The 144,179-nt window shown below is 40.3% G+C and overlaps 2 protein-coding genes across 2 annotated transcripts; both read right to left on the reverse strand.

The window, feature by feature from the left end:
- Positions 1-20,715: 20,715 nt before the first annotated feature.
- LOC149310588 (acyl-CoA:lysophosphatidylglycerol acyltransferase 1-like) lies at positions 20,716-111,259 on the reverse strand. The gene is made up of 9 exons (XM_089529257.1): positions 110,974-111,259; positions 108,258-108,464; positions 104,693-104,960; positions 63,999-64,117; positions 60,705-60,800; positions 59,116-59,389; positions 33,888-34,014; positions 29,339-29,445; positions 20,716-28,610 (listed from the first exon to the last, which is right to left on the reverse strand). The coding sequence occupies exons 3-9, from the start codon at positions 104,928-104,930 to the stop codon at positions 28,459-28,461; spliced, it is 1,113 nt and encodes a 370-aa protein (XP_089385383.1). The 5' UTR covers positions 104,931-104,960; positions 108,258-108,464; positions 110,974-111,259; the 3' UTR covers positions 20,716-28,458.
- Positions 111,260-134,836: 23,577 nt separating this feature from the next.
- On the reverse strand, positions 134,837-136,321 carry LOC149310589 (uncharacterized). Its single transcript, XM_089529258.1, has 2 exons — positions 136,160-136,321; positions 134,837-136,038 (listed from the first exon to the last, which is right to left on the reverse strand). Exons 1-2 carry the CDS (start codon positions 136,239-136,241, stop codon positions 135,233-135,235), a joined length of 888 nt encoding a protein of 295 aa, XP_089385384.1. The 5' UTR covers positions 136,242-136,321; the 3' UTR covers positions 134,837-135,232.
- Between the last annotated feature and the right edge of the window lie 7,858 nt (positions 136,322-144,179).

Consider the following 144,179-nt stretch of genomic DNA (forward strand, 5'->3'; position numbering starts at 1 on the left):
TCCAAAGGCCCTGGCGGCAATCGGCGGCAGGACCGGGCTGGGGCCGGTCCCAAGGCCTTGCTGGGCCGCATCCGGGCCGCGGGCCGCAGGTTGCCTACCCCTGCCCTAGAGTGACACTATCAGTAGGTATAGAACAGGGATGGGAATTTGTGCCCTCCCCCATATATTGCTGAACTACAGTTCCCATCATGGTTCACTACTGGCTCTGCTGGCTAGAACTGTTGGGATCTGCAGTACAATTTTTAGAGGTCACATGTCCCCACCCCAAATTTGCCAGATTAAGTCACACCCCTGATGTACACAATAGCTTGAAAACTCAATGGTTTGATTTGACAATAGTAAGCGGCATTTTATCTTGGGTTTTTTTTAAAGCTTTTGGAAATAATTGCTATTATATTCCAGAACTATTAGCGATTCTAATTATACCATAATTATATGTTTTTTAAAATATGTTAGGCTCACTTTGAATTCAGTATAAACCTCAGACCATATGCAACTAGTAATAGTTTAAAATAATAATACCGGCGATTTCCTAAGCATGGAAAATTGCCCATAAATTGCCCATAAAACACCATTCTAGTTTCATGGATGTTGAGGCATAGGACTGCGTAGGAAAAGGAGCTGTCACATTATCTTGATTGTAAAGTACTGAGCCTCCCTCTGGACTTAAATGAACTTCAAAATGCAGTTTCCACATTAAAAAAAGGATAGTCTGCAGGGGGAAAAAACAACCAAGTTGATTAATAAACATGCCATAAAAAACAGACAGGTAGTCAACCTCCTTCGGCCTCATTAAGTTTGGAGGCCACAAGGAAGAGACATAATTAGATTAGGTTGACCTTCGGGCTGTGGAGCAAAACTTAATCATAATATTTCTGTGAAAATCATTATAGGGAATGGCAAGCAAATGAAGTCAGGTTAATTAGCAGAACCTAAGATGATGCCAGGCCTTATTGCTGCTTGGTGCACATCTGCATCCACATACACACATGTCCACTTACTTTCAAACCTAACAGAAGTAGTACAGAGTCACGGGAGACAGTTGCTTGTTCTCAGTTATTAGGAGTCATTCTAACTCCTTTAATGTTGAAAACATGAGAAGACTGAGCCAATATTGACACTTGTAGAGTGTAGCCATTCTACTTCTGCCCCTCTGTTCACTACTACCACTTCTGTTGATTCTTGTAACATGCCATATATGTACAGAAACCTGTGGCCAGAATTAGGTGGTGGGAGGACCTGAGGACACATGGGGTTGGGGCAGTGCTTCTCAATTATTTTCTGTCATGCCCCCCCTAGGAAGAAGAAAACATTTTGCACCCCCCGCGCGACTGTAAATAGTATCATTTGTCTATAAAATTGTTATAAGTACACCTCTGCATAACACTGTATCCTGAGCCTTGCGCCCCCCTTTACGGAGCCTCGCGCCCCCCCTGGGGGTCCCGCCACACTATTTGAGAAAGGCTGGGTTGGGTGATATAGCTGCCTTGAGTCCCTCTTTTGGGGAATAGGTGGGGTATAAATAACTATAATAACAACATCCGTGATTCCAGTGGTCAGAGGTCCCCTGGGAGCAATTCCAAATGGAGTGATCAAACATCTGAATGAAATCATCACGGATAGACTCACCACGGCACAATTGCAAGAGGTGCTGCTACTTCGAACATGGTGCATTATCAAAGGATATCTCATTGATTCCTAGATTCTTAGAATCCGAATCCAAAACTCTAGTCAGTAGTACTTGGCACTACCCAGGAAGCCAAGATGGCAACAAAAACAATGATGATAGCAGTAGCCAACCAGAATAGGTACATCCTCGGCATCAATAACCTAACACATTATTCACATTATTTATATGACTGCAGAAGAAATCTGTAAAAGAAGTAAAGAAGGAATAGCCATGCAAAGTCTAGATTGATAGCTTTTAAAACTGTCACTTGTTTTTTAGATGAAAACCGAAAACTCAGGAAAGAGAGTTTCCTTGGAAAAGTGGTATAAAAATAAAATTCATTATTATTATTATTATTATTATTATTATTATCACTGAGAGAATAGATTGGGTGGGAGGACTAGAGACTACGAGGGTTTCTGTTACAAGAAACAAGGAATCTTCCTTCATGATAAGCCAAGCTTTATGTTAGGTATGATTGATGCTACTGTTATTATTTGTCCCACAGATGACCAATTAAGCTGCAGTTTGTTTTCCCCATTTCTGGTCTGTTGTTCTCCTTCCCTGTTTATCAGTTGTTGTTTCAAGGTGGGCTGCTGGTGAAACAAGCCAGAGAAACATGACAGTCCCTGAACTGAGATCTAGTAAGAAACCATGGTTTAAACCAGTCAGAATTTGTAATTGAAAAACAAACCAGGGTTTCGTCTTGTGGGTTGTGACTGTCTAACAAACCATGATTTGTTTAAGGGAATGCAGTGGCAAAATAAATATAATTGTTGGGACATTTTTGTCCTTCTGTCTAAAATTTGCAGCATGCTGCAAAATGGCTACATTGTAGGTTTTAAGTTGCAACAGAATGCAAGGAACTAAAATGCACCATCTAGGCGCATGAGCATGAAGGTCAACAGCACCATGCTCTGCATGTATTGTTGTTGTTTATATTCCACCTTTTCCCCAACATTGAGACTCAAGATAGCTTACAGACTATTAAAATCAATAGCAAATGTGAGATTCATAGGCAGCAATCTTGTGATCACCTGAGTCTTGTATTTCTTTTTTTCATTCCCCCTAAAAAGAGCTTGACATTGGCATTGTGAGACTGAATGACACCAGATGATTAGCATAACTGTTTTTTTACAGCCTTTGTAGTGTATTTGTTTGAGTGTTGACCTATGACTACAGGAGACTGGGGTTCAAATCCATGCTTTGAACCAGGGAGCCCTGGTGACACAGTGATTTAATGCCGGTACTACAGCGACAAAATTGTGAGTTCGATCCCAGGGCTCCTAGGTTGACTCAGCCTTCCATCCTTTCATAGGTTGGTAATATAAGTACCCAGCTTGTTGGGGGCAATTGGCTTACACATTGTAAACCACAGAGAGTGATGAGTTCACTGACAAGTGGTAGAGAAATATAAATGCTATTGGTATTGCTATGTTTTGCTATAAAAACCCATTGGCTGACCTTGGGCAAATCACATTCTCTCAGCCTCAGAGAAAGGCAATGGCAACCTCCTTCTGAACAAATTTTGCCAAGAAAACCTAATGATAGCGTTCTTAGGATTCTCATAAGTTGGAAATGATGTGAAGACACACCACCACAACAACTAAGGACTCCTAAAATATAGGAAGGCATGGCTGGAATCTGCTCTCTGTTACAATATACACTCATAGGCTTTTGTGGCCACAGCCAATCCTACCACTAGACAATTGCCTCAGGTTGCAGATGTGGGGTGGAGCATCCTGGCTGTTCCTCCTAAATTTCCCAGGTGTTCTACTGTAAAAGATGACCGAGATGGTTAAGCCACACTATCTGTCCTGGCCCTATTAAACTAGACTTCTGCCTCATGCCTGGAAAAGACCCTGTCCCACTACCACTGCTGAAGTAACATTCAACTGGTGGTGCAGCCAACATGTTTATATAGCACAGGGAAAGGATCCTATTGTTTTCTTAGCCTCAGGCAGCAAAATTCTTGGGTTGGCCCCATCTGGAGCTCTACTAGAATTTTGAGCCATGCTGAACAGAAGAGTGACTCCTCTTCTGTGCTATATTAAACGTATCTCAAAGCTGGTGTTACAACTGTGGGTTAATAAAATCTTCAGCCACTTCCACAGACTATGGAGTCTGGCTAATTAATTTAATCATCCCCTTTAACAAGAGAACATTTTATTTTCCTGACCTCTCTGAATATCAGGATTACCCGATTGCACAGAGGAGTTGGAGGGCATTGCAGAAATTGAATTCATGAATACTGGCAAAACCGATCAGCTGGGGACTTTCCACATTCATGAGCATTAGGAGCTCGGTGCCTTGGGAATCACAGGGGACCAGGCAGCATCTTCACTAGATTGTGGAATATGAATACTTCCTTAGGGATGAGGAATAAATATGCATTCGTGTTTTGTTATTTATTAAGCAGCTTGTGAATCAAGTGACCTAATTAACACCAAAATAAATATCTAAACACATTTTCAGTAATGAAGGCTGCTTCAGATCCAGCTTGTAATATTATGTTTGGTTTTGGTTAATCTCAACATCAACACTACACCATTAGAATTATATCCTGGTTTATACTAACTAATAGGGGGTGATTTCTTATACCCACTAATTGAAGGTGATTTCTAGAAAAGCCCCAAGGCAACAGGAGACTAACACTGCAGTAGAAAACTGAGCAGAGTGGAGGAGGACTGAAGGCCTTAGTGGCTGTTCTGGCCAGGGGATTCTGGAGTTTGCAGTTCTGCTTTGGTCAGGCCTTACCTAGAATACTGTGTCCAGTTCAGAGCACCACAATTCAAAAAGGACAAGCTGGAGCATATCCAGAGATGAGTAACCAAAATGGTCTGGAAACCATGCCTTATGAAAAGAGACTTAGGGAGCTGGGTATGTTTAGCCTGGAGAAGAGAAGGTTACATGAAGGTGATATGAGAGCCCTGTTTAACAATATGAACGGTTGTCATACTGAAGATGGAGTAAGCTTGTTTTCTGCAGCTCCAGGGAATAGGAGCAATGCATTCAAACTACAGCAACAGAAATTCCACCTCATTAGGAAGAACTTCCTGAGAGTAAGAGCTGTTCAACAGTGGAACACACTCCCTCAGAAAGTGGTAGGGTCTCCTTCTTTGAAGGTTTTTAAACAGGCTGAATGGCCAACTATCGGGGGTGCTTTGATTGCATGTTCCTGTATGGCAGGGGGATGGATTGGATGGCCCTTGAAGTCTCTTCCAACTCTATGATGGAACTTTTCTAAGGTCTGTGCACACTTTAAGATAGTTCCCATCTCTATCATAGTTTTAATCCATAGTGGCTCGTGACTCCCACTCCAATGGAGTGGTGAATCTTGTTCAGGCTTTAGAAGAACCATTAATGGAATCCTTCATGCTGCTGAGTCTATTTTTGGGGTAGAGTTTAACATCTTGGATGATTCCTGTGAAGTTCAGATTAAAACCCAGAACAGATTCATTGCTCAACTGACATGGGAGCCAACAGCCAGCACTGAATTTAATGCCATGCCTACAAAAGATGTTTAAGAAGTTAAGACATTCCTACTGAAAGTAACAAAGAATCTTGGAATTCTCTGACAATAATAAAGACAGGATTGGAGCTAAATCAAGATCTAGTCATAGGATGGCACTAAGAGTACATCAAACCCAAGAAGAGAACACAGTTCCCATTTATATCAAGATACATGGCCTGGGATCATAACATTACACTCTTGCATCTGAAGAACTAATAACACCTAAATGGGAGCATGGGGACAGGGAGTTTTGTGCAAATAAATAAATCAAAGGTGAAGAATATTTGGCTTTCTATTTTGCTGTTCTTCCTTGAAGACAAAGATTACCTAGCAAAACATTTTTAATTGTGTCCAACATGTAAAGTTTACATGTCTTTAAAAATACAGTGGGCCCTTGCTATCCGCTGGGGTTTGGTTCCAGAATCCCCCTGGATCTCACAATCTGTGGATGCTCAAGTCCAAAAAATATAAATATACAATGGCACATTTATACAAATATAAATGGTATCCCCTATGTAAAATGGCAAAATCAAGGTTTGTTTTAGGGAATTTTTATATTTTTGGAATATTTTAAAACTGTGGATGGTTGCATCCATGGATAAAGATTCCATGGATATGGAGGGCCAACTGTGGATGTATATTTTGCCACAAAAGCAGATGTGTGATAAATTGGCCTTGATTCACATATGCATTATTTCAGTTCCAATCTTATCCACACCTATCTGGGAAAAAGTCCAAATGAGCTCAGTAGTTATTATGTCTGAGTACTATACTGTAAGTACCAGGCTCTGACAGGAATCCAAAATAGAAAATTGCTGAAGTTGGCTATTTAAGAGCCTGTGAATATTAACACAGTTGCCTGGAAAGCAGCAGCCATAGGGGGTAATACATTAACACTGTGCAAATACAGTCTTTGGCCACTGTCTGTGTTTACAATATGTTCCATTTTTAAAAAACTCTCTGCTATACTACCAAGAAGTGCCACAGGCAGTTTGGAATTAAATTAGGTTTATTTCTTGTTACAGTATATATGCTGAGTTTAGCTCCAAATTCTTATTACTTTGGTAAATGAATTATCAGACACACATTTGCCAGATACCAGAGATAAACAAGATAAGTGGAGATGATCAATAAGTGGATGGTTAACCTTTCCTGTGCCCACAAGTAGCCCTTGAAAACTTTTCACACACACACACACACACACACACACACACACACACACACAGCCAGTTCCCCATTGCCACGTTTGCATCCAGACTTTGAACCTAGCTAGGGCAAACTGAGTGTAAATGGCTTTGGGAATGTTTTCAGGAGACATTTGGACAAAGAAGAGTGAAGCACTTGTTCCCATTCATCAATCAAAAGCCAAATTTCAGAATGGGGTCTTAGCATATGAATGTACAGGAATATGAATGTACATATTCTGAATTCTTGAACTTTTTAATCCTTTCCTGCCATAAACATCTCATTGCATTATCCATGCTAATGAACAAAAACAAACAAGCAAATTCTAGTGAAACACAATTCCCACATCTCCTAGTGCTACTAGCAACATAGAAGGAACCCTGAGAACTAAATTGGTCAGATATTCTGCCTTGTGAAATGGGACGAGAATAATATAATGGGCCCTTGGTATCCCCTGGGGTTTGATTCCAAGTGCTCCTTATATAAAATGGCAAAATCGAGGCTTGCTTCTTAGAATTTATATTTTTAGAAAATATTTTCAAGCTGTGGGTGCTTGAATCCATGGATAAAATGGATAAGGAGGGCTGACTGTATTCTAGGGCAGTAGTTCCCAGCCTTGAATCTCGAGATGTTATTTTAATTCAACTCACAGAAACCCCAGCTAGCTTGACTAATCATAAGGAATTCCGAGGGATCCAAAGACTATTGCTCCAGGATATAACAGAAGCTCTGTCATATGAACTCTGTTGCTATTTCAGGGACAGATTTGGGTGGGTGTGAGGCTTAGAACAAGAGGTATAATGTGGAGAGAGATAAAACATTATCCAATGTCTTTGTGTAATAAATTCATTTGAAATTAGCACATTTTAAACCTGGCAAGGGCTTGCCTATCATGGTAACAGGAATGCTAAAGCAGCAGCAGGTAAAGAAGGAATGAATAATAGGAGGACCTATTATGCTCTCACAATTCAGGAACTTTTTGGCATAAGTTATTATTCTAGTCTTAACATAGTGTAGTAGCTTGAGTATTGGACTGTGATTGCAGATCAGGGTCCGTATCCCTACTTGGCCATGGAAAACCCATTGGGTGATCTTGGGCATGTCACACACTCACAGCCTCAGAGGATGGCAATGGCAACCCCCTCTCAAGAAATTAGTCAAGGAAACCTCATGATAGGTTCACTTTAGAGGAACCATAAGCCAAAAATGACTTGAAGATATACAACAACAAGAACTACCCTTTCACTCCAAAGTACTACTTTTGTCTTAAAAATTACAAACTAATTTATTGCTAAAGTCAGAATGTAGGGAAAGCTTCTCAGTGCCATTAGCTGTACACCATTAAATGACTTACGGCAGTGAACACTTTGTCCAGAAAGTGTGCTGCCTTCCCCCTCCTCCAAAGCAGAAGAGAACCAGTGAGGCATATTTGTGGCAGAGGCCCATGCCTGGTTCCAGAGGTAGAACAAATAAAGATATTTGTTGATATAGGCAGGTTGCCATGCCATAGATCAATATAGCAGACTGGATCTTATGATAACTGAACCGAGGTCAGAAGGGAAAGAGAAATGCTGTTAAAGTAGTACTATAATTTTGCTTTGTACTGTTAATGATAGCAGTGGCTTGAGCTGGACCATCTTTGAGTCATTAACATGGTTTAACCTGTCCCCACATTTGGCTCAATGTGTCTTCTCATCAAATATCCATACACTCTGGATGTTTTGCACTGCAAATAGCTTTAGACAGCATGGCCAGCAGTGAGGGATGCTGAGTAGCGTAATCCAAATACTGGGAGTATCATGGAGGAGAAAGGTGTGATATTTGATGTGTATACAGAATCACAGATTTGGAACAGATCACAATGTTGGGGTGGAATCTCTTTTCCTGTAGTCTGCATCCATTACTCTATGTCCTATTCTCTGGAGTTGCAGAAAACAAACTTGCCCAATCCTCAATATGACACCCCTTCAAATACTTAAACAGGGCTATCATTTAACCTTCTCTTCTCCAGGCTAAAGATGCCCAGCTCCCTAAGCCTCTCCTCATAGGGCATGGTTTCCAGATTCTTCACCATTTTAGTCGCCCTCTTCTGGACATGTTCTAACTTGTCAACATCATTTTTGAATTGTGGTGCCAAAAACTGGACACAATATTCCAGGTGAGGCCTGAAGAAAGCTGAATAGAGTGGCACTATTACTTCCCACTATACTTCTATTGATGCAGCCTACAATCATATTGGTTTTTTTTAAGCTGCCACATCACACTACTGACTCATGTTCAACTTGTAGTTTACTAGAATTCTTAGATCCCTTTCACATGGATTGCTGTCAAACCAGGTGTCCCCCCATCCTATAGCTATGCATTTCATTTTTTTCTGCCTAAGTGCAGTACCTTACATTTTTCCATGTTGAAATTAATTTTACTTTTGGCCCAGTTTTCTAATCTATTCAGGTCATTTTGAATTTTGATCCTCTCCTCTGGGGTATTAACTACTCCCCCTAATTTGGTGTCATCTGCAAATTTCATAAGCATGTCCTCTGTTCTTTCATCGAAGATGTTGAATAGCACAAATCTAATCCTCCATCAACATAGGAATCCACACCTAAAGCAACCTGGACAAATGCCATCTGTTTAAAAACTTCCAGGGAGCGTCCACTAAAAATGTCTTACTGTACACTAGCAGAACATCTGTCTGTTCTCCCTCTCTGAATACATACCTAGAATATACTCGCAGAATTGCTGTGTTGCCTCTCTCCTCTTCAATTCCTTCCTTAAATTATCTCCCTAATTTGTTGACTTAACCATTAGCCCTTCAAACGGAAACAGTACACACAAAGAAACAGATGCATTTGCTGATTTTGATAGACATACTCTTCTCCTGTTAGGCAAGATAAGGGTATGATGTGTTGTTAAAAAAATAAAATAAAACCTTGAAATAAATGGTACTGGATGTACAACTACTCCTTTTATTTTATTTTTTTCCCCTGTTACTTTATTTCCTCTGCAAGTAACACTTCTGGGAAAAACATGTTAACATTTTAATCTGTAGAACATAAAAGGTCAGAGCTTCAATATCCTGAAACCATCTGGAATCCATGTTTTTAAGATCCGACTGTTCTTGCACAAGTACAGGGAAGGCATATTAGTTTCTGATATTAGCTACCCTGATATGACAGTTCGGGGGGGGGGGGCAAGGAGTATAGCAATGGAAGGGAGGCAAAATGAGGGCATTGCCCACCAATGAAATTTTCCTTCAGTCCTTGAATTTATAGCATTGCGGAGAGTGAGGCACTGAACATCGTTCACACCTAGAACTCTTCTATTTGCTGTGTTCACACATTCCCTTGGTCATTTTGCCTGGCCCATATTTTTGTGGTCATTGTGTGCCTTCAAGTCATTTCCAACATATGGCGGCCCAAAGGCGGTTTTCTTGGCAGGATTTGCTAGAGGAGGTTTGCCATTGCCTTCCCCTGATGCATTTATTCTTTGTTAATTAAAATATTTCTAACTGACTGTATCTCAAAAGATCTCAGAGCAGCATACATGTAAAAGTGTTATTGTTATTATTATTGTTATTATTATTATTATTATTAGTAGTAGTAGTAGTATATTTATTTGTAATCTGATCTTTTCCCAGAACTGGGACCCAGAGAGGCTCACAATATTAAAAGAACAATACAGTTAAAACATAGAAAAGTGGTACATTAAAACAGAATTAGTAGTAACAGTAATAACCATTTAGAACATTTTAAAACTATAAAACAGAATATTAATAAATTAAATCAAAGCATATTAAGCACATAAGGTAAAACAGGTTCTTCTTCATGACCTCTGTGACTCACACAAATGGGTTAAAACAGTTTAAAAATCTCTGCACATCAGCACTTGGAGATACATCAGTGAGAGTCAAAGGATTTAATAAACAGCCATGTTTTTACTTGGCACCTATCGGAAACCAGTGTTGATGGCAACCAGGCTTCCAAGGGGAGGGCATGGATGAAAAGTCCCTCTCCTGTGTCTTCATACAGTATATTGAGCTCACTAATGTGACAGAGAAACACAGCAGACCTCAATATTTGGATAGATGTATATAGGGAGAGATGCTTCCTCCAGTGTCAAGGTCCCAAGCCATTTGGGTCTTTAAATGTCATCCCAAGTACCTTAAGTCAGACCAGAAGAAGGTGAACAGACATACTCCTTTTCCAGGTTGTCTACATTGCAACCATCTGTCCAGGTGGAATTCCAAAATATCCTCCATTTTGAGCAGGACTCTAAGAAGTGTCTTCAGCTTTTATTTTGTAATGGCATCCATTTTTCCTCAATGTCCTACATTTTGTGGTGCCTTGTCTTCCTTTGCAGTTGGGACACCTGGTCACCCTGGACCAGAAGAACATTGGCAGACCAATATATGTATTTCTGGCAGTGTGTTGGATGCCTACACTATATTTCTACATGCTCAACAGAAATGTTAAGTTGCTGCAATGCTAGAAATATGAGGACTGAAGGAAAAATTCATAGGGGGAGCAGAATCCTTATTTGGGAAAGACAATGTCCTCAACCCCACCCCACCCCAAAACACCCCTTTTGGGGTCTAGCAGCTCAGGATAAAAACAGATCACCCCCAATTTAGGAAGGTGGTCTGTAGCACTAAGTTGATCTCATTGAATAAGGAACCCAGGCTGGAATATAGTGATAGGTGTTATGAGAATCCAGACGTTCTGCACTGATTTCTGCTTGCACTCAATGCAGCAGAAAGTTTGGCTCAGTAATCTCCACTGAAACAAATGGAAAAATTGCTGAGGTCACAGGCAACAGAAATAGCACACCCCTCAGGCCCAGATGTATTTCCAGCTGAGGGCTTCCCTTCCTCCTTTTACCATCTAACATCAGTAGAGAGAATACACCAACAAAAAGACAGGTCAAGGGGACACGTCTAAGTATAAAAAGGGCAAATGTTGATTCGTTAGTACAAATGCAAATTTAAAAATAAGGACTTTTCATCAGAACTGACTTTGCTTTTGCTGTTTCATGGAATATCTTGTCTCACAAACTCCCTGTCACAAGTTTCAATGCCAGTAGATGGCTAAACACTGGAAGTATGCAGTGGGTTTTCAGTAGTGAATGGAAAAATAAATTATAATAAAAAAATAAAAAATAAAAATGTGATATTAATGGGGGGGGGGGGGGAATTAATGAAATAAAGTATTTAGTTTAGTGAAGACCACAAAACATCTTTTAACAATATGACTTCCCTTTATTTTTATGTCAATGTAAACAGAAAGAGGTTTGTTTCTCCAACTACTCATGTAGGATTATGGAATTATGTATTGTCATATGATACTTGATCTTTTTTAAACACAGGTTTATTTAATTAACTATGTGTTTGGTTTAGATCTTCAGATGATTCTGTTTATGGTTCTCCAGTCTATTTCCTCTTAATGTCAAAACCAATAAAAATGTTCAGGGGTGAGGGATGTCCTTGGAGTAATTTTAAAAATGCCATTTTTTTTTGTATTGGGGTAAATTCATGTTTTTCTATATACAAATTGTGAAAATGTACAAGAGAATAGCTGTACCTACTAAAGACTTTCTTTGGAAATGAACTGTTGGGAGTCCACTTACAAAAAGGAGAAATACACCACATTACTTGCACAATTGGTCAATACACAAGTATTGTATTAATGCCTAAAGGTAATGAGATATAGAGAAATCCTTTGAGAATGAGAAAACAAAATTTCTAATATAGGCTTTCATGGACTCCATGGATGAATCTGATGAATTAGATGGATGCATCTGATGAATTGGACTGGAGGTATTACCCAAAAAGGTTGGGGACCTGGGGTCCCCACCCAGAGCAATAGCATATTTAGGGGGATTTTATTAGCTCAGCAGGAGGCCTGTGTGGCATTGGGTAACCTTGAGGATTGTTTCAGCTGTGTATACCAGTATTAACTGTGGAATCACTTCAAGTTTAATGAATAAAGGAGGTTTTGTTTACAAATTGGCAAGAGAGCACACAAACCCACAGTAACAACCCAGTCTGAGACACTAACTGAAAAAGAGGTATGGAAGCTGGATAACAGAGGCTTAGTGTTACAGAGTGTGATATTTACCAGTCCTGTTGTAGAATCCATGGAAAGTGAGGTGCGGCTCAGACAGCATCTGAGGGCGATATAAGAAAGGGAAGCTCTGGATGGACACTGCTCTGGTGTTCACTCATCACAATTGCAAACTGGACATATGCATGGTTGATATTTATATCCTATTTGGTGCCCTCAAAGGGTACTTAACATTCCCACATGAATGCAAAGAGTTTGAGTGCTTTCCCAAGGAACTGGCAAAAAAGGGAATTTCAGTAGTTGGCCTTAACTCTGGATTAACAAAACAGTGATTGGATGTAGGACAAACCCAAGATAAATGGATAGGAAAGTTGGTTGGGAAAATGGCAGGTGGTAGGTAGGAGATATGGTCGTAGGAGCTGTGCACACCAGCATCTTTGGCTGGATTGGGGGCTGAGTCGGGGCGTAGTGTCTACACAACACATGCCCTGGCTCCTCCTCATGATGCAGAGCTGGAGTGCCATAAAGCTGCGGTGCCATGGCTATCACACCCTTTGCAAGGCACAAAAAGGAGTCACTTTTTGTGGCTCCTTTTTGTGCCCTGCAAAGGCCAGATCAGGGCCACAGCATAGGGTTGCCACAGCCCCGATCTGGCTGTAAAAGGAGCGGCTGTAGGCCCTTCAGTCAACTTAGTGCAATGGGACTGCCTTTGTCTCAGTGTAAGAAGATATGTGAAAAGCCTGGAGGGAGGATGGAGTGATCAGCAAACCCATTTATTTTGGTATTAATTAGATCCTCCACATATCTTCAGGTCAATGTGCCTTTCCCATGGGAAACCTCCCTGTGTTCCAATGGTCATTGTGACCTCTTAAAAACATGCCTGACACTAGATATTAAGATATGAAAATATGAAACCCCATATACAGTGTGGGAGTCTCATACTAACAGAGTACATGAAAACTTATGCTTAAAATGTCTTTTTCTTCAATTTTTATTAGATTTTAATGTGATTTATGTAATTTTAATCTTAATTGTTTAATTCTTTTTAAAGGGAGGGGATATTGTGTAAATTTTGTATGATTTTATATGTTGTTAGCTGCTTTGATTGTTCTTACAAAAAGTGGGATATAAATAAAAGTTTTATTATTTTTATTATATTCTGTGTTAGCTTCAAAAGTGCTATAGGATTCCTTTCTTTTGATGCTAAAATAAACTAACCTGTCTATGTCTTTGAATACGACTACAATGCACCCGCCCCAACTATGGGCTTGCTATTTTTGGATTTGAGCATCTGTGGGCAGCAAGCCCCTTTGATTTCAATGGCTGTGCATACACACAAGGCTGGGAGAGCAAAGGCACACGTGTGCCACCATGGTTTTTGGTATCCTCAGGGGGGCCCCAAACAGAAAACTCCCCCAGATAAGAAGGGCCCACGGAATATAGATAAGAAGTTTTAATTTGAGTTTAGTGTGGAATAGGCTCTCTCTATTAGAGGTTTACAAAGTGTGGGTTCGAGTGTAAAAAGAGGAAAGGAAGCCTTGTGGCATCTTTAAAGCTAACCAGTTTATTTCAGAATAAGAATTCATGGAATACAAGTCACTTCTTCAGATTCTACAGAAAGTACAATTTCAGTACTGGGAGAATGTACTGTAAGTAGTGGGGGTGATATATTACCATTGCAAAATACCCATGAGAAACTGCAAGCTAAAGATACTGCTTTGGAAGTTGTCTCAATAAAGCGATCTGCATATTCTGGGGGCTAAGAATGTAGAAGCAGGTTGTCTTGTTGTTCCCTTGATGCCAAACCATGTGGCACAGAAAATTGCTACCATATTCCAGCTTTCGCTTCCCACTTGATAGATAAACCACATTCTGGCCCAGGTTGTCCAACATTTGAAGGCTTCAGTTAAGAATTCAAAGACATAGCCATGTTAGTCTCGAAAATCAGTATACAGAGAGAATGTGACTTTCCCTAGGTCACCTAGTAGGTTTGCATGGCTGAGTGGGGGATTCGAATCCTAGTCTACCAGTGCCAGAGTCCAAAACTCAAACTATTACACTATGTTGCTTCACCTTGATATATGTACCCTATTTATTATTTGATTATTCCTCTGCCATTCTCCTCTGAGTAATTTTGGTCTTGGAAATGCTACTGTGTTTAAATGATAAATGACTAGACCTATTACAGAATTTTAGTGAAGAAATGGTTTCCGCTTATGATGGATTTGACTGGAATATGTCATTACAAATATGAGATGTGATAGGTATACCATATCCTTGGATGGAAATGTTGCACTGTTTCTTCTCTACTTTTATTAACTTTCCCTGTTGGGGGCTAATCCTCCATCAGGATTGTTTTGCCAATTGACAGTTTTGATAGTGTCCAGAAGCTATTTGGTATTTGGACATATTGATTCTTCAGGATATTACAGTACTTAAATGACTAGACTCAATTTCTCTGCATTTCTGGTTGAAATACCTCTGGATTTGGATAAGAGGACATCACTCTAAGTATTTGTGGTAAGGTTACTATGCTTAAGATGATTTACCACAGATATTGTATGTTCATTGAGGTATTTCATGGTATATCCCTTGGGTTTACTTTCAGAAAATCTTTTACTATTTTTAGGAAATGTATATTCACTTAAAAGGATACAACTGTCATTTTAGAAGGAGGATTTAATTTTTCAAATGTTTGTATCACAAGGCAACTTCTCCTACATTGTACAAATAGCTGGCAAGCATGGTCAAATTCAGATACTCCTTAACCAGCTTCAAAACAGAGCTGAAGACCATCCTGTTCAGAGAAGCGTTCCCAGGCATTGCAAGGCATAATTGTCACTTGCTATTTGATGTTCTTTTGTTGTCTGTTTTATTGAATTATTTCCTGTATGGCTATGTATTTTATATGTATTATCTTACTAGATAGGCCCCTTCCCCACCATCACTTCCTTCTCCTTCTGTGTCGTGTCTTTTTTGATTGTAAGCCTGAGGGCAGGGAACCATCCAATTAATAAGATTATATGTACAGCGCTGTGTAAATTTACAGCACTTTATAAATAAAGGTTAATAATCATCATCATCATCATCATCCTTGGGCAACTTTGGCTGAATATCACATTCCACTGTTATAGTGCTATTATTCTACTTTAACTACTATAGCTGCCTCCTATGGAATTCTGGGATTTGTGGTTTATGTAAACATTTGGAATTTGTGGCCAGAGAGCTCTCGGGCCTCACTAAACTACAAACCCCAGAATTCCACCGGAGGCAACCAAAACAGTAGAATAAAAGTACTATAACAGTTGAGCATGATATTGACATCAACTCACTTGGAACCTCTTTTCAGATAGACTAAGGTCCAAAACACACTGCAGAAATAATCCAGTTTGAGACCACTTTAACTGCCCTGGCTAAGTGCTAGGGAATCCTGGGAATTGTAGTTTATTGTGGCACCAGAGCTTTCTGACAGAGAAGGCTAAAGGTCTCACAAAACTACAATTCCCAGAATTTAAGGAAAGACCAATGTTTCCTGTGACTTTGCATGCTATATCTTGTGAATTATAATTTGGTCTACAGGGTCCTACGAAACTAACCCTATGGACTGATAGGGGCATTTCTACTTTGGATCAATTGACTGGTTCAGATCAAGATTTTTTTGCCATTCTCAATATTACAGTCTATTTCCCTGTGGAACCCTACTTTGGAGTCCATATAAAATCCATCAGCTCTGGGTGTCTCAGCCATCCCTGCTATGTTGGAAACATTAATGAGAAGAAGCAGACACCAACAAGTATAGTTTATACGTATTTGTTGGAAAGCATTAAATTGGATATTAAGCTTGTCCTGTGAAAATTAACCAATGGAAATCTACCCTAGCCTCAGTATCTAAAATCCTTTGAGAACAAAAACTGGATTTGATCAAACAAAAGTGGTGTTTCAGTTGTATTAGACAGGGTTACATTGTTTTAAAAACTGTACTTCATCTGAATGTTGGTGATGTAATGTGGACGATACATCCTTGTACGATACGGTGCAGATGTATTTGATGATTACTTGTTTTTGGTTGAATGTTTCAATGTATGGTATGACCTTCCTATTCACAGAAGATGTGTTCCAGAGGGGGCCCTGCAGATATGAAAAAATGCAGAACTTCAAGTCCTGTTGTCCCTAATGGCAGCACGGCCACATCCACATGCCGCCATTTAGAACAACAGGGCCTGCTGTCTGCGGATGTTCAAATCCGTGGATGGCAAGGTCCCACTGTATTTTCTATTAGGAAAACCTTTAACAGATGTAGTTGTATTTTTGTTTTTACATTTTATTCCTTTATGACATGGAATTTGAGAGTTGTTGGATCCAGCCTGCTTTTACTGTTGCAAAAAAACTCCATGGTTGGAAAAATAAACATTTCACCATCTATGGTTCAGTGGTCAGAAGATCTTATTGCTTTGGATACATCTCAACATTTATTTTTTATTTCAAGGAGTTATATCCCGCCTTTCTGCTACAATGGGCTTCAAGATGGGTTAAAATAGTATAAAATACAATATGTATTTTATAGCTGTCAACTTAAAGAAAATATATATTTTGGAAATACAGTCAACCTATATCAATGTATATGCTTAACTCACATTTATATCTGACATATTTCTTTCTCTCCCCCTTTCTCTTCTCTCATTTTTCCCTGTTTCTTTGTAATCATACTTTAAAAATCAATTTTTTTAAAAAACACCTTCTCGACAATAACCAATCCTTTCCCAGAAGCCCCTAAATAGCCTGGCCAGAGGCCATGATGTGGTCCAAACAGGAATTCTTTCAAACTCTGTAATCCTATTTATCCATCCCTTTGAAGTTGCTGACATTTTAGAAGACACACATTCTGCATCATAGTGGTGCAACCACACCAGCTGGCAACTCCTTTTGAGATTTTACTATCTATTGAAGGATGCCATATTCTATTCCCATTATTTTGTACTTAGCCTTTGGAAATTAGGGCATATAGTATATATGGTGCTGCCACATGCTTCCCTCCTGTTGAGAGAACAAAACATAACTTCTTTCTCTTGACAAGATCTTCTCACTCCCACTTACCAACCTGGAAGGCATATGAGCTGAAATTGAACCCAGATCAACCTTAGCAGTTAAGACAGTTACCTCCATCAGGATGCTTGATCTCTACTCTGCAAACAGTGGGTTATATTAATAATAATAATAATAACAACAACAATAATAATTTTTATTTATAGACCGCTATTCCGCAATGATCATAGCGGTGTACAGTAAAATTGCAAAACAATACAAAAAATTGCAAGGTCTCTCTCCCCCTCAAGATGGTGGTTGGAGGAGGGCTCTTTTTCTTCCAGGCTTTTTTTTTATTGTTGTTCGTGGGTATGGAATTCCTATACATGTAAGATGGCAGTTGCTCTCAAATTGGGAGGTGGAAGAGCATCCACAGGCTATCAGAAATAAACATATCTTTCATATGCCAGTTGTCTCCTGCTGCATACCTGGCAATATGTGAAGGAAAGAAAGACAGTAGACTTATTTATTACTGGCAGGCATTTCTGGGGCTTTGGGAAGTTTACATGCACCTTGCACAAACGTCAGTCAGCTACCAAAAAGCATCAGAAAAGATTAAAAGACATCTCACATTTTTGGACTACCTGAAGGGTCTTCCTGAAGAGATTACTCAAGTATGCTAGTCAACTGGCAGTGAAAATTCACCCCATCAGATTGTCCCAAAGAGAGCTGGGACAGTACAAGCTCTGCTGAACAGTCAGTTCCCATCACATTCCTCGAACCACTTCTATTCCAACAGTAATCCTAAGAATTACTGTAAGGACCCAAACCATTGCCTGCACGTTCCTCCTGCCTCCTCCAACCTTTTGTGCTGTATCTTTCAGGTCAGTGCAACTCAAAATGGTGGACTATGGACTGGTGCTGGTTGCTGAGCCATCTGCTGTCGGTCCCTGGAGTTTCCAGAAAATACCATATAGAAGGGCCAAAATAATGGATTTTGATAAGACCTGTGAGTAATTTGAGGGTATAATTTAGCAGCATGTAACAAAGGATGTACAGGATGAAACAAAGGGAAACGATGCAAAAGAACATACAAAATTCCAGCAGGCTTAACTGTTTGTGCTCATCTTGAATGGATAAGATAGCAGAGGAGGTTGATGCTTCTTTTAGGTGCTCCAAGAAGGGATTAAGCTCTCACCTTTCACCTGGGGATGGTTCCCTTTTTTCTTTTTTTTAAAGTAAGAGTTAAAGTATAGTACTTACATTGACCTGTGGATAAGTCGACCTAGGTTTTTTGGGTCAATTTTTGACTAAAATTTCTAGACTTATACATGAGTATATACAGCAATCACTTGTAGTCAAAGGACACAAATATAGTACAAATGTCTGGCATCACATATCATAGTTTAAGAAGTGCTGTTTTAGATTATAAATCTGGGGACTGGGACTGATTTACTTTTATTGATAATATGTAGCTTCCTTGAGGAAGAGCAGGCTGAAAAGTAGGATAAAAATGTTACAAATAAATAACAGAAGAGGTAGAGGGCATTAAAAACCTTTTTAAAAACTTGCATCTTCCAAATGGAAAATAATAGGATTATTCAGATTTACACCTGGAATACTGTATAATACTTTCTCCCTCTCAAACTAGGATATAAGTGAACTTTTAAAAAATAAACTTATTCACATTTCCATAGTTGTCAGTCTGTACTATATAGAGCTAAAATATTTTGGACTGCTTTTTTGCCTATGAACCCTTTCTGCTCATTTTCCTTCCCTTTCTAAATTTGTAGAAACCACTCTTCATATTTGTCCACTACAGGATATGGAGTTTTTGACATAGACCACTGTCATTGTGGCATTGTGGAGTGGCCTCACAAATGAAATTCAGGCAGAAATAGAAGATCCTACTATTTCAGAAAATGTTTGGAACAATTATGCAAATATCCAGATTTTACTGGTGCCATTTGTTTTTGTTGTTGTTTTTTAAAAATTATGCTTTAGTTAGTATATTTTCTTTTTATATGGATGCTTGTTCTTTTCCATTTCCTTTTGTGTGCAATTTATTTATTTAAAAATAAAAGTACAGTGTAGGAAACCAACAAGGTTCAAAACTTTGTTTCTTCTGTTTTAGTTCACAGAAGAGGGGAGGCAGTTATCTAATCAGACTACCCATTTTCTAAGTGTATGAAGAAAGTCACATTCAACATGACACTAAACAGTTTAGTATGATGGGAATACGTTGAAGTAATATTCAGAGTTGCATGATAACCCCTTCCTCATTTCATGAAAAAGAAGAACATTTGAAGCTTCTGGGTGCAGTTTTACCCTATCACTGCTTTCTGTTTCATGATCTGAATACAAGAAATGGTGGTTTGTACAAACTGTAGTTAGCTGAGACACTAGAGTGCAGAACCAGGATCCAATTTCAGTCTACTAATAAACTATACTCTCTAACAAATGTTTTGAAAAAATAAATTAATCTAGCAAATGGATGGCCAACTGCATTTGGATAAAATGAGTAACTCTTTCATTTGTGAATTTGGGGGTGTGTGTGCATGTGAATAGGAAAGAACAATCAAGCAAATGTTAATGAATTGGACATTTAGCCTTTACAAAGCTACATTAAGCACTCAAAATTTATTAGGCAGGAGGGGCTAGACACTGTTATTGTTGTGTCTGGAAACATAATATAGATCAGATGGCTTACAAGCTCTCTGCCATATGCATTAAAACTTACTACCTGTGTCTCTGGATGTATCTAAACTGTAGAAATAATGCATTTTGACACCATTTTAATGCCAAAGCTCCATCTGATAAAAACCCTGGGATGTGTAGTTTTGTGAGGCACCAGAACGCTCGCAGAGAAGGCTAAAGACCTTGTAAAACTATAAATCTCAGGATTCCATAGGCTGGAGCTACAGTACTTAAAGCTGTGTCAAACTGCATTATTTCTACAGTGTAGATGCACCCTCTATGGCAGGAAGCAAGCTTTTATATGGAAATGAGAGAAAAGGTTGCAAAATGGTCTTTGAAACTCTCCAAACAATGCCATTTTAGTAGTCAACATAGGGAAAAGCTTGTAAGTTGGTCAAGGTTTATTACATAGCTTCACATGAGCAAAATTAGTGAGTCACATTACCACTACATGTGTCATTCAAATCACCCCTTTGTTGCTGCCTCAACTGAGAAACTCAGCGGTTCTGAACAAGACAATCCATAGGTCATACTCATTTATTACCTGAAAAACCAAGCTTAAAGAGTCCTGAGAGGTATAAATTTTATTGATTTATATCTGATCAGCATGTTATGATATGGTCACACCTGCTCATACAGCTGACATTCTTATAGCCAAAGAGGGATTTTTTTCCTTTTAAAAATACATGTTTTCCCAGCAGGAAGAAACTTTACAAACAAACATTGTTTATATTAGGAATTAAAAACAATGGCTTTTATCAAATATGTGCAGAACAGGGCTGGTCAGCAGTGGATCTCTTAGTGTTTTAAACTTCAGCTTTCAGGTTCTCCCCACCCACTTAAAAAAAACTTTGAAAAAACACAACACTTTCATTGTTAGCACAAAGAACACAAATCCAAACCCAAACAAAATCCAGAAGAGAAACAAAGAGGTAGACATTAACCAATACACAGCTCCTGGAACTGTGCAAAGTGTGTCGGTCTGCTCCTAAGAGTTCCATTTGTTTCTATTTACGTATTAGAGTCCCTTCTTAAAACATAAAGAAGAATAAAACCTTTGACTGAGGGTTCAGACTGTGCATGGCTCTATATAAGCACCTTGAGAGGGTTCACAGGTGCCACCAGACTTTTGGCCTGGTGGCCCTCATCCTCAGGAGGTATTTCTGGGAACATACATAGTCACTGTTCATAGAATTGCTGCCATCTGCAGTATCATGGCAGCTCAAAATAAACACAACTGAGCAATCATATTGGAAATGCCAGCACTTAACAAATCAGTGCCTCCACATAAATCCTGCCAGGTCACAAAAGCACAGCAGCTGTTTATGGGGTTGGTGCTAGTCTGAGCCAAGGGTTACTGTTACTAGGGAGCACTGTGTCTCACCGAGCCATCAAGTGAATGTCACCACGTCACTCTAAACTGGGTTATTTTTAAGCTAAAAATTTCTATCAATTTGAAACAGCTGTAGAAGTTACAACAAAGCAAAAGAAAACAGAAGAAAACAGAAATCAGCATCCATTTCCCACATCAAAAGGCGCGGTAATCTGTATTTGGGTAATCTGTAACTTTAAGCATATCAGTAATTTTCATAGCTCTAGATTGGTCTCCAGATATCTGCAAAAATATTTGTGGAGTTGTTATAGCAACTTTGCATTAAAAGAGAAGGCAATCCAGTCCCTTCTTGCACAGAAAGAAAAGACTTGACATTGGCCTGCACCAACCAAGTGACCTCCAGATGTTTTAGACTATAGCCTCAGCCTGCATAGCAAAGGTCAGGAATGATGGAAGCAGTGGTCCCAAACATCAGGAGAGCACCAGGTCAGAGAAAGCTGCTCTATGTTATTCCTGAGAGCTATAAATGGAACTATTTGTTTAATTGTGTGCTGGAAGTTGTATAAACAAACCATATATTCATCCAACTAACACAGGTGTTCTGCAAGAGCAGTCAATTTGATGTTTTATCATCATCAAAATAAACTGGGTACAATTTTGTCATTCCCTATCAAAACATTCTTTAACAATTACAATATGAAACACACACAAAAGATGGTCACAATGGACCAAAAACACCAATGATGCCATTTATTTGTCTGTGCTGAGGAAAGCATTTTTTAAAAAATAATAATAATAACTGTACTGAGGTTTTAAAAAGAATGTTATCTGTTTAATTATGCTGATGTTGAGGGGCATTTAATAAATAAATAAATTCAACTACAAATCCAAGTGTGAACAGAATCACAGTATAACTGTATTCATCTGACCATGGCATAAAACAAAAGATTTGGGAAGAAGGGAGAAAAAGAGTAACAGAGAAATAGTAGAAGGCAAATGACTTAACTGAACAATACCGGATCTAAAAACTCAGCATTAATATCATACTGCAGGAAGTTAATTTTCAAAACATTAGTTTTTCAATACAAGGTTATACTGGAAATTTAGGAAATGTAAAGGACAGAATGCAATTTAAAAATAAAAGAATTGCCAGCTATCTGTTAGCAATGTTTCTAGATGGTTGTACAGCAGGGGAACATAGAAATGTGCAATAGAAATGAAAGCAATTCAATGCCAAATTCGACGGCCTTGTTAAGAGTCCCTAAACTTCACAGTGTTAATAACTGGAGTTTCATTAGGCTTCTCCACTAAACCCCAAGACAATAAACTTATTTTAGCAGGAAGCTGTTCTTGTGTCTGGTTTGGATTGAAAATGAAAGCCATGACCAATCAATGGCCAGTCTCTTGAGTATAATTTCTCTCATAGCCCATAAAATTTCATGGATCAAGTATGTGTAATATTTTGTCTAGAGGTAATTAATGTATTCTATTTGAAGCCACATATTTATTTAGTATGATGGTGTTTTTTCTACTGACAGATGGAGTGAGCCACTGTACTGAACAGTTAAGAGGAAAATGGACAGCACTGGTCCACAAACCACAAATGGCATGGAAGGGTGGGGAGGGGGGAGTAAAGCAATTTGTTGCCAAAAGAAACAAGAATGTAATGAATATACAATACTGGATTTAGGTTCCCATCCCTACCCACATTTGCATAATTTCATTAGACTGGCTGAGTTCACCCATGCATTTTGACTACAGTAAAGAGTCACCAGAGAGGCTTCATGTCATCTCAAAATGCAACACTTTTCCATGAAGGTATTCCACATGTTCTACTGAGAGCTAATCACTACTAAGTAATGAACAGACACACAGGTATGGTAAACCTGCTTTAATCCTCCTGTGCTACTAGGAATTGCTGAGCACCTCAGCATCTGCTTGAAATTTTGTAAAAAAATATTTTAGCAAAACGAGATTACTTCATACTCTATGTGTACTTTTACAACTATCATGCTCTTTTATCATTACTTTCCCAGCTTTTCCAAAAAACCAACTATTTTAATTAAGAATAGGCTGTTAGGAGTCTAGATTATCCCTGTGGAAATAAATAGGAAAATGAAACTAGTAAACATTTGAGCTAAGTGGGATCCCTTCCTGAAAGAGAGTACAGGAACAGCCCAGCACATTCTCAAAAGAAAGTTTTGAGAACCTTAGATTTTTTTCTGCATCATTAAGTCCATCCTTATACATCAGTATACTACTCCCAGACTACTAGAGTACATATGGTCCTGTTTTTGCACACAAAAACCACTGTACATTCCATTTTGGTTTTTAAACAATGCATTACAAAGGACCTATTCCAAACTAGCTTAATTTTGACACAGGGGTTAAGAGTTCAAATTTGAAGCATCAATATCCTGTCTGTAACATTCTTGAAAGCAAGCAAACATTTTTGGTCTACGATGGAACAGGAGATCTTTTCTACTATTTGTTAGGAATCCTACACATTTTAAATTTCTGGTTTCTCCTTTAAGCTTCCAAATAACAGCCCAAAATAAATTTAAAATTAATGCTGTGGGATCCAATGCACCACAACCAATAGATTTCATTTGAAGAATGTGATAATAGTAACATCTGGGGGGTTTCTTGTTAAACTGGGAACCCACTTTGAAATCATTTAAAGAAGCCACTGAATTACAACAGCAATTTGAAACATGGGGTGGGATGGGGTGGGGGGTGGGGGGTGGGGGGAAGAACCCAATGGTTAAGACCTCTTATTTATTTATGATGGATTTTAAACGACTATGGTCTGGTATCATAAAAAACACAAAACCTATGACTATATAAAGCATGACTTACAACTGTAAGGGAAGTCCTTACTAATAGCACAAATTGTTAATGTTACAAGGAAACCTGCAGAAAAGCAGATGGTCAGACCAAGAATGGGGGAAAATATATTTGTGTGAATGACATACTTATTTGAATTGCATTAAATCTAAACTGATAAGACCTTGCCAGCATCTTGCTCATAAGTGATCTTGAAATATTTTTAAAATCTTTATGAATTTGTTTTAAATCCTCCAGTTAAACCACCATAAAATTGACAGACTATCAAAATATATTGCACTGAATATATTCAGTGAATACTGAAGTTGAGAAAGATGCAATTCCCTGAATATGACAGCCAATTTCTTCTATAGTAACTTTTATTCCTATGCTTTTTGTGCATCTTCTCCCACAATAATGAAATGAATCTATTCCACTGTAAACCATTTTATTAGCCAAAATCATATTTTATTATTTTCTTGATGTAATGTTCTGGATAGGAAATCAATGTGCAGATTGCGACAAAAATGGGGTGTATGACTGTCACCACCCACCATTTAGGGCTTTGTAAAAGGACACCCATTATTCAGGTATCCAAGGGCCAATTCTAACACTACAGATCTGATAATGGTGCCGCTGAACATGCTCCTTTGCCTTCATAGAATCATGAAGTTGGAAGGGACTTTGGTGTTCATCCCCTCCAACTGTTTGTTCAACAAAGCATCTACAATGCAGGATGTTAACTCGTTGGCTTCTCATTGGCTAAAGCACGAGAGAAACTGGAACCACAATGTCTATTTTAGAAGGAAAAGGTAAGGATACACAGTAATTTAGTTCAAATTAATAACCCCTTTCTAGCCTTCAACTCTTCTCACATTATGGGGGCTAAAGGGTAGTTCCTCCAGTCCCATGAGGTGCACACTTCTGGTGAAGCCTATGCAGTATAGCAGACTGTAAAGAGTTGCTCATCTGCATTGGGTAATACAGATATTATCAAGCTGTCATCCAACTAGCATTAGGAGATGCAGAGGATGTTAAGGAGTTCATTGCATTTCAAAATGCGATAACCCCCTGCCCAGAGTTTTACAGTAAAATAATGAATATGAGGATCTAGTTGTGAATCTATGATAATGCCCATCACTTCTCACCATATAATGTTATGTTAAATGTAGGACTGAACTGCTAGTTGTTAAATGTTAAACAGAAATCATGTCAAAATCAACTCACAAGAGTTCTGAGTGAGACAAAACTAGACCAACATACTGCATAGTTAGAGGCACATATTTATGCACTTAGGAGAACACTGAAATAGTTAACTTTCTTTTAGTCATAGTACAAGTTGAAAACAGAAAGGTGCTTTTATTTTAGAGTTCCTAAGAACCATTTCTTCATAGTATTTTTCTGGTTCAACCATACAGAAGACACCATGACCTAACTTTCTTCACATTTTCCAGGGAAGAAATGAGAGGGGAAAAATCAATCTAATGTAATTTACACCCAAACACATTGTTTGGAATTAAATTTAACTGAAATTAATGGGACACATCTTCATACAATCCACAAAGAGTCATTCAAATCACCATCAGTGCCTGGAAAGTGAGATTCTCCCATGTGTACAGGAACAATTTGAAGTAAGTGATGCAGTTAGATCAAGCCTTACGACAATTAACTGCAAATTCATTAGAAAGCAAACTAATATTTACAGCACTGTCTTAGACAACTTCAGGGGATGGAGGTATATTCCTAAAATCTGTTAAGATGGATTCTGTTTTTATGTTAGTATTCACCTGTGTGCCAAAAAAACAGGTTTAAAAAACTGCATTTGATGCTCAAAGCTGCATGACACACTAAACATATTTTGCTCTGTCACTGGAACAATATCATACCAATGAAATATAAGAGCAAATCTTCTACAATGAACAATGGCTATTATAATCTATGCTGAAATGTATTTTATGTTAAAAATAATATTTGATGTATTTAATTTTGTGTACATAACATAGAAAAATATTGTGTCCAGTTCTGGGCACCACATTCAAAAACAATATTGACAAGCTGGAACTTGTCCAGAGGAGAGCAACCAAAATGGTAAAAAGTCTGGAAACTATGCCCTATGAGAACTAGCATACCCAAGAGTTGGGTATGTTTAGCCTGGAAAGGGGAAGGTTAAGGGGTGACATAACAGCCATGTTTAAAGGGGTGTCATATTGAAGATGGAGCAAGCTTGTTTTCTGCTGCTCCACTAGGACATGGAATAAAGGATTCAAACTACAGGAAAAGTGATTCCACCTAAACATTAAACATTAGGAAGAACTTCCTGATGGTAAGAGCTGTTCAACAATGGAATATGCTGCCTCAGTAGAGTTTCTTTCATTGGAGATTTTTGAACAGAGGCTGGATGGCCATCTGCCAGAAGTGTTTTGATTGTATATTCCAACATGGTGAGGATTAGACTGGATGGCCCTTGTAGTCTCTTCCAACTCTATGATCTGTTCCCACTATCCCTCTTCCCCATTCAAAACAAAAGGGAAAAAAGTATAATCTTATGGTTTTATGTTTTTATTTTGTATACTACTCATCAAAACTGGTTCTCATGTAATTTGGGGGGAAACCCGGGAGAATATAGATCTCAAATTCAGCACAGACAACTATTGTTGGCTTGGTTCTTAGAAAAAAATACAGTTCATAAATGGCAACATTTTGTCATTAAAGTTTAGTCTACAGGACTGTATGTGTAAATTAGAAAACTTTTCTAGGAATGGTTTTTTAAAGATATATATCTTATATCTTATGTAGCCATAGAAACATGATGCCAAACATTCCAAGACTGATAAATAACAAACACAGAAACCTTTCCTTCAAAACCAATAGAAAACTGTAAAGTTATACTTCAAATCCTACTTTAGTGCCAGTCTGCCTCCTAAATTCCCTTGCTATAACAGTGACATTTTCGAGCAAGATGATAGATTTAATAATGCCCTTCATGGTTCAGATGATTTTTACAATACCTCAGGATGGTAAGACAAGCTTCTTCCTATTTGTTTTATCCAATGACTGTTTTATGGCTATCCTTTAACTTCCTCTTATTTTTCCTATAAGCAAAAGCATTGAGGATCTTGGCATATGTGTCCACAAACCCTCTCACAGATGTTTTGAGTGCTATTGAGTGCTATTGTGTCAGGCCTTTGAGAAGTTTTTTAACAAGAAAATACATCACCTTGGCAAGACTGTGGCAACTCAATACGTTTTAGTGCTGGAAATCTACAGACCTTTCTGAACTAGCTCTTAAGAATCCAATCTGTCAAGAAGAGCATCTATGCTTCTTTCAAGCTATGCTCCTTTCCATCACTGTATTGCATTTTCAAAAGTGCATTTTGCAAAACAAAAAAATCCCCCATGGATACTTAGTTTAGGAAATGCATTCTAAAACCAAAGTGGGAAGCAGATTGAGAGATATGCCATTTTTAAATATTCTTACAAGAGGCTTACAGACAGAAAACATGGTGAGAATAGCTGGGTCTATGAGGTATGGACAATTCTTTCAATACTTCATGACACTGTAATGCCTTCTTGCAGAATAGTTTTCCTTTTCTAGGTTCCCAATACAAGATCTCACTGAGTATTTTTTTAAATGTCTCTACTAAACAGGTTACATGGGGCAGTCACAATACCATAACCAGGTCTGCAGAGTACATTAAACAGATCCAGCATGATTAATTACAACACAACTCAAGTTTGTGTAGATGAGGGATCTCTACTACAAGACTTGCAGTACAGACTACTGGAGAGAAAGTTGCTGAAGACTCCGAGGTTTAGCTACAATGCTGAATACTACCTGTGGTGAAAGCATTCTTGCTGCAGATGTTCACCTGTGGTGGTCATATCACTGTGTCTCCTGTTCAAATTCTGAATCTTCTGATATAGATGTATAGGGAGACACACCTTTAAAAAATATCAGGTTCTTAAAATACATCATTAGGTTTTTATATTACCGATCCTTTCTTCTAGTGGAGTTTAAAACCCTTCAAAAGGGGAGAATGTCCATCCAGTATGTTCCTTTCTCCTGGCATATTCACATTTGCACATATAACATGACACACTCCTTAAAGTACCATGTTTTTCATTGTGTACTGAGGTCCCATTCAGTCACCTTTTAAAACAGGGATTGATAAAAATACTGAAGAATGCAGTACCACATACCACCTGACAAAAATGCAAAGAACTGTACAAGAACTAGCCACAAATTGCTAAGGGTCATCTCCCGGGAAACAACTTCTGTCTGTCCCTGAATGGGAGGGAATGCTCCTGAAAGAGAATAAAAGTGTGTTTTAGTCAGATGTTCATGCTAACATTGGGGAATTTTGTTTGATCTGGCTGTAACAAGAACTCAGTGCAGTGCAGATGCAACATAGCTCTCAATGTGCTATAAGCAATCATTCAAGCTATCGATAAACTACATATCATACCAGATTTCCTCACATGGAGAAAATTCTTACTGTGTTTTAAAATCCTTACAGGTTTTAAAACTGACCAGTGCTATAAGTACCAGTGCTGGTAGGCATGTTCTCTTGAAGAAAGCCAACAAAAATGAGCTTCATAGACAACCAAAAACAAGGTAAGGTTTTAAACTGTAAATCTACCTCCATGCATGGTTGCCCAATCAATTCTAAAATGCTAATTTTAAACATATTTAAAACACATTTACATCATCTTAATGAACAATTCTACATAATACTTCATATTGACGCCAGCATTGGTGCTCATCTTATTCCTAGACCCACTGTACCAAGCCAATAGGAGATTTCAAAGTACTCCAAGGCAACTGACAGTAGCAGAAAATAGCCAAACTGAGAAGCTCTGATTTACTGTGGGTAGGGCACTTGACAGAACAGGGTGGGTAATACTTGGCCTTCAGAACTGGTTCAAATGAAATTCATTTCATCCATCACAACTGGCTGGGCTGACTGAAAATATGCTTGAAAAATTAATGAACATTAAAAAGGCTTACATTTTTATCTAAAAAAACATTTTACCTGTTCTATAAAAGTGAGACAAGAGATCCTCCTTTTCAATGAATCGTTGATATAACCAAACTGTGAGGGCTTCAGGTTCAACAGGTACATCTTTAATTGGAAAAATCCTGCATTTTAAAGAAGAACTGAATATTTAACTTTGCCTATCAAATTATTTCCCTTTCTTTTAAGGAACTAAATGAGTTTCTATTCACTTACAGATGCATACCCCAGTTAATACACTTCAAATGCATATTTAAAACAATCATGATTACAGAATAATCTTACTCAATTTGACCTTGGTAACTTATTACAATTGTCCCTCCACATTTGCTGTGGTTAGTGTTGCGGGGGAGGACCTAGAAATTCCTAGAGAGAACATATTAATCAAAACAGCAAATAATCAAATCTGCAAAAGTCAAATCTGCAAATGTGGAGGGCCAACTGTATACAATTATGCAGTTCGGGCAGGTAACAGCAGTTAAGACATGACAAATGCAAAACAATAAAATAAACCAGCTATTAGAAACACAGAATAAACAGCCAAAAAAAAGTGTAGATAAGGACACCGTAGCTGACAGTAGCATCCTCTCCTCCTTGTATCTAGGCATCTGTGTGTCTATTGATGCACAGGGCATCACAAACTGAATTCCCAGGCTGGTTTCACTTTTTCTTATGTTGAAACAGCAGCACTTGTACCACAAAGCACATGATCATTCTTTTTGTTGGTTGTTAAAATACTCTCTCTCACACACATACATCTCCTTACACAGTAGAGGAATGTATGACAAAGAGCTAACTTACTGAATATAAACTTTCCCTCTTGTTTCAATTACTTATTTTACTAATTCCAGCAACACATTTCCTTTCATATCAGTGCTGCCTCCATTTTTCAGGAACTTGCAATGTCATTTCAGCCTCAACAAGCTTGGAAGATATTGGCCCGATTTAAACGGGCCTTTGTGCCGCCCCCATCACGTGCTAGGGGTTGGCCGAGGATGCAGCATCCATACCGGCCTCACCTCTAGCACGTGACAGAGGCGTCAAAATGGCGGCACCCTGTACACACGGGCGCCGCCATTTTGACGTAATGGCCGCATCGCGTCCAAATGGCATGGTGCTGCGTTAAGTCTTGGTGCCGCTGAAGGGCACTTGTGGCACCCTTTCAGTGGCGCCGAAAGGAGCTCCATTTTGGAGCTCCTTCCGCCGTGCATATTTTAAACAGCCACACCAGTGATACAGAGAGAAAGGGGCCGAGTGGCCCCTTTGTCCCTTTCCCCGCCGCTGTTGGGGTGTCCTTGGGGCATGAAGCCCCAAGGACACCCCTTTCCAGGCTGCGGGGAAGTGGTGTTTTGCCACTTCCCTGAGGCTTGGAAAAGCGGCGGATCAGGGCCTCTGGGGCTGTCACTGTGGCCGCTGAGGATCTGATCCGTCGGGGAAAGGGGCGGGTGCAGGCCAAAAAAGTAGCTACTCTCCACTCTTATTAGGGAACTCTCCTATGTAAGTGCCTTTTGGCTTTACTTAAATAAGACTGCTGTGCATTGGCCCTCCAGTTAAAGGCACAAAGAAATTAGCTGAGCTTAACCTTTCAAAGGTAATTCGAAGCAAACATTTTTCAAGATCAGATATGTTTACGATCCACAATGCACCTTTTATTTGTCCATCTCATGCCATTGTGTTTTCATCACTTTCAGGGGATTTCTAAATGTTGGTTAAACTATAATTCACTCTGCTGAAAAGGTTTCCAGATAACAAGAACAATTACGGTTGAATGTGCTATATTTTATACACAAAAATGATCAAAGAGGCCGTGGAAGGCATCCAAACAATATTAAGAAGTGCTAGGTACCCATTTTGCTGAAAGTGTTATTTTTTTTAACTTTGCCATACTAACTTGTCATTATATGCCAGAGTGTTCCCAACTTCCTCCTGAATTCACAGTGCAGTAGCAGGCATGCACTGAATCAAACAATGTTTCAGTCACAGGCTTTATCTCCCCTGATTCAGGCAGAGGTGTGTGTGTGTGTGTGTGTGTGTGTGTGTGTGTGTGTGAGAGAGAGAGAGAGAGAGAGAGAGAGAGAGAGAGAGAGAGAGAGGAAGTAGTAGTAGTAGTAGTAGTATTTTGATGGTAAAAGGTGCTGTACTATGCACACACTTGGACTGTATTAATGAAAAGGGGGAAGTGCTTTATGAATGAGGGCTGTGAATGTGGAGAGAGATGGGGTAAGTGTACTAAGTCTGAGCGTTTGTTTGCTCAGGCTTATACCAGTTTGGGCATGTAACACTAAGCCAGAGTATAGAAGCTCACTGATAAGATAGTTTGTGTTGTAAGCTGCACTGTAGGCAAAAGTAAAAAGGTAACATATAAATATTTTTAACTAGCAAAATGCACTGTGTCCCTTACCAACCTTCCTTTGCCTACTGCATTTATTCAGATTAGTTTACATGAGGATGAAAAGGAGAAAAACAAAATATAGACGAAAACAAGAATCAATATTTTGTCTCTTTGTCAATATCCTTATCCCAAGTCTTCAAGCTATTTCAAGAATTTCAAGAGGGAATGGGATTAGTGGTTAGACTTGGGGATAGTAAAACACACTTCTCCAAAATGATCTAACTATCCTCTAGCTTACATTCAAGACAATTAACTGCAGGGCCTTATGCATCCAAAATTAATGAACATTCATTTACATATCATCCTCTGTTGCAATACAAACTAGCAGGAAGTTAGCTAGCACACACTCTTAGAGACCACTTTATACTTTTTGTGAGAAATATGTGGTAAGGGTACTCAATATAAGTCTTGCGATTAACACTTATGTCTGCAGGGGACGTGTACCTATAAAATATGTGGTTGATATATAGCAGGAACACATGCCTGCTTTGTGTTCAAAGATGTACATTATGCATTCAAATTTTATTTGAAAAACAAAGCTGCTACATTCCTGAGATAGTACTAGTGTCTAGTTTGTACACTAGTAAGATTAATGTAAATGAAATGTACTGAATGAAAATGAACTGCTTGTCTTTTTAGAATATGCATGCAAACCACTGGATAACATGTGTACCAGAGTGCAAAAGAAGCACCATTATACTTGCAAAGACAGGATTTGTTCACAAGGTGGATATATCAATAGACATCCACTGTCATTTTCAAATTTATTTTTAAAATTTCTATATTTATTACATTTCTAGTTGAAGGCCAAGTACAAAGCTTGAAAACGTGCTGCAAAAGCTAAAACATGTGACATCTTTATAATACTTTGCCTTCAGACTGCCCAGTTTCAACTTTAGAGCCAAGTCTTCCTTCGGAACAGGCAATCAGGGCTTTATGATCACAAAATATAATGTTGCTCCTCATTATGGATATCACAAAGAGATCTAGCAAATGCTTATCTTATTTAAACTCACAAGACAGTCAGAGTAAGAAAAACAAATGGATATCATCAAAGATGTATCAGACTAAAACCATCAAGCCAAAGGCTGCCTTGAACAGAAATCTTTCAGTGAAACAATTTAAGGAATATATCAAGATATGCTGGATCTCACTTGGAAGAGTGTTCCACATGATGAGAAGCTCTTAGTAGCTGCCTGATTGCCTCTGAAGGCTGAAGAATTTCATCACAGTTTGGAGGGAGTAAGAGATAGGAAAAGGTGTGCAGAGTTTGGAGCTTTAAAGATTAATACCCTTACCTAGGACTGAGTTTAGAAATAACCAGGATAGCTCAAAAGACACATAATATGTTCAAAGTAGATTGCACTAGTCAACAATCTGGCTGCATCAACTCAAGCTGCAACTTGCTTTTCAAGGGTAGTCTCTCAGAGAGCATTTGCAAAAGTCAACTATTACAGTCTTGATACCTAGGGGCAGATAGATATATTATACACTGACAGCTAGACCATATACACACACTAGTTGTGTTATGTTTGTGGGAAAGTTCTTTCCTCAGCAATTTGTTCCCAATAATTCAGTCTTAAAAACTAAGACAGCCACTCAACAGAGCTCAGGAACCTAAATAAAATGTGTAGATGGGCACTGCTACTCACAATTGGAGCTAAGTTCAGAATAGCGAACTGTGTATGCACAGAGGCCTGCAGGGCATTTGAAAATTGTGGACATTCCAGAAGCCAAGTTTAACAATGAAGGAACACTACATGGCCCCTACCTGGATTGGGTATGTATGCCAAAGGCTGCCTTGAACAGCAAGCTTTTAGTGAAATAGGTACTGATAGTTAATATGTCCAATCCATAACCAAACCAGGACAACTTCCTTCCTCTAGATCTTAAGTGTCAAATTTGACCATAACTGAAGTACTGATTTTAATTCACGAAACTTACTGCAGATCTGTCCTTCCCTTAGTTGGACAGGAAAATACTTCTCTAGCAACCATGATTTATGAACATCCATCTCACAATTCCACACTCAAAATGATGTGCCTTCCAGAAAGGAAAACAGTTTTGAAATGTAAAGTAATCAAAGTATTTTATTTCAGTTTTGTCATATTCTATGACAAGGTCAATTTTAATAGGCCTTAATTGAAAATTAAAGATAAAAAGTACATTTCCTACCTGTAATGAACATGGGTAATTGTTGGTCGCCTGTAGCCCAGAATCCAGGTTTGGATGTCTAAAGGTTCTGCTTTGGGATATGCAATAGTTGTATCTATCACCCACTGAAGACCTTTTGGTTTACTTTCTAAGAAAAGGAATTATATATATATATATAAGGAAGAAAATAGGAAAACGTACTTTCAATTACAAATACCCTACTTTTGTTCTAACATTACTTCTTATTAATTCTAACTCAAAATTCATATACTATGAGCGTTTAGATACCATGAGATACAGAAGCACAGTACTATATGATGCGATTCAAAGATATAGCCATGTTAGTCTGGAAAATCAGTATGCAAATGGATCTTGTAGCACCTTTGAGATTAAATGAAAGAAAGAAGTTGGTAGCATGAGCTTTTGTATCTTGAGCCTACTCCTGCATACATCTGAGGAAGCTTAAGTTGACAAAAGCTTACGCTACCAACTTCTTTCTTTCAATTAATATCAAAGGTGCTACAAGATCCCTTTGTATATATGATATGAAAGAATACAAATGGATATTTAGTATTCTTATTTTTCTAATTGCAGAATTCATTTAAGTTTTAAATAGCTACAGGCATACATAAATATCGTTGATCAGAGTTTAATGTACAGTCGGCCCTTCTTATACATGGATTCAAGCATCCACGGTTTGAAAATATTCAAAAAAAAGTATAAATTTCAAATATCAAACCTTGATTTTCCATTTTTTATAAGGGACACCATTTTGCTATGTCATTTTATTTAATGGGACTTGAGTATCCACGGATTTTGTTATCCACGGGGGATCTTGGAACCAAACCCCAGCATATAACAAGGGTCCACTGTACCACCATTATCCAAATTCTGGATACCAAAGACTCTCCATTCTACTCCATCACACAACCCCCTAAAAATCTACGGTGTATGCTCCATACTGCCTGAGGAAAAGAATAACATAAATTAGCACTACTGCATTTAAGTATTGTTATTAAAATGTTTTACATATTTCTCTTAGCAGGACTGTTCTAATATCCAATTGCAGGAGGCTTTAAGAGTAAATAAAGTATGATTTAAAAATCAAACAGGCATTGAGGGATATATCTTTGAAATTCTGTCAATAACTGAGATGCTGATTAAGGCAAAGCTTAGCTCATTGTTTAAAGACCTAACTGAGTCCCTACTAATAGATTTATTTCAGCGTAAGATTTCAGTGCCAAGGCCTGCCTGCCAGAGTTCACTCAGTTTCAATGTTTCAATTGAATTCAATGGCCAGATTGGTGTCGCGGTATCCAAAAAACCACAGCCCTGATCCAGCCTCTGAGAGCACAAAAACGAGCCTCAAAAAAGAGCTCCTTTTTGCCCCCTCTAAAGGGTGTCACAGCAATGGCACAGCTTTGTGACGCCCTTTTGGTGCTGCATCTCCCATGATGCTGCGCACCGTCTACAAGGATGCACGGCATCATGACATGAAGGGGGGGGGCACGGGCATGGTGTCCAGCATGTGGACACTGCATTGTGGCTCCACCTACAGACTGGCACAAAGTGACGTGTTACAGCAGTCCATAGTGTGTGTTACAGTAGTCTGAATGAGATGTAATCAAGGTACATGTCACCATAGACAGATCTGACTTCTCAAGGAATGGGTGCAGCTTTAATTGTGAAAATGCATTCTTGGCCATAGTCGAAATCTTGGCATCCAGGCTGAGATCTGAGTCCAAGAGCACAATCCAGCTGTGAACCTGAAATTTCAGGGGCAGTGTTACCTACTTGAAATTACAGGACAATGGGAGCATGTCCTCCACCCTAGCAATACAATATTTTCATCAGAAAACTACCATATCAACATCACTGTACAAAAGAAATGGAATCAAATCATAAATTCAGGCACAACATCGCCACTTTACATTAGATTAGTTAATTATTATAAAAGTTATCTGATAACTCAGTGAAAAAGAGAACATAAGGAAGTATGATAGCCACTCAAATTAACCAGATATAAATGAAAACAAGAATTTATTTAAAAGATTTATATGTCTCTCTACAATATTTTCTGCAGGTGCTGTTTGTCTTGATGTTGTTGCTTGCAATAAACTGAGAAGACGGCAAGATTTCTACTAGGGAACTAGATCCAAATGTTGCTTAGGAAGAAGTTATGGAACTTAAAAAAAATCTGAATTCTTAAACATGAAAAAGGACAGTTTAAAACGTCGATTGGCTCAAAGCTGTACACACAACAAATTCATCCCTACTTTCAAGGTTATATGTGAGATGTTTCTCCTCATTTCTTTTTTTTAATCCCCCTCCCTTTTTAATTCTCTTTTTCTATCTTGTCTTGTGTGCATATTTCTATCTCTGTTCCCATTTTCAGCCCTACATATGTGGCTTTTATTTCCAGTAGTGGCACATTTGTATATATGTTGTATTATATATGCATTCCATGCTGTTTCTGCACTAATCTGCTATGCTTTTTCAAAAACATGTGCATTGATATTCATATTTAAACATTATTTTAGATGTATTTTCTCTCACACACCTTTTCTAAATGTATTCTTTCTCAAAACCCACCACATATTTTACACCAAGAACTAGTGCAACACAATATGTGACAAATGCAAAATCCCATGGGCAGCTAAATTTCAAACTGCCCATAAATTCATGAGATGCAAATCATTCAACACCAGAATCTACAAAGAATGAAGCATCCTCAAGAACCCCTGCCTTAAGCACAGTAAGTTCTGAGCACTCCTCTCTGCCACAGAAGATAGGCTACACACACTGTTCTCTCAGTAGTCAGTATGTTAAAGAACACTCTGTGACATAACATGAGCTCAAGTGATCACAACCAGATGCTTCACAGCTGCAAGCATAATACAAGGGGTAGGCATTTCTGCAGTGGGTCTGCAGGACAATTCGATGGACCACAAATTGGCCATATCCCACATTAGTACCATGGAAGTGATCAGAAGTCACTTTTAGATTGAAATAAAACTGGTTTGGGGCCTTGTTTTATAGGAAAATCATATTCCCTGGAGTGTAGCTCTCCTTTTATTTCTCTTTTAAAATATTTGAGAGTATGGCAGAGAAGCTTCTGGCTGCTGTAAAAACAGATAGAGATCACACATGTACAAGAGGCTGTGTCTTGCCATCCCAATATGAATATACCACACACATAGGGTTGCCATAAGTGAGGACCTCCAAACCGGGACAAATGTAGGACAAATGCAGGACAACATTTTCAAATGTAGGACACATTTTATAAAAATGGAGGACACGCAAAAAATTGAGGCTTTTTAAGAAATGTTAATATAAATCCATGTTTCTTAGGCATGATCAAAATGGAGGACATTTTGACATTATTCGTAGACAGATCACGGAAATGTACTTCCCTTTCTGGCCACCCCCCTCTCCCCATTCCAAACAGCACATTTGAGCATTGAACATGGCTTTATTTTAACATTGCCTCTTGCATATTTCAGAGGCTTATTCCACAGCCAAACCCTTTGGTCAAGAGACTTTGGTTTTTCTTCATTTTGGCTTGTTTTGTCTGTATTCCTCCCCACTAAATAAAGGAGACATGAAATGGAGTTAATGGGTACAAGTTGTTCAACAAAAAAGTCTTGTGAGACTCTGTAGGCAAGAGGTGCACCATGTTAAGAACTGCATTAAGCACACTTAGGCTGCTGCCACACTGCTTTCACTCTCATCACTCCATCCTATGGAATCCTGGGATTTGTAGTTTGTTGTGGTGCCAAGGCTGGGCTTTGAAATCTCAGGCATAAGAGAGGCAAAAGGCTTGGGCTGCATCTACACTGGAGAAATAATCTGGTTTGAGACCACTTTAACTGTCTTGCCTGAATGCTATGGAATTCTGGGAATGGTGGTTTGTTCCAGCACCACAGCAGAATGGCAGTTAACCCCTGGAAAGCTCTCTGACCAAGGTGACCAATGCCCTCACCCCAAAATGTAGGGCACCCAAGCAAAAATATGTAGGACATGGCCAAAAATAAAAGCTAAAAACACCCATGTAATTATAAATCCATGCTTCTTAGCCATGATCCAAATGGAGGACCTTTTGAAATTTGACAGAAGAGGACATGTCCTGGAAAAGGAGGAGGATGCCTGGTCACCTTGTCTCTGGTCCAAAACACACTGCAGAAATAAAACAATGCTGGACTGAAATGCCCAGAGTTCCTCACCAAAGCTGCATCCACACTGAGGAAATAATCCAGTTTGAGAGTGACTTAACTGTCCTGGGTTAGTGCTGGGGAATGCTGGGAATTGTAGTACACTGTGGCCCCAGAGCTATCTCTGACAGGGAGTCCCATAACCCTCCAAACGTAGTTGAACTGCAGTGCCCAGAATGCCTCCCCAGGTGCATCCACACTGAGGAAATGGTCCAGTTTGAGACTGCTCAGTGCTGGGGAATCCTGGGAATTGTAGTCTATTGTGGCCTCAGAGCCATCACTGACAGAGAAGTCTCAATGTCTCCCAAACACTAGCATTCCCAGGATTATTATTCCTGCAGTGTGTGAGAGAGATATAAAAGCTAGGGACTGGATTCATTTGGAGGATCTCTGTGTCCAAAACACACTGCTTGGACTGCCAGGGCTCAGTGCTATGGAATCCTGGGAATGGTAGTTTATTGTGGCACCAGAGCTCTCTGACAGAGAAGGCCAAATGCCTCACAGACCCCAGAATTCCAGAGCATTGAGCTTTGGCAGTTAAAGGGGTCTCAAAGTGCAGAGGGGGGGGGAGAGAAAAGCCAGGGAGTGTGAATGAGCTCTGAGAGGAGGAGGAGAAGGAGGAGGAGGAGGGAGGGAGCCAAGGGAAGTGGCCAGGACCACCAGAGGAGCCCCTGCTTTTCCTCATCATCGCAGCCTTCTCACTGCTGGCAAGAGGCTCTGCCCCCAGCCAGGCAACTCCTCCATTCAGTCTCCTTTTGTCAAAAGAGCTCTGGTGCCACAAGAAACTACAATTCCCAGAATCCCATAGCACTGAGCCATGGATGTTTAAGGGGGGGGGGGTCAAACTATTTCTGCAGCCTTTCACTATCCCAAAGCCCTTCCTATTTACAAGCAAGGCAAAATCTCTTCCTTCCAAGCCATTGAAAACCAACCCAAGGGGAGGGCCGATTGCTTCTTTCCCATTGGTCAGCTTTGGGAGAAATTTGCATATTACAAGGAAAGGTGTTTAGGGCCTCAAAAACGACCCTGTGATAAAGAATTGCAACAATACTGAGTGGTAGACATTTAAAAGATGAGGAGGCATTTAGACTCCCAGGGAAACATGAACCATTTATGGCCTTTTTTTCTTTGCTCACTGTAACCTGAAAGTAATGCCTTTTGCAGGGTATATATACCAAGTGGGCTGGCAATAGCTCTGAGTGGCAGATGTCTTGAAGACCTGCTCTCTAGGCTTAAGGCAGGCAGGGAGGCGGGGAGGGTGGCACACAGCCATGGGGAGGGCTGGAGCTGCCTCCAGGGCCTTGCTGGGGGGGGAGGTCCCGGGGGAGGTGCCAAACCGGGGCGGGACCGTGTGGCCCCGCCCCAAACCGGGAAAGTCCCGCCCCCAGGCGGGATATGGCAAGCCTACACACACAGGGATAAACCACAGATCAGATGATACCCACAAGACCAGTCTGTAATACACAATTCCTGAACACTACTTTTAATGCCTTAGCCAAGTTCATTCAGTTTCTTACATTTCAGTACAGGTATATTATCCATGTATTGGTCTAGCTGAGACAATATTAGTCCTTTCCGATATTATTACTGACATTAAAGTATATGGCTTCTTCTAGACAGAAAATATAGCATTTTCTGCCTTCGAATACTGTTGGCATTTTATTGAGATGTATGAACAAGGAGAAAATTCCAGTTCATTCCTACTCTCTGAAGTTGTGAATCCCATGTTACTAAAGCAGCCTGATTATTTCAAAATCCCCAAACCCAAGTTGTTGGTATTGAAATCCATCCAGCAGTTGGAAACTGTTTCACATGAGAAACATCCCACCTGGTCTGTGGTGGTTTTTCTGTTTCTCTCCCAAATGAACCTGCTGGGTAACTACAACAAAGGACATTAAACAGGTGGTGAAGAGGAGAAAAAGGCCTTTTTAGTTGTGTACCCTTATCTACACAAGGCTTTCTTCCTCTGGGAGGTGTGCATAGCCCCATACAGTGGTTTCAAGTGCTAAGAAGAAACATTTTTGAGCGCTTAATCACCACTGTTATTATTATTCTATGGACAATTCTGCATTTTTTAAAATCTTGTTTGCTCTGATGCTTTCCTATTGTTTGCACTTTGTATTAATTTATTAAACTCAATATAATTCACACCAGAATCTCTTGAAGTATTTTAAGTGAAATAAGAGGGAGAAAAAACACCCTTTCACATCATGGAAATGGTTTCCATGCCACAAGGATGGGTGGGCCTCTGCAGATCAGATTATATAAATAGAACAATGTTTATCAGCATTAGTGCCATTCTCCCAGAGAACATAATCTGTATCTTGAAAGAAATGCAGTAGGCTGAAAGAATTACCATCATCTACCTGGCTTGGCTCCCAACAGCACCAATTAGTAAAGCACCAGAAGATGCCAGCACTACCATAAAACATTTTAAACAGCATTAGAAGGCACATTAAGGTGTTTTCATATGAGATTTTGATAAAAGGGTTGAAAGAGCAGTAGGAAGTGGGCTTGATAGATGAATGACAAAATGATTACAAGTAAAGGGAACAGAGTAGTAGAAAGAAAAACAGCAGAGGTCAATCTTGGCTAAAAAGCGGGGTATAAATACATTTTAAAAAGGCAGAAATGGAAACAAAGAAAGCCTGATGGGAAGAGAAATACTGTAACTCACTAGATAGCGTAAAAACAAAATATGCAATATGCTATTTTAAAGTAGACTGGTCAATTTTTTGTTGTTCTCTATTGCTGAACTAGAAATCTCCACATGACAGAAATGGAACTCTTCTTTTGTATCTGCACACCTGTTCAAACATAAACACTATATGATATCTCTACATTTAACAATGGTTACAATGTGGTCTGATGGCCTAAATACAACACTCAGCTGATGGCACAGGCATACTCCCAGAAAGCTAAGCAAACTTTGAACCTATCAGGTATTACCCAGCATCTTAATCCAGATCAGCATAGAAGTGGGACTGCAGCCAGAAGAGATGATGTGGAGAAAGAAGAGGAACAGATCCAGAGCCCCTACTTACATTCTTGGTTTATCTAGTGCAACCAAAGACACCTCCAGAAGTCAAACTATTTAGATCTTTTCTTTCCTATAAAAAGACATTTGGGTTTTCTTTTTGGCAAGTTCTCAACTGCCAAAGAGTTCACTGAATTCAACAGCAAAATAGATCAATTTTTCAAAGGATTGCCTGCATGGAACTGTTTGTTTTGCATAGTTTTTTTTTGTGTTTTTGGGGGGCTATGTGGCCATGTTCTCTTCTAGAACATAGCCTAAAAAACCCACAAAAAATTATGGATGCCAGCCGTTAGTTTTGCCTTTGTTCACCTTAATCACCATTTCCCTCTGTTTTCTGTCACCACTATTTATATCTATATCCAGCTCATTATGTGTATGCCTCTCTACACAATGTGTGTGCCTTCAAGTGGCATGTTGACTTATGGCAACCCCATGAATTTAATAGGAATTTCATTCTGGTTTGCCAGTTCCTTCCTCTAAAAGAGCCTACAGCCCCTGGGTATTTGTTAGTGGTCTATATAATTAGTAGTCCAAGATATTATAAGAAACAGTTTAATACTTTAATCTCATGCTTGATAATAAGAATACAAAGTATGATGCTATATCATATAGCGATAATGAAGTAGATTTGGTTCAAGTATTATTTATGAATATAAATAATAAAAAATAATAAAGTAATAGGAAGTATACTATTTTGTTTTATAGAGTGATAATATGTTTATTTCAGAATCTCTATGTAGTACCTAACAGAAACTAAGAGTAAATCTTAAGATAAGATGGAGCCGATAGGGAGAGCTGAAATCATTAGGAAGTAAATGAATGTGGATGATTGTTTTGAGGTTTTTTGGAGGGGTATGTGGGTTTTTGTTTACGTTTATGTCTTTTTTCTTCTTCTTTCTTTTCTCTTTTATGTATACTGTTGTCAAGATATTGTATCTGGTTTGAATGTATTATATGGGTTTTTTAAAATTAAAACTGGACATGTCAGCACAAAGACTGATGCAAATAAGATTAATACCCAATGGGACAAAAACCCAACAGGACAAAAACCAAATGAAAGGGAGCGTGAGTTAGTAAATTTATAAAGTATTTTTAAAAATTAAGTGAAAAATATAAAAGCATTAAAAACACACCAAAGCAAACACCCCAATAAGAAGCCACCAGGGTGCAATTACATATTAAAGCCTCCTTGAAATAAATAAATAAATATTCTTGTGGATTTCAGCATGGAGAATGGAACAGGGTTGTGAAAGAGGAAGAGCTGCCAGAGGCCTTACACCTGTTGATCTAGCTGTTGATCAGTTGACAAGATGGAGGTGGATGCAACAGAGATGCAGATGGTGGGACTCTCAGGATCAGTGGGCCTCCAAATTCAGCTCTATAATCACAGACAGACCTTTGTAGCAGTGAAGGTAGGTAATAGGGGCTGTACCAGTCTCTACTATTGTACAGGTGATAACTGCCCCAACCTGGTGGAGAATGTACCCAGTAGTCATCACAGTATTGCCTTACTGGTGGAGGTGGGGGGGGGGAGAAGGAAGATGACAAGGAGGACGGTTCTGGGGGCGAAGAAGAGACACTTCTTGCATTGTGGCAGATGATTACTGGTGAACTGGCAACCTGGTTCTGTGTGAGGTGATGGACAGCCAACTAGGAGTGGTAGATTGACCTCTCATTGAGCACTTCAGCTCCAAATGTAACTGCATTTTGACATCATTGGGTTCAACTCCAAGAGAAGATCTTCTGCCAAGTGTTCTAGAACCAGACACGGATGAAGCTGAGCCCATATAATCAGGGCTAAATGCAAATGAAAGAACCAGAATAGACTGTACTATCAGACCAACAGTATTAGGCACCATTAATGCATCCCAGTCTTTCAAACAAACTGAAGGTACATGGGTAGGCTTGGATCTCTTCTGTCAAGACTACATGTCTTTGAAAAAGAAAATAAATAAATAAACAAACAAACAGACTTGCATTTCCTTTTAGAAACTGAAGAATCATCAGAAGACTTCTTTTGCTTCTTGGGAGCAGCAGAGACAGAACCTGCACCGATTCTGAGCAAGACCGGGCTGAATCCAAAGTTGATGATACTGAGGTTTCCTGACGAGTGAGGGAGCTTTTGCCAATTCTAATATAATCCAGACAATGCCCATATAGGCCATGAAAAAAGGCCTGGTTTGGGTGATCAGTCATGTTAACAACTGACTCCAGAAGGATTTTAAGTATCCAGAAGGATGTGAAGCCCTGTTCTGATGGGTCTAGTGGGAAAAGGCTCTAAAATTGGAGCACATATCGACAACATGGGCCTCCCCCAAGCAAAGGAGACACTTAGAATGACTGTCCATTTCTACAGACTGTCCTTTCTACAGAGGACACACTTATTAAAGTATGCTAGAGATTCCATGAACCTGTGATAAGTGAAGAAAAAACAAACAAACTAGAAAAGTGTAGTTAACTCATGAGGTTCCCTATGATTTGGCTGCAATGGTGGACAAAAGAGAACTGAGGAGGTTTTAAGTAGGAACTGTACTGAGCATGGGCAGTACAAGAGGGAGTTGGCCAAAGAAATCTAGCTTCTGAATATGGTCTGTGCAGGCTTAAAGAATCCCATATGTGATCCTAGAAAGAAGAACCTGGTATCATCTTTGCATCTGTTGAAGTAGACTGAAGTCTACTAAAGCTTATGCTAACATCTTCCTTTGATAAATTAGTCTGAGAGCTACTACAAGATCCCTTTGCATTTCTGATGAACAATTTTTAAAAAATGCCCCCCCTTACTTATCAGACCTTATTTCTCCTCACCTTCCCACTAGGGCCCTCCATTCTGGTAGTCAAGGCCTGCTGTCACAGCCCAGGATTTCCTCTGCCCCATCCCGGATTCGCCCCTTTTCACTCGCTGCCCCTCACTCCTGGAACCTTCTTCCCCCGCGAGCAAGAGCCATCACTTCTTTAACCAGCTTCAAAACGGAGTTGAAGACCATTCTGTTCAGGGCAGCGTTCCCAGGCATTGCATAATTGTCACTTGCTATTTGACGTTCTTTTGTTGTCTGTTTTATTGAATCATTTCCTGTATTGCTATGTATTTTATATGTATTATCCTACTAGAGATGCCCCTTCCCCACCACCACTCCCTCTGTGTCGTGTCTTTCTAGATTGTAAGCCTGAGGGCAGGGAACCGTCCAATTAAAAAGATTGTATCTACAGCGCTGTGTACATTTACAGCGCTTTATAAATAAAGGTTAATAATAATAAAAAATGAGCTCAGAAATACAGTACTGTAAATACTTTAGAGACTGTACCTTAGAAGATTTTTACAGTCTTCAGCACTGCTTCTCTTGTGGATCCTCCTAGTTTTGATCCTCTGAAAGCAAGTAAATTAGCCCACAGAGAACTGAATGGAAGCCCTGCAGACTGCAGAATGTATGTATCTATTAATCTCTACATGCCCTTCCTTTCCTCTGGCTCTCTTACAGCCCAAAGCTGCCAAATACAATAGCTCTGAATGTACTCTTTAGTAGGGATGCTTTCATCCAGTGCCAATACAAATTCTCACAACTCTTAGAACAATCAAAGGAACATGGAAGGAGGGGGCATCTTTTAATGATATGAGCTATTCAAGTGTACACAAATTCTATGCAGGGAGAAACAGAAAATGAAGAAAGACAGAGAGATAGATAAAATATTTTACTTTAAATATATTAAAATACTTTAAAATATTTCTGTACCCCTACTACTGACTACCGTATTTTCCGGTGTATAAGACGACTGGGTGTATAAGACGACCCCCAACGTTTCCAGTTAAAATATAGAGTTTGGGATATACTCGCTATATAAGACTACCCCTCTTCCAACGCACACCAAATAAAAATTTAAAAAACATCAGATTTGATTTCAATATGGTAATTTTAATTCAAATGCTTATGGCATGCAAATACTTAGCAGGAAAACTTGTTGTATACAAAGCCTGCTTGGATTGGTCAACTCTCCCCGTCTCCAAGACTATGAGACCAGTAGCGCAAACACAGCTCTTTTTTCCATACTCTGTGGCTGTTTTTGAGCTCCACCCACCATATGCGGTGACCACAGATTCTCCGGTCCAGCTTGGAAGTTTCAGCACCTGCCATATCAGATGACCCCCGGTGTATAAGAAGACCCCCAACTTTTGAGAAGATTTTCCTGGGTTAAAAAGTAGTCTTATACGCCAGAAAATACAGTATATATCCTAATGCCTTTGGAGGCTGAATAGTAAAAATGCAACAGTTATTAAACACAACAACAAAAATATTACTTTACTCCATCAGGCTAACCTGACACAGGATAGTTTAGCCATTACTTAATAAAGTGTTTGATTCAACTAAATTTCTGCTTCTTAATATTAAAAATGATTAAAAAACATTTTGGGATGAAACCTGAACTGACAAAAGCAATAGCAGCACTGCTTGTTAACATGCAAGAAGTAGCCACAAGGCAGTCTAAAAAATTGTAATAAAATTGACAAATAAAAACTGAAATAAGATGCAGAGGTACTCTTTGTCTGATCCAACAGGATTCTTCATATCTTCTCAAACTGTTTTTTTTCCTATTAATTTTTTTTCCTGATGATCAGAGTTCAAAGCTTAGAAAAATAAACAGTCAAAATAAGAGGTATAATCTCACTTTGCTCCACATTCTCTGATCTGTGGGATCAGTACATAACTAAGACATAACATGTAGGCCAGTGATGGCAAATGTTTTAGAGACTGAGTGCCCAAACTGCAACCCAAAGCCCACTTATTTATCGCAAAGTGCCATGTCCCTCTGACTTCCTAGTAACAAACTCTGGTGAACTCTGTGCTGAGGTGATGGTGTGTGTGCCCACAGAGAGGGCTTTGAGTGCCACTTCTGGCACTTGTGCCATAGGTTTGCCACCACTGATGTAGGCTCTTAAAAACATAAAATGTAGGCTGCATATGATAACCAGAAATAGGACAAGATTAATTGGTTATGCATCTTGACACACCAGGAAAAGCAAACTGCTCTATCTAAAATGAGATTTATCCTCTTACACAAGCCAAACAAGACATTCCCTGAGATGTACACTTTAATAAAACTTACAAAAGGTTTTAGACAAACTACAGGCAACGTATAAACATCAAATTCATGCATATGAATGTATATGTACAATGTTTATTTAACTTACCATTAAAAACAAAAAGTACAGTTGGCCATCCATATCCACAGATTCCTTATCCACAGATTCAACCACGGCTTGAAAATATTTTTTAAGCATATAAATTGTGACAAACGTTGTCACAACTAGCACAACACTCATAGTGTGACTATTTTGGACTATAAAAACTGTACAGATCCAGATGATGGTGATGAGAGCAGAGTCCCATATACAGAACCATTACAAATGTCCAATAATGCACCTAAAGTAGTGTGTCAATGTTCCTCTGTGCGTTGTACACTGTGCAATCATGAAACAGCTATGGGCATTCACTGTTTCTTAAATGTTGCACTGTGATGGTATTCAGTATTGGGATTTCACAGTGTTAGCATAGTGTAATGCCACTCGCAAATATGTAGGTCTTGACTATGCTACACAAGCTTAGCTTTGCAGCAGCCTCACCTACTCTCTCCCTAGGACGCTTCCTTCCTATCTTCCTCAGAAACTTAATCCTATCTGACTTTTTTTTCTTAACTCTCTCCTCAATATTCCAAACATTACCTTCCATTCTCATTTTCTCAACTAATCATCCTACACATGCTCTACACAACATTCTACACATGTCACTCAACCTTCAAACACTCTCCTAAGCCTACCTACTATCTAATATCACAATACAAATAAGCAAACTATATAACAAACTGCGTAATGTCACAGCTCCATCACCTCCCATAGTGCCCATCTCTTATGCATCCTGCATCATTTTGCCCCTTGACACTATTTAATTCTCACTAATCCTTTCTCCTCTGAAGGAGCCATGAGAACTCTAGCCCAAAATAATAAAGCCTACAGAAATAAAACATATGAAGTTTTAGGCTGCAGCTGATATTCCTTGTAGGGGTAGAACATTAACAAAAGGAGAATATGCCAATACAGAAAACTTGGGAGATTGGTTCTGAGATTATTATTATTACAGTATGATAAACAATAACATCTACTGTATATACTCATGTATAAGTCTAAAATTTTAGTCAAAAAATTGACCCCAAAAGTCTGTGTCGACTTATCCATGGGTCAATATAAGTACTATACTTTCATACTTATTTTAAAAAGGAAAGGAAAGATCATAATCTGCCCTGGAAGCACTGACTTCCCTCTATTATCTCATCCATACAGCCTTTACTATGAGCACAAATAGTTAATGTATGCTGGAATTTTGTATGTTCTTTGACACTGTTTTCGTTTGCATCATCCGTTACATCCTTTGTTACATGCCTCTAAATTTTACCCTTGACTTATCCATGGATCATATCAAAATCCCTAATTTTGGCCTCCAAACCTGCCCTCTGAAGAAGAGGGTTTATATCCATGAAAGCTCATGCTAAAATAAAAACCAATTAGTGTTAAAGGTATTGCTACATTCCCTTTCCTCCCTCCCTTTTATTCTTTTTCCAGAAGGTATTAATCATTCCTGGACTGACCTACTCAATCACTCTCAGCTAGATATTAGCAGACAACACATATAAGAATCAAGCACACACATGGCTGAAAGTGAACCTCTTTAAGCTCATATCCTTCAGCTGTACTGCCTGTCTAGGCCAGGTGTGGCCCCCAAAAGCCCCTAGACCCCACCAATTTTAATTTTTTTAGGAGGAGCATTTTTTATCTATCTAAACACCCCTAAATGTCCTAAAACCACAACAAAATGAAACAATTTAGTCCCCACAATCACTCCAACATCTCCACATGGCTCCACCCGGCCCCTGGAAACATTTTTCTTAAAATGTACCAAAAACAAACCAGAAGTGATGTGACATCAGGTGCATTGCTGTGGCTTTTGCAGGGGGTGAAAAATGATGGTTTTGTGGTGAGAGCAAAATGAGTGACCTTATCCTCAACCTCTCCAGAATTTCTCTTCATTCATAACAATCACTGTGGGTATTCACAAACAATGTGTTCAAAGTTCAAAGGTGTTGGCTTTTTAAGAACATGATTAGTTCCATTACATTCTATTATAGCTCTATCACTGGCAAAAACTGATAAAAACATCACCCTGGTTTAGCCATTCCAGTTAATCAGTGCAATACTGTAACAAAACCTTTACAGCAACCAAAATATTCTTCGTATAGCAGAAACCTGCTCCTGAAAATGTCCTGTGTGATATTATGGGAGTCATAGTTTCAGCCCATTTTAAATAGTCCAAGAGAATCATGAAACACAAGAGATCTCTAAAAGTAGAAAATAGAATTATATGTACAGTCGGCCCTTCTTATACACGGATTTTTTATACACGGATTCAAGCATACATGGTTTAAAAAAAAGTATAAATTTCAAATATCAAACCTCTATTTTCCATTTTTTATAAGGGACACCATTTTGCTATGTCATTATATTTAATGAGACTTAAGCATACACGGATTTTGTTATACACGGGGGATCTTGGAACCAAACCCCAGCGTATAACAAGGGCCCACTGTACTGTCAAAGTACCATATTCCATTAATCTATAAAGTAATGTCATTGGACAAAAAACACGTTGAAGCATCATGAAAACCAAGATTGAGAGTTCCTGCATGGCAGGGGGTTGGACTGGATGGTCCTTGTGGTCTCTTCCAACTCTACGATTCTATGATTCTATGATTCAGTACAAGAATCCAGACATTTTAATGTTATAATAAATAAGTAGCCCAGATGACAAAATGGAAAATTTGCACCATGAAGAATAAGAATTACCCCAAAGGAAGGTAAAGGTAAACCCCCTCTTAGCAAATTCTGCCAAGAAAACCCCATGATAGGTTCACTTTAGGGTTGCCATATGTCAGACATGGCTTGAAGGCACACTACATTATTTAATATGCTTTTGACAAAGTTTAGGATGTGAAAAGACAGCAGTCCATTATCTGTGAAGAGTTATAAAACAACACTATCATAGAAGGTAGGTCTTTAGAAGACCGCGCTTCCACCAGCTGGTTGGTGAGGAAGGACCCAGGGCCCGCAGCCAGCAAAGCCAGGGCTGGCCCGGGATGGGTGGAAGCAGACTCACCCTGAGGGCTGGATTGGGATCCATGGCTTCCAAAGGGGGAGACAGGGAAGAGGGGAAGAAAAAAGGAAGGGAGAAAGAGGGTTGTTTTTTTTAGAATAGAGAAGAAAGGAAGAAAGAAGCCAGGCAAGCCAGGTGAGTCTGAGGTAAAATCCAATCCGAATGGAGAAGGAAGGAAAAACGTCCTAACAGGAGCGAGGCAGGAAGAAGACGGGGCTGCAAGGGGTCACTCCGCCCATGGAGGAGGGGTCGGCCCCTGGCCTTTGTTTTTCTTATCTCCCTGCCTACCAGGTGCCATTGAGGCGGAGTTACCCAATATCAAGGAGGCTCGGCTCCTCTGCTGGGAAACAATGAAGCTGACAAACAACTGCAAGAACATCAGTGATATAAATAGATACCAACAATGATCAATGCCAATGTTTCTGGAACAAAGAAACCTTCTGACTTGCTAAGAAGTAACCAGATAATAGAAAATCTCCAAGCAAATGTGATCAGCAAGGCTCCTTCTTCATACACTCATACCACAACAGATGAAATCTATATTCAGTTGTTGTATAACTTAAAGATATCATTTTGCATAACACTACTTCAAAGTCACTTTTATGCTTAGAGTATTCTGCTCTAAATGGATATGATGAAGATTAACAATTTTAAGATATACTCACTTAAAAGTGAAATAAACCGTGAAACAGAGTAGATGAAAATAATTTTTATCAGATTTTTAAAACAGTAAAATAAAATACTACCGGTACATTTGTACACTTTAAACATTCATTTAAAATGACAGTTAGAAATAGACTTAAGCCTATTATACATGTTCATAAAAAATTTAATGGCTCTGTGACACTCACACACACCTACAACCAAATATGAAAAAGCAAGGAAATTAATTTTTATAAAGAAAGCAAACAGAATGGAATGGTGGCCAAGGGGTCTAAACCATTGCCTTTGGGTAAAACAGAGTCCCTTATTTAAAAAATGGCAGCATCAAGGTTTGCTTTTGGGATAAAAAAAATGTTTTCATGCTGTGAATGGATAATCTGTGTATACAGAGGGCCCAACTGTATTATACCTGAAGCAGTCCCTCAAGGGAACAAAGAGGATAACATACACAGAAAGCTCTAGGGAGCCATATGAATTCAAATGATGGTGGGTCTTTAGAACTGTGTCTAAACTAGCTCGCTCCCGTTATTCAAACTTTGGCTCTGCCACTCCTATCCTTCGGTTTAATAAAATAAGGAAGAGAGCGGGGCATGCTCTCAGCTACCAGCTTGGCTTGCCTGATGTTAATAATAGCTCTTGGGCTGGGGGAGCGGCATTTAAAATTTTCCGCTCCACCCAAGCCCACTCAAAGCATTGCCTTGGCCGTCCGTCACCCTTTCAGCCCGATGGAATGGGGAATAGTGGAGGGTGGCTCCTGATTTGGACTTGCCTTGGCCGATGAAGCCCCGATGGAATGGGGGAGAGTGCCAGCATTCAGCTCCGCATCCCTTCTGGGCTCTTTTCAGGATCAGTAGCAGCAGTAGCAAAACACATTATAAACCACCCCAGGCATAAGATGTTGTTTGAAAACACTGAAATTCTGGACTATGCTAACAACTATCAGGTTAGAATGCCTAGGGAAGCCATTGAAATCCATAAACACCTGGACAACTTCAACAGGAAAGAAGAAATCCTTAAAGTAAACAAGGCTTGGCTACCAGTCCTGAAAAACACCAAAATCAAGAGGTTTTTGTGGGTTTTTGGGGCTATGTGGCCATGTTCCAGAAAAGTTTCTTCCTGACATTTTGCCAGCATCTGTGGCTGGCATCTTCAGAGAATGCTTTGCCTGGAAGATGCCAGCCACAGATGCTGGCGAAACGTCAGGAAGAAACTTTTCTGGAACATGGCCACATAGCCCGAAAAACCCACAAAAAACTATGGATGCCAGCCATGAAAGCCTTTGACTTTACACCAAAATCAAGATCCAGCAAATGCAAATGAAAACCACCCAGGGTAAGAGGGTTTCCCAGCAGACAATGGATCATTAATTAAATAGACACCCTGAGGCCTTGCCATTCAACAATAGAGCAATACACAGATCAACAGATCAACATGCAAATCACTTCTCCTCAATCACTCTCTTCCATGCCAGCATTCTCTGAAGGTACCAGCTATAGCTTCTGGTGAAACATGAGGAATAAACCCTTCTTCAGACCCCTGGTGGCACAGTGGCTGAATGCCTGTACTGCCACCACTCACTCACAAACCACAAGGTTGTGAGTTCAATACCATCTAGGAGCTCTGGGTCGACTCACCCTTGCATCCTTCCAAGATCCCTAAAATGAGTACCCACATTGATGGGGGCAGTTAGCTTACACTTTGTAAATCGCTTAGGGAGTGCTTAAGTGCACTGATAAGCGGTGTAGAAATGTACTTGCTATTGCTAGAACATGGCCTCATCGCCCAAAAAACCTACAAAAAACTATGGATGCCGGCCGTGAAAGCCTTCGACTTCACATAATGGTTTCCAACTGGCAAGATGGTCAGGCAAGGCGGCATTATTTTTTACAAATATAATACAGTGGGTCCTTCACATTCGCTGGGATTAGGGACACAGGACCCCCATGAAAGTGGGGAAAACTGCCAATTAAAAAACAGGGCTTTAAAAATCTGAAATAACACCTCTCTAGGAATCTCTAAATCCTCCAGAGCAACTCTGTGGTTAACATCTGCTGGAAATTGGTCAGTTGTGCTAGAAGACCTACAAATGCCTAGTAGGAATCTCTAGGACCTGGAAAGCAATCTCTGGTTAAAGTTGGCCTTAGAGTCATGCTGGAGGACCTAGACATTCCTAGAGATATAATATTAATCAAATTTGTGAATAATCAAATCCCCAAAAGTCAAAGCCACAAAAGTGGAGGGACAACTGTATATTTATTGTAGTAGTAAATTATCATTATATTAAGAGCAAAATTCCAACATCAAACAACATTCAAATATAAAAGCAAATAAACATGCCACTCTGTGTTTTAAGGAGGGTATAACCCCATTTTACACAGGCTGAATCCTTATTTCCAGATCTGTCTTCCAGCTGATCAGAACCTCTGTCTCGCCTGGGTTAAGCTTCAATTTATTTTTCCTCATCCATTCCATTACAGCCACTAGGCATCAGAACAGAAATAGCCTCTTGGAATTAAGAGGAAAGGATTAACAGAGCTGGGAATCATCAACATACTGGTGACACCTGACCTCCAAACTCTGGACAACCTCTCCCACCAGTTTCACATACTGTATAAGCTAAATAATACAAGAGATGAAACTGAAGTGTGAAGAACTCCACAGGCCAATGGCCAAGGTGTTGAACTGGAATCTCCCAGCACCACTCACTGAGAGCACCCTTCCAGGAAAGAATGGATACATTGTAGAGCAGTGCTCCCAATCTCCATCCCAGCAAGGTAACCTAGAAGAATATGATGGTTGATGGTATCAAAACCTGCTGAGAGAACCAGCAGAACAAATGGGGACATTGTCCCCTCTCTGCAGTTCCCAGAAAAGGTAGTTTACCAAGACAACTAAAGCTACCTTCATTCCACAACCAAGCCTGAAACCAGTCTGAAAGGGTCTAAATAATCTGCCTCATCCTGGAACCCTTGGAGTTGAGAAGCCACCACACATTCTAGTACCTTGTCCAAAAATGGGATGTTGGAGACTGGTTTATAATTATCCAGTATAGTAGGATCTGGGGAAGGTTTTTTCCCCCAGAAGAGATCTTACAGCCTCCTTCATGTGTGCTGAGACTTTGTCCTGTTGCAAAGAGGGATTAATCACTCCCCTTACCCTCTCAGCAAGTTCTCCTCTGACCTATTTAATAAATCAGGAGAGACAAAAGTCTAGTACACAAGTGGTGGCTCTAACTTCTGCATCCTCAGGCTGCACAAACTGAAAAGTATGCATCAGCACTGAACAAGCAGGGACCAAGGATACACTCACCAGACCTGTATTAAATCCAAGTCAGAGTGAATCAGAGCTATTTTATCTGCAAAGTGGTAGGCAAATTGTTTGCAGCAGGCTGTTGAGTGCTAAAATTCTCCTTTGGGTCAGACTGTAACAGACCCCTGGCCATTCAAAAATACCAACACTGGACAGTTCCATGAGATAACAGACCACTGCAACTCAACCTCCCTGTCCCCAAGGCCTTGCCTGATATTGCGGGCAGAGCAGAGAGAGAACATTTAACCCTTCACAGCTTCATCCAACCAGGTCTCTATTATACATGCCAGGTCAGCACATTCAAGTCCTGGATAGCAGCTGTTTTACCATTCACCAATTTGGCATTAAGAGCAAAATTTTGAACTCAGGGGGACTGCTGCCAAGCTATTCAGATTATTTGAAATGGGAGATGGTTTAACAGTTACTTTACAAATTACTTTTAAAAATAGTAATATTTTTTTAAAAATTAGAAATACAAAAAAAAAAAAAAAAACCCTTGAAAACCAATGTTGCTCATTAACCCCAATGCAACACTTTTACACTTTAAGAAGGAACAATAGTAATTAAAAAAAAAAAAAAAAAACCAAACCCTTCAGGGACCCAAATGTAACATGCTACAAGTTAATGTGATTACTTGTAACACATTACTTCTAAGCTCTGCTATAGAAGAAAAGATGTAAAAATAAAATAAAATTGTAAGAGCGTTCAGTAAACTTACTAAAAAATTAAATAAAAACATTACAAACAAAGGAAGCTGCAAGTGCTAGTGCAGCAGTTAAAGGATAACAGGAGCCATAACATTTGACAAGTGTAGTAGCAGGAAGGGTGAATTCTGGTATACATGAGTCAGAGAGACCACAAAGAAAAACATCAAGCTACCAAAAGAAAGTACAGCAGGGAGTTAACACAGATGAATTGAAAACTCTCCCACCAAAGAAATCTTATGAGAAAAAGAACATAGATGGGAAAGACTTATAGCACACAAGGGATAACACGAGCAGGAACATTATCAGAATCTAAGGTGAAAATATGACGGGGGCCAGAATAAGGACGAGAGAGGATAGAAGGCAGGAACACCAACAATCTAAGATATCTGGATGACACTATGGTGTTGTTGTTGTTGCTACTGCTGTTGTTGTTGTTTTTGTTGTTATTATTATTATTTATTTCTAACCTGCTTTCCTCTCAAAGCTGGGACCCAAAGTGGCTTACAATCTAAAAAACACAATACAATTAAAAACCTACAAAATTGACAATTAAAATGTTATTAAACTATTACAATATTAAAAAGATCATTCATTCAAAAATAGAATACAATTTTAAAATGATAAAATTACTATACAAACACGCACTTTAAAACAATACACCACCCCCAGAACTTTAAAAATTTTCCAGTTTAAATACCTGCCTAAACAAACTACTAGCAGAAAAAAGTTTTAAAGACTTAAATTCAACAGAAAGAAGAAGAAAAAGCTCATTTGAGATGTGCTGAAGAAGAGTACTGACAGCCAAAAAAAACAAACAAATAGGCCCTTGAACAGATCAAACTTGAACTCTCTCTGGAAGCCAAGATGATGAAACTGAGGCTGTTGTACTTTGGACACATCACTAGAAGCTATGACTCACTAGAAAAGACAATGATGCTAGGAAAGGTAGAGGGAAGCAAAAGAGAGGAAGACGCATGCCAGATGGGTAGACTCAATCAGGGAGGTCACGGGCCTCAGTTTGCAGGACCTAAGCAGAGCACTGGAGGACAGGGGGTCTGTCTTATCTACAGGTTTGCCATGAGTTAGGGTCGACTTGAGGGCAGTTAACAACAACAGTCTCCAGAACTATATCCTACTATACCAATTAAAATTAAGTGAACAGCTACCAGTAATGAAGACAAAGGGACCAAAACAGGAAACACAGAGGAACAAAAGAAATCAGACATACAGTTTTATCCAGCTGGTATCCTGGAGGTTTCTGTCAAGGGACCACAGAGCAATTCCACCTCTCCTTATAGCCCCAGCCCAAGAGCTACTCCAGAAAGTTGCTTCCTCTAAATATGAGACCCTTCTGGCAGTCTAAATCCCACCCCCACCCCATCTTTATAAGCAGTCAAATAAATCCTGAACTACATAACTTTCAAATGATCCAGTTAGGGCAGGGAAACCACATCTGTCTCACTGCCTTGGCTGCTTTCCTCTTTCTGCTTGCAAGAATTTATCATGACTCCCCTTTGAAGTTATACAGGCCACAACAAAAGGCAATACAGTACAATCCTCATGTCTGAAAGGGATGTGTTCCCAGATGTTGCATGGATAGTAGCTTACTGCAGGATAGCCAAAGGAGGGAAGTAGTATCTGGCTCCCTCTAGATTACCGCACTGCACTCTTATAGTGCTACTATTCCACTTTAACTGCTCCGGCTGCCTTCTGTTGCAATCTGGGATTTGCAGTTTAAGGAGGGGCATTTAGAATTCTCAGCCAGAGAGTTCTTGGGCATCATTGGGCCTCATTGAATTGCAAACCTCAGAATACAACGTGAGGCAGCCAGAGCAGTAGAAGTGGAATAGCAGCACTATAAGAGTGTAGTGCAGTAATGTGGTAAAATCTGAGGGGCTTGGCCAGCTTGTTATTGTTGTTGCTGTTTTCAACTTATGGCAACCCTGAGGTGAACCTAACATAGGGCTTTCTTGGCAAGATTTGTTCAGAGGAGGTTTGCTATTGCTTTCCTGTGAGATTGAGAGTATGTGACTTGCCCAAGATCATCCAGTGGGTTTCATAGCCAAGCTGGGAATCAAAGCCTGGTCTCCAGAGTCACAGTGCAGAATCAAACCACTACAGCCTGCTGGGTCTCATTTGGCCAGTTCCCCATGCATATCTCTCCATCCTCTGTAATATAGATTAGGCCAGGGTTCAGCAACCCCCGGCCCGCGGGCCGGATGCGGCCCGCGGAGGTGGCAGGACCGGCCCCAGCCCGGTCCTGCCACTGCCGCCACTGCCTCCTCCTCCTCCACCTTCTCCTCCTGGGCCGCTTGACCGCGCTGCCCTCCTCCTCCTCCACTGCGCAGAGGAGGAAGAGGAGGGCCGCGCGGCCTGGGGCAGAGGAGGCAAAGGGGGAAGCCCCGCGCTGCCCTCCCTGCCTCCCTGCGTGGGCCCGCACCGCCCTCCCTGCCTCCCCGCGTGGGCCTGCGCCGCCCACCTCCTTCTCCTCTGCCCCGCCCCCAGGCTGCGCAGCGCATGGAGGAGGGGGAGGGGGAGGAGGAGAAGAAAGAGGGGGAGCAGAAGGAGGAGGAGGAGGGAACAGGAGGAGGAAGGAAGAGGTGGTGAGTGGCCAGAGGTTTTTTAAATTTTTATTTTGGGTGCTTTTAATGCTAACAAGTCTCCCTTGGTTTGACAATGATAGTGTGATGATGATGATGATGATGATGAGAGTCAGCTTGAGAGGCATGCAGGCACTGTTTCTTAAGCCGAGAGAGTGTCACCTTCCAAAGTGTGTTTTGGGTGCTTTTAATGCTAACAAGTCTCCCTTGTTTTGACAGTGATAGTGTGATGATGATGATGATGATAATGATGATGATGATGAGAGTCAGCTTGAGAGGCATGCACGCACTGTTTCTGAAGCCAAGAGAGTGTGACTTTCCAAAGTGCCTTTTCTGTGTGTTTTGGTTCTTTAATGGTGATATTGATATCAGAAAGCCTCTGAGGCAAGGCCAATGTAAATTGCTGTGATTTTTACAAACTCATGCGCAATGAAGAAAAACCAAAGTCCCTTGACCAAGTACACACTTCTGAGAAGTACACTTGGTGCAAGAACTGTGAAACCACCTTGACATGTTCAATATGCATAGCCATGTGAAGCCATGTTCAGTGTGAAACCCAAAGAGTTTGGTTATGCAATAAGCCTCTGAAATATGCAAGAGGCCATCTTAAGTAAAGCCATGTTCAATGCCCAAATGTGCTGTTTGGAATGAGGGGAGGAGGGGTTGGCCAGAAAGGGAAGTACATTTCTGCCATCTGTCTAGGAATAATGCCCAAATGTCCTCCATTTTGATCATGCCTAAGAAACATGCATTTATATGAACATTTTTTAAAAAGCATCAAATTTTTTCGCATGTCCTCCATTTTTTAAAAATGTGTTCTACGTTTGAAAATGTTGTCCTATATTATTTAATTATTTACACACACACCCCCGGTTGTCTGGGGGACACCAACCCGGCCCCCGGCTCAAAAAGTTTGCCTACCCCTGGATTAGGCTGATTGGCTCAAAGTGAGCATGTTATGAGAAAATGAAATCTGACCTAAATTATAATGTGCATTAAGACGACTAAGGTGAGATTGTTGTAATTTGGACATATCATGCTACATGTATTCCAATAGTCATATGTGAAATGTTGGAGGATGCGGAATTATGGTCATCAAGTAATGACTACAACTCTCCAAATGTAAATACCTGTAAATGCATGTGTATGCTGAAAAATAAAAACTATCATTTGTCTCTTTCATGTGGGATTCTATGAAAGAGCTACAGTGCATGGCTATCTATATTCTGGGTAAGTCTGAAGCTGCCACCTCTTGCTATTATTGTCCTTTGGGTGCTCCCTCCTTGCCTATCTTTCAGCAAGGGAAAAAAGAGGAGTCTAGTCTAATTAAAATTAAAACAGAAGTCAAACAAGCAATTGGTGAGAAGGTACAGCATGCTTCAAGTCACACCAATGAATGGCACAGCCATCACTGCTGTACATCTGCAATACTTCCCTTGGAATAACATAGTTCATTACTATGACCAGCTACATTTCTGCATGCCTTTCATCTGAGCAGTCTCCACTTCTCAGATGGCACTATAGAAATGACTGGAAGTTATATGAAGAACCCCCACCCCAAAGCTGCAGATAGCACAACTGTAGAGCAATTAAATGGACCTGCATACAGTACATACACAAAATAATAAAGTTTTCTTCTTCTTACAAAAGTAATGAATGCAAATTGCTTTTAGAACTTATTTCCATGACATTAAGCCAGCTGTTTTTAAACTTTTCAGCCCACAGACACCATAGTGCGTATCACTGCTCGAAGTGAGGAGGAGGAGATCACTGCATCAGAACTGTTTTAAAATTAACCAGCCGTAAAAGATTTTGAATGCTTTAACACTGTAGGTGAGAACGCTATGTATTGTTGTTCTGGTGGTGAAAGTCTAATAGATGCACAACTGGGAAAAAGTCAAAGATATAGAAGTAGTAATTTATATATCACTGTCTACTACAAACCACTCACTCACAATATCCTTCCTATGCCAATACATGGTTGCCATGTTCTATGATCCCAGAATAGTTAAACAGAAGCAGTTAGATGATCCAGGAATGACCAGTTATCTTCAGGCATTTTTTTAAAAAAAGAAACAATAAGCATTTGTTAATTATTAAAGGACCAAAGTGAATTTGTTACATCTTAAAAATGCTGCACCAGTTTGGATGAGTGTCAAATTTATAAAGTCAGAATTTCAACATGAACAAATTGGCATATACAATATGGTCTATCAATTATGTCACGGACTAAAACCTGACACTGTCTGAGATTCTGATGAGATGGCAGTTGATTATACAATGCGCCCTTGCTTTACATGGGGGATCCACTCTGGACTCCCCCCACGTAAAATACCACCTATGTTCAAGCCCCATTTAAGTGAATGGGGCTCATGCACATGGCGGCGTGGCAGTGCGCACGCCCCATTAGTCCCTATAGGACGTGACGTCCCTTCTCCCCGCGTGGCTTTCAGCATATGCTGAAAGCTGCGTAAAGCACGCCTGCGTATGACACAGACACACTGTACAAACAGCTGATGATGAACTATACCTGCTTCTGTAGCATCTCCACCTGCCAAAGTTCCATTTTCTTGCTGAGGTACCAGATTTTTCAGTATAACTTGTGTGGCCCCAAGTCTTGGCAATGTAACATGTGTGAGAAATGGCAAACTGTTTTTCTTGGCAAATGCCTGACTGGTCTCTCTTCTTTTCCGAAGAAAACCACCCTCTGGAAACAATACAATCCACTTGCGATCACGGCTCCTGTAATATTTTTCTAGATGTTCTTGGAGAAGCACAAGCTGCTGGTCACGGTAAGCTTTTCCCTAAAATACGAAAGATAAATGGAAATACCCAAGTAAAATTAAGATTATCTTTTTTTTTCAAGCAATCAGAGGTTCCCAAGGAACTCCCCCCCCCCCCTCCAATCAATACTGAATTTAGTGTGCTAAGGAAAGAAAAACAAACACTCAACTATCAAGTCAGAATGCAGAGGGAAGCTATTGAAGCCCATAAACACCTGGACAACTTCAACAGAAAAGAAGAAACCCTTCAAGTAAACAAAGTTTGGCTACCACTCCTGAAAAAACCAAAATCAAGGCCCAGACCAGACAAATGAAAACCCCCAGGGAGAAAGGGTTTTCCCAGCAAACAATGGATCATTAATTAAATAGACACTCTGGGGCTTTGTCATTCAACAACAGAATCTCGTTTGGATTTCTGCAATGCGCTCTACATAGGGCAACCCTTGTACCATACCCGGAAGCTGCAATTGGTGCAGAATATGGCGGCTAGACTGGTCACTAATACATCTAGGACCAGTCACATAACACCGGTCTTAAAGGACATTCATTGGCTGCCCATTCGCTTCCGGGCGCAATACAAGGTGTTGGTTATTACCTATAAAGCCCTAAATGGCTTGGGCCCAGGGTACTTGGAGGACCGCCTCTCTCCATATAATCCGCCCTGCACACTCAGATCAGCCGGGAAGCAAATGCTAAGAGTTCCAGAGGCTAGATTGGCTACCACCACCAGGAGGGCCTTTTCTATTTCGGCCCCCAAGCTCTGGAACTCGCTCCCCGGCGAGCTCCGCTCGGCCACCTCCTTAGACCAATTTAAGAAGGGGCTGAAAACACACTTTTTTGAGCAGGCATACCCCTGACTCCTGACTTCTGTACGCTCTCCCTCCTCTCCTGACAGCACTGCTGAGCTGGCATGAGATATGGTTTTGTTATTTGTATATGGGGGGATTTTTAATATATTCATGTTTTAATATTTATATTGTATGTTATATATGCTGTTAAACTGCTTTGATCAATCGAAAAGCGGTATATAAATAAAATTTTATCATTATTATTATTATTAACAATACACAGATTAACATGTAAATTGCTTCCTCTCAACCAACAGTATATATTCCCCACTCAATTCCATGTCAGAATTCTCTGCAGATGCCAGCCACAGCTGCTGGCAAAATGTCAGGGAAAAAACTTTTCTAGAATTTGGCCTCATAGCCCCCCAAACACATAAAAAAACTATTGATGCTGGTCATGAAAGCCTTCAACTTCACATTGTTCAATTTATTTTACACACTTTGCCTACCCACCACAGCTGATGCCACTAATGTTTTTTAACTGTTACCTGTCTTATAAAGAAGTCTCCATGAATTAAAGATACAATTCCAAAATTTGTATATTTAAAAATATGATCCATCAGCCACATCATCTGACGAACAACCTGAAAAAATCAGATAAGAACTTGTCAGTACATTCAAAGAAAAATGACTTCTGCGACAGGTGGATGTGTACATGTATTTCATAAAAAATATACAAGCATATGCAGAAGTGGCCAAATTATGAGAAGGCATGACTCACTAGAAAAGACAATAATGCTAGGAAAAGTGGAAGGCAGTAGGAATAAAGAGACCACATGCCACATAGATAAGACTCAAACAAGAAGGCCATGGCACTGAGCCAGCAAGTCTTGAGCAAAGTGGTTAAGGACAGAGATTCTTGGAGATGTTTCATTCACAGTGTCGCCATGAGTTGAAAATGACTCGAAGGCAGTGATACAGAAGTGGACAGAAATCCACACAGTAAATTCTTCTTACAATGGAAAAGACTAAATGTAAATGCTGTATCTTTAAGAATATTTACATGTTATTAATTTTCAACAAGTGCTCATCTGTCATCTATTACTACCCCATCCCAAGACCTTCATAATTTTTATTTTACAGAAGAAAATAGATTTATTTGTATGTTAAGCATCTTGGAGTAAATCTTTTTTTCTCTAGATTCTTGAAATTATTTTGCAATGCTAATATGTTTTAAAAATATATTTGACAGAGATGAGTTTAAACAGTCCTTACTTTCAATCAAATGTTCTGTTCGATTTTACACTTCATTATTGTTTTGTTTTGTTTGCAAGAGAGAACAAGAACAAAGGAATAATCCAAGAATAAACTAAATATGGATAGTTTAATGAAATGTATCAGCTGCATTATTTAATTGATCCATTTTAAAAGGAGGCAGTATCCACTTGGTGGAAATTACATTTTAAAGACTGTGTGCAGTAATACAATAATGAAAGGGAGTTTTGAAATGTTAAGGGTGTGGCAAAAAGAAAACCAAACTTCAATCATTTTAACTCCTACCAGATCCACCTGTAGCACACAGAGTGCACTTTGTCTATCATACTTCTAGCATTTTTGAATAATACAAATTTTTAACAATACAAATACAATACACATTTTGAATGATATAATTTTTATGCACTTCAAATAAGGAAAATAAGGACCACATTAAAATATTGTGCCAACAAACATACATGTACTTGACTGTGTTATTTAGTTGTGCTAAAAGCCATGGCCAACAGCAGCTTCCCAGGTATAAATATCATGCATCCATTTAATTTCAAAATAATCAACCACCAACCAACCATTTTAATTTCAACCACCATGCAGCCACTTAATTTCAAAATAATTTAACTCTATCAACAAATAAACCTGTATTTTGTAGGGTAAATTTATCCTGTTCTGTATGTGTATGTGTCTATAAGTTGCCTGTCAACCTATGGCAACCCCATGAATTCCATAGGGTTTACTTAGAAAAGGAATACTCAAGAGGTGGTTTTGCCATTTCCTTCCAAGTATTAACCAGGGCTGACCCCGATTAGCCTCTAAGATCATATGGGATCTGGACTAACTAAAACTTTCCAGAAATAAGAATTAACATTTAAAATATGTTAATTTTGTGTGTGTTGATAAAGTGCTATCACCTGTGTTTGATAAATTTGTTGTTCTACTATGAGAAAACAATTCACATTAGTCTGAGACCAAAAGTGATATACAGGGTTAAACAATTCTGCCACAAAGCACAAAAAAGTTGCAATAAAGTTTAAGAGTTTAGATTGAAACATTTAACATGAAGGTTCCTTTTCTGCACTAGCAAGGAAAGAATTCTTCATGCTTGGTCTCATTCCTCCCTCACAGCTTTTAGGCAGGGCTTTAAGAACTCTCAATCCAGCCTTACCTCCACAAGTAGGAGAGACAAACCTTCCCCCTATCACAGTGATGGAATGACAATCTCTGGATAAGCATCAGCCTCAAACAACAACAACTGAACTACACTAACCTCCACCACAAGGGCAGGAAGGATTCCATCCCCAGTAATTCAGAAAAAGAACCTTCATTGTAAGTACCAATGTTCAATTTTCCTGAAGTGTGGGGAGATAATCGTTTATGTGAAGACTTGCCCAAGCTGTCACAACATGGGGTGGATAACTTGTTCGCGACAAAACTACATACCTATTGCAAGACATAATGTCAAATGACACATCTTCAAAAGCAAACCTATCAATCTTTTAATGTCTGATAAATGAAGAGAGAGAGGCCCAGGCTGCTGTCCTACAGATCTCCACCAATGAAAACACTGTACCCAATGCCACCCAAAAGCTGGAGACTTCTCATTTCCATGACACAGGAAGAAAAGTTCTGATTCAGTATAAAGGTAGTTTCATACATGTCCTTATGTTTGGTGTTATTGCCTGAGTGAGCAACTAGTTTTCTCTATTGTTCAAGAGACAGATTAATTTATCCATTATATACTGGAAACAGTTTCATTTTAGTATCAGCTTTAGTATTAGCATATTTCCTACCATGTTAATTTTGTTTTTAAACCAGTTCAGACATTTTTTGAACAGATAAGTAGTAGTATATATAATTTTATAGTTTTACATTAGATAGCAATAAGATTATATATTAAATCAAATATTTACTTTAAAGTGAAATCCATTTTATACTAGAGTAAAGCATAAAGGAGTAAAGATCATATTTTTTTCCAAACCAACACTGTTTGCAGACTAGATCTCGCTATCAAAGCTGAAGATCATGAGAAGTACACAATTTCCATTCCATCACCTCTATGAAGAAGTTAGAGTTAAGAATGTGTTATAATGAATGGCCACAGCATTGTAGTATGTCTCATTTGGCAGCCATTATCTATAGCACATAAGAGCAAAAATAAGAGTGTCAGTTGTTCTTGAATATCCACTACTTTACTTTCTGTTACTGGGTAACATTCATTATATAAACAAAAACTCTAGTAGGAAGCTGACAAAAGGAAGTAACTCTTTATTTGTGCCTTCCGCAACACCATTTAGCTTGGTTTACTTTCTTGGGCCACCCAGATTGTTTTCTTGGCCTATAAACATCTCACTTGTTTGTGCATTCTGCTTCTGAGGAATAGCTACCTAGGGGACATTATTTAATGTGCAGGGTAAGAATATGTTTAAAAGTTTCAATGATTATAGATTTGTGCCTTGGGACTGGATAGTAAAATACCTTAACTTTCAGTGTCTTTCAGTGCCGCAGTTCTCAGAAAGTACCCATGAAGGCCTACCCAGTATATAACAATTGTATATACAAAAATAGCATACCGTGCCTTTGTCCTGAAGGCACATCATTAGAGTGCAAACATCTCCTGTTGCTTGATGGTTTACCAACATCACAGCTTCATCTTCTGAGATTGTTTTAACATCATCTCCCCATTCTATGACTTTTTGGGGGGAGGGGAGGAAAAGAAAGAAAAAAACAATTATTTAAATTACATATTATAAATTAATATCTACAAGTCAATTCAAAATAGTACAACAAAAGAACAACTAATGATATTAGAACCAACTCGTTTATAAAGAGCAGCAATATTTTATTTATTACATTCAGCCCACCCAAGAAAAAAATTCTCTGCACAGATTACAAGAAGGTAAGCACCACTCTCCCACAATATAATCAAATGTAGGAGCAATAAGGGAGGAAAGCCCCACAGGAAAATACATAAACAGAACCATAAAATATAAAATTCCTGTGAGAAAAGAAAGGATTTTGTTATCTAAGAAAAGATGTGATCTTCATTGGCGAGGGAACCAGACAACATGCCAACCAACATTTCAAAAAAAGAAAACAATATTGAGAGGAGTGTGAAATCGAAGGCTTCACTACTGTGGTATTGCCTTTGTTTGCTGGGAGAATAATGATTTCTGGATCTGAATTGAGGTCCTTGGTGGCTTTTCTTTCTTTTTTGGTTATGTTGCTGGAAGGTGGTTTTGCCTTGTGCAGAATCCTTCCTGTTTCCCCTCTTATCTCTTCTGCTTCCTCCTCTGGGAGATGGTGGAGGGCGGATTCAACCTGGATAATGATGTCCTCAACAGGAATTCTGGTGGTGGTTACTGCAAAGGTGCCTCCTTTGGCCAGGATGGATGTTTCCTCATTTGAAAGTTTCTGCTGTGTGAGATTGATGATGGTCCGTGATGTATCCAGTGCGGGTTTCAGCTGTTTTTATGGCATTTGGTCAATAAGACCCAACCAACAAAATCACCAGAAAAACCAACACCCTGATCAAAAACTCCTCAATTCAGCCAACCACAAGACAAAGTTTGTGCAAATCTGAAGCTTTCCCACCAAGACTATATGGACTTCCCAAGATCCACAAGTATTCCATTCCACTCCGACCCATAGTGAGTGCTACTGGATCCCCCACATATAACTTGGCCAAGTTTCTGGCCACACAATTACAAACCCATATAGGGCAGAATCCTGACTACATCAAGGACTCAGCTCACTTCATAGGAAAAATCAATAACCTTGAACTAAAACCTGGAGACATATTAATCAGCTTTGATGTGGTCTCCCTGTTCACCAAAGTCCCCATAATGGACACCATGACACTCATCCCACAGATTTTTCCAGAAGACATCACAGCCCTGTTCAAACATTGCCTCACCACAAGCTATTTCTAGTGGGACAATGGATTCTACGAACAGAGTGATGGAGTAGCAATGGGAAGCCCTCTAAGAGAAAACTTTTACATGGAACACTTTGAAAAGCAAGCCCTGGAAACGGCACCGAAAAAGCCCACAACTTGGTTCCGATATGTGGGTGACACTTTCACCATCTGGAGCCATGGAGAAGAAGACCTGGCTGTATTCCTGAACCATCAGAACAACATCCAACCCAACATCCAATTCACTATGGAAAAAGAAAAGGAAGGAACACTGCCATTTTTGGATGTCCTAGTCATCCGCAAACCGAACCAACGTTTGGGTCACACAGTATACCGAAAACCCACACATACAGACAGATACCTGAACAAGAACTCCAACCATCACCCAGGACAAAAAAGAAGCACAATCAAAATACTGGTAGACCAGGCAAAACGCATCTGTGAACCCCACTTCTTGGAAGATGAACTGAAGCACCTGGACCAAGCTCTACAGGCTAATGGTTATTCCAGCTCAGACATCAGAAGGGCTGTCAGGTCCAGGAAAACCCAAAGGAGTGAAGACAAGCAGCCACCCAAAGGGAAGGTATTTTTACCATACATCAAAGGAGTCACAGACAGAATAGGCAAAGTGGTGAGGAAGCATAACCTGCAAATGGTTTACAAACCAATGAAGAAAATCCAGCAAATGCTTCGCTCAGCCAAGGACCAGAGAGACCCTTTCATAGCTGCAGGAGTTTACCGCATACCATGCAACTGCGGACAAGTCTACATAGGGACCACTATCACCCGGCTTTGGGGAACAGACCCCTGAAACACCATGATCTGTGCTGCAGGATAGTTTTTTTGTTTGTTTGGGTTTTTTGTTTTTTTTTTGATGTTCACAATTATTATCCATGTCTTTGTGATCTTGGGGATACTCAAGTGTTCTGAATAAATAAATAAAAATAGTACAATACGCTCTACATGTCCATAGCTTTGAGACTAGTTTGACAGATTGTCTTGTGATCTGTCTCTAGTGATATTGCAGTGATCACATGTAGATGACTTCTGTTTTCATTTTAAAGTGCTGGCTGTAAATCCCTTTACTGTCTATAACAGCATTATCTGAGTATACCCCTCCAACATGAACCTCCTATCTTTATAACCATTATCTGAGACCCAACTTCATCTCCTCATTAAAAGACATAAAGCGATCTGAAGCTGAAACCAGGACCATCAAGTGTTCACCCAAACATAACTTCATGTCTCCCCTTCTGACATTTTGTCAGTTATGCAAAAAATGCATGTGTTTGCAGTATTATTGCTATTTTTCACTTTTAGATGGGATTACCCCCACTAAAGTAAGGCATTTTGTTCCCTTGAGCTCTTCCAGAAGATGGGCTAAAAGTGTTTTTAAAATATGCAAATATCCATATACACATTCTTTCGAAAAACTACCCACAAACAAGTTCTAAACAGTGTTAAATGTAATAGCAAAACAAAAACAAAGGCCACAAAATCACATGGCACCTTCAAAACCCACATATTATTCACAAGTTTTTGTAAACTAGAACAGATCAGCAGTTTTCCCCCCCTAACACACCAAGGACCAGTACTATATTTGTGTCCATTGGCTACCAGTCTTTCTTTTTTTCCTGGAAACCTGCCACAGACCAGCAGCTGATGGCTCACAGACCAGCACCAGTGCAAAGACCATCATTTTGAGGAGCAATGCAGTAGTTTATTTCATCAGAGCAATAAGAACTTTTATCAACAATAATATTCTAAGCAATTGGAAGGAACCAACATATTGGTAACATGCTGTATGGGAACATATGAACTATGCTTAATTTGCCTGGATTCCAAATCCATACTGTCCCCGAAATTTATCCTTCAGTTTAGAATTGCTGTGCTTACAAACAACATTTTGACCTTTCAAACTTTTGGAACAAGAAAAACAAGCATAGTTTAAGAGATGTTTATGTACTTTTTTCCATGCCTAAACCTTTTAAAAAAAACACCAATTAAACTTTTAATCATCAACAGTACAACAGCTAAACAAGCAGACACTGAAGTGCACCACTGAGAAGTGACAAGAAACATCCAAAGATAAACAGTTTAGAAAAAGAACAATTTCCTTCTGTCTCACCTTTTCATACCACAGCAATAATCAAATAATAAAGTACTCCAAAGAGGAGATGCCACCCTTGCAGCTGCAAAAAAAAAAAAAAAAAAAAAAAAGATACTTTCTGTGCATGTCAGAGTTAGAAAAGATCTTGGAGGTCACTTAATCCAATTTCCTGCTCAATGCAGGATCTGCAATGCAGGATACAATTACAGCAAGGATGGACAACTATGGGGGATTTGGGTCCCATTTTCTCCCTTACCCAGCCCAAAATGGGCTTCATCATCCTCTCCTGCTAAAACCACCAGTAGCCAGAGATCTGCTTAAGGTTTTCTAGATTCCCCTCCCCCCCCACCCCATTTTTAATTTAAAACAAAACAAAAGGCAGAGACAGTGGCTCAGGATTTCTCCACTAATAAACTTCTCATCTTATTTATACTTTAATCTCAATAAGGCCATTCTCTGTCAGTCACAATGTTATCAGAAATCTTACATGGTGTGATAAATGTTAATAATTTCTGCCTTGGGCAATTTTTGTGCTATTTCTGCCTACTTGGACTTTCATCTTCCATCACACCTACAAGCTCCATGAGTCAAATCTCTACTCTTGAATTACAAATGTAGGCTAAGGGTTTCACAGGAATGACATATGACACCTCTAATCTTTTCTCTGTAGTACAGAAGAAATAAGAACACAGCATGCAGCTAACTTCAGCAAACCTCCCTAGCTCTTGAATTTGATTTGCTATGCATGAAGCAAAACTCTCAAAAGGACCTAGCTTAATCACATGTTTCCTCCTATAAATAACGTCTTCAGTCAATATGGTTTTATTCTTGTATTTAACCTTTTCCCGTTCTGAGAAATTAGTTATACTGTAGAGGAAGCAAAAATATTTAATCCTTGGGAAAGGAAGGAAGGAAGGAAGGAAGTCAGCCAGCCATTTAAACAGGCTATGGGGACAACAGTCCAAATAAATTTGAAAGAAACAGTAAACACACAGAAAGGCCACTTCCCTTTTAATCTATTGCTCAGTGAAGTCATAACACATTTAAAATTCAAAGCACTGAGGTACAATCCAACACAAAGATAAAGAATGTATGGCTCACTTAAATGTTGGTGCATTGCACTGACTATTGGTTAGGGCTGATGTGAGTTGTAATCCAACAATATCTGGAGGCAAAAATGAATCAAGTCTGGAAAGGAGGGTGTTTGGGGCTACCGACGTGGTTGATGCCAAGTAGCCCAGAGTGACCTGAAACTGACACACCTTGAGACAAGTTATCGAAGGCAACTCTATACCAACTTGCATAGATTGGCAAAAAACTCAGGAGGAAGGAAAGCAGGCTGGGTTCCGGAGTGTAGGATCTCCCCAATGAATCAAATTCGATGTGTTGGTTGAGGTTCGACTTCTCCTTGTTAAGGCAAAGTCCTAGCTTGTCTAAGAGTGTTAGTATATTGAAGGTGAAAATGTTCAGATGTGGCAGTGGCTGCAGAAGCCTAAATTAGCTACAGCTGGAGTCCAGAGCAGCAGCCGGATGTTCAAGGTCAACTGAACAGGACTAAATGTAAATATGCTATGTCTTCAGTCTCAAGAGGGATTGGTGTCTGTGGTGCATAGCAACTTGTATAGAAGAGGCTGGACTTAGTGGCCGCCTCATGGTAATACTGTATATATGGAAAACGCTGTTCTGGTGGTAGCGTAGGAGTTTGGAGATAGTGTGGTGTGACAGTAAGAGTTTTTGTATAGTAGTGACTAGCTCATGTTTATTTGAAACTAAGTAATAAAGCCCTCTAAAGAGTGAACTGCTGGAGAGTGATTCTTTGATTTAGCAGCTGTCTCTCCAGGCATTGTTCCAGCAAGCTGAAAGCTTGTATTTGGAGTTTTGCTCTGTTCCTGTGTTGGAGAGATGACCGGCATCTTCATCCAGTTGGCACCGGACCGGAATCATGGGCAAGGTTCATCACCCAAATATCAACAAAGAGAGCCAAGACCATCTCTACATGCTGCAGCAAGAGATTTCTAGAGAGGGCAATGACCAGCCAGACGTCTATGTACAGGTATAGGATGACATCTTGCTACCAAAGAAAAGCAACCATCACAGCCATTACTTTTGTAAACACACGAGGAGCTGTGCTGAGGCCAAATGGCAGGATTCCAAACCTGTATGCCTCTCTTTCTACAACGAAACAGAGAAAACGTCCGGCTGAATCAAAATATGGAAGCAAGCATCTTTTAGTTCCAGAGTGGCAAACCAATCACCCCCTTGCATTAAGAGAAGGATGGAAGATAAGGTCTCCATCCTGAAGCATTGTGTGTGAATGTACAAATGCATGCCTCTCCAGAGTTGGCCTGAGACCACCATCTTTCCTAGTGACGATAAAGTACCAGAAGAAAAGCCCCCGACGTACCTTGGAGTGAGGCACAGACTCAATAGCCCCTTTTTGCCATTTCTTGGAGTAAAACATTGGGAAGAGCTGCGGATCAGAAGAGTCCAACTAGAGGATAAGACTTGAATTCTATGGCATAGCCTTTCCTTACGATGTCAAACACCCATGAATCTGTGATGATCAAGTTCCATGAAACCTAGGAGTTGATTGTGGAACGGAGAAAACATTGGTAGTATTGTAGATGGAGACTCCAACACATTTGAGATGGAGAAAGGACGTTCAGGAGGGAGAATGGTATGGCAGGTGGAGGTGTCGCCTGACAGAAAGTCAAAGCATTTGCTTGATGTCAAGACATTTGTCTATGCAAATCATCTGATCAACAAACATCTTGATATCACCAGTCAGGGAGGAAGGGTCCATGGATCCTAACTCTACCAGAGCCAACCTTCTGATACGCACAACCACATAATCAGAGTCAAATCCAGACCCAGAAGAACTAGACATCATTGAAAGATGGATGGTATTGGTAGCAATGGCAACAACAGAGTAGAAGGAACAGACTTCTCCTTCCTACCAGAAATGGTTTCCTGGGTCTGCGCTGTCCAAGATACAGTCTGATCCTGAGATACATTATTTTTAGTTGATTTTTTTTAAAGTCCAACTTGTTGAACAAAGGCTAGGATGGCAAGTACATATGGTCCAAAGGCCATCTCCTAAGGTTGCTGATGACCCCCCAGGCTTTTGTGGTTTCAAGGTCTGCTCATACAGTAGAGCTTAAAGGCAGAATTCTCTGTTGTGTCTGGCCTGCTGTATGAATGCATACAAGACAACAATATGGTACCTGCCCAAACACTTAGTGCACTCAAATACCTATCTCGGCCTGGAATCTTATCGCTGCATTTTACGCGCTACTTGAAAGAAGCCAGCGGTACCAAGAAAGCCCCAAGCATGGCTAGAAAGTGCATGCCAAAGATCAATGTTCAGAAGATGTCTTCCAATTCAACTATGTGAACGCTGTTCCTGATGAGGCAGATGCAGCAGTAGACGAAAAGGAACTGGAGGATTTCAGCCTGAAGCCCCTTATATAGGACTTCTGAAGGTGTGCAGGGTCATCGCCAAGTCTTCAGAATGTTATAGAATGTACTCTGAAAGAGGCCCTGTGCAGCCCCAGAAAGCTCAGAGGTGAGACTAACTCTGTCAGCAGACAGAAGGAAACTGAGGAGATGGTAGCTTGGCAGACAGGAGAATGTGTGGTAAACAGTGGGGCAGGGTATCCCCATCAAGCTACTCAGCTCTAGAATGTTCCATAGGTGATCTCTGCACAGGCACAGAAAACATTTGTGTGAGCCACAGAGAATACTATGAAGAACTCATTTGTGTGAGCCCACAAAGAAGAATATTATATTTAAAATGTTTATTAGAAATGTAACTGAATCTGAGTGTTAACATGCCAATTTTATACTGTCTTCTATTTTGGTCTAGGCATCTCTATTGTGTTTACAAAAGGTCAGAGCCTAAGAACATTTTTAAAAAATTACAACTCCCAGAATTCCTGATTCTATGAGTTTTAATCCAAAAAATTATACCAAGTTAAGCAAAAGCCATTGTCTTTCACTCTGAAGAGTTCCAAGTCTATTTTATTGCTGCAATGCAGAAAATACTCAAGAGTTTACAAGAGTACTACACATTAAAAAGCTCTGCTACAGAACAAAGTTTACTAGCTTTCCATTTGAACACTTTTTGCTATTGTTTAACTGATTTTTTGGGACAGCAAAATCTCAGCAGTCCATTCATACTTTGGTAATTCAACAAAATCCTGAAGCAAGTCATAAGTTGGTTTCAGAAAAAGGGGAAAAATGAGGATCCCAACAATTATCGTCCAGTTAGTCTGATATCAATACCAGGAAAGATTCTAGAGCAGATCATTAAACAGAGAGTCTGTGAACATCTAGATGGCAATTCCATAAGCACAAAAAATCAACATGGGTTTCAGAGAAACAAGTCATGCCAGACAGATCTAATCTCTCTTTTTTTTTTTATCAAATTACCAGCTTGGTAGATGAAAGGAATGCTGTGGATATAGTATATCTTGATTTCAGTAAGGCCTTTGACTTCCCTATGACATTCTTGCAAACAAGATAGTGAAATGTGGGCTAGACAAAGTAACTGTTACATGGATTTGTAATTGGTTGACTGGCCAAACCCAAAGGGTGCTCAACAATGGCTCCTTTTCATCTTGGAGAGAAGTGACCAGTGGGGTCCCACAGGGTTCTGTCCTTGGTCCAGTGCTATTCAACATCTTTATCAATGACTTGGATGACAGAATTGGGGGCATACTTATCAAATTTGCAGTTGACACCAAATTAGGAGGAGAGGCTAATACCCTAGAGGACAGGAACAAAATTCTAAATGACCTGAATAGACTAGAAAGCTGGGGCAAAGCTAACAAAATGAATTTCAACACGGAAAAATGTAAGGTACAGCACTTAGGGCAGAAAAATGAAATGCACAGATATAGAATGGGTGACACCTGGCTGAACAAGACTACGTGTGAAAGGGATCTAGGAATCCAAGTAGATCACAAATTGAACGTGATTCAACAGTGCGATGTGGCAGCTAACAAGGCCAATGTGATTTTAGGCTGCATCAATAGAAGTATAGTGTCTACATCAAGGGAAGTAATAGTGCCACAATATTGTTTCCAGTTTTGGGCACCACAATTTTAAAAGGATGTGAGAAACTGGAGTGTGTCCAAAGGAGGGCGACTAAAATGGTGAAGGGTCTGGAAACCATGCCCTATGAGGAACGACTTAGGGAGCTGGGGATGTTTAGCCTTGAGAAGAGAAGGTTAAGAGGTGATATGATGGCCCTGTTTAAATACTTGAAGGGATGTCACATTGAGTGGGAGCTAGCTTGTTTTCTGCTGCTCCAGGGAACAGGACCTGACCTGGAGCAATGGATAAAAGCTACAGGAAAAGAGATTCCACCTCAACATTAGGAGGAACCTCCTTACAGTAAGGGCTGTTCGACAGTGGAACAAACTCCCTCAAAGTGTAGTGGAGTCTCCTTCCTTAGAGGTTTTTAAACAGAGGCTGGATGGCCATCTGTCGGGGATGCTTTGATTGAGATTTCCTGCATGGCAGAGGGTTGGACTGGATGGCCCTTGCGGTCTCTTCCAACTCTATCATTCTATGATTCTAAAATTATTTGTCTTCAAATTAATGTAAAAGTAAATATTTAAGACGGACCTTAGCAAAGGCGTGTCCACGCCTGCACACACACACATACACAATACATACTTGAATGCAAGATGCAGGGGGGCAGAAACTACCCTCTCAACCTTATCTACAAAACTACATCGCTTTACTTCCCCAACTAGAGGTCCATATTGTTTATGACCTCATGCTGATTCAGTAGCCTTGAAATTATAGTAACGCTGTGAGGTAACTCTGAAATTAAATAATGCACAAAGATGTGCCCTAGCTGAGGATCTAGTTTTGTGGGAATGATTAGTTTGTCAAAAAAGATCACAGTTGAGTAGACTATAATCTACATGTTGGAAAGGTAGTTATATAGTGGCCATGGGGCAAGACTGACTGTTTCCACTGTCCTAGGGAAGTTTGGGAGATGCAAAAGCATCGCAAAAAGCTACAAATTCATTGAGTTGAAGATGCTGCTGTTTATACATGATGATCTGCTTAGTTTTGCAAACTTTTATCAGAATTTATGAAAACACCTCATGGAAAATTATAATATTCAGAATATGTCAGCCTCAAACTGCAGCTTCAACAAACTAACATGTAGATTTTTACATAATTCCTTACTCTTCAGAGAACAGAGAAACCTTTGATTTACATACACCAAGAACAAAACCACAAAAAATTATATTAAGTGCAGGGGGGGATATCCTTTTTATAATTTACATTTCACCAGAAATAACATAATCATAGATTCATAGCGTTTGAAGAGACTACAAGGGCCATTCAGTTCAACCCCCTGCCATGCAGGAATACACAGTCAAAGCATTCCCAACAGATGGGCATCCAGTCTCTGGTTAAAAACCTCAGCAGAAGGAGACTCCACTACACTCCAAGGGAGTATGTTCCACTGTCGAACAGCTCTTACTGTCAGAAAGCTCTTCCTAATGTTTTTAATGTGGGCCAAGGGATGGAAACCCCCAAGTCAGACCTTTGTGAAAACAGCCAGGACCCGATTCAGCATTTTGCCCCTGTGAAAAGTAAACAGCACTCAGTGAGCTTGTAGGGAATTTGAGGTTTGCACAGTAATTAATGTAGACAAGCCCATGGACAAGAGATCTTTACCTTAAAACAAAGGTGCTCAAGTTCACAAGCAACATCCCACCAGAAAGACTGTCATGGTGTCCTAACTGTAGGCTACTACAGACGCCATTAGCAACTTATTCCTTTGGCCCTTTCTCCCTAAGAATATAAGAAGCTTTGTTCTGATAAAGCTACCATTAGTCCTTGCTCCCCTTATTTCTTCCCTGCATAGCAGAGAGGAAAGAGAAGGAGTGAAACAATTTTAGGCGTTATCTGCAGACACTGCAAATGCCACCCAAGATTAGAAGGACTTCTGTCTCACTTTCCCTTTGCACAAGTAGTAATTTATGTAAACCAAGGAGGCTCCTTCACACCATGGATTTATTTAGTCATTTTCTTCTAACAATCCGACTCTCTTCTAAAATGGCCCAGTGTATTCAGTGATATAACTAACACTAAACTTTAGAAAATAAAGAAATAAACTGAAGCACAGTTGTCATTTTCTAATTACTTGAAATAGCACAATGCATCATCAAAATTAGGCCACTGTGAAACTATGAAATAACACTGGGGACTATGGAACCTTATTAGTCAAACTACACCATTATATTCTAGATAATTTCTGTCAAAGCAATAAGGGGCTACTTGTACTATAAATAAGAATAATTCTGTAGTGTTATCCTGAAACTCCCAAACAGTCTTATCTAAGTGTAGTCAGTATCATTTTAACTTGCTATATATTTTAAGATTATGATTATAAAATTCTTAAGAAGAGTACTGCATCTTTTGAGATTCTTGTTTCTCATTTCAATTTAGACCAGACTTTCAGTGTTTAATCAGCGAACACATCTTGTATCAACTAGAAATGTATCCCAAACTAATCTGGTAGCATCACACTTTTCTCTTGAACATATTATTTTTAATACACATTTCTAAAAAGATCTATAGTAGGTACTCCTAACAATATTCCCCTTTTATTCATCCATGCAGAAAAGCTTCTTCTAAGATTTATAGCAAAGTATGCTTCAGCTTCAGAACTGTTCTTTGGCCCATATAGAAATGTATATATAGTGGGCCCTCCACATTAACTGGGGTTAGGGGAACAGGACTCCCATGAAAGTGGAAAAACCATAAATAAAAAACATGATGTTAACCTGAGACAACACCTCTCTAGGAATCTCTAGGTCCTCCAGCACAACTCTATGGTCAATATCTACCCAGAGTTAACCATAGAAACATGCTGGATGATCTACAAATGCCAGTTGCACTGGAGGACCTAGACATTCTTAGAGAAAACATATTAATCAAATCCGCAAAGAATCAAATTCGCAAAAGTCAAAGCCGCAAATATGGAAAGTTGACTGTACATTTAAAATAAATTAGATCATTTATACTCTCATGGCTACCATAAAAAACCCAGCAACTTCAATCCCTAGCAGGGGTGTGGAGATACAGAAGCTATGATAAAAAAAGCATTTCATTCTTCATAGCTTTCTTTCCCAGCCTCAAGTCCACTCAACAGGAGCTCACTGTGTCTCAGTCCTCACTCTTCTCTTCTAATGCTCTATTTTGCAACTCAGGCAGATCAATTTTCCCTGTGGGGGTGGCAATGTCTGAAATAAGCTGGCTCTATTTCTGTTCAGTATTAAATGCAGAGTGATAAAATGGAATTATTGTTAGACAAAATAACCTGTATTTGTATAATGTGCATAAACTGTAGAATAAGGCTTCAAGAATGCCCACTGACTTGTAGAAGAAGAATGAAAAACCTATTAGAATAAGTTGTGTGTGTTTTTAAGCACACATTCTATAAGACTAGACACCACTGAACTTTCCACTTCTCAGTTTGACTGCCGTACAAAATTGAATTAATTTCATCTTCCAAGATTCCTGCTTGGTAATTCTAGATTTCCTGGGGCAAAATCAGCCATTAGTAGCACACCTATTTGCCTGAATCTTGGTCAGACTATACAATCCAGATAGACAAAGTGCAGCCTTGGGGCTATGTAATTCAAGGAGGACTAAGTACATCATTTGAAGACTATTTTTGTACCCCTTTTCCATTCTGGAGTTCTAGGACTTCCATTTTTCTGGCTAAAAAATGTGAGCTGCCAATCCTGGAAGACTCCTGGAGTAGCAATGTATGTTTTAAGTGTGTAGCAAGAGACCTGCATGTTCAACATTAAAAAAATACTCGTTTTCAGGCACTGCTAGGATTTCTTGTCTTGACCTTTCTTTTTTTAGCTATCTGTGTGACACTGAGTCCAGGGACAGAAGAGTGCTCACTGCTCACTGGTCTAAACTGGAACTAATTCTGATTTTTAGAGCAAAGCCTCCGTCGCCCCAGTCCATCCATTCAAGCCAAGCTTCTTTTGCCTCTGCTGAACTCCAAAACTGGAAGTGACCTTGACTAAGGGAAAAGAATTGGGAAACAAATGCTCCAGAGAAGTAGAGTGTAGCCCTGCTCAGCTGCAATCCCCCTGCCTAAAATTAGATCTCCCCAGATCCTGCTTTAAGTGTGATTGAAGAAGGGCTCGTTTGAACACAAGGTTTTGCCACTGTCATATCTAGTTCAGTTGCCAAATGTTACTATTCAGAGCTATTTTCAGATTTGCAATGTAACACTGTTAAGTAATATTTGTTCTGTACTGCAGTGTTATCCAACAGCTTAAAAGGCACCCTGAAAGAGATTACTGTATGTCTCTTTCTCTGTATAATATGAAGAGAACAAGAAAGTGATAACTAATCTAGATCACAATAATGCTCAATTGTAAATGGTTAATAAAATAACCAGAAACTGGAGATAAAAGGAAAAGGTACTAAGGACTACTGAGACTGATGGCAATTCTATAATTTTTAAAAAAACGTATTTATCTACAAATCTGACTAGAAGATCTATTCAACGCTAAAATTTAAAATGTTATTTTGAACAAAAATATTCACTATGATCGCCATAGAAACTTCCAAACCAGAATACAAAGAACAATTTTGAATTCCTTCTAGAAATGAAGCAACACATCTGCTGTACTACTTCTAATAGTGGTAGCAGGAGGAATGTGTCTCTCTCCAACAAAGCTCCAAGTCTGGGAACTTATGATACCTGAAACACATTTCAGTCCTTCGTTCCAACCTAGCAGCCTAGTGAATTTTGGCTGCATCCGCAGTGCAGAAATAAACCAGACTGATATCACTTTAACTGCCATGTCTCAGTGCTAAGGAATTTGGGGAAGTGTAGTTTTGTGAGAGATTTAGCCTTCTCTGTCAGAGAGCCCTGTTGCCACAATAAACTACAACTCCCAGAATTACACAGCATTGAACCATGGCTGATAAAGTGGTTTCAACCTGGATTATTTCTGCACTTCAAATGTGGCCTTTGCCTGTTATTCATTCTCTCTCTCTCTCTCTCTCTCTCTCTCTCTCTTTTTTTTTTCCTGTGTGCATATACACACAAAAATACACATGAAAGAAAGACAGTGAGGAAAGAAAAAAGCAGGAGACAGCTGGGAAAAGAGAACAAGTTTTTTGAAAGAGTGAAAGGTACAGTTGCCATGTTGTCCATTTGGTTGGGTTTTATGTAGATTTAAGCCAGGCCACCTAGAACCTTTTTACCCATTAGCTGGCTTGTCTTTAATTCTTAAAAGGTTTGTCACCAGTCCTTGTAGAATCTGAGCTATGAGGCAAAACATACTTATTTTATTCTTCCCCACTATTTTTTCAAGAAATGAGTCTACTGCTGCCTTTCAATGTAATGAGTAATATCACAGCTGTGATTGATGTCACACTTTTAGGCATTTGAATTTTAAAACCATGTAGTGATCCATCAAACTTTGAATTGTGAACATGTGCACACATATACAAGTGTATCCACACTAAATAGCACTGCTATTAAAGGGCCAAAATAACAGCCTTCAAGTATAAAGCCCAAGCATGTGTTAAAGGAGAGAGTGCCAAAGGTTACTTTCCGTTTTGTCTTCCTTGGATAAGCAGCAGCCTATTGTATTTGTAACTACATTTCATATTTTGTCTACACTGGGATGAGGTTGAAAAGAGTCTGTGTGTAATATATGTGCAAAAACTGTGTGTGTGTGTCAGGGAGGCAGGGAGAATAAGATGGGGCAGATGTTCTCTCTCAGTGTGGCTTTGTCATTTAGACTGCAGTCCATCTAACATTCACTTACTCATGAGGAAGATTTACTGAATTTAGAAATGCTCATTTCTGATTAGAAATATATAGCACTGTACTGTTGAATTACTTTTTATTTTAAAAAATAGTAATATTAAATCAAAGGCAGAAAGCCATCTGTATTTATTCAAGGGACACTGGGTCCTCAGGTCCATTTATGAAAATAGCATTTCCAATTTCAGAGGAAAGTTACTCTAGAGCAGTGATCCCCAAGCTCTGGACCTCCAGGTGATTTGAACTTTATCTCCCAGAAGCCTCAGCCATTTTGGTCAATGGTCTGTCATCTGCCAACTTATGGTAACTCCATGAATTTCATAGTTTTCATAGGCAAGGAATACTCAAGAGGTGGCTTTGCCAGTTCCTTTCTCTTATAAATTAACCTACAGCACTTGGTATTCACTGGTGGTCTCCCATCCAAGTATTAACCATGGCTGAACCTTGTGAGCTTCCAAGATCAGGCAGAATCTAGTACCTTGCTGAACAATCATGCTAGTGTATTTGGGTCCCAGTGAGGGGAATAGCAGAGCCCAAATGGAAAGAGAAAAGGCATGAAGTAAGGGAGCTAGGGACTGTAAGCCATACAATGCTAGTACAGGCTGAACAAATAATGAATGAAGAAAAAGACCTGTGAGAACGGAACAAATGTAGAGGTGAAAAAGAAGACAGTTTTTCAACCCAGCCAAATCTAGGTAGCTTTGCTGGACAATCATGCTAACAACACAAACATATTATCTGTTATCTACACAACAGCAGAAGAGTCTGATAAAAGGAGGCTAATAAAAAGCAATGAAGTAATGAAACTAAATCCACAAACCATTGTAATCACAAGAAATTGTTTTGGCAATAACCAAAATGTGCCAGCATTTCAACAGTCCCGCAAAAACTTATGTGAAATGTGAAGTGTTTGGTTGCCTAAAAAAATTTCTAGCCATGCTCCATAAGCATTATCAATCAGAATTTAGATGATTACAAGTTCTCAGTAGAGTATACTTCACTAAACTTGAACAGAGGGCATTTTTAAACTAGTACAACACACTTCACAGAACTTCAGCACTGCAGACAGATAGAAAATTAATAGGACACTAACTTCGATACAACTTCTATTGGTATCCAAGTATGAATTCCAACTATCCACAAATTTTCATAAAGAAAACAGTTGGGTACAAATGACAAGATTTCTTCAGACAACTTTCTGCAATTTATTTCTTTACATTCCCTTACCCTCAGCCCTAACTCTTCTGACTTTTAACATTTAACTCATGCAAACTTTTCTGAACTAATAAAATATAATTCCACAGAAGAAACAGACACATCTCTGCACTAAATCCTGCTAGCACATGAAACGTCAAATTCACAGAAATTTCTTCATGACCATACACTGACATTTCAAACAAAAAAAGATTATTTTGCATGTCAGATCCACAGCATACACTATATCTAATGCAGTTAATGAAGTGTTGCAACAACAACTGTTTTTTGTACGTTATGGTCTAAAACACACTACAGAAATAAACCAGTCTGAGACCACTAACTGCCCTGGCTCAGTGCTTGGGAATCCTGGGAATTGTAGCTTATTGTGGCATCAGAGCTCTCAGAGAATGCTAAATGTCTCACAAAACTAGAGTTCGAAGAATTGGAATTTGTGACCACCACTGTTCAACGCCCGATAGGACAGCCAAGTGTCCATGCAATATTGTTCTTCCAGTCTCCTACTTCATAGGTATACAGACAGCAGCAGCATCCAAAAGATAGGCAAGAAGAACCTGGTGATTCCTATGTTGTAGTTGACAGATGGTGGGAAATCTCAGAAGCATTACATTTGCTCTGAAAGCACAATCTCATTCTTGAGTGCCTCTCAAGATTTTACAACAAAGGCTTTTACCATATGTGGAGCAGCTGAATATTAAGATGAAGAAAAATGACCACAGAAGGTTTACATAACTTTTAGGTGGATGATAAAACATTCAAATTGTTAAATATTATCTATAGTTTGGATCAGTCACCAATCAAAATAGAAACTGTAGTCAATAAATCTGAAGAAGACTGGGAAGAGCACCTATGAAGGAACCTGAGATCCTCAAGTGCAAAGATACATCAATAAATACTAAAGTCAGGATCACTCATATCATAGTATTTACACTTTCTATATAAGAATTTAAAAGCTGGACAGTGAAGGAAACGAACACAAAAGTGTCAGTTCATTGGAAATGTGGTGCTGGAGGAAAATTCTATAGATACTGTGGATCGTCCAAAATACAAATAAATGGGTCTGAAAGCAAATCAAACCTGAAATTTCATTAGAAACCAAAATGACTAAACTGAGGCTTATCATACTTTGAACACATAAGACAACATGACTCACTGGAAAAGACAATAATGCTTGGCAAATCTGAAGGCAGTAGGAAAAAATGAAAACCATATTACAGATTAATTGATTCAATAAAGAGAACCATAGTCGCAAGCAGCCCTGTTGAAAACTGAGGCTCATGCAGCTCTCTCATTCAAAGGGCCACCTTAAAGTTAAAGATGACTTGACAGCAAGTAACAATAACTGCCTCTGAGAAACAAACATATTACCAGATAGATACTGGTACTGGTACTGTAAAATCACCAAAAAAATTATATAGTTTACACAGTATTTTCCCAAAAGTAACCTCATCTAGATGTAAATGTGACAGCTATTGCTTTTTAAAAAATTAAAATAAAAGCAGATTCTGAAGACTAAAAAATTCCTTGAAGGTATGTGTTTCTGCTTCATCATTGCCAACATGCGATTGATATGGTGGACAAGAGGAGCCTTGATGTTCTTTTGGTAAAAGAGGTATAGCCCTGCCTCCTGCCCAGGGCGCCATAAAATCTACTTTAGCTGTCATTTCAAAAGAACTGCATTGATTCATATGAAGTAGCTAAAATTTCTAATAATCTATGATAGATGCAAATGGAATCTTCAGAGGAATTACACCCATGAATGCAAGAATGCTGGAGGCAAGGAACACAGAAGGGCTACAGCCTTTACTTATCCCTATAAGCTTCCCAGAAGCAACCTCTGAAAAGAGAATGTTGTGTTAGGTGTCCCCATGGGCTAATCAACAAAGTTATTCTTAAATCTCATTTTACAACTGATCCTGAAGGAAATATAGATATGGCTGTAAAAGGGAATAGATAAGCCTGAGCTCTGATTTCCCCTCTGTTGAACTTTCCAGTTCTCACTTTACTTTCCCAAGGCTAGTGCTGTCACTGTTAAGTTTTTTTTTTTTTTCTGATTAGTGAGCCAGGCGACCAAATAGCACAGGGCAGCACATGCCCTGCGTAAACCAAGTGAGGGTAAATTTGGGGAAGGGGAAACAGGCAAAGCATGTCTTAACTAGTTCTCCTTCAGCCATTCTCACTTGTTCTCCAGACCCTGACCAAAGCTCAGCAGCATTACCTGCTGAGGACTAAATCAAGCAGCACATGAGGAAGATTGGAAATAAACCACTACCCTAATCAAACCAAATTCTTCTTTTTCAAAGTCATTTCCAGATATTAAGCATCTGGATACAGACACTGAAGTTCAAATCTGGGTTTTAAAAAACCTTTTAAAAACTATTACCATAAATACAGGTGGCAGCCCTGATCAAGCTTAATTAACAACAGTTTGAAAAATTCAGATGCAATCAAATAAGTAATTGACTATTACCGTATATACTCAACTATGAGCTGATGTCATATATAAGTCGAAGGCAGGTTTTGTGTCCAAAATTAGGGATTTTGATATGAGCAGTGGATAGGTTGAGGGTAAAACTTAGGGGCATGTAACAAAGGATGTAAAGTACGAAGCAAAGATAATGCCAAAGAACCTTAAAAACTACAGCAAGCATAAATTGGGCTCAGTCTAAAGGCTGGATATGTAAGGAGGAAACTACCACCATCATTTTCCTGCCAGAAGGAAAGGCCAGAAGCAGTGCCACAGTGGAGAAAGCAGAGGGTGTCAGTGCTTCTTTTAGGTTCTCCCAGGATAGACCACTCTACTCAGAGAAGGGGATGGTTCCTTTTTTCATAAAGGTTAAAGTACAGTACAGTACAGTAAAGCGCGCCCGCGTCATACACGGGCGCACTTTACGCGGACTTGAACTTACGTGCTCAAGCCGCGGGGCGCGCGCAAGGCAGAAGGGGCGGCGCATCCCATTCAACTGAATGGGTGCACGCTCCTGTTGCGCCCCGCGCACCGCCGTGCACAAGCCCCATTGTTTCCAATGGGGCTTGAGCATAGGCGGAAGTCGCCTTACGCGGAGGGATCCGGAACGGATCCCCGCGTAAGGCGAGGGCCAACTGTACTTACACTGACCCATGGGTAAGTTGACTCAGGTTTCCTTGTCAATTTTTTTGACTTAAAGTTAGACTTATACATGGCCACATATAGTAATAAAGAATATGATGTTAAGTTTCATTAATTCATTATCCTCTCCTTTTCTGAAATTTATGGGCAAAATATAAAAGCTGAAAAATGCTCCAAAAATTATAATAATAGTTTTCATTTTACACATGCAGAACTTTAAGGCTGAGAGCAATTTTAGGCTGCATCAATAAAAGTATAGTGTCTAGATCAAGAGAAGTAATAGTGCCACTGTATTCTGCTTTGGTCAGGCCCCACCTGGAATATTGTGTCCAGTTCTGGGCACCACAATTAAAAAGGATGTTGAGACACTGGAGCGTGTCCAAAGGAGGGCGACTAAAATGGTGAAAGGTCTGGAAACCATGCCCTATGAGGAATGACTCAGGGAGCTGGGGATGTTTAGCCTGGAGAAGAGAAGGTTAAGAGGTGATATGATAGCCCTGTCTAAATATTTGAAAGGAAGTCATATTGAGGAGGGAGCAAGCTTGTTTTCTGCTGCTCCAGAGAACAGGACCCGGAACAATGGATGCAAGCTGAAGGAAAAGAGATTCCACCTCAACATTAGGAGGAACTTCCTGACAGTAAGGGCTGTTCGACAGTGGAACACACTCCCTCGGAGAGTGCTGGAGTCTCCTTCCCTGGAGGTCTTCAAACAGAGGCTGGATGGCCATCTGTCGAGGATGCTTTGATTTTGATTTCCTGCATGGCAGGGGGTTGGACTGGATGGCCCTTGCGGTCTCTTCCAACTCTATGATTCTATGATTCTATGACAGTGGTTTACCAAGATAGTTCAGTGAATGGGAAAATGATCCATCTTCAACAGCTCCTCTTCATACATATTTTTGTGGTTTTTCAGGCTATGTGCCAACCACAGATGCCAGCCACAGATGCTGGCAAAACATCAGGAATAAACTCTTCCAGAACACGGTCACATAGCCCAAAAAAACCACAAAAAACTATGGATGCCAGCCGTGAAAGCCTTCAATTTCACTTGTTCATACAGTTTATCATTATCTTAATGTTAGTATGCACTAACATTAAACATTAAAATATATGAAAACATTATCTCACTCAAGATTTAACATGAACACACACACACACACACAAAATAAATAAATACAAGCACTGTTTTTGGCTTAGAAATTCTTTATACTAACGGTTCCACATTAAAAGCCCCCAGCCGTTATATGGCCCACATGCCTATCCAAAACCAGGCAGCCAAAATATGGCAGCAATTTGGGGACTTTCCTTTATTAGAGATATTTTGTGCCTGTTTTAAAGCAATTTTTCTGCTATGCTGCTTAATTTTGGAAGTATAGTGCTGTGAGTGTGGCAAGTTCTAGTAGGCAGAACTAGATCCTGGACCAAATTGCTACACTCGTTCTATACATTTCAGCCTGATAAGGAAAGATTTAATAGGGTCAATCATGGGACTAAAACACTAGCATAGCTTTAAAATTGTTCCTTATGTCAGCCACATCTTTCCTTTCATCAAACAGCTGTCTCAAGCCTTCTGTGAGGTGTCCATTTCTGTATGTGAAACTTGAACATTCTTAAATGTATATTTGTCTTGGAAAAGCAGCACTTTATACTCTCACCATGAACTCAGTTATCTTTCCCCCAGGGCTATAATCCATACACAAAACAGACAAGACAGCGAGCAAATTTAAGTTGCTGGTCCCTGCCATCAAAAACAAAATCAATAGCTGAAATCCTGATATTCTTTCTAGGGGTCAACTTGTTGCAAAAGCATTTTCTGTATAAATGGATGAACTGTTATACATGGCCATTTTGTTTTTAAAAACTCTTTAAAGGAGTCGGCAGATTTCTCAGTCTGAAAAAATTGCTTTATTAAAATAACTTTATTGTGAAAATATGTATTCTATAAAACCAAACAAATCTCTCTCTCCATAAGAAAGGATGTATGTACAGATGTACCATTTTATGGAGGGAGAGTGTGGCATGAATGTACACTCTCCTGTCTCTAGATGTACCCTTTGCTGTAGAGCCCAGCACAACAATTCACAGAAACAAATTAGTTTCGGTGTTGACCCTCAATCCTCACCCTATTTTTAAACTGCAAATGCTTACCTCAGTCCTGTTAGCCATACTTAACTATTCAGAGAACACCTCCCAAATGTAATTCTCAACTCACATTATTCATCCTCTAGTGAACAGATGACATTTCAAATCTTTGATCTCAGTTTACCACTTCTACTGCTTGTATGTACTTCTACTGTCTATATAATAAATAATAATAAAAAAATTATTTATATACCGCCCTTCTGCAAAATCAGGGCGGTGCACAACAATCCACAAATTACAATAATACATATAAACAAATTATACATTCAGTTAAAATCCAATAAAATAATAAAACACTCCAGCCAGCTTGCCGTTGCCGACGAAGAGAGGAGGGTAGGGTTATTCGGGGCTTATATCAGGGTATGCCTGTGTGAATAGAAAAGTCTTCAGCCCCTTTTAAAACTGGGCCAGGGAGGTGGCCGAGCGGAGCTCTTTTTTAAGAAAGAGGACTGGGCTTTAAACATAAACTGAACCCATTTCTCTTGCTGTATTAAATAAATGCTATAGTTGCCCCTTTATTTTTGAGGTGTCCACTATTATAACCGACTTGACAAGAAGAACAATGAGATACTTCCTGATAATATATGAAGTGACAAACAAGTTCAGGATTAAGGTCACAGCTCTGAGCAGACAAGTATCTTGAGGCTCTACAGAAATTTATTTTCATTATTCTCACTACCTCAAACTAGCAGTCTATGGCACTGAAGGAGATAACTCCTCTCTGCAGACCACAGTGCACATTGCCACAAGTTTCATAAAAAGATGAACACTACTGCAGGAAAAACACATAAACTACAATAGGTGTGTGTGTGTACATGCATGTGTGCATACGTGTATGTGCTCTGGAATATTTATTTATTTTCACATGCACAAGACAAAGAAATATATTTTAGAGATATGAAAGCATACAAACTGTAAATCACTGTGTGGAGAAATTACAACTCCACAAATATAGTCATCCCTCCATATTTGCGGATTTGATATTTGCGGATTTGATTATTCACAGATTTCATTAATATGTTCTCTCTAGGAATCTCTAGGTCCTCCAGTGAAACTCTGTGGTCAACTTTAACTAAAAGTTGCACAGAAAGACCATTTGTAGCTACTCCAGTGCCATTCTATGGTCAGTGTATGTTGGACATTGACCACAGAGTTGCACTGGAGGACCTAGAGATTCCTAGAGAGGTGTCAGCTCAGGGAAAAACAGTGTTTTTGTTATTTGCGGTTTTTCCATATTCATGGGGGTCTTGTTCCCCTAACCTTAGCGAATATGGAGGGACAACTGTATTCATAAGAAAAAGTAATTCACCTTATGTCTGAGAGTGAGGCAAAGCTAGAAAGATACACCTCAGACCATGAAGAAGAAACTCTATTTCTCAGGAAAAAAAACACTTCTGTGCATATAAACATGCATGGCAAAAACAATTACTTAGGATTCCCGGGGCGAGATTGGTCTCCACTACCAGGAGGACATTTTCCATCGCCGCCCCGGCCCTTTGGAACACGCTGCCCATAGAGCTCCGCTCAGCTACCTCCCTGGCCCAATTCAGACGGGACCTAAAGACCTTTCTGTTGCGGACCGCATTCCCTGAATAAGGTCCTATAGGCCTCCTCCGCTGCACTGACAACGGGACTGGCTAACCTGGGGCCTTTTGTTTTTATGTTTTCTGTAATTGTGGTATGTTTTTAATTGTTTATTATTGTATTTTAATTGCTGTAAACCGCCCTGATCTGATGGAAGGGCGGTATATAAATAAAAACTTTATTTATTATTATTATTATTTAGCTCCAGTGTTCAACTGACTAGAGAAGCAAATGAAATGTAACTTCACAACAGGGAGCTTCTAAATGTGTACAGGGTATTAAATATGGGTTTGTTCAAGGTAAGAAAAGATGATGATGATGATGATGATGATGATGATGATGATGATGATGATGATGATGATGATGATAGGATTTATTTATATGCCGCCCAATCACTGGGAATCCGTGCGGCTTACAACAGAGGGGATAATAGACGGTTCCCTGCTGTCAGGCTTACAGTCTAAAACAGGGGTCGGCAACCTCCGGCCCGCGGGCCGGATGCGGCCCGCGGAGGCCTGGCGGCCGGCCCCTTCCTCCCGTTGCCGCCGCGGCCGTCCGTCGCAGCGTTTCGCCACTCTGGGCGCCGCCATTTTGGGCGGCAAAATGGCGGCGAAGTCTCACGCGACCTCCCTCCCTTTTTAGGTGAAAAAATGGCGGCACCCAGAGCGGCCTCTGGGGCTATGGGCGCCGCCATTTTTTCACCCAAAATGGCAGCGAAATCTCGCGCGACCTTGGGGGAGGTCGCGCGAGACTTCGCCGCCATTTTGCCGCCCAAAATGGCGGCGCCCAGAGCGGCGAAAAGCCGTGATGGGCGGCTGCGGCGGCGGGCCTTTGAGAGGCCCGCTACTGTCTCTGGGGCCCTCCAGCAGGGCTCCGAAGGCGGCAGTGGGCCTCTGGGAGGCCTGCTGCCGTGCTTGGGGCCCTCCAGGAGGGCTCCGAGGGCGGCAGGGGGCCTCTGGGGGGCCCACTGCCGTCCCTGGGGCCCTCCAGGAGGGCTCTGAGGGCGGCAGGGGGCCTCTGGGGGACCCTTTGCCGTCCTTGGGGCCCTCCAGGAGGGCTCCGAGGGCGGCAGGGGGCCTCTGGGGGACCCTTTGCCATCCCTGGAGCCCTCCAGGAGGGCTCCGAGGGCGGCAGGGGGTCTCTGGGGGACCCTTTGCAGTCCCTGGGGCCCTCCAGGAGGGCTCCGAGGGCGGCAGGGGGCCTCTGGGGGGCTCGCTGCCGTCCCTGGGGCCCTCCAGGAGGGCTCCAAGGGCGGCAGGGGGCCTCTGGGGGACCCTTTGCAGTCCCTGGGGCCCTCCAGGAGGGCTCCGAGGGCGGCAGGGGGCCTCTGGGGGGCCCGCTGCCGTCCCTGGGGCCCTCCAGGAGGGCTCCGAGGGCGGCAGGGGGCCTCTGGGGGACCCTTTGCCGTCCTTGGGGCCCTCCAGGAGGGCTCCGAGGGCGGCAGGGGGCCTCTGGGGGGCCCGCTGCCGTCCCTGGGGCCCTCCAGGAGGGCTCCGATGGCGGCAGGGGGGCTGCTGCCGTCCCTGGGGCCCTCCAGGAGGGCTCAGAGGGCGGCAGGGGGCCTCTGGGGGGCCCACTGCCGTCCCTGGGGCCCTCCAGGAGGGCTTAGAGGGCGGCAGGGGGCCTCTGGGGGACCCTTTGCCGTCCCTGGGGCCCTCCAGGAGGGCTCCGAGGGCGGCAGGGGGCCTCTGGGGTGCCCTTTGCCATCCCTGGGGCCCTCCAGTAGGGCTCCGAGGGCGGCAGGGGGCCTCTGGGGGGCCCTTTGCCATCCCTGGGGCCCTCCAGGAGGGCTCCGAGGGACGGCAGGGGGCCTCTGGGAGGCCCGGTGCTGTCGCTGGGGCCCTCCAGGGGGCCCTCCAGTGCTGGTGGCCCCCATCAGCTTTTTTGCCGGTCTCTGACGGGGCCTGGGGCCCCGTCAGGGGCCAGCAAAGGTGGGGAGGCCTGGCCCCCGGAGAGTGGAAGCTCCGCCCCCGGCATGCAGCCCCACCCCGGAGGGTGGAAGCTCCACCCCCGGCACACGGCCCTGCCCCGGAGGGTGGAAGCTCCACCCCCCGCACGTGGCCCCGCCCCGGAGGGTGGAAGCTCCACCCCCGGCTTCGGCCCCCCAGTCGCCTGAGGGACACCAACCCGGCCCCCGGCTCAAAAAGGTTGCCTACCCCTGGTCTAAAAAGACACGACACAAAAGGAGAAGGGAATGGTGGGGGGTGGGGGATCAGGTCCAGCATTCTTCTCTCCCTCTGAGGCCTGGACCAAGGCAGGTGGACCGGAGTGAGGGCGCTCTATCTTCAGGCTAGCCCTGATGGAGCTGGGTCAGACTAATTCTCTCCCTCACAGGCCGAAAGATGACAGTTATGGAGGGAGGAGCCTCTTTCTTCAGCCTAGCCCTGATGGAACTAGGCCAGCCTATTCTCTCCCTCACAGGCCGAAGGATGACAGTTATGGAGGGAGGGCATTATGACAGTTATGGAGAGAGATATGTGGACCACACACATAAAATGTGCACTGTATACATCCTAAAAAAAGACTATGTTGACATGGTACATCTGAAGATTGAAGAACAAACTGCACAAAATGTCAAATGATTTGTTCTTAATCTTTGAAGTATATGTGTTTTTAATAGGGAAAAAAGATTTGACATTGTGCTGGGGGAGTATGCTTTCCCTGCAGGCTATTTTTGTACTCAAAAAGCCCCACAAATGTTTTCCAACAGATGTGTGGAAATGACAAAAAGCAGCACAACTCAGATAGTAAAAAAGACCTTCAGATGGTTAAGCATTTCTTATCCTGAGAAGCTGTGAGAATCAAATTTTGGGCCTTATCACATTAGGCTCTTCTGCTAAAACAGCATTTTCAAAAGTGTCATGCAATAGGGACTGCTCTCTTCCTCTTCATAATCTTTCCAACACTGCATTCTTTGTTTAATTAATTAATGGATCTTTACCAAATTGGAAGCAAGAAACATTATCGCATTTAACACATCAATGACAAAAAATGAAAACCATACTAACCAAATATCCATATGACAAAAACCAATGATGAGCAACAAACCTTCTAGAATTCAAATTGAATGGTATAAATTGAAACAAGAAGCTAACAATAAATGTGTTTGCTTGCCTGCGAAAAAAATTAGGCTACCAGTCTAAATTTTCTGGGAAGGGACTACCAGAGCCTTGGGGCAGCCTCTGAGAAGGTCTTCTCCCATGTTTCCACCAAAGGTACCTGTGAAGGAAGTGGGACAGAGAGAAGGGCCTCCCCAGCAAATACCAGAGTCCGGGTGGTTTGTAAGGGAGAATATGGTCCTTCAAATAACCTGGACCTGAGCAGTGTAGGGCTTTAAAGGCAGGGCTGGGGTGTAGTGGTGGTTTTGGAGTTATTCCTTGTCCTATTCTGGAGTAAGATATTTTTTCTTAATGTTACTCCTACTCCTGTAAAAATCTCTTTTTCCTTTACTTCTTACTCCAACTCCTACTCCCCAGCCCTGTTTAAAGGTCATAACCAGCACTTTGAATTATGCCCAGAAACAGATCAATTATGTGTCTTGGGGACTTTTACATTTGACCCTAACATCTCACAATATATGACCCCCAAATACTTTCCTACAAGAGAAGATAAGGGAAGTGACCAGCAATTAAAATCAAATACTCAGGTGATCCCAAGTAACTGTTGCAACAGAGCAATATATACTTTCTAACAAGCAGTAAAAAGGAGAAAATTAGATCTCCCTGGGAAAGAAGTTCTATAATTCTGTTGCCGTTACTGTGACAACCCTGTCCCACCTCACTCTCCATACTTTTAATGTAGGGCGAAATGTCTCCGTAAATAACCTACATTCAAGTAAATTCACACAACAGTGGTCCACGAAGCTAATATGCTATATAAAGATGGCAAAGACAGATTCTAAGACTGAGATGCTGATCTGAACAATAAACTTTTTAGATGCTTATTTTATTAAATACAATTACTTTAAGCATTATTTAAGAGAAAAATATTGATTGCAAAAATGTCAATTTATATATATTTATATTTCTACAGTAGTTAATAATTATAATTTTTTAAAATTAAATTTGTGATGTGAATATGAAGACTTCTTTCATTATATTTTTAGTTATATTTAAAAAATACTTTAAATCACATATGAGCAATGATACTTTAAATCAGTATGGGGGTGTCCTGTTCAGTTTTCCATACCATCTAACAGGTCAGCTTCAACTGGGAGGTAGAGAAAAAACTTCTCTTCCCCAGCAGCTAACAAGCAGTATGTAAAAAGTACGATCTGTATCAAGTCACTCCCACAGTGACTCATACAGATCACTTTTCCCCCAGTGAGAATGATTTCTTTTATAATCGTTGGGATCTGTGTATGTGTGTCCATGCAGGCTAGAATCACATGTGACCCTGGGGATCAAAAAGGCTACCCATTCCACTTCAAATACTTGTTTATTATCTGGCATTATTTAACCAGTGTCACAACATGTGTATCAGGGTTCAGGTTTAAAATAAAGTTGCCTTTCCCCAAAATATCTATAAACTGCATCTCAATTTCAGTGAACTGAAATGAGAGTGTTCACTTGAAACAAAACTACAGAACTCTAAAGAGGGAGAAAAGGAGATTTAGACTGTTTGAAGAAAGATATCCTAGAAGTTTGAATCTGAGTCTCTAACAACAAAGAGCAGAACAAGAGAAGAATATGACAAATTCTCAAATCAGTCTGATAAATCCACCCGAGAAGGTTCTTTATTAGGTGCCCAGATCTACAGTACAGTTGATCAAGACTGGGGGGGGGGGGGGGGGAGAGAATCCTTTTCCTTTATAGCTAGCCCAATTATAGACCTCATTTTACAGTGCGTAAGCTGTTAATGGTGGTGGTGGGGGGGAGGAATCTGAGAAAAGGCTCAGTTTACCATGATGACATATTTTGAATAGACCACAACTATAGAAACGCCTCTCCTTTCTTTCACGAACTGTTCTTAAGACAAAAAGAAAAAAATATCACACATAATTTATACTTTTTCCAACTGTGACATTTTCCACCCACAGTTATCAGAAACCATGCAGATGACAGGAAATTTGTTTTGCAAAAAGACAGAGTACGTTCTGTGTACAGTCACACTTTCTCTGTTAGTTCCTCAGCCCCATCTCCTACATATAATGTTAATAATGGAACGTTCCTTCCAGTTCTCTTCAACAGTAGAAGCAACCAGTATGTTACCCCAGACACTTTTGCTAACCATGCTGCATAGGTTGTTCATAAGAATCCTAAATCTAATACTTTTATTAAATAAAAGTGCATTGTTTTGCCCCCACATAATGGCAGCTAACTTTTTAAAAATATACCAAAGGAATCAGGATGAAAAAAGCCCCTTACATTTTTTAAACTACTATTCATTGGCCACTTCAAAATCCAGTGGCTTTATTATGGGTCCATTCATTATCAGGCCCTTTAGAACTACTCAGTATATGCTGTTCCACAACCAGATGGAGGCGAGATTATAACTGGAGTTTTTGTATGATGGTGAATTTTGCACTATTTTGCCCACAAACATTCTGTTAACAGTCACCACCAGTCCCCATTCTCACTATGGTCTCACTCCTCACATTGTCTGTGGTCACCTGGCAAAAGCTAGCTATCCAGGATAGTATTTTTGCAAACTCAGTCATCATCCTATATTGACACAGACAAGAAAGCAAGTCCCTGTATCTTAATGCAATGAGAATTAACTGACAAATGAGAACCATGAGTTTTAGTGCCAGATTAGCACCGAAACACAGCAGGCATTCAAAATAAACTCTGACAGTCATCTTCAGCTTTTACTCTCCCGGAAATTCCTATCAGTTCCCATCAAATCAGTTCCTATTATAGGCCCTGAACAAACGGGCACCCAAGTACGTACTCCGTATGTACTAGGGTTGCCTGGGGGCGTCTCTTTTAGACGCTCACAACCCTAGTACGTATGGAGTACGTACAAAATGGCAGCGCCCTGTTCACATGGGTGCCGCCATTTTGACGTAATGGACGCCTAGCATCCGCATGTTGCGACGTCACTTGTGCGCCGCAAAAAGAAGCCACTTTTTGCGGCTTCTTTTTCCGCCATTGGGAAGCCTCGCCGTTTGGAGGCTGAGGCTTCCCGCTGGCAGAAATGGAGGCAGCGGCAGACCTTTTTGGGCGGTCTGTATCCCGCCATAGTTTCTGTAAGACAATAATTAGTCATGAACCCCTAACCACTAAATAATTTCAAGATCAATCCTGTTAAAATACAAAACAAACAATGGCTGGCTTTTGGAACTTGCAGCTTGATGCCCATGCTCAGTAGACTACTTCGCTTACAGACTGGAATCATAGAATCACAGAATCATAGTTGGAAGAGACCACTAGGGCCTTCCAGTCCAACCCCCTGCCATGCAGGAAATCCAAATCAAAGCATCCCCGACAGATGGCCATCCAGCCTCTGCTTAAAGAATTACCCCTGCCCTCTCTCTGCTCCCTGTTGAGGGACAGGGACAGATGGCCATTCAGCCTTTCTTTAAAGACCTCCAAGGAAGGAGACTCCACTACACTCCGAGGGAGTGTGTTCCACTGTCGAACAGCCCTCACTGTCAGGAAATTCCTCCTAATGTTGAGGTGGAATCTCTTTTCCTGTAGCTTGCATCCCTTGTTCCGGGTTCTGTTCTCTGGAGCAGCAGAAAACAAGCTTGCTCCCTCCTCAACATGACATCCCTTCAAATGCTTAAACAGGGCTATAGCTTTTAGCCACTACACTGGCAACAACCTAATCACTGGCCAAGGAGTCTATTGCATCTCTGGTTTCATGTGAGGAAAGTGATCCAGCAGGCAATAAAACCATTTCTTACAACTCACTTGGTCCTTACTTATATCACTGTAGACCATGATCTTCCTGAGTAAAACTGTGCCATGGTCCAGCTCATTCACCCACTGGGCTCTGTCTTTACCACTTCCAACCTTCTATTTTTGTTTGACTTCTGTCTACATTCCATTCTTCTTTCCCTGAATGCTGCATTTCTTCTCCCTTCAAACATCGCCATACAGCTATCTTTGGTTTGTTACTTCCTTTTTATGCTCCTTTTTTATGGTGGTTAGGGGTTCATGACTAATTATTGTCTTACAAAAACAATTAATAGGAACTGTTAAAATGGGAACTGATAGTAATTTCCAGGTCAGTAAACCTGGGACAACCTTTTGTGTGTAATTCACCTTTTATTTTACCTAATCTGGAAACTCCTTTTTTGAGAAAGCTTTATCTCATCTAGAGGCATTCCATCTTCTTGGTCAAAGTTTCTAAGGTTACCAATGCTGTGCTCCTGTTGTTTTGGTAAGATGTGGTAGTTTTTCACCCAGTTTTTCTGGACTGACAAAAATCTAACCTCTAGCATAGTACACTAAAACAGAGAGATGAACATGGTTATCATAGCACGATGAAAGTCCCTCCAGTTATTTGTGTTTCAAAAAACCATATTTACAGGACACTAAACTGTTTTTTATGGGTCTTAGAACAGATCAAGCCAGAGATCTTCTTAGTGGCCAAAATGATTAAATTGAGGCTGACGTGCTTTGGCCATATAATGAGAAGGCTTTGATCACTGGAAAAGACAATAATGCTAGGAAAATAGAGGGCAGAAGGAGGAGAGGAAGGCTGCATGCTAGATGAATGGACTCAATCAGGGGGGACATGGAATGGGCTTGCTGGAACTAAGTAGAGAAGTGTAAGATAGGGGTTCTTGGAGGTGTCTCATCTACAGGGTCACTATGAGTCAAAGTTGACACGAGGTCAGATAGCAAACAACAACAAAAAGTATTTTAATATAATGTATAATATGTCCCAAGCAAGCATGTGAACAACTATGTGATGTTCAGTCACACAAAGGCAGCACCACAGCAGTAGTGGCAGTATTCATAATACAGTAATAATAATAATACAGATTGCTATTGTCCTTTCCCCTATTTTCTTTTTGTTTTTCTTAATGTGGAAAAACATGTACATAAGAAACACTGCACAACACATCTTTGCTTTTTAACAAAATGAAAACTGCTTCAGATAACTGCCCTTGAAAGCTTTTTATAAAAAAAATAAGCAGTTTGTGCTACACAACATTCTGTAAAGAAAAATTGTCTTTACAAGCCACTAAAGCAGTGGCCACTTTGTAGGAAAGGTAAAGCAAAGTTGCTGGTATAAAATAAAAGCTGAAAACAGACAGAAGAAGTGACATAAACTGTTTTACTGGCTGTATGTGATTGAATATCCTTCCCCAGATGGTGGAACAATAGCACTAAGCCAATTTAGGACTGGAACAGTTCCACTGAAATTCTGTCTGAAGCTTACAGAGAAATATCTCACCATGAGTGAAACGTTGATAAAAACTGAATGACAAATACTTTGTCATCATCTGTTAGGATGCCTTAGACGCAGCACTGTCTAGAATAATGAACAATCCAACATGGTGTAGTGGTTTGAGCATTGGACTACAACTGTGGAGACCAGGGCTCAAATCCCCATTTGACCATGGAAACCTACTGGGTGACTTTGAGCAAGTCACACTCTCAGCCTCAGAGAAAAAAAAACCTTTCCAAGAAAACCCCATGATTTGGTCACCACAGGGTTGTCTTAAGTCAGCAATGACCTGAACACACAGAACATATGATTTTAAGGATAATGTAGAAGTGCTTTGGATTTTAAGGATAATGAATAAGTGCAACACATTCCTCTTCATTCACTAGATATTCCAAATAAAGCCTACATATAATTTTTGAGAATTTCATTTACATCAAATCAGATGGATCCTTTTGATGTTTCTCAAGTTACACACAGTTTTTCTAAAGTCTGTCTTGGAGCATTATTTGTCTGTTATGACATTTAATTCAAACTAGTCTGATGATATTTTATAGAATTTACAAACAGTAATAAAATGAGTAAGAGTCAACATTCTTAATATACAATAGTATACAGTGCACCCACGCCATACGTGGGCACACTGTACACGGCTTTCAACTTATGCTGCCTTCCTGTTTCCCATTCCTATGGATCATCACAAGAACCAAATATCCTTTTCATCCTGCAGGCAACCAAAGCCAAATATCTCTAACAACGTGCTGATGGTCCCACTTTCTTGACTCAGTCTCTCTGTTCTGCCCAAACTAGAGCCAGACCTCACCACCAGCACTCCCTTTAGTAATTATTACATAACACAGTTTTCCCCAAACTTCCTCCAGATCCCTTCCTTTTCAATACATAACCTTCTTACTGTGGCTCATAAGGTCTGGCTCCTGTTTTTGCTTTCTCAATTTCCCTGTTAAGTTTGCATTCTGTTCATTTCTTCTTACCTTTTTGCCCACTATCTTCCTCAACACCCTCCCATATCTGCATTGGCTCTTTGCTCCATGTTCTGTTTTCTTGATCAGGTCCTTTAAAGGATCTTTTAAAAGTCAGAGCCATCTATGGCTGCCAGTCAGGATGGCAACATATAACGTCCAGTATGAGAGATTACATCTCTTTATAGCAGATGCAGGAAAATGTGAGATGGGGCACTTGCTGGTAAGTATTTCACAAGCAACTGGTTGGCCACAATGTGAACAGAATGCTGATGCTAGACTACAATAGGGTGTGAACTGGGTGGCACTTCAGATATTACTGGATTGCAGCCCACAGCAGTCTTACTTGGCACAGCCAAAAGTGAGGAATGCTATGAGTTGCAGCCCAACAATACCTGGAGGGCCAAACAATTCCTGTCAATTCCTACTGCATACTACAGAGATCCTTGGTCTAATTCAACATGGCTCTTTCCACAATTACTATCCTACCAACCAGCACTGTGTGCCCAACAAGCATGCTCAGTTTTCACGGAATTATTGGAGAGGGTAATGCCCCTTTGGAGTCATTATTACATTTGGCGAAGATTTCTTGTCTCTTCAAGATTCCCATAAAATGGGAATTACTACCTTCCTTAAATGGTGCTGCCACACAGAGAAACACTTTAATAATTGAGATCATAGTATATATGATTTATGATGATACTCTCAATAACTATTGTTAGTCACTTTATAAAGTATAATTATTTTTTACTACATTGAAATAAATTAGAAATGCAAGTTTAGAAGAGGCTTCAAGATCAAAATCCCTTTCTACTCTTATTCCCACACAAGTAAATTACAGTTACACAAATATAACATAGTTAAGTTCAATACATATAATTATAAGGGTTCCGAGCAAATTGTTGCAAAAAAGAAAGCCAAATGAAATGCCTCCCACCCTGTTTTCCTTCCCTGCAGATATTTCCTTGTTGTATGTCTTCAAGTCACCTTATAGTGTCCCCATGAATTTCATTGGGCTTTCTTAGGCAAGGAATATTCAGAGGTAGTTTTGCCAGTTCCTTCTTCTGAAATATAGCTTACAGCAGCTGGTATAATTAGCTGTCTCCAATCCAAGTACTAACCAGAGCTGACCCTGCTTAGTTTCTTAACCTGCCCAAATACAATCTCTCTCTCTCTCTCTCTCTCTCTCTCTCAACCTACCTATAGCATTGAAGTAACCAAGGCTGGAGAAAGTGTGTGTGGCAATGAAGAGATAAGGAAAGATTCAGATCCTCTCACCAGCAATCTCTTTTTGAAGTCCCCCTTTGTGTCTTTCATGGACAAAGAATAAGCATTCGCTCACATATCTAGCTTGGCCCTGAGATTGCTGTCTCTTGTTTTTGGTTTGAAAATACAAAAACAAAACACAAATGAAGATGCCAGCCACAGATGCTGGCAAAACGTCAGGAAGAAACTCTTCTAGAACATGGTCCCATAGCCCGAAAAACCCACAAAAATCTATGGATGCTGGCCATGAAAGCCTTCAACTTCACAAAACACAAATGAATAACAGAAGCTAACAGAAGAATTATACTGGCACATGAGAACATCCTCTTTCCACTGCTGGATAATGTTTAAAAATGAAACACATATTAACTGGCAAGTAGAAATGTTCAACTAAAGGAAGCCAGTTAAGCACTGTATCACATAACCTGTTCACACAACCCCCTGAAGTGTCATTTGTCACTGACAGAAAATACAGATGAGAGATCAGCCATCTGAACTCTTCATCACAGCCCCAACCTGTATTAGCACACAGCTGTGAATAAATATTGACACCTGAAGAACTGAAGTCAAATGCTTCAGAAGTTGTCAGTAGATGACATAACTGTAAAGCACATGATACAAACGCAAAGCAAAAGGAGCAATTTACATTTTGGGGCCTCTTTCTAAAATCACAGAAAAAGTAGTGTCATTCTCTTAGGGGGAAAGGGACAGGATTTTCATACAATTTTAATATCATAAACACTGACAATTATCTTCTCTACATTAAGGGACTTTTCTTTTCAGTAGACATTTATCTATTACAACTATTATAGTTACATGAAATATTCAGTATAATGATTACTGAAGGGAAACTGGGAAGAAAAAAACTGTAATTCACCTTTCTTTGAACAATGTTCTATACAAAAATAGCATTGATACTTGTTATAACGTCTTATACTCATTTTTTTCTACAGACAGTGCAGCCAAGCTGTTAGCATTGTTCCATTGTTAATTCTATTGTTAGGTCAAATGGTTCAAGTATATACTATAAAGAATTCCAAACCATAAAAAAATTCAAGATAGCCACAAAGCAATACCCATATACCTGTCACCATTTCAAAACATACAATAAATAGATTATGACAAGAAGATATTTCAAGTAATAAAGAGAAGAAACCACACTGTCTCGGAGTCAAAAGAAATAAGATTCTAAATAAATAAACCTGAAACCACTAGCAACCATTTCTCATCAGTGGCAGTTTTAAATACTTTTCCATGATACTACTCCCAAAACAGGCTCAACACATTAGCCCCTTTAAATTTCAGACTGAAACCCAAACCAGACTCACCATCCTACTAACATGAGAGCTGCCAGCTGCTACTTTAAGTCATTATGAACAACTGGCTTGAAGGTTTGCACGTATTAAGTCCTCCGTGTAAAGAATAGGATCATTCACCTCAACATTTTTTCTAGTCAACTTGCTTCACATAGCTAAAAGTAAAAAGATTCTTCTTTTCTTGCTGAAATATTTTCCCTTGTTATGTACAAATACATCAAATAGAAGTCTCAAACTATTTATACTATAGAGAGTGGTTTTAAGTACCGTAGCAACCTTTTAAAATTACAACCTGAAAACAAACACTGTCTGAATAATCCAAACTGCAACAGAGACAGCACTTCTGAAGCATTGCAATACTTAGGAAGCCAAATAGAAAGTGGGTTCTCTGTCATACTGGAGTGACACCTCTGAGCCACTCTCAAGCTGTTTGACTTCTGTTAATGTTACTCATCAGGAAGAGAAGGCAAAAGAAAAACTGAATTTACACTGCAATTTAAAGTTTACATTCACTTAAGATACCATGTGCATCTTTCCATGAGAACGACCAAAACAAGAATGGCCTCACACTCAAGAGCTCTTCTTAAAGATTCCAGCTAAATATAATCATTTCAGAAAAGCTCATGAAATGTACCCAAAAGGACATTACTTAAAAAGGCAACTGCTCTTAAATGTATTTCACCAAGAAACAAAACATTATGTCTGGAATGCAGACCTATATTGATAATAACTAAAATTCAAAGTATATCGTGAGGAAGTAAACTTTGCCAGAATCAATGGAATATTTCCTTCAAAACATGCTGAGGACAGGTTTTTCCTTTGCTTTTCATACCACTTAATCTGAAGAAAATGTTCAGAGAACTTAAAAGAGTTTTCTCTCACAGCTACATTGGTCCAAACACACTGCAGAAATAATCCGGTTTGAGACCGCTTTACCTGCCCTGTCTTAATGCTGGAGAATCCTGGGAATTGTAGTTTATTGTGGCACCAGAGCTCTCTGACAGAGAAGGCTAAATGTCTCACAAAATTACAGTTCCCCAGCATTGAGCAAAGGCAGTTAAAAGAGTCTCAAACTGGATTATTTCTGCAGTGTATTTTGGACCTTTGTTTTCATGTGCCTCAGAAATTACCATATATAACGTGAAGAGGGACTTTCCATTTTGAGGGCTCAGTTCTTTCCAACCACTAAAAAGTATTTTTACAGGGGTAGAAAGGGTTAAATTTTTGTGACGCAGTTAATTAAAAAGCCAGTAGAAGTTAAACTGTTTAATTTTACCTACTGAATCAGAGAGTTGAAAAAGACCACAAAGGCCAAACCCTTCCATGTGGGAATACACAATCAAAGCACTCCCAAGAGAAGGACAAACAGAGCCTAGATGGCCATCTGCTGGGAGTGCTTTGATTCTGTATTACTGAATGGCAGGGAGTTAGAGAGGATGGTCCTTACGGTTTATTCCAACTCATGATTCTACGACTCTGTGATTCACTAGGTAAAATTACACAATTTGGCTTCTATTGGCTTTTTTAAAAAAGTTTATTGTAGGATTTGCATAAACGTTAATATACAATAGTTACTTTCAGCAATAGATGCAGATCAATTTCAGTGCAGAATGAACTGTAGATAATATTACAATAATATTACAATGGATCCTCAACATTCACTAGGGTTAGGGACACAGGACCCCTGTGAAAGTGGAAAATCTGCAAACTAAAAAAAAACCCTATTTTTTACCTGAAATAACACCTCTCTAAAAATCTCTAGGTCATCCAGGATGATTCTGTGGTCAACATCTGCCAGAAGTTGACCATGAAATTGTGCTGAAGGACCTACAAATGCCTAGAGAAGGGTTCTCTCTAAGAATTTCTAGGTCTTCAAGCACGGTTTTTGATGGAAGTTGACCAGAGTCACGCTTGAGGATCTAGAGATTCTTAAAGACAACATATTAATCAAATCAATTAATAATCAGATCCGCAAAACTCAAAGCCGTAAACATGGAGGGCCAACAACAGTAGGCTTTTTAACCTACTGCATCACCAAAAATTACTCCCCTCCTTTCCCTGTCATGTTTCTTTTTACTTCTATCTTCCTGGGAACCTAGGTCAAAAACATACTGCAGAAATAATCCAGTTTGAGACTGCTTTAACTGGCCTAGCTCAATGCTGGGGAATTCTGAGAACTGTATTTTTGTGAGACATTTACCCTTCTCTGCCAGAGAGCACTGATGCCACAACAAACTACAATTCTCAGGATTCCCTAGCAATTAGCAAGGGCAGTTAAAATGGTGTCAAACTGGATTATTTCTGCAGTGTGTTTTGGACCCTAGTCTGTCCACCAAGGCATGAAACAGCCAATCTTCACATTTTCAGAAATCAGGATCACCCCATGAAAATCTCCCGGTTGCTACATGGCCAAAAGGAGGAGGGTCCAGCCTGCGAAATATGCCCCTCTTTACTAGCTTATCTAAGAACAGAACAGCAAAATGCAGGCCTATGACTAACATCTTCATTTTTTTCCTCCTGTTTTGTTTGTAACACCTTGCCTGATAAAGGAGCCAGTGAAGCTTCAAAAGCTTGCAAAATATATATTGTACATTTTGGTTGGCCAATAAAGGTATCACTGTTTGGTGGATTTTTGACTGGACTGGCGCTAAATGTAATCTGAAACATGCTACATCTACCAGTAACTAATCTGTTTACTCTGTAGTCTTCTTTTGAGGAGAGCAGGCATGATGCAGTGGTTTGAGTGTTAGACTAGAAACCAGGGTTAAAATTCCTGCTCAGCCATGGAAGCCCACAAGATAACATTGGACAAATCACACTTTCTCCGTCTCAGAAAAAGGCAAAAGAAAACCCTCTCTGAACAAATCTTGCCAAGAAAACAACAATGATAGAGTGGCCTTAAGTCAGAAATGAATTAAAAGCCCAAAACAACAACTTTATATTTAGCAAAAGTCTAAACAGCAGACCTCATGGTCATAAAATCTAGCCTAACTTTTGGGGTCATTTCCACTTCCATCCTTTTCTTTTTGTACCACTTGGCCTGATGATGAAGTTTGGAGAGACAGGTCTCTCCAAACTTAAATTCAACATATTAACTGCAGAACTGCAGTAAACACAATTTAAAATTGACACAGTAACTTATACAGACAAAAACACTATCTCTTCTTCCAAATATATAAAGGCTTGACGGGTGCAACACACTGTATTGCCCTGTATATTCCCACAAAAAGCCAGGATGGGAAGCAAGAACAGCCATGTAATTTGAAACTTAGAAATTCAATAGTTAAACAAAAATTACTTGTTAAAAAAAAAAGATTAAAAAACCCCCACAAATCTCTACTATTAAACCAGTGAATATTTAATGCATACAAAAACTGTATAACCAAGAGATCTGAATTTCAATGAAGAATTTGATAAAGTCTTCCATAATATTTTGATTTGCAAACTGATTAAATGTGAAATAGACAGAAACACAGTCAGATGGCTCCATCATTCGTTGGAAAACCATGTTCAGGGAGTCATCATCAACGACTGCACTTCAGACGGGAGGAAAGAGTGCTATAGGTTTCTTTCTTGAAACTGACACTCTTCAGCATTTTTTTCAGTAACTTAGGCCCCACACAGACTGCCAAAATAAAGCTGCTTGGAGTCACTTTGGAGGTATGCTGTGCCAAAGCTGCACTCCAGTCCTTAGGACTGGATCGTGGCTTTGGCACGGCCTCCAGACTCTTAGGACGCATGCATCATTTAAACAGCATACCTCCAAAGTGACCCAAAACAGCTTTATTTTGGCCTGCCTGTATGGGGCCTTAGATATGGGGTAGCAGTGATCTTTATCAAATTTGTGGATGATATAAAACTGGGAGAGGTAGTTAACACTTGTGTTAAAACAAAATTCAAAAGGATCTTGATAAACTAGAAAACTGGGCTTGAACTAACATAATGAAATTCAACAAAGACAAATGCAAAATTCTACATGTGAGCCACAAAACTCAAATCCACAAGTATAAGATGGGGGAATACTTGGCCTAGCAGTAGATACATGTAAAAAGGACCTTGGAATTATTGTTGATCGTAAATTGAATATGGCCCAGCAGCAATGATGTCAAGAGCAGTATTAGTCCCATCATATTCTGCACTAGGCAGGCCTCATTTTGAGTACTGTGATCAGTTCTGGGTGCCTCATTTTAAGAAGGATACGGACAAGTTACTGTGCGTTCAAAAAAGAGTAACAAGGATAATAAGAGGAAAGGGGGGAAAACATATGAAGAAAAATTGAAAGAGTTGGCATGTTCAGCTTGGTGAAGAGGAGACTTCAGGGATAATAATAATAATAATAATAATAATAATAATAATAATACTTTATTCTTATATACCGCTATTCCTTTTTCAAGATCATAGCAGTGTACACGTTAAAAGACAGTATAAAAACAGCAAAAAACAGCGTTAAAACATCAAATAACAATCTAAAAACAGATAATAAAACATCAACTCATAGGGGGGAAAGCTTGACGGAAAAGGAAAGTTTTTAGCATCCTCTTAAATCCATCAAGGGATGAGGCTGTGCGGAGCTCGTCGGGATGACAAGATTGCACTCTTTAAATACCTAAAGGGTTGTCACATAAAAGAGAGGGCATGTTTTTTTCTTCTTCTGCCCCAAAGAGCAAAACCAGGTCTAATGGTTTTAAGTTACAGGAGGGTAGATTTCAGTTGAACATGAGAACAAACTTCTTAATGGTAAGAGTATTTTGACAATGGAACCAATGACGTAGAGGGATGGAGGGGGTCTTTAGGCAGCTGTAAAGGTTGGATTGCTGGAGATACTCTAGATGAAGATTCTGTACTGACTCAATTCAATGAGATTATATACCTGGTCTTTTACGTTATGCCCTTGAATTAGCCTCTCCATCAACAAAAAAATGAGAGAAGCCCTCTCCCAACCCCAGAAAAAAATTGTAAGACCCTCAATCTAAAAAAGAAGCTTTTTGAGAAATTGCAAATATTATCTTCTTAACATAATTCAGTTCACTAATGCCACTGATAAATGTATGAACTGAACTATTTTGAAAAAAAACTACTTCCTTATTTTATAGACTTACACAACATTGATTGTTAGCAGCCATGAATATGTCTACAGATTTCTCTCTGACACTGGCTGACATCTTATTGCCTACTTTGGCCACAAGTAGCAAAGAAAACAGCTTCCTGGTTACTAAATGCCATCAAGGCCATACTTCAAATGATAGTTAGGAAAAGAAGGGCAATGATAGGAGGAAAAGGTTGCCAACATAAGCTGCTCTTCTCAAATGGTTGGCTTTAGTTGGGAGGGGGGGAGGGAGTTGACCACAAATTTAAGCCAGTATATTATAGGGTGACTTGGGTAACTGCTTTTCCTGTGGCAGAAACAACTGTCCAAGATCCATATTACTTGGGCACCATTACACTAGGCATATGAGAAACAGGTGGTACAGAGAAGGCAGCCCTCTGCTCCTGACCTCGCCTCCCTGTGCAGTGAGGCAGAAACTAAAAGCATCAGTGTGATCATTACACTAACATAATGCTACAGTAAGATCCCAGCTACTGTCTGAAATCTAATAAATGTTGACTTTCACATAAACACTTATATAGTTATTCACAAAGTGGAATCTGATTGATGCACTAAGCTAACTGCATTTTTGTGGGTGTCATACAGCAGAAAAAAATCTTCCACCCCTGGGCAGCCTATTTCTTCCGTTCCTAACCCTTTCCATGCTTGTTGTGCCCACAAATTTTTTCCTCTCGTTGCCATTCCTATTGCCAACATAGCACACCAGCAGTGCTGTAACAATAACATCCAGGACTGTTAGCATTCATAAATAAATGACAACATTTATCAGATTTCATACATATACACACAGTTCTCAATATTCCACCATAGTGCTACAATCACAAAACACAACCTAGGATGGAGAAATTCCCAGCAGCAGGTGCACCCCTTTTCTTTCTTTTACATTAATTGTTTAACATTCAACCTTATAGAGCAAAATAAAACAATAGCTTTAGGAACCGTTTTGATTATTCACATTTCTGTATATTAAGTTTCAAAATAACACTGTATAAATTTGGATTTTTATATTATTTTTTTTGCTGGTCAGAAAGTTCACTCTTTTGGACAGATTTTGTTAGCTTTCCTAAAATGTTTTATATCATTTTAAATAATGTAAAAATGTGCACAGACTTGGAGTCTTGAGTTATGTTATTCTACAAACAAGGCATATAACTGCATAGGAATAAACAAAACATCCACTCATATCAATGTTTCAAATACATAATTCTGGAGAACTACAAACGTGGATATTTTGTGGATTTTGATTATTCTCAATAAAGGCACTGAGTTTTAGGTTAGAGATTTATTCCTGTCTATATATACATATATATATTTCATTACAAAAGTGAATAGCTCTTACCTGTATATCCTGCCCACCAGCCCCAGGACGCCACCATAGCTAAAAGCCATTTAAATAACACTCCTTCAATATACCAGAATCGTTTACTATCCAACAATCGGAGAGGTTGCAGTACTATTAAATACAGGACGTAGGATGGAATAGCGACAAGGTTATTAGCAACCATGAAGCCAAATCTTAAGAGTGCTTTCAGAAATATATAGCCTGCCCTTTGGGCTTGTTCTAAAGTCACAGCCATTCTCTTCACACAGGAGTCTGTAGTCTTTTCCTATAGAAGAAAGAGAGAAAATAATCAACATAAAGAACACAACTTTTTGATTGCTGATAGCCAACAAAACTTTGCTACAAATAAATGGTTGTGGTTTTTGCAAGCACTGGGTGGCCTTAGCATGGATTTTCCCCCTTCTGACAAGAGTTTCACACATATCCTTCATACAGTCATATCTGTTTTTCCTCTCCAGATGTATGACAGATGAGTCTGAGCATGTCTACCTAGATCAGTTACACAGAATATAATATAATGATAATTTTCCTTTTTAAAACACTGACAAAAAAAAATCACCCAACCTGTAGATTTCAAAGAAGAAGCTGTGATAGTCTCTGGCAACATAAAAAGGAAAAAGGAAAGTGGGGAGGGAAAAAGCCAAGGAAAAGGAAAAGAAATGTGTCAGCAGCTTCAAGACTAACTAGTTTTTATTTTCACATGAGCTTTCATCGATATAAACCCACTTCTCTAAATGCAGGGCAGAGTGATAATAAATGCTCAGGTATAAAGCATATTTATTTATACAGTTGTGTGAGTGGGATGGAAGGTAATAGGATCCAGAAATATGCAAAAGCTAAATATTCAAATGACTGCATAATGTGATACAGTAGTGTGCCATGATGCCATTGTTTATACCTCTGCTATGGACTGGAATTTGTGAATATAACCCAGTTCACCAATTCAACAGTTTCTCTTTGCTTTGTAATTTCCTTGACCAAGGACTGCAACCTGTAAATCAGTTACCATATGTCCATGAATGTTATGTTCTGCTATTGGTTTTTGAGTATTGTCATTTGCATCCCTTAATCCTCTTGTATAGAAACTGTTTGTCCAATGTTGAGAGCAGAGGGAAATTGGTGGCATATATCATATTGGAGAAAGAGCAAGTACCTGTTGTGAGTTATGTTATTTGCCCTTGTAATATTGCTCCCAGAGTAAATGTGTGGATACAGCTGGCATGTGGTTTTGGGGCAGCATTCTGTCTTGATATTACCACGCATGTTATGTATCCTGTCAGGAGTAGTTGTCTAAGAATTGGAGGCTGTCTATAAGCCAATAAAGGCCTGCCTCCCAGAGCTTGTGCAAGGGCTGTGTTAATCTCCAGAGTTGGCTGTACGTAGTTCTTTCATGATGTGTCTGTATTGAGTGGTGTCAGCTGGGTATTATAGGTGACCACTAGGAGTTTCCATTCATTTTGTGGTTTTGGTCTGTCTTATAGTACAGTGAAGTCTCCTTCCTTGGAGGTCTTTAAACAGAGGCTGGATGGCCATCTGTTGGGTACACTTTGATTGTGATTTCCTGCATGGCAGGAGGTTGGACTGGATGGCCCTTGTGGTCTCTTCCAACTCTATGATTCTATGATTCTAGTAAAAGGTTCCTGGATATTAATCTTGTCTTGTCAATTTGTTTCTTCATCTCCTTAGGTGGGTATTGTACTTTGAGAAATGTCTGTTGCAAATCCAAGACTTCTTCCATTCCATCCCACTCCTACAACTGTGTAAATATGTTTCATACCTGAACATTTATAATTACGCTGTACTGGATCTGAAATGGGTTTATATCCACAAAAAACTCATGTGAAAATAAACCAATCTTAAAAGTGCTGCCATTTCTTTTTCTCTTCCCCCCCCATCTCCCCTCCTTCCCAATCTGTAGATAATTTTATTTATTTATTTATTTATCTATCTATCTATTTATTTATTTATAGTATTTATACCCCGCCCTTCAGCCCTAAAGGCTATCAGAGTGGCTTAAATTATTATTTTTAATTAGACAGTTCCCTGCCACAAACACACTGTAGTTAGTGTGGGTGGCTGTCTGAAGGGGAACTACACAAGCTGTAGCTACATTTGTTATGCCTCTCAGCAACAATATGTGGTAAACCTCAGAGAAAGATATTAAATAAGAAAAACCAGCTCTCCAACTTTCAGTTTACAAGAGGAAAATAAATGGAATATAATATATTAGATGACAGTCAGTGGGGAAAAGCAGGGATAAATGAAGGGAGATCTAGCTTAAGATTCTGAAGATGGGAATTCAATTCCCCCCTTGGCCATGAAAACCTGTTGGGTGACCTTGGGCAAGTCATACCCTCTCAACCCCAGAAAATGCCTGATAGGTTCGCCTTTGTTGTTGGTGTGTTTCTTGTTTCCAACTTAGGGCAAACCTATCATGAGGTTTTCTTGGCAAAATTGGTTCAGATGAGGTTTCCCATTCCCTTCCTCCAAGGCTGAGAGCATGCGACTTTCCCAAGGTCACCCAGTGGGTTTCATGGCCATGGAAGAATCAAACCCTTGTCTCCATAGTCCAAGTCCAACATTCAAACCACTATGCCATGCTGATTCACCTTAGGTTCACAATATGTTCGAAACAGCTTGAAGGCACACAACAACAAAAATGAATACCCTTCCATAACATCTTAACTGAGGGAAACAACAACATACCAAACATAGGGCTATGACTAACATTGTAATTTTTTTTCTTCTGTATGATTTTTAACACATTTGCCTGATGAAGAAGCCAGTGGAGATTCAAACGCTTGCAACATGTGTAATGTGCATTTTTGTTGGATCAATAAAGGAATCACTTTTTTGTGGATTTTGAACAAAAATGAAGGGAGGGAAATTAACATGGTTAAAAAAAATCTCTGACACCAAACAGAATGCAAAAAGGGGAAGATTCAAATCCCACAGACCCCCTTATCGGGCAGTAGGTCCCATTGAATTCAATGGGACTAACTTCTAAGCTTGTTGTTGTTGTGTGCTTTCAAGTCACTTTCAACTTATGGTGACCCTATCTTGAGTTTTTCCTGGCAAGTTTCTTCAGAGGAGTTTTGCTACTGCCATCCACTGAGGCTGAGAGAGTGTGAGTTTCCCAAGGTCACCCAGTGGATTTCATGGCCTAGTGGTGAACCAACCCCTGGTCTCCAGAGTAGAAATCCAACATTCAAACCACTAGGCAGCACTGGTTTGCTTTAGGGTCATCATAAATCTGAAACAACTTGAAGGCACACAACCACCACCATATGAAGGTAGGGAAAGGCAAGTTTCTTCAGAGGGGAGGTGCCATTGCCATTCTCTGAGGCTGAGAGTGTGTGACTTACCCATACTATATCAGCAAACATTCATAATATCGGTGTGTGTTTATTCCGGACCAATTTAGAAGCAAAAGCATAAAAAGGATATCAACAAGAAAAAAGGGTCTGTGGAAAGCCTGGGAGGTCCTTAGGCAAGAGAAGGGGGGGGCATGGTGGAACCACCAAAGCCCAATTTAGCCACTGGGGCTCCTGTGATTACTCACCTTCTGCTACGCAGAGGAAAGGCAACAGGAGGGCCAGAAGAACTGGGCCCAGCAGAGGCGTGCGCCCTGATAGGTGGCTGCTGGTGAAGGTGGCGGCAGTGGTGGCGGGAAGATGGCGGTCTCATGGACACGGAGGTGGCTGGCCTGGCCCCACACGGAACGAGCTGAGAACCCCTGGTGCCGGCTCCTTATTCCCTTGGCTGCTCACTGAGAGGGAGAAAAACCAGCAGTGGGTGAGAGCCAAGGAAGAAGGGGCCACCACACTGTCAAAAAGATTTGTCCCCAGCATGTGGCTAAATCGATCACCAACTCCCAAAATGGCTTTTGGGGCCTGTTGCACCCTCTTTTACCCCCAGCCCCCACAGGAAGGGTGACCAGACATCCTCCTTTTCCAGGACATGTCCTCCATTTCAACCTTCTGCCCAGGAGGAATTCCCAAATGTCCTCCATTGTGAGCATGATTAAAAGCATGACCTTTTTTTATTTCTATTAGTATTTTTAGCTTCATGTCCTACATTTTGAGATGCCTTGTCGTTCTTTGCAGTTAGGACAACTGGTCACCATGTCCATGGTGAGTGTATCTCCCTCTCTCCCCCAGTGCCTTCCAGCCATTTGGTTAGGTGAATGGCTGAGAAGGATGAGGCACCCTCACAGTGCCAAAGGACAACAGAGGAGAAAGCAGCCCAGCTGACTGACTGACTCCCATACCTGTTGGGGTGCTGGAATACACAAGGCTGGAGGAAGATGAGGAAGACGAGGGCTCCCCCTAAGCTGGGGGGCGACCTTAGCTTTTCCCTCCAAGGGCTATTTGGGGTGTCATGGGGTGAGGGTACCCTAAACTTTCACAGCCCTTCCTCTTTGAAGAGGCAGTAAGCATTTGCAAGGGGGCATGAAGAGCTCTCCACCCCAATGATGAACTATAGTAAAGAACAGGCAGAGTCACGCATACATTTTTCTGTTCTATTTGTCATGATATTTCCATACTGCTTCCTCTTACTGGTTTCTCATGCTGCACTGAAGAACTACAGCAAAGGGCTATATTGGTTCCTCTTACTGGTTTTTCATACTTTAGTGAAGAACTACAGCAAAAGGCTGTATTAGTTCCTCTTACTGTTTTCTCATCCTAAATTGAAGAACCATAGCAAAGGGCTATACTGGTTTCTCTTACTGGTTTCGCATCCTATATTTAAGAACTATAGCAAAGGGCAGGCAGAGACACGCATACTTTTTTCCATGCTATGCTATCGATGTGATATTTCAATATTGGTTCCTCTCACTGGTTTCTCACACCAGTTTACCATTTTCTTCCGGTATGCCTTATCAAGAACTCAGGACAAGTCAGCATCCTTCCCAATTTAGGGTGAAGATTCTTGGAGTTAAAGCTTGGAGACATCTTTTTTTAAAAGGGGAAAGAGATGGGCTGCTATCTTTCTTCCCTTGGAGTAAGTGGGATGGGGAGGAAAGGATTTTTTCCCAAGGACAACGAAAAAGACATGACTGGAGACTATGAACCAAGACCCTGAGTAGCAGCAAGAGTGACCCCAAAACCCATGAAGAGAAGGGGATCCTCATCACCAGAAGAAAAGAGGACCCCTGGATGGTACCAAAATAGGGGGGGGGGGGATAAATTCAAGGACAAAATAATAGAGTGGGTCTATGCCTCCAGAACTCAAATGGGGGCACCCACTTGAAGGCAGTGGGGAGGAGAACTATAGTAAAAGACTATACTGGTTTCTCGTCCTGTATTGAAGGGATATACTGTACTGGTTTCTCTTATTCTATTGAAGAACTATAGCCAAGGGCAGGAACAGACATGCACACTTATTCTATTCTATACTGGTTTCTCATACTATAATGAAAAACTATATTGTGTAACTATAGCATAGGGCTATATTGGTTTCTCTTACTGGTTTCTTTTACCATATTGAAGAACCATAGCAGATACTTTATTCTATTCTATTCTACTGTTACGATATTCCCATACTAGTTCCTCCTCATACTGGTTTCTCCTCATCCTATATTGAAGAACTATAGCAAAGGACAGGCAGAGACAAGCCTATTTTTCTGTCCTTTTGTTGTTAGTTGCCCTTGATACTGGCCTCTCTTACTGGTTTCTCTTCCAGGTTTATCATCCTATATTGAAGAACTATAGCAAAGACAAGCACACTTTTCCTATTCTATTCTAGACTGGTTTCTCTTTCTGGTTTCTCATCCTGTACTGATTGATGAACTATAGCAAAGAGCATCCAGAGACAAGCACTTAGATATAATACAGAATAGCATAAGCCAAACCAGGGTTTGGGGTGGGGGACACCCCACATAATACTCCCTGTAACCCTCCTCCCTTCTCCTCCTTCCCATCCAGGGCTTCTCCTCTCAAGGACACCAGCGTCTCCTCAAAAACAAGCCCCCAAACAGGGTCCTTTCCCAAGAGCAGGCTCCCAGGGGCATTTATGGGGCCGGGGGGGGGTTGTTGTGGGGGCCATCTGCCCATCTTCAGCCCACAATGCTGGGAATGGGGACCCAATTCTTCTTCCTTGTGGGCGGGAAGGCAAGGGGCAGCCTTAAAAGAAGCGCCAGTTGGGTCCCTGTCTTGGAAAAGGGGGAAGGAGACCCCCATCATCGCTAGGGAAGGAGGGGCTCAGAAATGGAGGGAAGGAGGAAGGGAAGGGCGCCCAGGGGGAGCAGAGAAGGCTCCCTCCCTCCCTCTGCCTACCTCCGACCGGCGGCCGGCGTCCTCCTTCCCCAGGCCGGCCCTGAAGAGCTGGAGGAGGGCTTCATGGCGGCGGCGGCGGCGGCGGCGGCGGCGAAGGCGCTCCTCCGGGGAAACGGGTGGGCCGGGGCTCCCTCTTCCCCTTCTCCTCTTCCAGGAAAGGTGCAGGAAGCGAAGGGTCCCTGCCTCACTGCAGCAAGCGCCGAGAGCTCCCTCTAACGAGGCAACCAGGCCTCCTCAGCCTCAGCCTCAGCCTCAGCCGCCGCCTCGGCCCCTCACTCCGCCCGCCAGGCCCTCAGCCAAGCCCCCGGACGCGGCGGCGGCGGAGCAGCAGAAGGAGAAGGAGAAGGAGGGCAGGGCCTCGCTAGGCCGCCACCCGCCCGCCCGCCTCCGCCTCCTCCTCCTCCTCCTCCTGGGCTCCCTCTCTGGGAGGACGAGGAGGATGGCGGCCCTCAGAACTGAGGGGGCGCCCAGTGCGAGAGGAGGCCTTGGTCAAGGCGGCTTGGCCTTATCGGGCTCATATTTATGTCAGTATTTATAGCCCCCTCTTCAGCCACAATAATAATAATAATAATAATAATAATAGGTATTCTTCATCATCATCATTATCCTCATGGCCCTACAGTAGATGATGATGGTGGTGGTGGTGGTGGTGGTGGTGGTGGCCCTGTAGTTATGCTTCATCATCATCATCATGGCCCAATAGTAGATGATGATGATGATGATGATGATGATGATGATGATGATGGCCCTGTAGGTATTCATTCTCATCATCATCATGGCCCAATAGTAGATGACCATGGCGATGGCCCTGTAGTTCTTCTTCATCATCATCATGGCCCAATAGTAGATGATCATGTTGATGGCGATGGGCCTATAGTTCTTCATCTTCTTCTTCTTTTTAATCATCATGGCCCTTTAGTAGATGATCATGATGATGATGATGACAATGGTCCTATAATTATTATTAATATTAATAATAATAATAATGGCCCTATAGTAGATGATGATGATGATGGCCCTAAAGTTACTCTTAATCATCATCATGGCCCTGTAATGGATAATGATGACGGCCCTATAGTGGTTATTAATATTAATAATAATAATGGTCCTATAGTAAATAATAATAGTCCTACAGTTATTATTAATAATAATGATCCTATAGTAAATGATAATAATAATAACAACCCTGTAGTAGGTAATAATATAATAATAATGGTCCTATATATAGTAAATAATCACAACAATAACCCTATAGTAGATAATAACAATAATAATGGCCCCATAGTGGATGACAATAACAATAATAATAATAATAATAAATGTATTTATTTACCACCTTTCCAATAAGATCAAAGAGGTTTACAAAATTACAAAAAATACATACACATAAATGATTAACATAAACAAATAAATAAATTACCTAAACAGTACATAACGTATACAAACTAAAATTCCATCCCTGATCCCTTAACTAAAATACACCCATCATTAAATAAATGCCATAATAAATAAAATAAAATAATTAAACATTAAACAAAATTACACCAAGCAATATTAAATAAACTCAAATAACAAACATAACATAGTACCAAGATAAAAAAGAAAAGAAAAAAATATAAATTATACAAAATACAATACAAAGCATAACAACATATAACCAATTAACAATAATCAAATCTACACTAGGGAGATAAAAAGTTAAGTACATAAAATACATAAACAATTTACATAAACACATGGATAATAATACAAACCTATACAAACTAAAATTCCATCCCTATCCCTCAACTAAAACACAATCATTGGGCATTAAAAAAAAAAGAGGCATTTCCCTTTCTCACAGTCTGGATTCGAAGATTTGAATAATGATTCTAAAGTACTGTAGATAATAATAATAATGGCCCTATAGTAGATATAATAATAATAATAATAATGACCCTATAGTAGATAATACTAATGGCACTATAGCAAATAATAATAATAGCCCTATAGTTATTAATAATAACAACAAGAAGAACAGCAATGGCCTTATAGTAGATGATGATGATGATGATGAATAATGGCCCTATAGCAAATAATAATAACGACAACAACAATGTTTATTTAGAACGCCCTTTCCGCCAAAGGGTAGTACATCAGAACATATACAAGAAAAAGTAAATGATAAAACACCACACTATAAAATACTCTCCGCCTCAGAGGATGTCAATGGCAAAACTCCTCTGAAGAAACGTGCCAAGAAAACCCATTGGTAGGTTCCCCTTACGGTTGCTATAAGTCAGAAACAACTTGAAGTTACACAACAACAACAATAAGAAATTGTCCCTAGCTACAAATCTCTTTTGAGCCAGTGTGATGGTTCAAACCACATTTGTAGTCTGGGACTATTTGTTATCTAAGATGATATCCAAAAACAGATACCACTGAAATATAAGTATTTTAATATATTCATCCCACATCAAAGATAGGAGCTTTGCTCATTAATTTCATTTAAAAAGTAAATGGTTAGTAGAAGTGATCCTGTTTATATTTATTTGATTTCTGCCTTGCCTTTCCAACAAAAAGCACACAAAGCAGCTCACAATAATGAAGTACAGGTACCTTTGTTCTTTTAAAGGAACTTGGGAATATATTCCTCAGCAATAATGATTTTACTCCTGTAATATGATCCTGTTTTTTTATATATTTGTAAAAAAAAAATGTCTTTATTATTGCTTAACTGTTTCTATTGTTGTTGTTGTTGTGTGCTTTCAAGTTGTTTTACTTATGATGACCCAAAAATTTTTGGACTCAGCCACATGGGAGAGGAAGACCATGGTCTGTCTTCCTTATCTAGCCTGTTTGCAGTACTTTATTCCAGATATGTGTATATTTATTTATTTGGCATAATTAATTGTCCTTCTCTTAATCATAAGGGGATGTGAGCCGCTACACAGACAAACACGGGTGTGCACGTGTGATGTGCATGTTCACAATACAGCTCAAAATGTATGGTCACACGAGCCTACATATAAGGAAAGTAAGTCCTGTTGAACTCTTTACGACTTCTTTTTAGCAGAACTGTATGGAATTATACTGTATGACTCACTTGTTTCCTCTTGAAATACCACAGTAATGTCAGGATGTGTGTTTCAAAAGCTAGAAAACATTGCATTAGGGCATTACCAGAAGACAGAGCAGAATCAGAGTGGCTCATATAAGCTAAATCTGGCTTGCCAGTACAAAGCTATACCAAGTTCCAATTCATTCTAAGCAGTTTCAAATGTTTAGTACCTAAACTCAGACTACAATTAGTTATGAAAAAATGTTTAGGATTGAATTGTTAGCACTTAATTAAAAGTTGTTACTGTCTTTTTTAAATGCAGCACAAGGATACCAATGATAATTCTCTCCTACTCCCAGTTCCTCCATTTTACTCTGTTCCATCCTCTCTGTATAATCATAACTAAGAGTGACTCTGCAATATATAATTCAGCCACAATTTAAAAAACAACAACACACAAACAAAAAGGACTGCTCAAAAGATAAAAAAAAATGGGGAGCAAAAGAACCAAAGGAAAGGAGAGGGAATAGAGAAAGTTACATCTAATATTTTACACAATCTGTCACAGATTTTGGCTGCATCTGTGCTATGGAGTTCTAGGATTTGTAGTTTTGTGAAACTTTTCACCTTCTCTGCCAGAGAGCTCTGGTGTCACAACAAACTACAGATCCTAGGACTCCATAATCTGGCTTTACTTCGCGAACGAAGATTCAGGAAGGACTCATCCCACGCTTTTTACAAGCGCGTTGATGACTAAAAAGGCCAATCCGAGATAAACAAGTCCAGTTGCAGAAGGCACAGCAGAAAGTCTCCTTGGGTGATGTTTCCGGGTTGTGGTTCTTTCTGCATTGTTGTTTCTCTACTTTCAAAAAAGGCTGCAGCATCCTGGATAGTGTGTTTCCATGCCTCCCGATGCGAGGCCAGGGCGGACCATTGTTGGTGATCAATTTGGCCGAACCTGAGATGTTGTTTCAGGGAGTCCTTATATCTCTTCTTTGGAGCACCCCTCTTATGCTGACCTGTGGCGAGTTCACCGTAGAATACTATTTTTGGGAGGCGATGGTCCTTCATCCTAGAAATGTGTCCTGCCCAGCGCAGCTGCGTCCTCAATAGCATGGCCTCAATGCTAGTGATCCTTGCTTGCTCAAGGACAGCAACATTTGTCACATAGTCAGGACTCCATAATAGTCAGGACTCCATAATAAAGCCGTGTCAAACTGCATTAATTCTGCAGCATGTCAGCAGCCTTAGTTTGACCATCAGACAATTCCAAAAATGTGGACCACATTTTTTCCCTCGACTCTTAAATTTTATTTTGGTTTGTTTTTTTTAATCAAGTCTACATCATTCTATATGTGGCACAGCAAAGGACTTTGTAGCCATTTGTCAAGTCTTCTTCCAACAAACTATCTTCACATTTGAGATTTATTTATTATTTATTTATTAAAATATTTTTACCATGCCCCATATCAAAAGGATCTCTGGGTAATTTAAATAATTTAAAACAAGAGACTGGGTTTAGAGGGCATCACAAAACACCATAAACTTGTACTCTCAAGGTCTGGATTATGCAGTGTGTTCTACATATCACCACCTCATATTAGATACGTATAGAATTATTTTGATTATTATTTTGTTTCTTTAATTGTATTCCACAATTTTCCACCCCTGCGACTCAATGCAATTTACAACAGTTAAAGCAGACACAGATAAAATGTACATCACTAAAAGGTACAAGTTAAAATATGACTAAGCTATCAATAGAATTAAATGTAATTTAAAGGACAAGAAATATAGAGAATAGAGCATGTTATTACAAGCTTTCCCCCCATGAATAGTCAGTTCCTGTTGAAGTCAAAAAATCTTTGCTTGCTGCTCTCAGTTCCAAAGCCTCAGAGCAGCCACCACGACCCTCTCCTGTATCCCTACCCGATGTACCTATTATATTGGAGAAACAGAATGATTTTCCCTGCAGTTCTCCAAACACGAACAAGCTTGTATGGAAGAACGTGATCCTTTAGATAGCTTGAATCTGAGCCATATAGGTATTATATAACCAGCACTTTGAATTGTAACTGGAAACAGACTTTGAGCTGTTGTAACAGGGAATTGCAACTAGAGTTGGCCCTCCACATTTGCAGCTTTGACTTTTGTGGATCTGATTATATACACTTTTTTCTAGGTCCTCCAAGACAACTCTGCCAGAAGTTGACCATAGACCTGTGCTGGAGAGCCTAGAAGTGCCTAGAGAAAACACTTCTCTAGGCATTTGTATGTCCTCCAACATGATTCTATGATCACTATCAGGCAGATATTGACCATAGAGTTGTACTGGAGGACCTGGAGATTTCTAGAGAAGTGTTCTCTTAGGTAAAAAGAATAGTGTTGTTGTTTTTATTTGTGATTTTCCCACATTCACAGGGGTCCTTCACCACTAACCCCAGTGAATGTAGAAGGACCTCTGTAGCTCTAGACAATAGTCTGGCTGTGACTATTTGCAGCAACTGAAGTTTTCAAACACTTTTCAAAGGCAGCCCCATATAGAGTGTGTTGTGTGTGTGTGTGTGTGTGTGTGTGTTGTGTGCCTTCAAGTCATTTCCAATGTAGGGCAACCCTAAGGCAACCCGACCATGTGGTTTTCTTGGCAAGACATGTTCAGATAAAGTTTGCCATTGCCTTCCCCTGAGGCTGAAAGCATGCAAGGTCACCCAGTGGGTTTCATGGCTAAGTGGGAATCGAACCCTGGTCTCCAGAGTCATAGTCCAACACTCAAACTGCTATGCCACACTGGCTCTCAACAGTAATCCAAATAGGTCATAATTAAGGCATGCATCATCACAACCAGATCAGACATCTCTAGGAATGGGTCCAGCTAGCACGCAAGCCTTAAATGTGCCAGTGTACATCTGGTCACCACAGAAATCTGAGCTTCCAGGTTCAGGATTGAATCCAAAAGTGCACCAAACTGTGAATCTGTGCCTTCAGTGAGAGTTTAACATCATCCAGAAACCATAGTACATTTCAGGGATTTGGCCTTGTGCTGATACACTCACAAACTGGATGTGTTGCTCTACAATCACTGTTTGATTACACTCACAAACTGGATGTGTTGCTCTACAATCACTGTTTGACTATCTTTTGGAGCTCTCTAATACTCCACAGGAACATGTCCTTTGTCACATAGACCTTGAGATGAGACCGATGAAGTACTTTCAATATTTTGTCTACTTTCTGTATCAGGACAGCAGAATTAGATATAAAAGCCATTCATCATTTCCATGAGGTGTCCATTGTGTGATGTCAAGTTTTTCATATGCCAGTGGTGGTAGCTGAATTATTTAGGAGATCCTATGGGTATTAAATTTCTCATTAAAACTAACAGTTGCACACATTGTTATGCTCTGTTTACTGCAGGCTGAGGAAGGCTGCATCACTGTGTAATCCAGATGGTAATTTACAGATGCTTTAAAGCAGACATGACACTGAAGTGTTTATTAGCACACAGTGCTTGTCAAAACATTAAGTAGAACAATTTATTATAATAAAGGTCCAACCATGTTAGTCACATAATGCAAAATGGGAATCCCACTGTAGTCACAATAGAAAGGAAAAAGAACCACTACTGCATATGCTGAATTTCTGTTCTTTGGGCAAAAGGAGACATTGGGTGGAACACTTGGTTATATGAGTATAACCAAAAAGATATCAGCTGATCTATCCACCAAGATAAACACATCTGACTAAAGGCTTGATCAATTTACTGCTTTTGCTACCTAGCAGTCACTACAAGTCCACCGATGTTACGTACCCAGCAGGCCACCCACAATATATGGCTGTTTGGTTACATCTGTCTTTGTGAGCTCCAAAGTATTATAATTTAAAGAAAGAATGGTTCTAATGCTAGACTGTAATTCAAGAAAGGAGTATCATCTTATGAGAGTAATTTAGCAGGACATCTGCCTATACTAGCAACATGGTCTTTGTAACTTCAGAATAAGAGGCCCCAGGGGATCAGGGGACCAGTCTGAGATGTGTTTTGGGAGAACTAGCTCAGGATATAGCCAAGGAAAATGAGCACAGTCTGGTAAGAATGGCAAGAGGGAAATTGCGATGAATAAGTGTGGGTGAGGGAACATCAGAGAGGCCTCATGATTGTCTGTCTCCCACATGAAGATTTGTTTGTATTGGTTTTAGTGTCAGAAACTTGAAATACTCTTAGCAGAAACACCAGCCACAATCCAATGTAATTAATGCAGGAAAAGCAGAACTATTGTAGCTGTGGAGTGGACTAAATGTGTTTCATATGTAAGTGTCAGGTTCAGTTCCTGACATCTCCAAGTAGCTGAATGGCAGTCCTTTACAGACGACGCTCATCTATTTGAAAGCATCCAGCATTTCACAGATGAAGGCTGGGATAGGTGTGGCCAAGCAAAAAGTTATTAATGTGAAATATCATAAAGCTAGGAGTGGTTACAGAAGTTTGCTTTTGCTTCAGCTTACAGGGAAGGACATGGTTCCATCCCCTCTCATCCTATCCTTCTACTTAATTTATTATAAAGGGGGATAGTGGGGGAAATAGTAAGAAACTGAGACATTTCTATAGCAGCTGAAAAAGTGAGAAGACAGAGGATTACAGGACTGTCTGTTCCAAACTGGGACAGTTGGAAGGTATGAATAGCCTCTCTTTGAGGTCTGTCCAGTCAAAGTCAGGCTTAAAGATTGTTCAGAAATAACTTTAGAAGAAAGAGCAGAAGCTTTGAAGTTGTCCATCAGCAGTCAGACAACCTTCTGGAGAAAGAGTGGGACTCTGGATTGTCATCCAATTACTCAAGTGCGATGCAGTTTATCTCTATTTATATGCTTATTTCTATTTCTATTTTATTATTTCTAAATTTGAATCTACATTAATAAATTGACATGTGCAGACTACACCCCACCTTCTTTTGTCATAATTTTACTAAAATGTCTCCCTTTTTATGTATATAGAAACACACTGGCTGACCTTGGGTAAGTCATGTTCCCCCACCCTCTGAGGAAGGCAAGGGCAAACCCCCTCTGAACAAATCTTGCCAAGAAGGCCTTGTGATAGGTTCACCATAGGGTTGCCATAAGTCAAAAGCAACTTGAAGGCACACAACAAGAAGTGTGGCCAAGTTACCAGTCAAGCCAGGCAGAGCCAGGAAGTCTCCAGGCAACAACTCTGACAAAGCCAAATAGGTCAGACATGGTATAAGGCAGCTTCCTAAGAGACAGGTAAGTAAATTGATAATGCTGTTAATGAATACTTCAAAGAAAGCTTCAGCTGCACATATGGTTAGTATACTTGCATCTAAATGACTGTTTTGGAATACAACCTTAGGCTTCAGCATTGTGTCCTGCAACACTGATTTTTATAAAGCTTTTGTACTCATACTTGTATGCTCATTCTCTTGTTTTATACTGCACATGTTACATTCTATAAAGAGGTCTAGACACCAGGGCAAAAGTTTCCCCATTTTTGTCATACAAGATGACTTAACAGTCTTAATTGGTTGTTTCTTTCCCTATTTACGCACCCACATATTATAATGAATATTTGCATTTCAAATACATTACAGCATCTCATTAATACTGGGTAATGGGGATCTCTCGGTTAATGGTTTGTTTGGTGCCAATAGTTGGCTGTCAATGTTTAACTTATTTTTAACCAGTATTTTTTTGTGTCTTGTGGCCAAACTACATGTTATACAGGAAGGAAATCTGTGACGAGAGAAAGAAGTACCTAATTCTCTCCCCCTTTCTAGTATTTTCCCAATCAATTCATATCCCCAGATTGCTGTTTCTTTCAGGTGGGAAAATGTTCTATATAAATATCTGTTGAAATGATATTAGTGTTTAATTCAGTGATGGATAAAAAGATGGCATGGGAGTAAAGAAAGTACTGGAATGCTACCCACTTCTCTGCCCCTCAAATCTGATGAGCTTTTAGTTATTATCCTAGGAGCCCTGGTGGCGCAGTGGTTAAATGCCTGTACTGCAGCCATTCACTCAAAACCACAAGGTTGCGAGTTCAAGACCAGCAAAAGGGCCCAAGCTCGACTCAGGCTTGCATCCTTCCAAGGTCGCTAAAATGAGTACCCAGACTGTTGGGGGCAAATTAGCTTACTTGCTAATTAGCCTACTTGCTGTTCACCGCTATGATCTTTGGAATAGCGGTATATAAATAAAACAAATTATTAATTATTAAATTATGAACACAGTCATCACACAGGACGGTTTCAAAACCAACTTTGTTGAAAGCCATATTCATTCTCCCAAGTCAGTTCAACAACTCTTTCTCCTTCACTCCAACTGTTTCTTTTTAAAAAATGCATTTTAAAATTCTTGACAACTATCTTGTCTTTTAAGTGATAGCTCTCTACAATGACACTGGAAAATGGGTGCTGTATTTCACTGGGAATGCTAGACAGCACGAGTCAATGAACTGAGATTAGGATGTGGAAGAGCAGAGTCCAAAGTCTGGTTTGGTTCATGATAACATGAACCCGTTCAATGACCTTGGTCAAGCTTCTCTCTTTCTCTTTCTCGATAGTTCCCTGTCTGTAAAATGAGTAACTAAACATTACCCCAAACATTTGCCAAGTTCCTCTCTTCTGCTCAGTGGTGGAGTTACATAATTCTGGACTCTGGACTTAATAGTTTTACAGTCCTACCATCATCAGATGCTACTATGCTACTATCCAGCTCCATGTTGTCTTTGGTTTTTTCAGCTGAGTAGGGCTCTTAGACTTATACCTCAAAGTCTAACCCAGATTGCAACACTGCATCTGCTTGGGATTATACAGTAATGGAAGGTTTGGTCTGATATCATGTTGTATATTTCTCTGCCCCTACTCCACATCAGTTGACTGCAGGGGCAGGAGAGGGGGAAGGAAATGCATGATGTGACAATGCCATGGCATGGGTTTAATGAGTGCATGCTATAGGAAGAGAAAAGAGGAACTAGATATCAAGCTGCCTTTCTGGTTTGTATCTAGTTCCTCTCATTTTGGCTATTGCATAGGATTTCTGTGAAAACAAACGAGTAAAGAGATATTTTAAAATATCTTGTTTATAAGGATCCATGAGTGCATGGATCAATCCATAATTAAATTTTTGCCAACAGACTCATCAAATATGTGTGTGTGTAAGTTCACGAGTGCTAATAATATAGAAGAGTCCAACTCCTCTTAATGACATTTGGCTGAAAGCCTCCATTTAGTATTCAGAAGACAATCAATGTCTTGCAGTTACCAAGACACAAGTACAAAATCATTATCAGATGTGTTTACTGCAAGTTAATTGTTCTGCTGTTGAGGAACAAGTTCCAGCTTGCTACACCATTGGAGGGAAGGAGAACAGAGCATGCTGAAAAAGTACTCAAGTATTCATTTGTACATACCTACAGAAGTGGAGAACTTCACATGCACCAAGTGCAAGTTGGTAGCACTCTTGGAGGAGAAAGTACAGCAGCTGGAGTCCAGAGTAGCTACTCTTCAGCACATCAGGGAGCAAGATGATTTCCTGGACAGAACAGAACCAACACATCTTGGATGAGTGCCACACAGAGGAAGTTGCTGGGGCAGAGGAGGTCACTTCACATACACAGGAGGCAGACAGCTGGAGGAATGTCACACAGAGAAGTAGGCCAAGAAGGGATTGTTCTGAGAGCTTGCAGCTAGAGAATCAATTCGAGGCTCTTTCCCTTATCAAGGAGGATGAGGAAGAGCAGCATGGACAGACTTCAGGGACAGAGCAGGGGAGCCTGAGAGTCCCACCTGAGGTAACAGTCGCTGCTAAGCCTTGGAGGAGGCGTGTGGTCATAGTGGGGACTCCTTGCTGAGGGGTACAGAAGCAGTGATTTGTAGGCCTGACAAGATGTCTCGAGAGGTGTGTTGTCTCCCCAAGGCAAAGATCTGTGATGTGACAGAGAGGCTGACAAGACTGGTCAAGCCTACTGACCAATACCCCTTCCTTTTGGTCCATGTGGGAACCAATGATACTGCAAGACACAGCCTGCAGAACATCAAAAGGGATTACGAGGCGCTTGGTAGGAAACTGAAAGAAATGGATGCACAAGTTGTCATCTTGTCTCTTCTGCCAGTTGAAGGGCATGGTCCAGGAAGAGAGAGGAAAATAGCGGATATGAACAACTGACTCCGCAGATTGTGTCGGCGAGATCAATTTGGATTCTTCGAGCATGGGCTGCGGTTCCATGAGGAGGGACTTCTTGCAATGGACAGGTTGCATCTCACCCCAGTTGGAAGAAATGTTTTTGCCAACAGTCTCAAGAATTTGATCAGGGGGGCTTTAAACTGAGTTTCGTGGAGGAAGGAGACAATATTAAAGAAGGCAAAAGGGCTGGAGAAAATAGTCAAACTGACACAGAGGAAACAAGACAAATAGTGCAAGGACCCAACAATGGGGGGCAAAAAACTTGCACAGGCAGCAAGGAAAGGGGACCCATGGTCTGCGATGTCTCTACACTAATGCACAGAGCATGGGAAATAAGCAAGATGAACTTGAACTCCTAGTACAACAAAGCAAATATGATATAATAGGCATCACTGAAACCTTGTGGGATGAATCTCATACGTGAAATGTAGAAATAGAGGGGTATAATCTTTTTAAAGAGAAATGGGCCAAACAGGAAAGGAGGAGGAATAGCACTATATGTCAGAGATATTTACACCAGTGAAGAGATCCAGGACATCAATCATGGAAGCCAGGTGGAGAGCATCTGGATAAAAATTAAAGGGGAGGGAAACAAGAAGGATATTATGATGGGAGTCTACTACAGACCCGCCAGTCAGATGGAGGAATTGGATGATGCCTTTCTAGAACAGATGACTACACACTCAGAAAGGAGGGATGTAGTCGTGATGGGTGACTTCAACTATCCTGATATTTGCTGGAATTCAAACTCAGCAAAACCTTCAAGGTCTAGCAAATTCCTCACTTGCCTTAAAGACAATTTCATTGTCCGAAAGGTGGAAGAGGCAACAAGGGGTTTTTAGATCTGATCCTAACCAACAAAGAAGACTTAGTTAATGGGGTACAAGTGGTGGGATCATTAGGTAGAAGTGACCATGTTCTCCTGGAGTTTGTTATACAATGAAAAGGAGAAGCTAGGCATAGTCAGACACGCATTCTAGACTTTAGGAGAGTGGATTTCAGTAAACTTAGAGAAGTATTGAGGGTGATCACATGGTCAGAAATACTAAAAGAGAAGGGAGTTCAGGATGGATGGGAGTTTCTCAAAAGGGAGATACTGAAGGCACAGTTTCAAACAGTTCCAGTGAGAAAGAAAAATGGGAGGTGTCTCAAGAAACCAGGATGGATGACTAAGGAACTTTCAACTGAGCTAAATTTTAAATGGAACATGTATATGAAATGGAAAAGGGGGGAAATCACAAAAAAGGAATTCAAAGAAACAGTAGTCATGAGTAGGGGTAAAGTCAGAAAAGCTAAAGTGCAGAATGAACTCAGACTTGCTAGAGAGGTTAAAAAGAATAAAAGGGTGTTTTTGGATATGTCTGCAGCAAAAGAAAGAAGGAAACGGTAGGGCCACTGCATGGAGAAGATGGCAAAATGCTAACAGGGGACAGAGAAAAGGCAGAATTACTCAACACTTTCTTTGCCTCAGTCTTCTCAGAAAAGGAAAAAGATGCTCAACCTGAGGATAATGGAGCAGAGAACAGAATAGGGGAATTTCAACACAGAATAAGTAAAGAGATCGTACAGGAATATCTTGTTAATCTAAATGAATTTAAGTCTCCAGGACCAGATGAACTACATACAAGGGTACTAAAAGAACTGGCAAATGCAATATCGGAGCCATTGGCAATAATCTTTGAGAACTTCTGGAGAACAGGAGAAATCCCAACAGACTGGAGGAGGGCAAACGTTGTCCCCATCTTCAAAAAGGGGAAAAAAAGAGGATCCCAACAATTATCGTCCAGTTAGTCTGACATCTATACCAGCAGATCATTAAACAGAGAGTCTGTGAACATCTAGATGGCAATTCCATAATCACAAAAAGTCAGCATGGGTTTCAGAGAAACAAGTCATGCCAGACAAATCTGATCTCTTTCTATGATAAAATTACCAGCTTGGTAGATGAAGGGAATGCTGTGGATATAGCATATCTTGATTTCAGTAAGGCCTTTGACAAAATTCCCCATGACATTCTTGCAAACAAGCTTGTAAAATGTGGGCTAGACAAAGTAACTGTTAAATGGATCGTTGACCGGCCGAACCCAAAGGGTGCTCAACAATGGCTCCTCTTCATCCTGGAGAGAAGTGACCAGTGGGGTCCCACAGGGCTCTGTCCTGGGGCCAGTGTTATTCAACATTTTTATCAATGACCTGGATGACAGAATTGGGAGCATACTTATCAAATTTGCAGATGACACCAAATTAGGAGGAGTAGCTAATACCCCAGAAGACAGGATCAAAATTCAAAATGACCTTCATAGACTAGAAAGCTGGGCCAAAGCTAACAAAATGAAATTCAACATGGAGAAATGTAAGGTGCTGCACTTAGGACGGAAAAATAAAATGCACAGATATAGGATGGGAGACATCTGGCTGAATGAGACTACATGTGAATGGGATCTAGGAGTCCAAGTAGATCACAAATAGAACATGATTCAACAGTGCGATGCGGCAGCTAACAAGGCCAATGTGATTTTAGGCTGCAGCAATAGAAGTATAGTGTCTAGATGAAGGGAAGTAATAATGCCATTATATTCTGTTTTGGTCTGGCCCCACCTGGAATATTGTGTCCAGTTCTGGGCACCACAATTCAAAAAGGACATTGAGAAACTGGAGGGTGTCCAAAGGAGAGCGACTAAAATGGTGAAGGGTCTGGAAACCATGCCCTATGAGGAACGACTTAGCAAGCTGGGGATGTTTAGCCTGGAGAAGAGAAAGTTAAGAGGTGACATGATAGCCCTGTTTAAATATTTAAAGGGATGTCATATTGACTAGGGAGCAAGGTTGTTTTCTGCTGCTCCAGAGAACAGGACCCAGAACAATGGATGCAAGCTACAGGAAAAGAGATTCCACCTCAACATTAGGAGGAACTTCCTGACAGTAAGGGCTGTTCGACAGTGGAACGCACTCCCTCGGAGTGTGGTGGAATCTCCTTCCTTGGGTGTCTTTAAACAGGCTGAATGGCCATCTGTCGGGTATGCTTTGATTGAGATTTCCTGCATGGTAGGGGGTTGGACTGGATGGTGCTTGTGGTCTCTTCCAACTCTACGATTCTATGATTCTATAAAGTAAATCCAAATCTCTCTCTCTCTCTCTCTGCGTGTCTCTCTCTGTGTCTCTCTCACACACACACATGTTTGTTGAACTGTGGAGGCCTGTTTAAAGGTGGGAGAAAAGGGTTCAGACTTATCACAAGTGTTAGTTATTCTCTGAAGTTACCATATTAACACATATTAATCTGGACAAAAGTACTAGATTATTTTTATTTCCTATTATTTCTTTAATGTTGTACTCCTCTTCAGCATCAACCAGATGCACAAGCAGTCTATAGCAATGTAAAGGTCCATTAGCGAACCAGCATTAAAATCAGGATGCAGCTCAAAATATTTAAAACCTAAAGCAACAAATGTCTTTTCAAAGAAGTCTTGATTGTAGAACAGTGTTTCTCAACCAGGATTCCCTGAAATCCTAGGTTCTATGAGAGATTATGATGTGGGGAACCATATTATTTTTAGATGTATATATAATAATGCAGGGGTTCCCTGAGATTATTTCAAGGTTTCCTCTGGAGTATACAGGTTTGGAAAGATTGTTCTCCATGGGTGTCCTACTGTAAGAGCTTTACTCTCAAGGATAAAACCAATATTCAAATGCTGAAAATAACGTTGTCACATTGTGAGCTGTTCCATCCTCAGCATTTACATGGCAGCGAAGCACAGTTTAGGACTGGGATATCAGACTTTCACAACATTTCCCTTGAAGCAGCATATCCATACCATAGAAACTAATTTTATTTGGCATTCCATCTTTCCAATTAATCATGGGAACTCTAGTTCTGTTACAGGAAGCAGGGAAGGCACTACAGTTCTCTAATAAAATTATTATGTTCTTTTCACTTTTTAATGTAGCATCCAGTCAACTCCAACTTCAAGAAATCCTTCTTACAGTTTTCTTGGCAACATTTATTCAGAGGAGGTTTGCTATTGCCTTCCAAGGCTAAAAGAGAGAACATGACTTGCCTAAGATCACCCAATGGGTTTCCATTTCCATTCCATTCCACCCCCAAAACACCACAGGAGAAGACATAACAGGTTAACTTGTAATGACATGGTACTTGTTCATTTTATATATACAGTAATTTGATATGATTTCAAATATGACAGGGTGACTTGGAGATCTCTCGTTCATAGGGTTGCCATAAATTGAACCTGACAGCAATTAACAACAACATGACTTGGTATTTATATATTTTATATATTCAATAATTCCAGTTTAAGATGAATAGCTTTAGAAAGCCACTTACAGATTCTTTCAACCCTACCAGAAACAGCCATAACCAGCTATTCTTGTTAGATGGGGTAGCTGTATTCCTAGATTTGGTTTCAAATAACAGGAGGTCAATATAAAATATAAAATGGATGTCATTGCTCTTCTTTGAACCAGAATAACGATATGTCTTGTCCAACCTATATGGTCGTGTGCCCTGTTCTACACTGATATCGCAGTGCTCCTGAAGAAGCATCATGCTTAATGCCCTCTAAATCAAATCCTTTTTGTAACAGAAATTGTTGATTGTTGTTGCGTACCTCCAAGGCTACATCCACACTTCCGAAATAATCTGGTTTGACACTACTTTAACTGTCATGGCTCACTGCTATGGAATTGTGGGAAGGGTACTATTCTGGAAATTGTAGTTTCCTGTACAAGAAATACAAAAAACTATCATTTCCAGAATTCCATAGCATTGAATCATGGCAGTTTAAGTGGTGTCAAACTTGATCATTTCAGCAGGACTGGTGTTCCTGTCATCAGTGCAGGGGGCCCTTGGTATTTGCTGGGATTTGGTTTAGGAACCCTCCATAGATACCAAAAATCCGTGGATGCTCAAGTCCTGTTATATACAGTGCTATTACAGTCTGTCCTCCATAGCCACAGATTTTTTATTCACGGATTTAAGCATCTACGGCTTGAAAATATTTTGAAAATATATAAATCCCCCCAAGCAAACCTTGATTTTGCCATTTTATATAAGGGACACTTGTTTACTATGTTGTTGTATTTAATGGGACTTGAACATCTACGGATTTTGATATCCATGGGAGGCCCACTGTAATTTTAAAATCAATTACAAATTTGTATATTCAAGCCCACTCCCACAATTTCCTAGAAAGAGCAAGCAGTAAAAGGAAGTTCATGCTCAGTACTCTAGGAACGGGGGTGTTACTATAACCTAAGGGCCTAGCAGTAATCACTACCTCAAGCCAGAACTTGTAAACGTGGCTTTATGTAACTTTTACAAGCTCTTACTCAAGCTTCCTGGAAACCTCCACCTTATCCTAGTAGTGTTGTGGGAAACTCTTTAAAAATTCTGCCACTCAATGCGGTTGGCTTTATTTTACTCCTGAAAGTGAACAACTGACTTTTGGAGATTTCATCAATGTTTTCTTCTCCACAACCATTGGCTTTGCCCATATTCTTTTTAGCTCTCTGTAAAAACCCATTGACTCTTCTAATCTCTTGTGTGGGAAGCTGGAATGGCAGCCTTCCAGGTGTTGGGCCTTGGACTCCATTCAGAACTTGAAAGAAGGTGAAGTCATCTGTTGTTACACTTGCTGGCACAAAACCACATTGCCTCAAGTGGTTCTTTTTTTCCTTGAGGAACACGGTGCCAGAGAGTATCTATAAATGGCCATCTTCTACCAAAATATACCACAACGCTAATAATGCACAGCACCCTTCTGAAGAGCATTTGAAAAGGAACTTGTCCTTGTGACTTTTTCTTCACTTGATGGGGATGCCATGTTGCAAACACAGACTAATATTATATATTGACTTACACACTGTAAATCGCTTAGAGAATGCTTAGTTCAATATGAAGTGGTATAGAAATGTAAATGCTATTGCTATTGCTATATTCCCAGGCAAAACAAAGAACTCTTGCTAATCTTTCCACCTTTTCCATCCCCTTGGACCAGGGGTAGGCAACCTGCAGCCCGCGGGCCGGATGCGGCCTGGCGAGGCCTTTGGACCGGCCCCAGCCCAGTCCTGCCACCAATTGCCGCCGGGGCCTTTGGGGGGCGATTGTCTATAGAAGCCTCAGAAAAATGCATTTATCTTAACATTTTTTAAAAAATCAGCAAATTTTTTCACGTGTCCTCCATTTTTTATTTAAAAAAGTGCCCTCCATTTGAAAATTTTGTCCTACATTCGTCCCGGTTTATTTATTTATTTATTTATTTATTTATTTTAAAAATTATTTATTTATTTATTTTCTTCGGCCTCCCAGTTGTCTGAAGGACAGCTACCCGGCCCCCGGCTTACAATATACTCTTGCCTACCCCTGCCTTGGACATTAGTCTGCCCCTCTTTCTTCCCTGTCCTGAGGTTCTGGTTATTATAAGAAGTGGGGAAGGGGCAGGTCAGAGATGATGATGATGATGATAATAATAATAATAATAAATTTTATTTATATCTCCTGCTTCTCCCTTCGGATCGAAGCGGGATTACAACAGTAAGATGATGATGATGATGATGATGATGATGATGATGATGATGATGATGACTATTACTTTATTTCCTGGGTTCCTTCCACCCCTCTTTATTTCTATTGGATTTTTAAAATATGCAAGTACAGTACAACCCCTGTATCCACAGGACACATGGTTTTATTTACCTACTTCCAAATAAATATGGTCTTTAGTCATCTGGAGGCCCTCCAGTGTCAACGTCCAGCGGAAATACAGTTGGCCCTCTGTATCAATGGGAGTTCTGTTCTGGATCCCTGACAGAAATACCATCAGCCCTCCATATCGGGTGGGGTATCTGTTAAAGACCCCCAGTGCATACCAAAAAGTGTGGGACCTCATCCCATTATCCATGAATGCACAAAATGCATGTGATTTGCATTAGCACATCCGCATGCATGGGATGCCATTGATTATAATGGGGCAGGGCCATTCATGGATGCTCCAGTCCATGGATGGCTAGCACAACAATATGGAAGGCTAATTGGGTTTGCTATTATCTGAGATTTCCCACTATCCACAGTGAGTCTGGGAATATATCCACCATGGATACGGGGGTCATACTGTATACCTCAGTTGGGCTAAATACTCTAAGGACACCAGGTCCTGTCTGATCTTGGAAGATAAGCACAGTCAGCACTGGTTAGTACTTAGATGGGAGATCGCCAATGAATGCCAGGTGCCGTGGGCTATAATTCAGAGGAAGAAACTGGCAAAACCACCTCCTAGTATTAATTGCCTAAGAAAACCCTATGAAATTAACGGGATCATCATAAGTCGTCAGGCGACTTGAAGGCACATAAATCCACACATACCTCAGTAAATCAAATAGATGTGCTGTTGGGCTTCTTTAACAGGAGGAGAAATTACATAAAAATAATAGAAACAGGCTCTTCTGTTATTGTGGGCCTTTAAGCTATTTCTAACTTAGAGACTCTCAAACCTATCATGAAGTTTTCTTGGCAAAATTTGTTCAGAGGAGGTTTGCCATTGCCTTCCTCTGAGGCTGAGAGTATCTGGCTCACCTAAGTCACTTAGGGGGCTTCCATGGCCAAGTAAGGATTCAAACCCTGGTCTCTCAGTGTCCTAGTCCAACACACAAACTACCACACTGGCTCTCATTATAACAGACCCAACATAAATGCTGCCTTTCTTCCATGGTGGCACTTCAGGTAGCTTCTGTATTGTATTCCCATGTGAACTCCTACCAAAGTACTGACCAGACGCAGAAGTGTTTAGCTTCAGCAAAGCTGCTGCATCAGTTGCATTCAAGCTACCAGGTGTAATTAGGAGCAATTATAATATCTGTGTGACGGAATGCACTAATTACCCCTTTTTCATAAGCATATGAACTATGTCTTGTTTTTGGCAACAGGTTGTTCTACTTGTTTTTTTAGTCCTGTACAAGGGTGGCAACACACTGAAATAAACCCAAAGGCGTGATCCTTATCCAAAACATGTCTGGGGCAACACAACAGAATATCAAGTCAACCTGCTAAATGTTTAATCCTCCTATTTTAAATACTTCTAAGCTCTTTAATTCCAAGGGCATTTTGAGTAATACGTTGCTTTGCTTCTGTGGCAGTGCTGAATCTGTTGTCTTTCCACACTTCCTATCCATTTAGCTATCAAATCTTCAGGTAGTAAAGGAACATAGATATCCTCTAACCTTTCACAGATTAAAATTGGATTGTGCAGCAAGCAACATCAGATTGTGAGGAAGAGGGCAAAAGCTATTAATGAGGAATAAATAGGAAAGGATGCAGCAGCTTGCTTTTGCCTGAGCCTACTGGGAAGGGCAAGCTTCTATCCTCTCCCTCCCTGCCCCTCCACTAAGTCAACTGAGTGCAAACTACTTTTGCACTTTTAACTGAGTTTGCAGCAGTTGAAGTAAGTGGAGGACAAAGGGGGAAACTGTGTAAGGAAGACAAATACACTAGGGCATTTTAAAAGCAGATGAAAAAGTAGGATTTAACAGACTGTAAAACTGAAAAGAAGTTATGTCCTACGCCCTGAAGATGGAATCTAATTTTTATTTATTTATGTAACATATTTAGTCTGTTTTTCAAGGCACATTATCTTCAGAAGGTGGCTTGCAAAATTATAAAACAGAGATACAGAGGTATAGGGCAAGAGATACACACACACACACACACACACACAGAGCCCAGAATAAATGACAGGCCTTGTAGAGATCTTCTCAGTACTTGGCTGTTAGAAATTGTGGATCTTCTGTCAATCTCCAAACGAATACTGGAAAACTTTATTTTCCTCAACAAAACAGTGTATCCTGACACATCAAGACACCATGTCAAGAAAACGCTCACATTCTGAGATTTTTCTGCAAACAAAAATGAGAGATGTAGCCTCCCTCCCAAATCTTATGTGTAAAAGAACTGCATTCTGTTGGAAAATGTGGTTGTAGAAATATTTTTTATATAAAAACATTTCCTCCCCACAAAAATCTGTTGTTGTGTGCCTTCAAGTAGTGTCTGACTTATCATGGGGTTTTCTGGAGCTGCGAATTTATCACTTGCCCAAGGTCACCCCATGAGTTTCCTTGGCTGAGTGGGGAATCAAAACCTGATCTTCAGAATCATAGTCCAGTCCACTATACCATACAAAGTCTGAATATGTTTTTTTAAGATCAACATTAATGCACAGAAAGTCCCATCAGTGAGAATACGTATGCTATTATCCATTCATTGATTCATGCAAGAACGATCTGTGCCAGTGAGGAAAGCTGCTCTCTCCCCACCCCTTGCCACCACTTAAACCTCAGATTTCTAGGTCCTGCCATATTGAAAGTATGGTCCTCCAGATGTTGTTAGACTGTAACTCCCAGCAGCCTTAGGTAGCCTGATCACCTGTGAGGAATGCTGGAAGTTACAGCCTAACAGCATCGTGTTTGTGTGTGTGATTTCCATCCTGCCTTAGATCATATCTGGGATAAAGGTGGGGTATAAATTAAATGTACATAAATTAAAAATACATACATTTTATGCATTTAATTACATGAAACCCCTACCTTCAACATGACAGAACCTGGAAATCCAGAGGGCTGGGATGGAGAGCACTGAAGACAGCAACAACAATCCTTCCCTTCCTGTCCATGTTGAACCAGTTTTTGGAGTGGTTTCTTTTGTGTCTAGCCACCTCTGTAAAGTCCAGATTCAGCGATTCAAAACTGGAAGTGTGGTGCTTGGCTGCAGGTTCTGAGGGCTGTATCCTTCCAAAAATTTGTACTCATCGCTGTCAGGGATCCTCCTCCTAATGCTAGGGAGATTATCGCACTGCGTTCTGAGAACGTTCCATATCATCACGTGATGAGACCGTTCCTGGAACGGATATTACCGCATTAGCAATCAAAACGTGATGAGAACGTGATCAGAACGGCAGTTTACCGCACTGCGATTCCTTTTTCTTGAAACCGTTCTCAGAACGGTTTGCTATAGCGCATGCGTATTAGATCTTGGGGGCGGTGTACCAATGACGTCGCCACTCGGTGGTTGTTTTTAACCGGAAGTCGTCCGGTGACTTCCTTGTGGGGTGTAAAGATGGCGTCGGAGAAAGCATGGTTTGATCTTGTGAGCATGGTAGAGAAAGAAGAAGAGCGAAGAAGGAGAAGAATGAGTCGCATTGCTCAATCACTGGTCCTCATTTCGCGCCGGAGGGCTGCTCTGAGTAAGATTGCAGTCATGGCTGCCAGCGGCAATCTTGATATATCCAGTTGTCTGGCATGGATGGCGACCTGGCCTCGCATCCCACGTTGGTGGCAGCAACCCCGGGAGCGGACCAACTGGTGGAGTGACGAAGTCCTCCAGAGATGGGATAACGACATGTGGGTTTCTAACTTCCGCATGTCTAAAGAAACCCTTTTTGATCTGGCCAGCATCTTGAGACCAGAGCTGGAGCGTGGGGAGTCTAGATTCCGGAGTCCCATCCCGGTGGAGAAGAGAGTGGCCCTGACTATTTGGTGGCTCTCAAGCCCTCTGATGTATAGGAAGGTGGCTTCCCGTTTCGAGGTTGGAGCATCCACAGCTGCAGAAATCGCCATCGAGGTGTGCCTTGCCATGGAGAAGCTGCTGCTGAGGAAAACTATCCAGCTTGGAAACTACCACACGGTGTGTATCAATATTACTTTTAAACCTAAGACTTCTGGGTGCAAATGCATTAATGCATATCTAAAGATAGATAGGTTTTGCTTATGTAATACCATTAAGATATGTTTACATCCTGCCTTTTCCTTGTTTGGGAAAAAAAGAAAGGCTTTCAATTACCTTTGCAATTATGGGGGTGGGTTAATGATCCTGGGCTTGGGGCATGGATTTAAAAGGTGCATCTCTGCTGCTGGCTTCTCTCTTATCCAGCTGTGCTGGGGGGTGGTCCTGGGCTTGAAGCATGCACTTCGGAGGTGCATCTCTGCTGCTGGCCTCTCTCTTATCCAGCTGTGCTGGGGGGTGGTCCTGGGCTTGGAGCATGCACTTCGGAGGTGCATCTCTGCTGCTGCCCTCTCTCTTATCCAGCTGTGCTGGGGGGTGGTCCTGGGCTTGGAGCATGCACTTCGGAGGTGCATCTCTGCTGCTGGCTTCTCTCTTATCCAGCTGTGCTGTTGTGGTTTGCAATTCTGAAAAAATGTATCTTGATATATTTGTAAGAGTTGATATGTGAACAAGTAACATCTGGATTCCCCTTCAGTGTGTTCTAGGTATATATATAAACCATAATAATTTCTATTGTCCTTTTTATGCTTTTGTCTCTTTGATCCCAGTTTCATATACCAAATAATAATAATGCATCATCAGATATGAAATATGTTAACCCACTTTTTTGATATCCCAAATTTATTATACCTTTGCCTTTTTTCAGATTATGGATGGATTTCAGAGACTCGGATTCCCACACTGCATAGGAGCTATTGATGGCACTCATATTTCTGTTTGCCCACCGCTGGGACGCAGAGAGGAATACATCAACCGCAAGCAGGGATTTTCAATTGTTCTGCAAGCAACTACAGATCACAGTGGGAGGTTTATTGACATTGAAGTAGGGAATTGTGGGAGATCACATGACAGCCACATATTTACCAATTCCGCTATCTGTCAAGTGATGGATGAAGGCTGTTTTGTGCCCGGAAATCCCACCCTTCATGTCCACGATGTAGCCATTCCTCCACTGATTATAGGGGATGGTGCCTACCCAATCAGGAAATGGCTCATGACACCATATCGTGGAGAATTAACACCTGACAAACTTGCTTATAACACCGCCCATTGCAAGGCAAGATGCGTGGTGGAGAGGTCTTTTTCGCGATTGAAATCTAGGTGGGGGTGTCTGTCTGGTAGACTAACTGTGAAAGAGGAAAATTTCATCTCTGTTGTCACAGCATGTGCCATACTGCACAATATTTGCGAGACGAGGGGAGAAGTGCTTGATCCCGATGTAGAGCCACCTGCGAAAATTGTCCTCCCCGCTTTAGCGAATAACATCAGAGGACACTCTACAAATCACAAAAAAGAGGGTCAAACTGTTAGATCTGCAGTAACTAACATTATTTTGGGTCGTTAACACCAGAAACTGACATTATTTGATGTTTCATAACATCACCTCAGTTATGGCAACAGCATTGATCTGATCAAAACGTTTCTTCTTGGTTTACCTTTGTATCAATCTACAAATGTTGATATACATGTGTTTGACAACATGTCATGTACAACATGTGAATAACTTTACCAGACGGCAATGTTGAATCACGGTTGTTTAGATTCTTTTTTCTTTTAACTTTTTTTTCCCCAATCAGGTTCTGCTAGTGGTGTTTATATTATTGTGGGGTATAAATACCCGATTGTTATAGATTAGCTTCATGGTTTACCCAAATTTTGGAAATCTATTTTGAAGTGTTATACAATTGCTATATTGATGTTTCAAATATCCTTTTTTGGCAATATAGGAAAACAATGGTGTAAAAATGGCTTGTTTATATTACATTTATAGTAATACATCATGTTTCCTACCTTGAAAACCAAAAGGAAGGCTGTTCTAGAAACCATTGCTGAATAATGTTGCTATTGTTGTGGAAATGTTTAGGTATATTAAGGACGGTAGACCAATTTCTGAGAACACAGCTGTATTTTATCAACAATATAACTTAACATTTTAAAACACGATTAAATATCCTTTTTCTTTTGGAAAAAAACCGTCTGGTGGCTTGTTTTCCATTATGTCAACAAAGCACGCATTTATATACACTGTATATACATTAGGTGAGAACATATCCATATATACATGGTGACATACAAAACCTTTCCTTAACATGAAAATGAAATTTTACTGTGGTTCAAGGAGAAATGGTTTAAGTCCCTCTTTATCGGTCACAAAGGGCACGTAACAGGGTAAACATAGAATGCTGAAACATATCTGAGGTTTCAAAACAGAACCTTTTCCCTATATGTTTCCCTTATGGGGAAAATATTTTTTTTTTCTTGATTATCCTCCCAGTACGAGAACTGCATGGTTTATCTTGGTTTTGAACAGGTGCAACTGCGCCTTGCAAGGAAGATGTTCCTGCATTGCTCACACATTGCACGGTTCCAATGCAGCCTTCATTTTCTGGGGGATCAGTGACTGCAACAACATTCTGAACATCCCTGTTGATGTTCTCTACTGTGTTGTCACCATCTCTAATTTCACTACTAGGAGTGACAGGACAACCATCAGGAGCATAAGCAGGAGGAAGTTCATCAAAGAGTTCAGGGGAATTGTTCCCTTGACATTTCCCACCAAAATCTGATGTGGATGGTTGCTCCTGGAAATCTGTAAAGACAGCTGGGCCTGGTGTTGAAGGAGGAATATCACACGGAGATGCCCTGAATGATGTGTGCATAGTTCCTTGGGCAACAGTATCATGTTGCCCCGTTGGAAGTGCACATTCATGATCTACTTTCCTCCGGTACAGTTCAGTCATGGTCTCCATGTACTGCAACATTCTCTGTCTGTCCTGTGCACTTCTCCTTACATCTTCCTCCATAATATGTACAAGTTCCATTTCTGTCCTCCTACAGTCTTTCATGCTGTCGTGTACAATTTCCATGAACCGTTCCTGTGTTCTCCGGGTAAGTTGGGCCTCTCGACTTGCACTCTGCATTATAGTGCGCGCAATATGTTCTCCTCTTCTGGCGCGACGATTCCTGTTCCTGTTTGAACGCAGTCTTGTTCCAGGAGACAGCAATACATTGGGTGGTTCGTCCTCTGGATCGTTAGGTACTGAAATTTAAAAATTAGTGAAAATAGATTAAGCCCACAGGAAGGAAATTTATTTCTAATGGTAGCATCATGTAAAGGGTTGTAGACAAAGAATTTTCTTAGAAAAGCAGATGCTACCTACCATTGCTTGTACCGCTTGTATCATCTGCACGTCTTTCCAAGTCACCCAATTGTTCTCCAGTCGCACCTTCAAAGTGGAGCATTAAACACCAACGTTATTTCTTTTGAACACATATACAGGTTCACAATATTTATGAAGAAAACAGAGATCCAGAAATTGACAGAAATTTATATATGACTACCTGCTATTTGCGTAGGTCCACTTTCCAAAATTGTGACAGGTATCGTAATGACTGTGTCATCGAGACAAGTGTCATCAGAATCTGAAAAATGCAAGGGGAAAAAAAGAGTAAAGCCTTTGTCTTTTTAACAAAATAATGTTGTCATGCACATAGCAGAAATCTTCAGGCATTACAGATGGGCAACTTGCCTTCATCACTGTCTTGTCTGGTAGTTGTTTCTTGGGTGCTTCCTTCGCCTGTGTTAGCCATGGAGGTGGATGCGGTTTCTTGATTCACATTTGTGGTTTCACCCTCCCTTTCAAAATCAAGACTTCGGGATAACCTGTTAGGGGTGATGCTAACATCCCCATGAAAGATTTCCTCTAGTTCCCTATAAAAGGGACATGTAATAGGGTTGCTTCCACTTCTCTGATTGTGTTTCACAACCTTTCTGTACTCAAATCTCAATTTTTTTGATTTAGATCTGCATTCCTCGGCAGATCTGACATGGTTCCTCTTTGCCATTTCATCAGATACAACTTTAAATTTATCCAAATTTCTGTAATTCTTTTTTAATTTGGACTGCAATTTTTGTTCTTTCCATATCTCCAATAAGGCCAAAACTTCATTGGCACTCCACACCCTCCCCCTTGCTTGTGCGGAGGCACTGCTTTCGGTCACTGCATGGCTATCCATGGCTTTCCTAATTACAGAAAGTATAAAATAATACTGTCTGCAATTTAATTATAGAGGCTGTGAAATAAACTTCTGCGTTAGCACTTAGCTGCTGATGCTGGCTCTCTGCACTCCCAAACTCCCGGCACTGCAGTAAAAGCACTAGAGGGCGCAAGTCTAGTTTTGGCGCCAAGAATCCCTGCACAGTGATGACGTTGCAAATCCCTCTTCCCGCTGGACTTTTCGGAGTGGCCGAAGTTATTGGGAAGCAGTGATGGCGCGTAGGAAGGGATCCAAATGGGTCAATAAGGAGATTGATCTGCTCCTGAGAAGTGTTAGGGGGAGCGGAAAATTAAAGACGCTCATGAGGTCCCGTTCTGTACCCATTCTTCCTGTGCATAGAGAGGTAGCAGAGCAATTAAAAATGCATGGCTACAACCGCACCGCCGAAGAGGTGTACAGGAAGTTCAAAATGACGCGTGAAAAATTTTTGGCCAGTCTAAATAGTTTTGGGCCATCACCCCCCAAAGAAAAACAACCACCCTTTTTCCCCCTAATGAAAGAGCTGTGGCTTATGGCGGGGAACCATGGCTCCCAGGAAAAAAATCCCTCGGGTAAGTTTGTAGCTTTACAAGTAAGGGCTCATTGTTGCATAGTATGCCATGGAATTCCTCCAGTGTTGTAGCCATAAGGAACAGTTGCTAAAGACAGTCACTATATCAATATCATATTAGGCTACTTCCCTTATCAGTTTCCAAAAGAAAAAAACACTACAATGGACTACCAGCCCTGAGGTCGCCATACTTTTCCAACATAGGAAGGGATAGATGGGTGTACATATGGAGGATAAATTTATTAGACAACAGCATTGCCACTCTGTTTTCTTACTTTTTTCTAACTGCAAAAAGATGGAGAAATTATGATGTCCTACATTTTTAGTTGTATTATCAACCTGCAGTTTTCCTAGAGTATTCTTACTATGATCAATGCACAATTTCTGATCTAGTTATCTCTTTGATTTTTTTATATTGATCAACATGCAGATACTATAGATGAACCTTGCTGTAGTGGAATCCAGTCGGGACCATCGGCAAGAGACATCTTGCCAGAACCCCAAACTCTTGTACCCAGCTACATAACTGAACTTCAACAGTCAGGTGAATTTAAATAAATATGCATTGTCTTTTTCAAAAGAGAGTGGTGGTCATATAAGGATTAAGGTTTATATTAATAACATACATCTATATACCGGAGAACTGAATATCACGAAAACTTTACTTTCAAGACAGTAAATAAAAAGAAATATATGAACATATTGTGTTAAACAGAGAATACATTGCAATAAACTGTCTTATTAAAAGCTTTTTGTATATATCTTTTGTCTGTACAGTGCAATCTTCCTTGAAAACGCAGGAAAACATCAATCGGAAAATTGTGGGAGTACTACAGAAAATGAATGGCAGATTAAAGAAAATCGAAAATATAATTGAATTGCATCTGCAGAAAACATCCAACACTTAATTGTATTCACACATGTTTTTATTACTGCATTGTTATTGAATACAAGTTTAGAGTTTGGACACAGTACTGTACTCTTAACGTAAGATGGCTGTTATTTTGTTTTCAAATAACATGCATCGATCGATGTTAACGAAGTTATGATTGTCCTTTTTTTAAAAGGGTATTTCTGTTTTTTTTATAAAACCTTTTTTTGACTGGCATCCAAAGTTGCATATGGTACATATATGATGTTCCAAGGGAACCAGACTTTATTTTTAACAAGTGTGAATCCCCAATTTCTGGGTAATCATTTGTTTGTTATTACAGATTTAGAAGATTGTTTTGTTGTATTGCGTCGCAGTGTAATAAACGCAGTTTGTAATTAATAACTCACATCTGTTGCCATGCTTAACAGTAGTGTCCTTTACTTCTATATAAAAATAGCTGTTCAGACTGGCAGATTGATAATTTCTTGAATACCATGCCACCAAGTACAGGAAATACACACTGCCAAGAGCATCAAAGGTACATAGTTTCATAAAGATAGAGGTAACATAACAACCTTAATCCAGATATCAAATTCGCTTAGCTGTGAAAAGCTAGCATTCCAAACAGTCAAGGTAGATGCAGGTATGACGTATTACCAGTAGGCCCCTGTAAAGTTAGCCCACATCATACTGCTTCTGTTTGACAGCCTTTACATGTACTTTGTGACCAAGAAGTGTCTTCATTCAAACAATCCAAAATGCATGGTAGAGTGGCCATACATGTTGTTTTATACATGCAAGTAGAAATGTTCTACAAAATAAAAATCATCCCAATTAAAAGCAATGGAAATACATTGCTGTGTAAACTTTCAGCACTTTGCAAATAAAGCTTAACAGTAATAATAGTAATAATATTCAGGCAGAGAGTATTGATATACATGTTTGCTTCATGATCCATCAGCAATGGTAAGTTTTGAGTGGCAAATTGTGCAGTACTATAAACAAATTCTAATATTAGTTAAATTCTGAATATGAAATAATTTCTCAAATGCATAACAGATTACAGATGAAAAAGAACATAATTCCTGAAATCCAGAAATGATCCCTTTTGTAAAATGCTGGAGGGAGAATAGTTCTTTGAAAATAAGTTTACCAGCCAGCAATGAAAACCATGGTCAACATTACACATAAACCCACTTCCTCAGATGTAATTTTGGCTTAGTTAACACTCTTCTTTGGGCTGCTCATGCTGTTCAAAGAACCAGATCCATTTGCATATTAGCCAGCATGCTGCCAATCCCCGGTACACCCTCCATGGATGTCTATAGTGTGTGAAACTCTGCCTTGCATGCATTTCTACATGGCCCCCACCCTTTCTCCCAAAATGGAAGAGACCTTCAGGGGACACTGGGGAGGGAAGGGGTTTTTTTCTATTTCTTTTCTTTTACCAGAATGTGAGGCGGGGAAGTTCCCCGCCTCTTTTTGTGCAGGCCGAAATATACTGTCATCCTTGTAGGTCACACAGTATGAGAACAGGGTCATATTGGCCAGCGGTCTTCTGGCAGCCCATTAAAGCATCTCATGAGATGCTTTAATGCTGCTCCAGAATTCTGCCCGCTGCAGGCGACTCCTTTCTTTTCTGTGTCACCCACAAGGATAACAGCATACAGCGGCATGTCGAGCTCCCATGACAGGAGCCACGACTGAGCAATTTGGCATCAAGAGCAACCCAGACCCCACACATTTCCACTGTCTTTCGTGTCATGGCGAGTATCGCCGTTCCTTGCTCTATGACATCTCTTTCTATATGGTCGATCCTATACCGTTTGTCCTGCTGCCCACAACCCGCTCCTTTTGCTGTTATGAGCTCGTTTTGTCCAAAATTTAAAGCTAATTTGCATATATTTCCCAGCATTCCAGCACCCCTCATCCATTATGGCCTCCATGGCTTCAATACCCAAAACCCGGCCATCCAATAGTCTCCTTGCCTCCGTACATGTGACCCCAAACAACCAATCCCCAGTCTAAATTTGCCCCTAAATGCCTCCCTTTCCTCTGTCAATCATCTGCAAGGGGAGGAGAAGCCCCAAAGCCGAGCTGGAAAAAGCCCAATCTGTCATAAGCACGCAGGGAGGCCAGCCCCAAATCCTCAGAGCCCGACAGACAGAGGTTTTAAAAAGACAAAAAACTGAGAAACCTCCAGGTTCCCCCCCCCCCCTCAGAATATTTCCCCCCTTTTCCTAGTGCTGCCCTCGGTGTCGCTGCATCCGCGGACCCCAGATGTCCTTTAAACCCCAGCCCCCGGATATCATGGTGTATTGTGCATACACACAACAGAGATGGGTCACTTACACAACTCCAGAGATAAATATGTCTAGACACATTGCAATATGCTGGCGACAGAAGTCACTCTGTGACAATTCCGGAGACACTTGTATCCTCTGCTTTTGCGACTCGGTAACAGTTTGCAAACATGCAACCTGTGATAGTTAGTGCTATGCATTATGTCTATGTAATATCTCCATTTCTGCTTTTTTGTACCCGTGCACAGAAAAAAAACCTCACACACGTGTGTGTATGCAGAGAATAGGATAAAATCCTTTTGTCAAAGACGGGGGCACGTCATACATGGGAGAGCAAAGAAAAAATTAGTACGCTCTAGGACTTTGGAGGACTAAAAGGGAAGGGCATTCTTTCAGCCAATCAGGAGACGGAGGAATGCGAGAACGGATTTGAGAACACATAAGAATACCGCACACACCTCTGTTGGAACGTTCTCATCCCGTTCCAGCTCTCTGGGAACACATTCATATCTGTACCCTCCTGGAACACATTTGGAACGCATTTAAGCGTTCTGAGAACCCGATTGGAACACATACTGTGCGGTATACTCAAATGCGTTCCGTTCTCATCACGTGATGAGAACGGTCTCAGAACGCAGTGCGATAAACTTCCAGGTTTCCCCACTTTCACACCAGTGTAGCCAAAATACTCGAATGAAAAAGAAGGCAGCAACAGGCTGGAGATGGCCCAACAGACTAGAGATGATTTATCAGGGTACACAAACCTTAAAACACATACACACACACAAGGTGAATGATAGCTCAGTGTTGTGAAATGTTGATAGGATACACTCAAAGCATTGGAGGAGGATAGTGACAGAATTAAGTGGCTGGATAAGAAGGAAGGACGAAAACACTAAAAGATAAGAACTGAAACACACTCCATATCCTCTGGATAATTCATATCTTAGGTCATACTTGGGGATAGGAAGCAGATGGAACACTCAACACAAATTATTTATTCATTAATTTATTATTTAGGGGATTTATGTCCCACCTTTCTCCCAAAATGGGATTAAAGGCAGCTTGCACATAGGTTGCCAATTCAGAATCATTGCTGGCCCTGAAGCAAACTGCTTTCCTTCCTGCCACCCCATTTATTTTTTTCTATATTAAATCATATTAGCACAACACTGGAACTGTGTTAAAAATAAAAATGTACAAAAGTGCGAGGGGCTATCAATGTCAAAACCAGCACCTTTGCGTCGTTGCAGAGACATGCAATAATTGAATGATCCCAAACTGGTATGTTTCCATTTTCTTTTACTAATGCAGTTGTGGTGCAACCAAGGCTCATGTGATAATGGCCTTAGAGCAGCTGGATTCAAAACCATGAACTGAAGCTAATACCACAAGATGCAAGGTCCCTGTAGTCTTTTTCCATCTAGCCATTGTATGCAGCTACATGGACTAGACCAGTAGGCTAATTTAGAATTATTGCATTTCTTTTGTATTTTGTCATGTTGATCTTCTAATAACCTTTTGTTGAATGGAGGCTATTTTCTTAAGTATTACTAAGACCCAAATCCCACTGACCTGACCATGCCATGGAAGCTGTCTTTGGGAAGTTTCTTTGGAGCTTTGGGAACTGGGATCATTTTTATACATAAATTATGCAAAAGACTCATTGTGTGACTCTTCTCCACATGATTCTGGTCAAGCCACATAATTAGATCAGGTCACATTATTCCTAAGAGTTTGGGAGTTGATGAAAAGCCAAGCAGAAGTAGCTCTTTTAGTACTTGTAGATAACTATGAACTATTTTAATGCTCTTTGGTAGGCAAAATATTAATATAATCTTTAGAGAAACCAGAGAATGCTCTGCTCTTTGGAATCGGGCTGGAAAACCTACCACCCTCCACATGTTGAACTACAACTCCCATTATACCTTACCATTGGTCAGACTGTGATGAGAACTGGATTCCTACAAGGGCTACCTTGGCTTTGAGTTTTTAATTTGAGATTGCTGTTGAAAGCACTGGAGCAGGCCCAGTAACTGCTCTCTCTTTTCAATTTGTTTTTCATGTTTTTCTAAATTTGAATGTAGGTCTCTAGAGGAACTCACAGCAAGGAAATCTACTGAAAGGCAAATAACCTCTATCAGTCTCTTACATAATGCAGTGTCTTGTTTATTTGGGGTATGCATATTGCTTCCAGGTTGAGCACCCTCACATAAGTACCATCTCTGTAAATCGAAATAAGGCCAAAATCAGGCAAACACCAAATGTTAATGACCGTCCACTGGAGTCTATCCTTCTTTTGATGCTCTTGCTCTGTTGTTTGCAACTTTCTCTGCTGTTTTATGAAGAGAAGTCATATCTTTGCTTCATTCACTTTGCTTTTCCAGAACAATATTCTTATCAAAATAGCTGCCAGTCATTTTTCTCCCAGAAACGAAAGTGTCCATCCATTTAAAATACACAAAGTACAGAGCCAGAAAAAACTCTTACAGTTATTTCAGATCTTCATCACATTAATGCTCGCTGTTATAAGGTATTTGATTATCCACTCGTTTCTAAGGCTTCAAGGCCTTGAAGAAAGGAATTTTCTAGGATATTGTCTCTTATTTTGCCACTAATGCCAGACTGTAGTGGTTAAGACACCAATTCTGATGACTGAAAGATCAGAAGATTGGCAGTTTGCGGCCTGAGTGCTGCATGATGGGGTGAGCTCCCATCACTAGCCCCAGCTTCTGCCAACCTAGCAGTTCGAAAGCAAGCAAATGCAAGTAGATAAATATATACCACTTCAGTGGGAAAGTAACAGCGTTTGGTGTAATCATGATGGCCATGGGACCACCAGAGTCGTCTTCAGACAACGCTGGCTCTTTGGTTTAGTAATGGAGATGAGCGCAGCCCCCTACAGTCGGTTATGACTAGACATTCATGTCAAGGGACTACCTTTACCTTTACCTTTAATGCCAGACTGTACTGAGGATGGATATATCTTTTTTACCACTTACTCCCTGCCATAATGGTATCCAGCGGTAGCCGTGTTGGCCATATAGCAAAATACAATAATATCCAAAATCCTTCTGGCCATATGGTACTGGGATGTGAAGGTACCAAATTTTAGCCCCCCAAAAGAGGGACCCAACAGACTGGTAAAGCTTTACTATTTCAGGTTTCTACCTCCAACCAAGGTTTACTATTTGAGGTTTCTACCTCTTACTGGAAAACTCTTTCTTAACCAACCTAAGGTGAGGTTGGCGTCCACTCAACAAAGGGCCTTTTCGGCCGTGGTGCCCTCTCTATGGAATGCCTTACCTGAAGGGATCCTTCTTAGTGGATCAGTGGAAGCCTTTAAGAAGGCTTTAAAAACTCATCTCTTCCTTCAAGCCTTCCCTCCTAATTCC

Source organism: Sceloporus occidentalis, unplaced genomic scaffold (genome assembly GCF_023333645.1).
Source record: "Sceloporus occidentalis isolate IW3139 unplaced genomic scaffold, rSceOcc1.0.p SCAF_6, whole genome shotgun sequence".
Taxonomy (NCBI): domain Eukaryota; kingdom Metazoa; phylum Chordata; class Lepidosauria; order Squamata; family Phrynosomatidae; genus Sceloporus; species Sceloporus occidentalis.

Excerpts from the sequence above, each read along its gene's own strand:
- LOC149310589 (XM_089529258.1), bottom strand. The coding sequence starts at position 136,241 with ATGCTCCACTTTGAAGGTGCGACTGGAGAACAATTGGGTGACTTGGAA. Across the intron at positions 136,039-136,159 it reads TACAAGCGGTACAAGCAATG|TACCTAACGATCCAGAGGAC; the intron begins GTAGGTAGCATC and ends TTTAAATTTCAG.
- LOC149310588 (XM_089529257.1), bottom strand. The coding sequence starts at position 104,930 with ATGGCTGTGACTTTAGAACAAGCCCAAAGGGCAGGCTATATATTTCTG. Across the intron at positions 59,390-60,704 it reads GAGACTTCTTTATAAGACAG|GGAAAAGCTTACCGTGACCA; the intron begins GTAACAGTTAAA and ends TTCGTATTTTAG. Across the intron at positions 28,611-29,338 it reads GTCTCACTTTTATAGAACAG|GAGCATTCCCTCCCATTCAG; the intron begins GTAAAATGTTTT and ends ATTCTCTTTCAG.